This window comes from Sturnira hondurensis, unplaced genomic scaffold, assembly GCF_014824575.4.
Source record: "Sturnira hondurensis isolate 20B ecotype Veracruz unplaced genomic scaffold, ASM1482457v3 Scaffold0015739, whole genome shotgun sequence".
In the NCBI taxonomy this organism is placed as follows: domain Eukaryota; kingdom Metazoa; phylum Chordata; class Mammalia; order Chiroptera; family Phyllostomidae; genus Sturnira; species Sturnira hondurensis.
Window position 1 is genome coordinate 329769 of NW_028088370.1, and position 134946 is coordinate 464714.

General features: G+C 49.8%; 11 protein-coding genes, 1 long non-coding RNA gene and 1 other non-coding gene across 25 annotated transcripts; 4 read left to right on the forward strand and 9 right to left on the reverse strand.

Moving 5' to 3' along the window:
* The first annotated feature begins 297 nt into the window (after positions 1 to 297).
* Positions 298 to 13557, forward strand: KCTD13 (potassium channel tetramerization domain containing 13). Its single transcript, XM_037065412.1, has 6 exons — positions 298 to 938; positions 2242 to 2411; positions 10260 to 10349; positions 10437 to 10489; positions 11160 to 11355; positions 12803 to 13557. Exons 1-6 carry the CDS (start codon positions 695 to 697, stop codon positions 13037 to 13039), a joined length of 990 nt encoding a protein of 329 aa, XP_036921307.1. The 5' UTR covers positions 298 to 694; the 3' UTR covers positions 13040 to 13557.
* A 132-nt stretch (positions 13558 to 13689) lies between these two features.
* On the reverse strand, positions 13690 to 16848 carry ASPHD1 (aspartate beta-hydroxylase domain containing 1). The gene is made up of 3 exons (XM_037065411.1): positions 15860 to 16848; positions 14599 to 14712; positions 13690 to 13936 (listed from the first exon to the last, which is right to left on the reverse strand). Exons 1-3 carry the CDS (start codon positions 16728 to 16730, stop codon positions 13827 to 13829), a joined length of 1095 nt encoding a protein of 364 aa, XP_036921306.1. The 5' UTR covers positions 16731 to 16848; the 3' UTR covers positions 13690 to 13826.
* LOC119000472 (U6atac minor spliceosomal RNA) lies at positions 14195 to 14317 on the forward strand. Its single transcript, XR_005069332.1, has one exon. It is a non-coding gene; the product is annotated as a U6atac minor spliceosomal RNA (small nuclear RNA).
* Positions 16849 to 17449: 601 nt separating the features above from the next.
* On the forward strand, positions 17450 to 35877 carry SEZ6L2 (seizure related 6 homolog like 2). 5 transcript variants are annotated; one of them, XM_037065406.1, is made up of 18 exons: positions 17450 to 18729; positions 19641 to 19772; positions 20465 to 20764; positions 21112 to 21251; positions 21542 to 21743; positions 25762 to 25968; positions 26611 to 26779; positions 27406 to 27569; positions 29168 to 29368; positions 29822 to 29960; positions 30762 to 30958; positions 31088 to 31282; positions 33360 to 33551; positions 33635 to 33826; positions 34324 to 34362; positions 34541 to 34658; positions 34777 to 34873; positions 35305 to 35877. In XM_037065406.1, exons 1-18 carry the CDS (start codon positions 18651 to 18653, stop codon positions 35332 to 35334), a joined length of 2793 nt encoding a protein of 930 aa, XP_036921301.1. In that variant the 5' UTR covers positions 17450 to 18650; the 3' UTR covers positions 35335 to 35877. The 5 variants fall into 5 exon arrangements, with proteins under 5 accessions (XP_036921301.1, XP_036921303.1, XP_036921302.1 ...); XM_037065407.1 differs by having other exon boundaries at positions 17451 to 18729; positions 25762 to 25947; XM_037065408.1 differs by lacking the exon at positions 34324 to 34362.
* Positions 26773 to 31265, reverse strand: LOC119000443 (uncharacterized). The gene is made up of 3 exons (XR_005069329.1): positions 31189 to 31265; positions 28144 to 28221; positions 26773 to 27201 (listed from the first exon to the last, which is right to left on the reverse strand). It is a non-coding gene; the product is annotated as an uncharacterized LOC119000443 (long non-coding RNA).
* A 554-nt stretch (positions 35878 to 36431) lies between the features above and the next one.
* Positions 36432 to 41450, reverse strand: LOC119000446 (putative protein T-ENOL). Its single transcript, XM_037065415.1, has 5 exons — positions 41109 to 41450; positions 40674 to 40824; positions 40366 to 40399; positions 40102 to 40159; positions 36432 to 37435 (listed from the first exon to the last, which is right to left on the reverse strand). Exons 1-5 carry the CDS (start codon positions 41187 to 41189, stop codon positions 37400 to 37402), a joined length of 360 nt encoding a protein of 119 aa, XP_036921310.1. The 5' UTR covers positions 41190 to 41450; the 3' UTR covers positions 36432 to 37399.
* Positions 41451 to 41618: 168 nt separating this feature from the next.
* On the forward strand, positions 41619 to 45657 carry CDIPT (CDP-diacylglycerol--inositol 3-phosphatidyltransferase). 2 transcript variants are annotated; one of them, XM_037065413.1, is made up of 7 exons: positions 41619 to 42098; positions 42297 to 42661; positions 42756 to 42890; positions 43582 to 43735; positions 44301 to 44382; positions 44786 to 44867; positions 45003 to 45657. In XM_037065413.1, exons 2-7 carry the CDS (start codon positions 42619 to 42621, stop codon positions 45146 to 45148), a joined length of 642 nt encoding a protein of 213 aa, XP_036921308.1. In that variant the 5' UTR covers positions 41619 to 42098; positions 42297 to 42618; the 3' UTR covers positions 45149 to 45657. The 2 variants fall into 2 exon arrangements, with proteins under 2 accessions (XP_036921308.1, XP_036921309.1); XM_037065414.1 differs by lacking the exons at positions 41619 to 42098; positions 42297 to 42661 and having other exon boundaries at positions 42763 to 42890; positions 43569 to 43735.
* Positions 45658 to 49767: 4110 nt separating this feature from the next.
* On the reverse strand, positions 49768 to 72837 carry MVP (major vault protein). The gene is made up of 15 exons (XM_037065416.1): positions 72655 to 72837; positions 65088 to 65226; positions 64702 to 64897; positions 59806 to 59929; positions 59568 to 59699; positions 58662 to 58756; positions 57108 to 57344; positions 55347 to 55628; positions 54234 to 54478; positions 53953 to 54150; positions 52567 to 52953; positions 51788 to 51904; positions 51461 to 51587; positions 50742 to 50930; positions 49768 to 50039 (listed from the first exon to the last, which is right to left on the reverse strand). Exons 2-15 carry the CDS (start codon positions 65210 to 65212, stop codon positions 49851 to 49853), a joined length of 2643 nt encoding a protein of 880 aa, XP_036921311.1. The 5' UTR covers positions 65213 to 65226; positions 72655 to 72837; the 3' UTR covers positions 49768 to 49850.
* Positions 72838 to 73294: 457 nt separating this feature from the next.
* On the reverse strand, positions 73295 to 75349 carry PAGR1 (PAXIP1 associated glutamate rich protein 1). The gene is made up of 3 exons (XM_037065428.1): positions 74498 to 75349; positions 74229 to 74311; positions 73295 to 73541 (listed from the first exon to the last, which is right to left on the reverse strand). The coding sequence occupies exons 1-3, from the start codon at positions 74977 to 74979 to the stop codon at positions 73345 to 73347; spliced, it is 762 nt and encodes a 253-aa protein (XP_036921323.1). The 5' UTR covers positions 74980 to 75349; the 3' UTR covers positions 73295 to 73344.
* Positions 75350 to 75714: 365 nt separating this feature from the next.
* Positions 75715 to 80252, reverse strand: PRRT2 (proline rich transmembrane protein 2). Of its 3 annotated transcripts, XM_037065427.1 has the most exons (4): positions 79131 to 80250; positions 77492 to 78435; positions 77019 to 77151; positions 75715 to 76823 (listed from the first exon to the last, which is right to left on the reverse strand). In XM_037065427.1, the coding sequence occupies exons 2-4, from the start codon at positions 78368 to 78370 to the stop codon at positions 76813 to 76815; spliced, it is 1023 nt and encodes a 340-aa protein (XP_036921322.1). In that variant the 5' UTR covers positions 78371 to 78435; positions 79131 to 80250; the 3' UTR covers positions 75715 to 76812. The 3 variants fall into 3 exon arrangements, with proteins under 3 accessions (XP_036921322.1, XP_036921319.1, XP_036921320.1); XM_037065424.1 differs by having other exon boundaries at positions 75715 to 77151; positions 79131 to 80252; XM_037065425.1 differs by lacking the exon at positions 79131 to 80250 and having other exon boundaries at positions 75715 to 77151; positions 77492 to 79104.
* A 13-nt stretch (positions 80253 to 80265) lies between these two features.
* Positions 80266 to 85304, reverse strand: MAZ (MYC associated zinc finger protein). Of its 6 annotated transcripts, XM_037065421.1 has the most exons (7): positions 85214 to 85304; positions 84520 to 84606; positions 83585 to 84435; positions 83136 to 83199; positions 82699 to 82870; positions 81672 to 81896; positions 81277 to 81373 (listed from the first exon to the last, which is right to left on the reverse strand). In XM_037065421.1, exons 1-6 carry the CDS (start codon positions 85247 to 85249, stop codon positions 81694 to 81696), a joined length of 1413 nt encoding a protein of 470 aa, XP_036921316.1. In that variant the 5' UTR covers positions 85250 to 85304; the 3' UTR covers positions 81277 to 81373; positions 81672 to 81693. The 6 variants fall into 6 exon arrangements, with proteins under 6 accessions (XP_036921317.1, XP_036921315.1, XP_036921314.1 ...); XM_037065422.1 differs by lacking the exon at positions 81672 to 81896 and having other exon boundaries at positions 80266 to 81373; positions 85214 to 85303; XM_037065420.1 differs by lacking the exons at positions 81672 to 81896; positions 85214 to 85304 and adding an exon at positions 80266 to 80413 and having other exon boundaries at positions 81267 to 81373; positions 84520 to 85067.
* A 733-nt stretch (positions 85305 to 86037) lies between these two features.
* Positions 86038 to 100167, reverse strand: KIF22 (kinesin family member 22). The gene is made up of 14 exons (XM_037065417.1): positions 100076 to 100167; positions 93506 to 93701; positions 92102 to 92229; positions 91856 to 92010; positions 91421 to 91630; positions 91111 to 91341; positions 90819 to 90972; positions 90570 to 90705; positions 88479 to 88647; positions 87780 to 87948; positions 87366 to 87433; positions 86421 to 86633; positions 86262 to 86321; positions 86038 to 86174 (listed from the first exon to the last, which is right to left on the reverse strand). The coding sequence occupies exons 1-14, from the start codon at positions 100128 to 100130 to the stop codon at positions 86127 to 86129; spliced, it is 1992 nt and encodes a 663-aa protein (XP_036921312.1). The 5' UTR covers positions 100131 to 100167; the 3' UTR covers positions 86038 to 86126.
* A 10456-nt stretch (positions 100168 to 110623) lies between these two features.
* ZG16 (zymogen granule protein 16) lies at positions 110624 to 117268 on the reverse strand. Its single transcript, XM_037065456.1, has 4 exons — positions 117063 to 117268; positions 112057 to 112118; positions 111777 to 111909; positions 110624 to 110964 (listed from the first exon to the last, which is right to left on the reverse strand). The coding sequence occupies exons 2-4, from the start codon at positions 112109 to 112111 to the stop codon at positions 110658 to 110660; spliced, it is 495 nt and encodes a 164-aa protein (XP_036921351.1). The 5' UTR covers positions 112112 to 112118; positions 117063 to 117268; the 3' UTR covers positions 110624 to 110657.
* Between the last annotated feature and the right edge of the window lie 17678 nt (positions 117269 to 134946).

A 134946-nucleotide genomic window follows, 5' to 3' on the forward strand; every position in this document is an offset into this window, starting at 1 on the left:
CCCTTGGGAGGGCGACCTTGCCTGAAACAATGCATTCTTTGCTAATAGTTTTCCCTTTTTTGGCCTCCTTTTTACCTTTGAAAACCTTTTTTCTGTAGCTTCGGGAGTGCCTTCCTATTTGCTACATGGGCTGCTGATTCATGAATGGCTGAATAAAGCCAACTTGATCTTCACTCAACTGGATTTTTGTTTTTTCGTTTTTCGGGGGGCTGGCAGGCGGGATACCTTGCCCAATCGCCTGCCTCTCTGAGGCCCAGAGAGAAAACCACTCTGAAAGCGGAAACCCAACCCCCAGACGGGACGTCGCTGTCTGCACCAGGCAGGCGGCCGGGTGCCTCCGGGATCTGCTCTCCGGTACTAACTAACCGAGCTCACCTCACTCTGGGAAACCTCACATGACCCCAGCTCTACCGCGGCCGCCGCTTGACCCCTCACCCAGCGGAAGGCCAACACGCTTACTCCGCACTTCCGGCCTCGCGGGGCTGGGCACAGAGCTTTGAGGCGCCTGCGCAGCTGCTGGGCCGAGTTTCTGGGGAGGTGCCGGCGTGTTGGGACTGATGGCCAATGTCTCTGAGTAGCGGAGACGTGTGGGCGTGTAGGTCCAGCCGTCTGGCCACGGAGCTCGTGTGCCAGGTCTTTGGGAGCGGAGGGCGCGCAGAGAGCCTGAGGTCGCCGACCGCCGCCAGCACCTGGCATGTCGGCGGAGGCCTCCGGCCCGGCGGCGGCCGAGGCCCTGTCCCTGGAAGTCCCTAAGCCCTGGGGATTCGAGCCCGGCTCCGCCGCGGACGGTCTCAAGCCACAGACTCCGAACAGCAAGTACGTGAAGCTGAATGTGGGGGGCTCGCTGCACTACACGACGCTGCGCACCCTCACGGGACAGGACACTATGCTCAAGACCATGTTCAGCGGCCGCGCGGAGGTACTCACGGACGCAGGAGGTACTGTGATGCCCTCGCTTGTGCCGTCTTCCATCCTCCAGATGCTTACCCCTAGTCTTTTTCTCGCCTAGTGTCTTCTTGCCCCTTCTCTCATTTCACTGCCATCCAGTCCGGTCATTCTCACCTCCATCAACCCCCACACCCTATCTCATCTCCCCTTTTTCATTCATAATCTCCTTCTTCTTCCAGTCTTTATCCCCAGCAATAACCTACGTACACTTAGGGAACAGCTTCCCCTCCCCAGCTCTGCCAGGCGCAGTGGTGAGTGATTCAACATGTCACTTCAGAATTTTCATTATCACTCCCACCCAGTTCTCCCACCCTTCACTCCTCAGCTCAAAAAAGCTTGGGAACCCGCCCTGCTGCCAGCAGCATCGTGCCAGGCCACCTTCATCAGTTTTTTTCCAGCTGGCTAGCACTCTAACTTAGCACTGCTAACAGCCAGCCCGGAGAGTTGGAGGATCTTGTTGGTCTCTGTGTTTCCCCTAACGCACTCTGGGAATCCATCTGTAAATGCAGACTGCAGAAGGAGAAGGCTGCTCTGGGTTTGCCAGGGACACCGGAGTGGAGGGTGGAGAGTTCTGTTTGGCAGGTAAACCTTACTTCTTGGAGTGTTGCATTCAGGTTTGGGCCCCATATGCCCAAGTGGAAGCTAGAAGTTTGGTGGGGGGCTGGAATTCGGAGGGGGTTAACAAGGATTGGGAGGACAGGAAAATAAACATTTGGGGGGTGGAGGTCAGTTTTCAAAAATCTAAAGGTGAAGAAATTGTTTATTGAGTAGGTACTTGTAAAGTGGCAGTGCTGAAGATACTTTGTTTTGGTAAATGAATCTGAGGAGATTACTAAGTTTACTTTTTTGTGGGGACAGGGGATAACAGTAAACAATTAAACATACAAAAAACGGGGGCATGTAATTCCAGATAGTAATAAGTTCTATGGTGAATATAAAGGTTAAAATAGTAGTGATTTTAGAGGGTGGGGTAGACATTTAAATTAAATAGAATGGCTAGAGTTAACACGAAAGGTTAGAGGGTTATTGATAAGGTAATCTGGAAGAACTTTCTCATGGTGAGAACCTTCTCAGTATAGGACAGACTTGGGAGGGAATCAGTACTCTTTGGGGTTGAAAAGGGGGTCTGTGGGGAACACTCACTGGGCATGTTTTAACAATATATTCTTGGATAAGGCAGAAGTCAGAAAAATTCAGACTTGTAGCTTTAGAATCCTTCTTTTCATAAAAATTCAGTAGTTCCAGGGCCCCCAGAAAAGCTATCCTTTATCTTTCCTCTCCCCACCCCACCAGGTTGGGTGCTGATTGACCGTAGTGGCCGCCACTTTGGTACCATCCTCAACTACCTTCGGGATGGGTCCGTTCCACTTCCTGAGAGCACCAGAGAACTGGGGGAACTACTAGGCGAAGCACGATACTACCTGGTGCAGGGCCTGATTGAGGACTGCCAGCTGGCACTGCAGGTGAGGGTCCCTTCACCACCTCCTGAGTTCCAGCCCCATGCCCATGTCCCCGGAGAGCGGCTTAAGTAGTTAGATGTAAGTACATTAAAAGAATAAAAGGAAATATGGGGTACTACCTAGAGAGGCTGCCTCTGGCCTGGCTTTCACTAGCCATGGCCCTAGAAAATTTGTGGGTGCTGTCTTCTGTATTCCTGCCACCTCAGCCAGGGTTCCTCTCAACATCTCATGCTAAGACTGTTTTGGTGGTTAAATGACTTCTCTCTCTGCTTCTTGTTTCTACCTGGCCAAACCAGTTTTTATACTACCACCTAATTAATTACCCTCAGACATAATCCCAATCTATTCTCCCTTTTGCCTAGAAATCAGATCGTAAATAACTCTCTTGTGCCACTAGGGAAAAAATCTAAATTTAAACTGGAATATAATGACCTCTGCAATCTGGTTCTATCCTGCCAGGCAATACCCCACCCCACCCCAGGGGCTTAAAAATTTTTTTGCAATGAAATCTCATAGAAGCAGGGCCACCCCCAATAAAACAGGGTTGGGGGTTCCAGAGCCCCACCTCTGTGCTTCATTTCTGTGGATCTCATAGGGTTCTGAGGACATATGGGTTAAGTGTCACCTCCGCCACAGCTGACTGGGTAATCTTGAGTGAGCCAGTTCCTACCTCTGGCATTCTGTTGTCATATTCCAAAAGATAGGAAAACGAGGAAATATGTACAATGTAGTGAGTTTTACATAAAGCCTTTTATTCTGTCCTGTTTTTACAATGTTAAAAATATCCTATTATGATACAATACTAATGGAGATTATAAGGGTTTCTTTTTTGATGTTCTTTATATATTAAAAAGTGGCAACTATGAGCAAGTGTCTGTTATCTTGGGAAATACTTATTCTTGGAATCCAAAAGTATAGAATTTCTTTGGGCTGTATCTATGTTTTTCAAACTTTGTGACTGCCTCCCATTAAAAAAAATGCTATATATATATATATATATATAAGATTTATAAAATGATACTTTCAGTGATACACTCTGACATACTGTTGTTGGTTTTTTTTTTTTTTTACTGTTAATGCTGTTTGAGACCCATTAATGGTTAACCACTTGCAATTTTTTTTTGAAAAATTTTAAAAAGATTTTATTTATCTTTAGAGGTGAAGAGAAGGAAAGAAGGAGAGAAATAGCAATGTATGGTTGCCTCTCGTGAGTCCCCTGCTGGGAACTGGCCTGCAACCCAGGCATGTGCCCTGACTGGGAATCAACCACGATCGTGCGGTTCGCAGGCCCGCACTCAGTCCACTGATCTACACCAGCCAGAGCTAACCACTTGCAGTTTGAACTGGTTGTTCTTGGAAGTACATTCCTGAGCTATAGTTTTACATTTATCTAATGTTATCTCACACTCACTCCTGAATCTAATGTTTATCTAATGTTTTCACACCCACAGAGTTACTCCTGTGTGTCAGGAGTAATTTCCCTCTCTGCTTGTATGTACATCTTGTGCCCTTGTTTGATATTTGTTTAAAAATGAAGCAAGTTGGAGGTACATCCAAGGTCAAAGAGTTACTAAGTGCAGAGCTCACGTGCAGCCCCAGGTTATCTGACTTCCAAGTGCAAGCGCTTTTTCTTCTGTACTCTAGCTATCTCTTTTCCAGGTTTCCCTGAGACCATTCCCATCCCCACCTCACTTGACTAGTGTTTGCTCGATTGTTGGAGGGTTTTGTTTTTAAGATTTAGGTACAGAATAGAGTTCATCATACTCCTCAAATGCATGACCCTTAATCATCTATGAAATCTTTTCTTCTTATCTTTTTCCTTCATTTTCAATCCCCTGCCATGTCCCTTCCCCCATAGGTACCCTTCCAATTCTAATGTTTTGATACATATGCTTGGATTATGTTTGTACCCTTGAAAAGCTAAAGCATTCTTAAATTTTTAAAAAGATTTTATTTATTTATTTTTAGAGAGAGGGAAGGGAGGGAGAAAGAGAGGGAGAGAAATATCGATTGGTTGCCTCTTATACACCCACAACCTGACCTGCAACACTGCCTGACCCAGGCATATTGCCCTTACTGGGGACTGAACTAGTGACTTTTAAGTTTGTGGGATGACACCCAACCACTGAGCCCTACCAGTCAGGACAGCTAAAGCATTGTTTTATATGCATTTTAACTTTCCATAAGTGGCATTGAGTTATGGATCGTGTGTTTTGTTTCTTACTGGGTAATTCAACACTTTTTTGAAGATCTATTTATGCTGCTCTACATAGTAGAGGATGAAGACCTAGATTGCCTCCCCACTTCCTGCCCCAACAAACGGTGCCACCATTAGCATCCTTACACATGTGCCCTAGTGGGTGCTGGGTCAGAGTTTCTCATGATTGTAGCTGGAAGTGAAATTGCTGGGTCACAGGACACATACAAACGACTTTCAACAGTATCATCAAGATTACTCTTCCCAAATGGCTGTAGCACTTTATACTTTTTAATTAGCCGTTCATAAGGGATCTTGTTACTGCACATTTCTGCAACACATAGTATGATCCATTGTTCTAATTTTGCCAATCTAATTGGTATAGAGTGAATCTCATTTTTATTTGCATTCCTCTGATTACTAATGAGATATTTTCATATATTAGTTTTTTGTGGTTTCCCGTCTATGAATTGCCTATTCATATTCTTTACCAAATTTTCTACTGAGGTTTTTTTTTTCTAATCTGATTGTTTTACAGGTGATCCTTGTATGTTTTAGTTTAGTTCATAGGGAGAATTAAGCCCTCTTGCCCTAAGGCATGTATTCTGCATAATAAATTTATTGTTCTCTTATTTATCTAAAGTAGTACTATTTACCTATCATCATCAAGAGAGTTAAGAAAATAGTTACTCATGTTATTTGCTGGGTTTTCAGAATCAGTTGAAGAATCCCAATTGAAAAAGTTTGCTTCAGGTAATTTCTAGTCAGTTTTATTTTTACATAATTTTCTCCTTATTTATTTGTTTATTTATATATTTAAGAGAGAAACAACAGTTTGTTGCTCTGCTCATCCATGTATTCATTGGTTGATTCTTGCAACCAATGAGTGTGCTCTGACCAGGGATTGAACCCGCAACCTTTATGCATCAGGACAATGCTCCAACCAGCCGAGCTACCTGGCCAGGGCCTCTAGTCAGTTTTAGATGTTGCCAGTATTTTCTCTTAGAATGTCAGCTGCCTGTAGTGTCTGTTGTTGGATGGAAATCCTTGATTTATTGTTGTAAATAACCATTTTATTACTTTTAAGCACTATGTATATGTTACAGAAATTTAGAAAATTAAAATTTAGGTGATTAAAAATATAAAAATAGCAAATGTCCTTCAAGGTCTTTTGGGGTGTTTGTCTTTGTGCATGTGTGCATGTGCCAAAATACAGTCATGTCATATGTGCTGTTTGTAATCTGCTTTGTTTTTTAATAATTGCCATCTTTCCATGTCAATAAAATTTATCTTGGCTAAATCCAGGGTATATGCAAATTTCTCCATTCATTCCAGAAATGTCTTTTATAGCTTGCTCATCCGAGTAAGGACCCAGTCTAGATCCTTGCATCATGTCTGGTTATTATGTTCTTCAAGGCTCCTCCAATCCCAAACAGTCCCTTTTTTCTCATGATGCTGACTTGTTAAAGAGACCACCAGTGGTCCTGCACAATCACCTAGTTCCAAGTTTGCCTGGTTGTTTACTTGTGGTATCATTTGGTTTGTAATGGGCCCCATTCTGAATTTTCTGTAAGCTAAATGATGGATTTAAAGGCTTGATGTTAAACATTTTGGTTAAAATACATTTTAGGTAATTTTATATATTTCATATTATTTTATATGGACACATCCATAATGGTTTTTTTTTTTTGTAAGATTTTATTCATCATTTCTAGGAGGGGGAGGAAGAGAGAAGAGAGGGAGAGAAACATCAGTGTGAGGTTGCCTCTCACACGCCCCCTACTGGGGACCTGGCCCACAGCCCAGGCCTGTGCCCTGACTGAGAATTGAACTGTCAACACTTTGGTGTGCAGGCAGGTGCTCAATCCACTGAGCCACATCAGCCAGGGCATAATATTGTTAATATGACTCATTATTAGTGATGCTCAGAATTAGCCCCTTGATTAGGTGATGTTGGTGTGATCCTTCCATTGTAGTTATATTCCCTTGTTGCTAACTGTAAAGTAATCTGTATGATGTTATTTTGGGACTATATGAATGACAGTTACCTGTCAACCACACAGCAACTGATTACCCTTACCTGAATCAATAATTTCATTAGAGTTGTGAAATAATTATAATTCTATCATTCCTTTAACATTATTACATGGAGCTGTTTGTAAGGATCACACGTTCCATTGTCAACTAGAGAAATTCTTGATTTTAATGTAGTCAGATTCTTTCTTTCTTTTTTCCTAAATGTGTATTCGTTTAAGATCTTGTTTAAGAAGTTTTTTTTTCATTCTACATTTTAATATCTATAGTTTTATCTTTCATATGTGAGTCTTTTTATCTAATAGAATCTGCTGTTGTAAATGTGAATTACAAAGGGATGTAACTTTTTTGTCCTTCATAGAGTGAGCTAGTTTTCCCACTGCCATCTGTTAATCTGTGCTAGCCAGTGTCCATAATGGCCACCAAAATTGCCCAGAATTTTTGCTTCCTGCTTATCCTGGCTCTGTTTAGTCCTCTCCCACACTCAATAGGGCTGACCTATGTCGCTGGTAGGATATTGCAGAAATGATAGTGTGTGACTTAAAGCTTGGTCACAAAAGACATTGCTGTTTCTGCTCCTCTCTTGAATCACTCATTCTGGGGGAAGCCAGCTGCCACATGAGGATACTCAAGCAGCTCTAGGGAGCGGTCTCCTTGGTGAGGAACTGAAGCCCCCTGCCCACAGCCAGCACAGACTCTCAGGCATGTGGGTGAACTGTCTCAGAAGTGGATCCTTGAGGCCCAGTCAGGTCTTCAGGTAACTACAGCCCTGGCCGACATCTGGACTCCAACTTCATAAGTGATCATGGGCCAGGACCACCTAGCCAAGCCAATCTCAAGTTCCCAGAAACTGTGAGATAATAAATGTTTATTGTTTTACCCCATACGTTTGTAGTAATTTGTTACCCAGCAATAGATAACAGATTTTGGTATCTGGAGTGGGATTCTGCCATATCAAAAACTTGAAACCTGGGAGTGGCTTTAGAACTGGAAAGAGGGAGATTGTTAATAAAAGCCTAAAGCGTTTTAAGGAGTCCGTTTATAGAAGTCTGATGACCTTTGAGGAGGTTGCAGTGAGGAAAATGTTACTGGAAACTGGTGTAAAGGTGATCCTTGTTATATAGTGGTGGAAGTTTAGCAACGCTGTCTCCTACAGTAATGTAGAAAGTAGGAAATTACTGTCAAGACTTTAGTTTTGACATAGTACCCAATGAACTGGGTTACCTAGCTAAAGAGATTTCCAGACAGAATATTGAAGTTGCCACCAGGTTTCTTGTTGCTTACAGTAAAATAAAAGAGATGGTAAGCCAATGGAAGAACAGTTGAACAAAAAGGAGCCGGGAATTATTAGGCTTGGAAATTCCCAACCTTTCCAAATAATGAATGATGTTAAAATGAACAAATGGCTTCTAGGCATAGATCAAACATAGGGTGTTTTCAGTAAAACATGATCTAAAGATAAACCTGAGGATGTCATTGTAAAATATTTTATTAAGACCTCAAAAATATCCAAGAAGATACCTCAGAGAAGTATTTGATCAAGTAATAGTACAACTAAAAAGCTTAAAGGTGCTGTCCCTCAGCATTCTTGGCATGAGCCCAAAGTGGAGAAGAATTTATCTCACGAAGATTTATGTCTGTGGTTTAAGAGAATTCTATTGGCAGAAACACTAGAAGAGACAGAGACAGCGCCAGAGGAGAATAGGACTTTAGATCCCCAAAGTTTTCCAGGCAGGAAATAGGCTAAGGAAATCGTGGAGCTGCAAGCATGGACTGTTTCATGGAAAAAGATGACTCGGCAGAGCCAAGCGCCATGGAGAATCATCTTGGGACAGGACTAGGCATCAGAGAGCTCCCAACATTTGTCCAGCTGGATTACAGAATTTCCATGAAGCAGTGACCCCCCACCCTACCCTTTTGAACAAGAGTCTTTCAGTGCCTGTGAGTATCCTAATGCCTGTTCCACCACTGTGTATTGGGTGTGTAGAAGAGAAAACTTGTCTCTTTAGTTCACAGGTCTTCAGATCAAGAGCAAATATACTTAAGGAACAATAGTTAAGGAACTATACCCAAGGAGCCTCATCCTCACCTGGGCCTGTTTTAGATGACGGGATTCTGTACTTTGAGCTGATACTGTGATAAGACGAGACTCTGGGGGATCTTGGGAGGGAAGGAGTGTGTTTTGCATATGGAAGGGATTTGAATCAGTGGGAGCCAGCCTCCAAGGCTGATCCCAAATGATTCTTGTTTTCTAGTAGTCATTCTCTTGTATAGTTTTCTCCCATACTGAATAGGGCTGACAAGACTGGGTCATAAAAGACAGTGAGGCCTCCACCTTGCTCCCTCTGGAGTTACTTGCTTTGGCGAAGCCAGCAGCCATGTTATGAGGACACTCAAGCAAACCTATGGAGAGGCCCAAGTGACAGGCATCAGATGTTTCCAGCCAATAGCCAGCATGAACTTGCCAGCCACGTGAACAGGCTTTCTCAGAAACATGTCCTCCAGACGCAGTTGTGCCTTCAGATCACTGCAAGCCCCTGCTGGCTTGACTGTAACCTCATAAGAGACCCCATGACAGAACCACCCCTTCTGAATTCCTGACCCATAAGAAACTGAAAAATGTTGATTGTTGATTTAAACTGCTAAGTTTTGGAATAATTTGTTACACAGCAATAATCAAAACACATTCCTACTTCCCCCACTGATTTTTGGTGTCCTCATTGTAAATATCAGTTCTCATATATACATTAGTCTGTTTCCAAACTCAGTTGTGTTCCATTGTTTGTGTTTGTTTCTGCACCAAAACCGCACTTCTCATTATTACAGCTTTGTAGGGTGTTTTTGGTAGGATTAGTCTTTCCTCCTGGTTCCTTTTAAAACGTGACCTAAATATTACTAGACTTCTATTCCATATTAATTTTAGAAAAAGATGTATGGGTGTGTCAAAAAAGTGTTTGGAATTTGTGTTAGAATGGCACGTTTTGTTTTTAGATTGGGAGAGGTGAGAGAAGTTTTGACATGAAGATTCTAGAAGACAGAGAAAAAGAAATAAGCCTGTGTGTCTGGTTCTTATTCTGTCTCCAGCCTCCCAGCAAGCCAGATTTATTCATTCAACAGATTCTTACTGAGCATCTATTGTGTGCTAGGCACTTACCACTTAGATGGGAAAAGACAGACCATAAGCTATATAGACCAAAACCAAAACATGTGAGAAACCGCGTGCCATGAAGAAAGTGAACTGATATTCTGAAAAGGAAGTAGAGGAGGCTGCTTTAGTCAGGTAGCTCAGGGAGGAGGAGCAGTATTCTCTGAGGGGCACCATCTGAGTTGAGATCTGAATGGTACAAAGGAGCCAGCCCCACAAACAACTGAGTGCAGACTGTCTTGTAGTGGGAAGAGCAAAGGGCGAGATGGGCACAAGCTGGATGTGCCACAAAGCGGCCATCGGTGGGGAAGGAGGTAGGGACACGATCAGAGGTGTTGGATGATGCAGAGCCTTGTGGACAACTAAGGAGTCTGGATTTTTTCCCCAAAGGCAGCCAGCAGCTTTTGAAGGCTTTTAAGTGGGTGAGTGAGTGACATTTGGTTGTGCTGTTAACTACCCTCCGCTTCTTCTTCAGCAAAAACGGGAGAACCTGTCCCCGCTGTGCCTCATCCCCATGGTGACATCTCCCCAGGAGGAGCAGCAGCTCCTGGCCAGCACCTCCAAGGTGAGGCCCCTGAGCCCTGTAGGGTGGAGGTTGGGGGCCTCCCTGCAGCCTGATCCCCACCCTTCTCCGTCCTCTCTCCCTCAACAGCCCGTGGTGAAGCTCCTGCACAACCGCAGTAACAACAAGTACTCCTACACCAGGTGACCACCGTGGGGGTAGGGAGGTGCACGGGGTTGAATCCTCGGCTTAAGGCAGCCCTACTCCTGGCCCAAGGGGAGGGCTGTGGCCAAAGAGAGGGACAAAAAGGCGCCTGCCTGGAGGAGAGTTCCAGCCCTGCCACTTACCCACTGGGTTCCTTGGGCAGGTTCTTTTCACTTCCGAGCATCAGTTTTATCAGTAAACGGATTCAGTGAGGATTAGATGATAATGACTAGTATTTACAAAGGGCTTATTTTATAACAGGCATTACTTTTGAGTGCTTTGCATATATTAAATCACATAATTCTCACAATGTTTGAGGGAGGTTTGATCTCCATTTTACAGTTAAGGAAATTGAGGCACCAAGAGGTGAGGTAACGCGCCTAGTTTCACCCAGTTAAGAAGTGGTGGAGCTAGGATGCCAGGTGATGCAGCCTGACTCTAGAGACTGCACGGGTAGCCACCCTGCTGTGCTGGGATTTTTTTTTCTCAGCAAATGCTACTTATTTCCTTGCTGAGGCCTGCTTGGCCTGGCCCTAGGGGTGGAGGAAGCCCCCTGCTGGATGCCAAACCCATGGGCAGGACCAGAGTCTGGGTATGTGGGCCCTATGCTGGGGGGAACAGGGGGAGGGAAGCCAGTTGTGCTGAGGTCCCCTGGGCCCCGGTCTTCAGCACTTCAGATGACAACCTACTTAAGAACATCGAGCTGTTTGACAAACTGGCCCTGCGCTTCCATGGGCGGCTGCTCTTCCTCAAGGATGTACTGGGGGACGAGATCTGCTGCTGGTCTTTCTACGGGCAGGGCCGCAAAATCGCCGAGGTGTGCTGCACCTCCATTGTCTATGCCACGGAGAAGAAGCAGACCAAGGTCAGAAGGGGTTCAGGGCCTGGTTAGGGAGGGCTATGGTGGTTGGCAGGACCTGGACCCGGACCCTAGACAAAGGCAGCTCAGCAGATCAGGCAGGGGAAAGTCCATCACTGAGAGTCAGGACAGACTTCCAAGTTTTGGGGTCTTACCTAAAGGCCCTAGAGTGTAAACCATGATGCCATACACTCTCATCTGTGATGATCTTGTCAGTGCCTAGTCTCTTCTGACCTTCATATGATGGTTGTGCCTCGGATACACCAGAGATCTTGCAAGTCTCTAAGTACCAATACTATTTCACACCTTCCCAACTTTGCACGCATTGTTCCTTTTACTTGGGATTATTCTTCCTCATCTCTGTGTACCTAATGAATTTATCCTTAATCTTTAAGACCCAAGCCATGCATCACTTTCTTTGGGACACCTTCACTCATGAACTTTCACCTCAACAACCTGAGACAAAGGGGGTTTACTTTAGTACCTAGGTGTTAGCTCTTTGAGGGTAAGGCTGTATCTTTTCAATATTTTTTACTATCTTTCCAGCACTAGTGGAGGCTAGTAGAAGAGTTTATTACACAGTGGAAACTAGGAAACATTTATTGAATACACGAATGAATGACCCAGCTTCCAGGAAACTTCCTGTTTTTTGAAGACAGGAAGATCGACAATTAGAAGGCAGCTTGTTAAGGGTTATGTTAGTTACATGATTCCAACCCACGGAAGGGGAACCCCCAGTCACCTCTTTGCTTCATCCCCTCTGCTTGTTCCTCATCACTCCATGTCGTATTGGCCTTGCTGCTCATGGCCTTGCTGCTTAGTGCACTAAAGCCCACTCCTGTCCCAGAGCTTTTACACTTGCTGTGGCCTCTTTCCAGACTGCTCTTCCTCTGGTTACCTACCTGGCTCCCCCCACCCACCCCACTTTCCTTTGGCCATTGGTCAAATGTCGTCTTCTCAGTGAGGTCTTCTCTAAGCGCTCTCACAACATTCCCAGCCATGACCATCCCCACCTCTTTTCCTGTTGTAGTTTTTTCTCATAACATTTGTCATCATCTGACAGTCTATATTTTATTAAATGTATGTCTATGTTCTCCCCCTAGAATGTAAACTTCCTGTGGATAGAAACTTTGTTTTGTTCACTGCTATATTCTTAGTGTTTGCAACACCTGGTACAGTGCAGTCATTAAGTAAATATTTGTCTAATGAAAGAATATACCAAGAGACTTGGTAGCAAAGGAGAGAAAACAAATAACCACCTGACTTCAGAGTCGGACCTTGAATTATAAGTGTGACTTTGCTGAGTAAAGCAGTTACAAAGAGGACAGTCCAGGCCAAGGAAACTGTGATTGCAAAGACTCAGAGGTGTGCCAGTGCAGGAGCAGCTGGGGGAAGGGGGTGGTTGTGTGACTGGACCATAGGGTGGGAGCTGGGGGTTGCTGGCCTTTTGCAGGTGGAATTCCCAGAGGCCCGGATCTTTGAGGAGACCCTGAACATCCTGATCTACGAGACTCCCCGGGGCCCAGACCCAGCCCTCCTGGAGGCCACAGGGGGTGTAGCTGGAGGTGGCGGGGCGGGCCGAGGGGAGGATGAGGAGAACCGAGAGCACCGTGTCCGCAGGATCCATGTTCGGCGCCACATCACCCATGATGAACGTCCTCATGGCCAACAGATTGTCTTCAAAGACTAATCTTGACGTTTCTCCCTAGGACCCAGGCCCTCTTCCCACACCTTTGCCCCGGCTTTGCTGGCCAAGTCGTGGGTCTTCCCTCTGTCCTTTTATTGCATGGTATAGTTCACTTTGGCTGTTTTCCATTCATTCCAACTTCATTGCTAATAACATGGTACATTCCAGCGCCTTCCCTCAGTCAGAGCCCTTCAGAGGCCTACATTCATTCCTTCGTCACCATTTTTGTCCTGCTATTTTCCCTTACCAGCTGGTTTAAAATGATTTAGAATTCTCATTCTCTTTTTTTAGTACATTATATATGCCAAAGTGTCAAGCCAGCCCTTAATAACACCCACCACGTTCTGAGCTGCCCCCTGACCATTGTGCAGGGTAGTTTGTCTCATTTCCCTTACCTTTCTCCCGACCTCCTTAACTTTGTGTTAGGCTGGCCTGGGCCTACACCAGCTCAGCTATCTTCTCAATCTGTTTCATATTATTTATTATTTTAATTTTCTATTAAATTATTGGTATAACGTTGAGTTGAGGATCTGGTGCTGACTCCCAGGATGAGGGCCAGGAAGGTACCTATTTGCATGGGAGAAGACATGCACCCCAACCCTGGGGCTGGTAGCTGGGAAGAAAGTAGTCAGGAGTTGGGATTTAAGATCTGTATTTCAATGTTCACTAGCCAGTTGCCTCCCTCAGCCCTGCCCACACCCTGCGATGGAGAGGAAGTCCTGGCTACCACTCAAGCCATCCCTGAGTGCAGCATCTCTCCAACCCCGATGTCTGAAGGCAACACCTTCCTTCAAGGGTCTGGTGCAAAGACAAAGTCAAGGGCCTGGCGCTCAGCCCCAGCCACGTTGGGGTGCCAAAGGTCCACGATGAAGACCACTCGAGGCCCATCCTCAGGGGAGCCTAGGGTACATGGGAATAGAGACAGGAGAGCAGCTGACATTAAGCACTTATATGCCAGAGCACTCACCAAATACTCAAAAAGCAAACACTTTGTAAGTAAGTGCCAAGCACTGTTCTAGCCCTTGATACGCATTAACTCTTAATCATCAAAACTATAAGGTAATACCACAATTACTCCTATTTTATACAGAGTAACTGAGGAACAAAGAGGTTAAGTAACTTGCCCAAGTTCACACAGCTAGTAAATGCCTGAAGTATATGTTGTATGAAAGGAGCCATTACCACTCCCCTTGACAAAGGCGGAAGAGGCCCGCAGGCCTGATGGCACATATGCAGTTAAAGCATTGCCACCTCCTTGGTGGCATCTAACCACGTAAGTGCCAGAAGTAGCGCAGGAACCCTGGCAGTCCAGGCCCTGGGTCTTATGGTGTTAACCACTTTGAACCTACATTTATTTAACCCTTTAATCACCTTATCAAGAAGGCAGTTTCCCCATTTTGCAGGTGATCATAAAAGCTGTGTGACTTGTTCAAGGATACACAGCTGGGAAATGGTGGTGCTAAGACAGCAAGCCAGTGGGCCTGATTCTGTAGCTTCTCATACGACTGTTTCCCTTCTCTGTTAGTCCCTCATCCCTCCTGGCAGAGCGGGAGCCCCATTACCATTATGAGCCACTGTGTGCAGGAAGGAGTCGTCCACCAGTAGACAGTGTCCCTCAGCCCAGCACTGGGGCTCACCCCCAACCACCAGCTCACAGCCAGGCGGGATCTTCAGCCCTGTGGACAAAGACCCAGGCATACCAGGTTCTGTGGTGGTTCTTCCATGCTTGGAATATAATTATAAAACAATGCTGGCTGAAAGAAGTGCTAGGAAATACAGTGAAATGCAGTGTAAAGCACAATCTGTTCGGTTTCAGAGAAAAGGGAAGGCTTCCTGGAGGAAGTCTCATTTCCTCCTAGGCTTCTGACAGTTTAAGAACCTACTCTATATGCTGGGCCTTCCCTCCCTGCAAGGTACAAAACTAATGATTCCATCCTTGCCTAGAGACCATACAGTCAGGTACTGAGAAAACTGATCAGCCACTTCGAATGATAAGGAATGAGAAGACACCCCAGGAAAGATGTGACATTTGAAATTATGTTTCCTGAGTGCTAAGTAGGAGTTTTCCAGCAGTGCTAAAATGATAAATGGTAAAGACGTTTTAGGTTAAGTGTATAGCATGAGTGTGATGTCTGCCAGGATTAGTCAGAAGGCCTTTATATTTTAGAACATGGTGGGAGGGGAGGCAAGGAGAGGAACGTGGGAGATGAGGAGAGGACGAGTCTGGATTGGATCCGGAGGCCAGTGTGCTTCCAGGGGAGGACACATCCGAGCAGTAGTGCGGATGATTTTAGGCAAAACAAGGTCACAGAGTTAAATAATCAGAAAATTGTTTTCCTCTCCATTTTCTCTCAGTCTTTAAAACACCAAAAAGCAAATCTCAGTTTAGTGTTATCATGACATTAACACCTCACTAACACTGCTCCCTTCTAAACGAGGACAGCATAGGCTTCAGTTCCGGAGAGGCTATTTAGCCAGAATTTTAAAAGCCTTTTCTAAAAAGCTTAAGTTTGTTTTTATGAGTACTTTCCATTTAGGGCAAGTAATACTGATAATCGTGTTCTGTAAAGATTCCTTTTAAATAAGTAAAACAAAATATGGAGGGGAATCCATATGAAGATATATAGTACAGATGATAAATGACTATGGCAAAGCTTATGAAGATCATTTGCAGATAACTGAAGCTCAGGAAATGCTGCTGCTGTGGGGAACTGGTTGTCCGGAACGATTTCTGAGAAGAGGCATGATGAGAACCACAGTGTAGAAAGCCCTGGTGGCAGAGAAGAGAGGCAAGGAGGTTGTCTGCAGGCATCATCTACTTACCCAGATGGCATCTGACCCGGGCATTGGTGGGCCCACAACGGCCCTCAAGCCGGGCTCCCGGAAGGAGGACAGAAAAGCCAGCATTGCCAAAGGTGTTGGCGCTCATGAAGCTCCGAAGTCCCCTCAGTGCCCGATAGGCCCTGGGGCACCGGCGGCAGTTGTTGGGTTGGCACCGGCCTGCTTGATACAGCAGGAGCTGATAGCACCCAGGAGCCAACAGTGGGGACCAGCCCCGAGGAAGAGGGGTAGTCCCTGAGAAATCCCAGCTCACAGCCCCAAAGTCTTGCAAAATAGCAGAGAAGCTGCTTTCCAGGAGCTCCACGTCATGTCTCTGGGCATCCCGCGGCACAAAGGGCGCTGAGGGCAGGTCGGGCAGGAAAAGCAAGTCTGGGCGCTGAATGCCCAGGACCCCTGGCCCTCCCCCAGGGCCTGGGCCACCCTGAGCTGCCCGCCTCACCCTACCCATCCCAGCCCAGGAGTAGCGCCTGGCATAGGCCCGAAGGCGACGGCTCACTAGACCTTCTGTCCTAGGTCCCTCCCCAGGCTCCCCAGAGCTCCCTGGGCTTGGCTTGCCAAACTCAGAGCATCCCCCAGGACCACCACTGACACCCCCAGCCTGACTCCCAGCCCCCAGAGCCTGCATGTCTTGGGAGCCCAAGCGGTAGCAGTACCAGAGGAAAAGGGAAGTGAGGGCTCCCAGGAGCAGGGTAAAGGCTGAGGAGGCCAGGGGCAACGGCCATGTAGGCACGATGGGCAGAGAGACCATGGCCAAGAGGTCTGGGACATCTTCCTGACCCCAGTTCCCCTGTGCCCCAAGTTCATCCTCCATGGCTGCTCCCTGGTTGCCCCCGGGGCTGTTTCCCTTCCACATTTCCACTCTGGGTTCTCTCTGCTGCAGAGGTCTTCTCTCCACCTTGTATCTCTGGCCTTCTCTCCTCCTTCATGTACCTTTAACCCTTCTTTCCCTTTTTCCTTCTACCTCTCTCCTCTCTCACCTGTTCTTTCTCCTTGTGGAAGTTTCCTCTCTCACCCTCTGCCTCTCCCTTCCTCACCCTCTGTCTCCTCTTCTCCTTTCTTCTCCCTCCACCCCTACCCCCCCTTTCTCTCGCTCTTTCCTCCCGCGCCTTTCCTTCTAGCTTCCCCGGACAACAGTTCCTACCCCACCTGGACCCGCAGCCCTGGGGACCTGCAACCAGTCGTCTTCCGCAGCGGCTTCTCTCACTCCTTCCCCCTTCTCTCCCTGCCCTCTCTTCTCATTCAACCCTACCCGCAGGTTCGCGCCCGCGTGCATGCGCGCTTTTCCTCCCCACTCGCTCCTTCCTGGGCTCCCACACACCCTGACGTCACTCCATCCTACGGCAGTCCTCTCAGCTACCCCAGTCCCCTGCCCAGTGGCAGCGGCAACTCAGCCAGCGGGAAGGGGGGTGGTCTCCGGATTTCCTTCTCCCCGGACCCCGAAGGGGTGCCATGTGAGCCGCCAGGGGCAAGGTGCCAACTTCTAACCTTCCCGCATTGCGAAAAGAAGGGGCGGGACGAATGAAGGGGCGGGGCGAACGCTCAGACTGCAGACTGAGATGCCTCGGCCTGTCCTTGGGTCTGCGGAACCCTGGACCAATCTGCCTGTGACTCCTCCTCCCCCTTCGCTTCCACCAGAGCCGGACCCTGGAAGGCCCTTGATTGATGGTGATGGCGGCTTCAGCCAATCCGCCAAAGCGCGGGGGCGGAGCCCACACCGGCGGGGCCGGGAAGAGCTGTCCGCGCGCTGGTGGTGCTGAAAAGGGCGCTTCAGAGGCGCTGAAAGGGAGGCCAGAAATGAAAAATCAAAGTTGAAACCCCACAAACGTGGAAACTTGGCATTCTCCTAGAGGACTGGAAAGCCCATTACACATGATCTTCTGTAAAATAGAAGGAGAAGTCCCATAGGAGGGCCTGGATTATAGACAAGGGGCATATTGGGGGCTGAACCCAGCTGTGCCGTTCCCCGGCACCCTGGGAAGAGGAGATTCAGATTCCAGATGTTGTTGTAACGGCGAGGAGAGGGGACTCTAATTATTTCTGGGACCGGAGTTTCCTTTGCCTCCCCTAGGGGCTGAGGGAGTGAGGGTTATGGTCCTGGCTCATATGGTCCCTCCTTCTTCCATCTGCACTTCCTCCTCCTTCCTCCCGCCCCCCAATAAATCCCAAGCCACTCCCTTCGCCCGTCCCCAGGATCTGACGTGGGCTCGACACCTTTCTCAGCTTCTCCCTCCCGCAGCTCTAGTGCCAGGGCTTCAGCTCTCTAGGTTCTGCAACCCCCTTCCCTCCCCGCCAAGCCCCGCTAAAGCCCAGTAGGGATCTTCCCGATCCTTGAACCCACCCCAGGCCCCGGGGAGCTCTCTCGCCTTTCCTCAGCTAAATCTCACCTTGGTAGACCCAGGAGGCGGAGCAAGAGGGTAACCCGGGAGACCTAGCTCCTTCGGCCCTCTCGGCCCTCTCGGCCCTCTCGCCTCCACCCACTGCAGCCGGAGCCGCGCCCCCTCTCCCACAGATTCGGGAGCAGAGAACACAGACGATTGGGCAAAGAGGGGTGGGCTTCAGGCGACCTCCTAGCCCAATTCTTCCCCTACATCCCGAGGGGCCGAGAAATTGTCTTCCTTGCTAACTACTAGCAGGGGGGGAAATTAAAGGGAAAGATAGGAGACGGAGGAAAGGCGACAGCTAGATTATTTAAGAGAGGTGCAGAGGAGACAGGAAAGGTGACAGCTAGATTATTTAAGATAGGCGCAGAGAAGAGAAATCAGAGTGAGTCGCCATGGGGATTCCCAAGGCCCAACACCCGCCGCCTCCCCAGCTGCTGTTCCTAATTCTGCTGAGCTGCCCCTGGATTCAGGGTAAGGACGTGGGATCATGGGGGTGGGCCCATGAAGGCTCCCGGGTGGGGGGGTCCTTTACTCTCCTTTCTCTGAATACCCTGGGCCTTCCAAGCTCTTAGGGAAGGGGAGGGCACAACTGATGGGAAGGGGCAAGCCAGGGCTTTCCAGATTGTATGTGGAGCCCCTAACTCCACTATAGAGGAAGTGGGAAAATGAGTAAGGGTAGCTTTTAGCAGGGTCTCAGGGGGTTAAATCCAGGAAGGAAGGCTGGGGAAGTTGGGGGATGTCTGTGGAGGTGGCAGAACACGCAGAGTACCTGAGTAGGAGATGGAGATGCTGGGAGGGGTGCCAGGCACTGCACACACAACTGCTCTTGGATGTATGAACAAAGACAGATGAATACAGGCACTGCTCAGAGACCAGATAGTCAGTTCCCCTCTTTGCCCCCCAGCCAGACTCTAGGGAGAGACTGCAGAGAAAGAGAGAGAGGAGGGAGGGAGGAGGGACAGAGAGAGAAAGAGAGAGAACACCACACTGCAGAGACAGAAATCCAAAGAGAAATCTGGGCACTGCAGAGGCGAGGGCTGAGAGGTGCTGTCAGACCCTCCGCAGAGACCAGGAGACCACTGAGGTGAAAATGAAGGCAGCACCGTTCCCCATTTTCCACTCTGCTGGCGCTGTCCAGTGTTCATTACAGCCAAGGTGCTCACTGAAGGCTTACACAGCTTGCGGGCAAAGGAGCAGAGGAAGATACAGGATTGTGAGGGGTAGCTGGGAGCCCCTCCTCCCATCTTAGCTCTTCACTCAGCCTGGAACCCTATGAGCTCCTGCAGTCCCAGCTGAGGAGGGAGAATAACTCTGGAAAATATTGCTCTGGTGAATCTAGGAGTGGGGGGCAATAAAAGGGCTCATACAACCTTATCTCTTAGGTCTTCCCATGAAAGAGGAGGAAGCACTGCTGGAGCCTGGAAGTGAGACCCCCACAGTAGCCTCGGAGGCCTTGGCTGAACTGCTCCATGGGGCCCTGCTGAGGAGGGGCCCAGAGATGGGCTACATGCTGGGTGAGGCTCCCAGAGTGGCAGGAGTGACATAGAGGCAGAGGGAGAGACATTAACGGGGGGTGGGTGGGTGGGGGGGGGGAGCTAGGCCAGTGAAATTCAGAGGGAGAAGATAGAGTCAAAACTGGGTATAGACAGAGAAAGAGAATAATCAAGAGACAGTCAGACAGAAAAACAGACAATCAGAGAAAAAGATGGAAACTCTTTTAGAACCAGATTTAGAAAAATAATGTAAGAGAGACACAAAAAGAGGAAGAGAGAGAGAGAGAGAAATACAGAGATTAGCAGATCCAGAATCATAAAATCAGAGAGTGATACAAATACTAAACAGAGAAATAAAGAGTTCTAGAGAGAGCAAGAGAGAGAGAGCTACATAGAGGAAAGAGAAAGGGGTAGCCAGGAGAGGAACCAAATCGGAACGAGGAGGCAAAGAGAGAGGCTCAAGGAGATTGTCAGAGTGGAGGGGCCTGATCCGGAGGTGGACAGGGGAAGAGAAGGGAGAGGGTACCAGGCTGTGGACGCCTTGGGAGGAGGCGAAGGCTTTGGATGGGGAAAGTAGAGGTGGAGGGTTTGTTCCTTGCGGGGAAGGTCTTTTGGGTTCAGTGGGGAACCCCCAGTTTCCCTCAGCCCTACTCCCCACGCAAGGCCCGCCAGTTTGCTCTTCCTGTGCCCTGACTTCTCTTGCACTGTCCCAGGAACTGATCCAGACCCCACACTAGCCACCCCTCCAGCCAGCCAGACTCTTGCATCGCCCTCCCTGCCACGGGCCACTGAACCAGGGACAGGGCCTCTGACAACAGCCGTAACCCCTAAGTGGGGTAGGGGAGCAGGCCCCACCGCACCGGAGCTGCTGACCCCGCCCCCGGGAACTACGGCCCCGCCCCTTTCCGGTCCCGCTTCCCCAGGCCCACCGCTCAGGCCTGATGGAGGAGAGGAGGAGACAACGACCACCATCATCACCACAACAACTGTCACCACCACGGTGACCAGCCCAGGTGCAGCAATTGAAAGGAAAGGGAGTAGTGTTCAAGGGGAGTAGGATATGGATGGGGGAGAGGCTGCAGGGAAGGTGTGAAAGAAGCGGTCTGGGTACAGGTAGAAGAGGAGCTTCTGTTTAATAATAAAGACTAGCATTTATATACCCATTCTAACTAAGTACCTTTCTATGTCTTATCCATGTTGCACTTGGAGAAGGGAATTCTGGGAACAGGTGGGAGTGGGAGCTTTGGATAAAGGTGGTGAGGGGTGCTGGGGAGAAGACAGAGGAGGACCCCAGAGTTGCTTGGCTGGGAGGGCAAGAACACAAGCTTTTGTTCGACCCTAACCACTTACATCTTTTTAGTTCTGTGTAACAACAACATCTCCGAGGGTGAAGGGCATGTGGAGTCTCCAGATTTGGGGAGTAGCACCAGCCACACCTTGGGACCCCTGGACTGCACATACAGCATCCATGTCTACCCTGGCTATGGCATTGAGATCCAGGTGAGTGGACTTAAGCATATGAGTGTGACTGTGAAACCTTCAAACTTTCCTTTGGGCCCTACGGTGTGCACGAGTTTGATATGAGAGCCAGACAACCTGTTTTCTAACTTGAATGGGCCTGTTTTCTGGTATTTGAAAAGACTCCTGGAGTTCTACAACGTGGCCAATGTCACCGTGGTATTTGGACTGCCACATGTAGGGAAAAGGAAAGCAAGGGGCCGGGGACTTCAGGGGTTTCCCATCCTGGTTGACTTGCCCTGATGGGCTTCTTCTGTGTCTGGCTTCTTTAGGTGCAGATGCTGAACCTGTCTCGGGAGGAGGAACTCTTGGTGCTGGCTGGTGGGGGTGCCCCAGGCCTGGCCCCCCGACTCCTGGCCAACTCCTCCATGCTGGGAGAAGGACAGGTCCTTCGGAGTCCAACCAATCGGCTGCTCCTGCACTTCCAGAGCCCTCGGGTCCCAAGGGGCAGTGGCTTCAGGATCCACTATCAGGGTGAGGAGTTCATGGTGCTGGTAGAAGGGCAAGGGACTCACAGGCACAGGGACATCTTCTAAGCACAGCACAAGTCAGGGACTTTTCCTCCTGACTGACATCTTGGAAATGGAATCCTCAGAGGAGACCTGTGCACACTTATTTCACACACTTACAGACTTGTGTCTGAATGTGCACCCGGGCAAGTAACAATTCATCCATTCACTCAACAAATGTTTATCTAGTGTCCGCTTCATACTGGCCCTGTGTTAGCCTTGGGGACAGGAGTGAACAAGCCACATGTAAATCTGACAAGGAACTCAGAACCTAGGTAGGGAGATTCTAATCTAGGGAGATGGACAAGTAATAGGGAGATTATAATTCAATGACCTAAGGACCCATATCCTTATGATAGAGGAATATAGGCAGAAAAAGCAAGTATCAAATGGACCTAAATTTCTCCTAAGGAATATAAGGATACTTTCTTGGAGGACATGATAATTAAGCTGAGACCTAAAGGGTGAGTTAGCTAGGGAAAAGGTGGAAGGGAGTAAAAGAGGAAGACAGATGTCCAGATGGATGAAAAAACTCACTCCAAGATCCAGAGAGGAGAAAAAATGTGAGTCCCTCCAAGAGTTGAGGTAATTCAGTATGGAAGACAGAATTGTCCTAGCTGTGTGATCTGCAACAAGTTACTTAACCTTTCTGTGCCTCATTGCCTCATCTGAAAAATGGGGATTATAATATTACCTCATGGTATTATTAGGATGAACAAAGAGTTAATACATATCAACTGCTTAAAATAGCATCTGGTACACAGCTCAAAAATGTCAGTCATTGCTATTACAGTAAAAGCACAGAAAGGAGGAGAGGAGGAAAGTAGGCTAAGAGACCAGACCAGGAGGCAGGTTGGATCATGAAGGGCCTTATCATCTTCAGTAAGGAGTTCAGACTCTTTTTCTGCAAGGGAGGGGGGAATGCTGTGAAATGTTTAAAACAGGATAGTGACAGCCTCAGATTTGTGACCTAAAAAGATCCTGAGGACTTCTGGGGGAAGGGAAGTGGGACAGGTCCATACATGACTGCACTCATGAGCATCCACCCATGAACAACCTACACATGTGTGTGTCCATACTTGCCTGTGTGTACGGGGAACCTTCCCACAATGCAAGTGTGTGTTCTAGCATACGTGTGTGCCCGAGGCAAGGGGCTCAGCCCCACTGCCCCACTCTAGACATTGCCTCCAAATGCCTCCATTGCACTCTCCAAAATGCCTTTCTGTGCTCCTCAGAAATAGAGGGAACTGTGTCCAGCCAGTGTCCCTTTCATGTCACCTCGTGGCCTTGCCCGACCGCTTATTAGCTTTGCTGACCCCAGATTTCTGTCCCAGGACACACATAACTTGTATCCATACATTGTAACCTCTCCAGCCTTTCCTGAGGCGTCTGCTGAGGACCTGCTCCAGGGACTCATATGTGTAAGGTGGCGGCACCCAGCACCAGACCTGTACTGGGACAGCACAGTGAACTAAGGGACCTGTAGTTGGTGGTCAGGACCATATATAGGGGAACAAGGGCATGCCTGCCTTGAGGGCCCAGGGCAGAGGGTCGAACTATAGGTATTACAGAATGGCCCCCTGCTGCCTCCTTTAAGCAGCCACTTCCCTAGGGCATTGAAAATAGGACTCTAGGCTAAGTAGAACATTTCGGGGAAGCAGAGCTATTTCATGAGTTGCCCTTCATTACCTGCCTCGGTCCTCCCTGCTTTATGGCTTCTCTGGGCACCTTTGGAGACAAAGCCCTGTTTAAGCACTTCCTAATCTTCCCTCGCTGGGGCCTCTGGTCCAGAGCGGCCTTGTTAGCTTCTCTGACAGGCCAAAGGCTCCATCACCCCTCACGCCAAGTCCAGCAACTGTTGCTTCATTTGCTTCTCACAGCAGCCCTGGAGGTGGCCATTGTCAACTCCACCTCTGAGAGGAAGAAAAAGACTCAAGGTTATATGGATTGCTCAGTCAGCCACAAATTCATTGCAGACTCAGAAGTCAGAATCCTGAGTCCCTGACTCCCAGTCATTCATTAATTGAGGCTGGTGAGAGGCAGGTGATGAACATTTTCTGAGCTCTTTTTATATGCTGGGTACTTTGCATATTTGTTTATTTGTTTCATTTTAAGGCCAATCCTAATTGATAGGGGTTATTATTGCCACTTATAGGTTAGAGGCCCTGGAGGTAAAACCACCTGTTCAAGGTCATGTAGGCTAATAAGTTATGGAGCTGGACCTGGAACTCAGGTCTGCCTGTCTCCAAATCCAGTGCTCTTTGCACTGTTCCACACTGCCTCTTGGCTGCGTCAGTTGATCAGTTAGACCAGGCTTTTAGGAGACTAAATAAATAAGGCTTGGTTTAGTCTCTTAATGGCAAGAGACAGTGGTTAATGTGATGATAAAATTGTGTGTGTGGGACTATATATAGGCAATAGAGAGTAGGGGTCAGGAAGACTTCCTGGAAGAGGTAACACTTAAGTTACTCCTTGAAAGATGAGAAAGAGCAAAAGAGGGCCTTGCAGCTAAGGGAAATGTGAAGAAACATGGAGGTGAGACCATAAGATGTTACAAATCTGCATTGTGTAGTATATATGGGTCATATAGGTGACGGGAATTAGAGGTGGATATGCTGGGCAGGACCCAGCTGTGAGCCTTGAATGTCAGTCTAAAGCATTCAGACTCGGTTTTCTTGATCATGGAGAGCCATCACAGGGGCTAACATTTATTCAAATCACTGTGCTCAAGAAAGTTGTTTTTCTGTCTGTCTATCTCAGCAGACTGTAGATTCCCAAAGAGCAAGACCTGGATCTTTTCATGTCTCTCCTCCCAGGATCCCACCAAAGACATTCTTGTTGAATTTAAACATATAGGAAGAGACCAAGTCTCTTACAGAATCATTGAGAGCTAGAGAGTTAGAAAAAGCAAAGGCCTAGGCGAGGTGGTATTACCCAAGCCCTCTGCCAACTATAGTCAGCCCTTCCTACAAGACCCAGTTTTGGTGTATTTCTTCCAAGAAGCCCTTCTTGATGAGCTCTGCCTGCTCTGAAACAGACACACAGAGTTCTTCTGAGATCAAGTTCAGAGTCCATTGTTTACTGCCAAGTCACTTTCTATTTATTTGTTTTATCCCATATGATTCCAAAAGAATTTCAGGAGGCTTTCAAAAGAGAATTCAAGCAATAAAATTAAAAAGACTAAGTAAGAAAAAACTGGTACCAGGCAATGTTTATTAAAATTGACGAAACAGAATGTGCATGGAATAAACTTTCTTGCCTAGTTCCCAGCTTCCTAGCAGCCAGTGCAAAAGGGGAGATTACACAGCCCTCACAGCAAGAAAGGAGAAGATAAAACAGCTCCTTGATGAAAGCAAAGCACTTCACTTACACTGGGCTATTCATTTAGGGAGCAGTGAGTATTAAGGACTTTAGTGATAAAATAGTCAAAGTTCCTAAAGGAGTTGCATCTGGTTCCTGTGGATGAAGCTGAGGTTCTAATACCATAGTGTACCTCTGTGAAAGAAGGTCTGAGAAAGTGTGTGTAGAGAGGAGGAAGTGCTCCGAGGCACTTAACAACTTGGAGCCTCATTTTCTGCATCTGGAAAATAGGCCAGAGTGTTTCTCTGACTACCTCCGAAGGGCAGTGTGAACTCAGTCTGTAAGCTGAACAGCTCTGTAAATATGATTTGTTGTTATTAGAGCTGGGTGGGGTTTGGTCAATTGATTTGCTTGAGGTCACATAGCATATGAGTGCTAGGATCCGGAATTTCTTTGAGTCTCAGGTACCATATCTCTAAAATGGGTAGATTACAAAGGCTGGGGGAGATAAGGGATATTGAAATTACTTCTTCAGGAGACAATGTGCCCATGTGAGGACTCCAGTAGGGAGCTAGCTTGTACCCCCAGGGATCCTGGAAAGAGGGAGGAAGTGCTTGCTGGGGGACTGGTGAGAGAGTGTCATGGGAAAATGAGTCTCCCTCTCCATCCTCTCCCTGCTCCAGCCTACCTCCTGAGTTGCGGCTTCCCTCCCCGGCCGGCCCACGGGGACGTGAGTGTGACAGATCTGCACCCTGGGGGCACTGCCACCTTCCACTGTGATTCAGGCTACCGGCTGCAGGGTGAAGAGACCCTCATCTGCCTCAATAGTACCAGGCCAGCCTGGAGCGGTGAACCCCCCAGCTGCATAGGTGAATCTCCTGCCACAGTAGGTGAGGGCTTCTGTCCTAGGAGCCCCACTGGAAGGGTCCTGCCATCTTTCGGGAACACCCATCTTGAAGGAGTTTTGACCCTGAGGAGTTGCTGTCCTGGGGCCTCCATCTGGAGCTCTGTACATGGAGGGTCTCAGTCCTTGGAGTTGTCGTTGGGAAGGAGACTTCCATCTGGGAAGCCCCACGTGGGAGGTTTCCACACCAGGAGTCGCTGTTCTGGAGGTCCCTTCCTTTGGAGACTCTTCATCTTAGAGGAAACCATTTTTGGGGGTCTCAGACTTTCAAGGTGTCTCTATCCTGAGGAGTCTTCATCCTGGGGATCCCAGCTTGAAGATTTTCCATCTGAGGGCTTCCATTGCGGGGATCCCTAATAAATCTCCACCCCAGCATGTCTTCATCTGGGGAGTCTTCTTTTTGGTGAAATCTCCATCCTTGGGGTATCCACTTGGGTTTTCCTATTCCAGATCTGGAATCCTACCTCAGTGGTCGCCTGAAGAATGTCCTGTTCCCTGGGGTGAGCATGTAGGGCAGGGGCCCTGCTGAGGCCAGGTCCCAGTCAAAGGTGTGGAGGCAACAGCTCTGAAGACCTGAAGACGGGGGTGGGGGGAGTGTCACCTTAACCTGCTCCTCCTCTGCCTGCAGCATCCTGTGGTGGCACCATCCACAATGCTACACTGGGCCGCATCGTGTCACCTGAGCCTGGGGGAGCTGCGGGGCCCAATCTCACCTGCCGTTGGGTCATTGAAGCAGCTGAGGGACGCCGGCTGCATCTGCACTTTGAGAGAGTCTCACTGGATGAGGACAATGACCGGTGAGGGCCTGGGCCTTGGATCAGAGGTCCCTACCGCAGAGGACTAGGGAGGCTACCATGGGGAGTCAGACAGACCTTGGGTAGACCCCAGTTGGGATCTGTGTCAAACACAGGTTTGTCATTCTTTTTCTTAGGCAGTGTAGCTGTACGAACTTAGAGGAATCTCTTAACCTCTCTATGCCTCAGTTTCCTCCTCTGTAGAATGGAGATAATAAATAGTACCTCTCTCAATGTTTCTGTGAGAATAAATGCATTAAGACGTGTGAAGTGCTCAGAATGGTGCTAGCACACAGTAAGCACTAGAAATGTGTTTGCATTATCATCACTATCTCTCTTTAACCAGCTGGTGTCCCAGCTCTGATGGTAGTTGCTATGTGATGTTAGGCAGGTTTCTTCATCTTTCTGTGCCTCAATTTCCTCATCTATAAAACAAAATAAAAACAGTATCCGACTCAAGGATTCTTGTAAGCATTAAACAAGATAAAATGTGTAAAAGCTTAGAAAAGTACATGGCATATAACTAATGTTTGAAAATTATAGCTATGAAAATAAATTGCAAGTGCAGGCAAGAGTTGAGGCAGCGTCTGAGGGGAAACTGAGCTCCTGGACACTTCTGTTCATCCCAGGCTGATGGTGCGCTCAGGGGGCAGTCCCCTATCCCCAGTGATCTATGACTCTGACATGGATGATGTCCCAGAGCGAGGTCTCATCAGTGATGCCCAGTCCCTCTATGTGGAGCTGCTTTCAGAGACACCTGCTAATCCCCTGCTGCTGAGCCTCCGATTTGAAGGTAACTGCTCTCCCCTCGGGCCCCAACCCCAGCACCTTCCTCTCTTCCTGATGCCCACACATGGTCACAGCATGTCCTCTAACCCTGCTCATCTCTGTTTGGATTCCTAAAACCTGACTTTCCTCCCCAACCTGAAACTACACGGCTCCCTTCATATGGACCCCTTATAATTCTATGAGGTAGCTTTTTCTGTTTAAGCCTCGTGCATGGCTGGATCCAGGTACACAACCAAGAAACAGTTACCTTAACCTCTCAGTTCTTTCCTCTCTGTTGGCTTCATTCTCAGGTGCTCTCAGTCTGTGGTGAACCAAGCAGTTCCAGACTAACACACTACCAACTTAGTAACTCTATCAGAAAGAGAGAAAGCATGCCACTTTTCTAAGAGCTTCAGCAAAAAAGGCCAGGAAATGTTCTCATTGGCCTGGCTTAGGTCATACCACTGTAGCTGGGGGCAGGTGGCATTATTGGCAGGTTCACACCCTGCAGCCATCCCTATTTGGCCCCAATGAACCTCACGAACTGGAATTGTGGGAGGCATGTGTGCCAAAATGAAAATAGGAGTGTTGTTACTTACCAGAAGGAGGGACTGGGTGCTGGACAGGTAGAAACAAGGAGGTCAGTGGTCATGGGAGAAGAGGCATTTGAGCTGGGCCTTAAAGGATGAGGAGAATTTTAAAAGAGAGATTGAGAATGAGCATTTTGGGTGAAAGGAACAGTGTGAGTAATGGTAAAGGGGTAGAGAAAGGCCTGTTTGGGAAATAGAGAATGCCAGTGTGATTGGAGCAGAGAATTGACTCTGGGCCCTAATGAATGTGTAGGATTTGGACATGACACCTTATTAGGTCCAGTAACAGTGAACCTAAAAAATAAATTTTATGTTATATTCTGAGAGTGCAATGAGAATTCCTAGGTTTGAGGCCTGCCCCCGTCAGTGGGGGCCCCTGACGCTCAGATTCCTGTTCTGTAGGTTAAGCACCTAAGTCTTACCTCACAGATAGTTTTGCAGCTAAGGTATAATCAGGTGGGGAGAAACAAAAATGCTCTACAAATGTCCGTTTTTGCTGACTTGGTCCAAAGTCAAAGCTGAGTAGCTTTGGTGTTAGTTGCACTTTTAGATCCTAGCCTCAACGTGGATAATCAGTGATTATCAGAATCCAGCTGTTATTTTTGAGGAGAGGACACACCTAAGGCATGCTTCTCCCCGCCCCCTCCTTTGTTGTTTCCAGAGCCAATTGTTTCTGGCTGGGATTCAAGCAATCTGTGTTTCAAATGTGATTCTGCCACTGTCCTACTGTGTGACATCGGCAAGTGGCTTTTTGTCTTTGGACCTCAGTTTGCTCATCTGCAGAATGAATTGAATGGCTGGGATTTTACTAGCCCAGGGGTTTCCCTCCAGAGTCTAGGGAGGTAACATAAATATGAATGAGGAGTGCTAGGGTTTAGGGGACACTGGAGAGTGAAAGCTAAGTCCAAAGTCATTCAATTTTAAATAGCTCACTGAGTGGCCAAGGAACACTTGAATTCAGTCCAAGTCCCCCAGTTTGAAACCCCTTGATGTCTGTCCAGATGTTTAATGCGTGTGATTGACTCCTCTTCAGCCTTTGAGGAAGACCGCTGCTTCGCCCCCTTCCTGGCACATGGCAATGTCACTACCACAGACCCGGAGTACCGGCCAGGGGCACTGGCTACCTTCTCATGCCTCCCAGGATATGCCTTGGAGCCCCCTGGCCCCCCCAATGCCATTGAATGTGTGGATCCCACAGAACCCCACTGGAATGACACAGAGCCAGCCTGCAAGGGTGAGCCTTCCATATCACCAGTAATCCTTCATTCTACAGACTAGCCCCTGAGTTGGGGATGCTGGGAAATCTATTCCCAAGAGACCTGCATATGCAAACCTAATAAACCCAGGCCTTGGGTAAATCCTTGTTCCTTTCAGAGACTCAGTTTTCTTAGTTAAGTAATTAGTGGGCTTGTTACAGATGTCAGAGGTTACAACCCAAATGTATCCAAGTGCTAGATGTGAAGTTGGGCTAAGTCATGTATTGGGTGGACAGTAGGTAGGGTTAATTAAGAGCAGGGCTGGAGACTGGAAACAACAGGACTGAGTATGGCAAGAAACAGGTGAGTAATAGATAATAGGAATCCCGTGAAGCGGTCTTGGTGCATACAATTGGGGATGGTGAGGAGTGTGCTGAAATGGAGACTCCATGCTCACCTGGGTCCTGAATCTGACACCCTTTCTACCTTAGCCATGTGTGGAGGGGAGCTGTCAGAGCCGGCTGGTGTGGTCCTCTCTCCAGATTGGCCCCAGAGCTATAGCCCAGGCCAGGACTGTGTGTGGGGCCTACATGTCCAGGAAGAGAAGCGCATCTTGCTCCAGGTTGAGATGTATGTTTGGGTGCTGCAGAGGGCGCGATGGGTATGGGCTCAGCAGTGTGGTATAACAACACACTAACCTGCATTCTGAGCCTGGCTGGCTCCTGTGTCTACACAAGATTTGGTGACTATATGGTCTAATGAGAGAGGCGACTAAAGGTTCGGGATGGGGGTGTGGGTTGTCAGGTAGACCTAGGTACAAATCACTAATTAGCCAGGCGGCCTAGGACAAGTAAATGGGGCAATGCAGCCTTCCTCAGGAGCTATTGTGAAAAGGGGCCTCTGGTCTAGTGTCTCTCACTGGCCGTTTCTGAGGTCACTCTGAAGCAGATCTCCAGGTTCCCAGGCCCAAGTGGTTGCAGCATCGACAGACAGTAAAGCGGGTGTGGGGAGAATCCAGTGAGCTGATTTGGTATGAAGTGGTCATGAAACTGGACAGACACAGAAGTGGGCGTGGCCCAAAAACTCCCTCGGAGTTTGCGCGGAGTTGCGCGGGATGGTAAGGATCCGGGTCTGTGACTGGTCAGAGCTGGTGCCCAGCTAGGCTGTGCATCACCCGGTATGGAGCTTGGGAGGAGTTAGTAGTGAGCAGAGTTGGGGGATTGGGGAGCAGAAACTGGGAGGAGCCACCGAACCAGCGGAACCTGGAGAGACTAGCACAGAGAAGTCCATAATTGGTCAAAACTGAGGAGGGGCGTTCCGGGTAGGGGAATGTGGGGCGGGGCCGGAGAGTAGGCAGGGTATTAATAAACTGAGTTAGGGGCTGGGAATCGATCGTAGTCTAGCCCCCATACCTGGTCCTACTCCCTGCAGCTTGAATGTGCGCGAAGGGGACATGCTGACTCTGTTCGACGGGGACGGTCCCAGCGCCCGAGTCCTGGCCCAGTTGCGGGGACCTCAACCGCGCCGCCGCCTCCTCTCCTCTGGGCCCGACCTCACGCTGCAGTTCCAGGCACCTCCCGGGCCCCCAAACCCTGGCCTGGGCCAGGGTTTCGTGTTGCACTTCAAAGGTACCGAGGTCTTAGGATCCCAAGATGGGCAGGGTTCCGGCAGGCCAGAGATTCCAGCGAGGCCCCTCGAGGCTGGAAGGGCGCTCTGAGTCGCAGAACAGCTTCTGAACTAGCTGTGTCTCCCTGCAGAGGTCCCCAGGAACGACACGTGCCCTGAACTGCCACCTCCGGAGTGGGGCTGGAGGACGGCTTCTCACGGGGACCTGATCCGGGGCACGGTGCTTACTTACCAGTGCGAGCCTGGCTATGAGCTGCTCGGCTCCGACATTCTCACCTGCCAGTGGGACTTGTCCTGGAGCGCAGCGCCCCCCGCCTGCCAAAAGAGTGAGCAAGGGACCCGCTTCTGTCCTTTCCTGGCCCCGGCCCTGCCCTTCAGGGTTTCACCGCTCAGCTTGAGCCCCACCCATTTCACTCTACGCCCCGCCTCCGTCCTTTGTTCCCGCCTCCGTCTTGTTCGGGTTTCAACCCTTCTGTCTCCCTCCCACCCAGATCTTCCTCAGGTCCGGTCCCTATGCCCTTCGGGTTCCACTCATTTGCTCCTCCGTGCCCTGAAACTCCCCCTGGGTGTCACCCTTATCTTCTCTGGGCTGCATCCCACTCTCTTGTACTGCTCTGGGCTCTGACCCCGTTTCCTCTGGATCCTGCCTCATCTTTCAGTGGCCCCACCACTGTTTGTTAGTCCTACCCCTACCTGGCCCTGCCCCATCAGTGCGCGGTTGCACTCTTCCTGCTCTAGGTCCTGCCGCCAGTCTGTCAGTCCCCAACCCTTGACATTACAGGGAGTCACTTTGCTAGGGCCTAGGCAGTCTTGAAGCCCCATGCTGGGTTGGGGGTTATGTGGAAGGATTGGGGCCCCTCCCTACCCTGTTGGAGTTCCCCGTCTAGGAAAGGAACAGATAGTTAAACAATTCAGGATATTACAGAGCAGTAACCACGAATACTTAACATCTCTGAGCCTTGGCTTCCTCACTGGTGAAGTAGGAATAGGGGGTTGTGAAGAACAAAAGACAAGTTTTTCACACAGAGCCTGGTGCGTGTTAACAGTGAGTAGCAGCAGCTGTAAGTATGAAGAAGGGCTGGGGGAAGAGGGGTGGGTTATTTGTCCCAGGGAGGTACAGATTTCACAGAAAAGGTGACATTAAAGGAGCTGGTAGTTTTTATTTTTTAGAAGAAGGAAGGGAATGGCCTCTTGTCACTTTCTCCTAAGTTTGGGAACCCTATTACAAGGATAAGGGGTTGTAGTTCTTCTACTTGGCCCCTAGGGGCAATGGTGGGCCAGCGAGCATTAAGTTTCAGGAAGCCAGATTCAGGTTGGACACTCGAAAAGCTTTCTAGTAGAAACAACTCCCCGAAAAGCTTTCTAGTAGAAACAACTCCCCGTCTCAGGGAGGATTCGTGGGATGTACGGTCTGGAGCCCAGATAGGACAGAAGAGGATGGAGGTAGGGTTCAGAGTGGGTAGAGGTTGGCCCAGCTGCTCCAGGCTCAGGAGGGGACCTGCCCAAGGAGAGACATTGAGCCTGAGGCTGAGCTGAGACCTAAACCTCTGACTCCCAGCGCAGTGGTTTCTCCTCGGCTACTCCCTGAGTCACTGTGTGCCATCCATTTGACTGCCCTGAGCCCTGGGCAGATGACAGTGATATTGACCTCTCAGGATCATCAGAGTATATATCGTATTTGTAAAACATTTAGCAGGGCCCTGACGAGTGTGGCTCAGTGGGTTGGGTGTCTTCCTGCAAACAGAGGGGTCACCGGTTGGATCCTGGTTAGGGCACATGCCTGGCCAGGAATTTGGGTTTTGGGCCTGGTCCCCGGTTGGGAGCATGAGAGAGGCAATCATTCGATGATTGTCTCCCTCTCTCCCTCCCTTCCCCTTCCCCTAGAAATGGATAAATAAAATCTTTAAAAAAAACAACAAAAAACATTTAGCAGGATGCTTTGCACAGGTCTACATAGAAATGGCTACGGTTGTGACTCTTCCACAAGGTTGTAAACGCAAACGTTCACAGGGCCCCAGCCCAGCAGGCGCTATTAGTGAGCAGAACAGGCTGGGCATGACGAGGACAAGGGGTGGCTGGGCCCCTCTAAAGCCGGCAGCTGCTGTTCTGCTGATGGTCTGTCGTGCAGGGCTGACATTGCTAGGGTCAGCTGATGTGCTCAGTACAGTGGTTAAATGTTTAAAATTGTATCTTGGGTTGGGGATCTGGGTTGCCCCAATCACTCAGTTTTCCCAAAGAAGCTGGAAATATAAAATGCATGAATTTTAAGATCTTCCAACTCCTGCTCCCTTCATTCTGAGGAAATAGTGGGAAGTAGGGGGTTCAGATCTCTCCAAGCCCTAAGCTTTGGGGGAGATCTTTTAAGGCTATCGCTCCCTTCTGACCTTGCCCTCTTGCCAACAGTCATGACTTGTGCCGACCCTGGTGAGATCACCAATGGCCACCGTACCACCTCAGATGCTGGCTTCCCTGTTGGCTCCCATGTCCAGTACCGCTGTCTGTCGGGGTACAGCCTGGAGGGGGCAGCCGTACTCACCTGCTACAGTCGGGACACAGGCACACCCAAGTGGAGCGACCGGGTCCCCAAGTGCGCCTGTGAGACTGGGGACACCTGGGAAGGATGGCTGGGTGGCCTGCTCAGCAGCACGGCTGGCATGTGACCGACATGTTCCCCGCAGTGAAGTACGAGCCGTGCCTGAACCCTGGGGTGCCGGAGAATGGCTATCAGACCCTGTACAAGCATCACTACCAGGCGGGCGAGTCTCTGCGCTTCTTCTGCTATGAGGGCTTTGAGCTCATCGGCGAGGTCACCATCACCTGTATTCCCGGCCACCCCTCACAGTGGACCAGCCAACCCCCACTCTGCAAAGGTGCCTGGGCAGACAGGGCTGGAGGGGTCAGTCCAACAGCGTTCGGGGAGTGACAGGGCTGAGAAAGTCGGGTAGCGAATTTGAAACTGATGGTAACCCTGCCGAGCTCCCCACTCACCTCCTGTGGGCTCTTGTCCTCGTGGGTACATCCAGAAGTGCTGGGCAAGTTCAAGGTCATAAAGCTATACTAGGGGATGTAGTAGAAGGGGCTTTGGTTTAGAAGTCTCTTACTTCTGGACAGGTCTCAGTTTCCCTGTTTTTGAAAATGCTGCAGACCTGGTGGTTTAGACTGCCCAAAGCAAGGAACAAGGGGAGGAAGAAGGCCCTGCTCTGACTCCTCCTCCCCACCCCCGCCAAGGGAAAGATAAAGTTTAGGCTGAGCAGAAGGCAGAGAGAATCAGGCTGTCCAGCCTTGCCCCACTGGGCTCCTGGCCCTCTACCCAGCCTCCTTCCCTCCCTGGCTCAGACCCCGTCCCCTCCCCCTCCTCTCCCTGCAGTGGCCTATGAGGAGCTTCAGGACAACCGAAAACTGGAAGGTCAGTGAGGGCACAGGTGGAGACCCAGGCCTGGATGAATCGGGAGGGCAAGGCAGAGGCTGGGGGCAGGAGGCCAGGCCCCGGAGGGGTAGGGCCCAGGGTTCAGGGCCCAGGGCAGGAGGCTGGGAGAGTCCAGGGCTCAGCTCAGCCCCAGCTCAATGGCCTCTCCTCCCTTCAGTGACCCAGACCACCGATCCATCACGGCAGCTGGAGAGCGGGAACCTCGCCCTGGCCATCCTGCTGCCCCTAGGCTTGGTCATTGTCCTTGGCAGCGGCGTTTACATATACTACACCAAGTACGTACCAGGGAGCTGTAGCAGGGCAGACATCCTGCCTGCCTGATGCAGAAGCCCGGGTGAGGGGGTATTGGGGGTTCACCTCTCTATAAGCCTCTCTATCTCCTCCATTTCCCAGGCTGCAGGGAAAATCCCTTTTCGGCTTCTCAGGCTCCCATTCCTACAGCCCCATCACTGTGGAGTCAGACTTCAGCAATCCACTGTATGAAGCTGGGGTGAGCACCCCCTCCCCTGGGATGCCACATCTTTCCGCTCCCCCAAGACTCTATAACCTTCTCTCAAGGTGTCTGCCCACAAAGGCCACATCAATGAACAAAGCAAGTCAGGTGTGAACAATAGGGAGTGGTGAGGACTTTGGTTAACCAGAGAATTCGAGTCCCATCTAGTCCATAGTGGAAACAGGCCCAATTGCCGGATTGTGAAAGACAATCCAGAAATTGATTTTTTAAATGTGATTTTAACATACTGTAGAATGAACCAAACATCTCTTGGCCAGATTCAGCCCCATTCCCATGCCATGGCCCCCAACCCACTAATGTTACTTTAAAAATCCAGTGTCCTTCCCCTTCCTTGTGGCCTCTCTCACTTTGCTGCCTCCTCCACCTTCATCCCACCCCAGCAACTGATCCCATCTCTCTGTCTCCAGGATACACGGGAGTATGAAGTTTCCATCTGAACCCCAAGACTAAGGCTGCAGGACCCAAGACGCCCCTCCCCTCCTCATTTTGGGCAGGCAGGAGTACAGGACCTGGTCTCTGGCTCCTTTCCTCCCTGCTGTGTACATAGTCTCCCAGTCCCATGGTGGGGGGCGGGGGCTCTGACAGCCTGGGGACCCTACAGTAAATAAACCAGCATCCTGCCACCCAAAACTTCCTCATCTCAGTTGCCAAACAAGGGGCCTACGCCAACCCATCCTATTGGCTTTGGATCCTGGCGTGGGAACTCAGCTCTCCCGAAACTCCTGGGGCCCTCCAGCCCAGGTTACCCCGTAAGGACTGCCCCTGAGGGCTCTGCTGCTCCCTCAGCCGTGAAGGCTCTGCCCTTCTCAGATGCTCTGGCTCCAGCCTAACCTCTGGGCCTTGGAGGGTCAGAAGAAGGATGAAGGGGAGAGCTGGGATGAGAAGGCCCCTGTCCCCTTCCTGCTATCTCCCCAACTCACAATCTCTCTCCACCTCTGCTTCTGGATTTTTGTTTTTGACCAATAAACAGAAAATCACCATTGGTAACTGGGCTGGTGGGGTGTGGGAAGGAGGGCGCTGAGCATTAGAGATGGTGATGGTGGCCTCTCTGGAGAGAGGGTTGGGGGGAGGGAAACAATTTGGAAAGAAATATGGAAATCTAAGACTAGGCTCAGGGCACTACCAAGGGGTCCAAACAGCAGGCTTTAGGGTCAGCCTTTGTGGAGGGCTGACTGGGATAAGCCCCCTCTGTGCCCCAGCTGGCTCTCCACCAAGATGAGATGTCCGGAGGCCCTCCCAGTCGGATATGGCTGACAGCAGCCACCTGTCCCACTGCACTGTCTGACGGGACAGACAGCTGTCAATTCGTTTCACATGGTGAGTTTACCCCCTTTTGAGAATTTCGGTATCCATCTAAGTACTCTCTCCCCCTACCCCATCTTTTTGGCACTTAAGCATATCTGCTGTTACAGGTCTACCCGGTACTGGTCATATCTGCAGCATTTCTTAAACAATGAGCTTGTTTCATATCCTGTCAGTGTCCTTTTCTTCATCTAATTTTGAACACTGTAAGAAGTCTATAGGCTGTTTGTCTAAAGGGTCTCAAGTTAATTGAGCTTTACTTAATTAAAATTTTATATTTAAATACAGTTTAACATTTAGGTCCCTCAAAAGGATACTAAGATACTCAAAAGGGGGTTGAATTTTAGGAGAATATGAGGCAAATTGATCTTGATAGTAGTCTAAGTGTCGGGGCCTTTATGCCATGCCGGGCACTGCGCTAATTTGTATGCATTGTTTTCAACCCTCACAAGGGCCCCGTGAGGCAAGAACAGTTATTCCTACTCTCAGATAAGGAAACAGGCTCATAGATGTGAGCTGACTTCCTCAGAAAGCCGCAGTAGTGGCCAGACTGGGATATAAATGCAAATCCACAAAGCCTACTGCATCGCCTTCCAGCCAGTAATGAGCCTGTTATGTCCCCCTTGGCGCGAAAACCTAAAGCTCAGAGGGGAGACCGCAGCACTGCTTTTGGTAGCAAGGGCTGCACCTCAGAAGCAAGGGTAGACCTGGTCAGATGCCACAGGCCTAGACCTGAAGGTGCTCAAGTTTGGCTAGGAGGCCGGGTCAGGACCCATGAGCTCACCTCTGCCAGCAGGCTGATAGATGATGCCCTGAATTAAAACCACTCCAATAATAAGACATTCCAATAATATACCCACATGTGGGGATGAAAGAAAAGGCCACTCCTCCCACATCTCCATGCCAGAAAAGTCACATCACAGCACTACCTGGGTTGGAAGAAGGGAAGGATCTCTGCCTCTTTATTAAAGCCTTGGATTTCTGGCAGTGTCCTTTCCAGCTGCGAATAGAAAGGTGTCTGATGTTTCCAGAACATTTTGGAGGCTTCAGGGAGGATGCTGCTCACGACCAGGAGTTGCCCAGCCCCTCCACAAAACGGAAGTGATTAATGAGTTGTGAGAGAGGGACTTTGGGGCATGTGCCAGAGGGACAGATGGGGAGGGCACGAGACCGCGAGGGCAGCACTAGAGAGCATTGGCATCATCCTCCGGATGTCAAGCTGCTGGGCATGGCTCCCTGGAAAAGAAAAAGAGTCCTTGACTCTAGACCCAAGACTCACGTATTTTTTTATATTTCCATTCTTTTTAATTTTTTAAAATATTTTATTTATTTTTAGAAAGAAGGGAAGAGAGGAAGAGAGGGAAACATTAATGTGTGGTTGCCTCTTGCTCGCCCTCTACTGGGGACCTGGCCTGCAGCCGGGGCATGTGCCTGGACTGAGAAACGCAGGCCAGCACTCAATCCGCTGAGCCACACTAACCAGGACTATATCCTCCCATTAATTATCCATCCAACCCTTATCCCCCACCCATCTATCTGTACACCCACCGTTCTGCTTCCATTCATCCGTCTATTCATCCACACATCTACCCACCATTCCCCATCCACCTTTCCACTCATTTGTCTGCCCATCTATCCCCATCCCCATTCATCCCCCACCCACCCATTCATCTCTCTACCATCTAATCCCTCACCTTCCACCTGAACTTCTTAAAGTCAGGGACTCTATACAGCTCACTTCTGTACTCCAGCTCCTAGAGCAGTGCTGGCACACAGGGCTTATTAAATATTCAATGAATTTATCTATCCATTTGCCCCTCTACCTACCCTCCCCAGTCTACTCATCCACTTCCCCACCCAACATTTTCACCTACAATGCCCTACAATTCAAGGGGCAATTCAAAGATCTGTAAGCTTCCATGTTCTTTCTCAAGGATGAGGAAGGCAAAGGCTCTTGGAACCCCTGGGGGTTGGCAGGTGGATGAAGGGGCCTTAGCGCAGGACAAAATCCTCAATTAACACCATCAGGAAGGAGAGGTAGCCTACTCTACAGGAAGGTAGGGCTCTCACGGGGCATTTTGTCCACAGCCTCCCTTTGACATACGGGGAAAGGAGAAGCAACATGTACTGCAGGAGGACAGCTGTCAGGTGAACAGCAAAGTAGCTATTCAGGCCCAGGGCTTTTTTGCTACTTCAAGCTGTTTCCAACACCAAAGCCCAGTTGGGAAAGATCAAATGCCCCAAAGGCATTGGAAAGTCAGTTTCTTTAGGACAAGAACAGTGGCTTGTTGTCACGTATATTTGCCTCTGGTCTTGGCTGCAGACATCTGAAGCAGCGGCCTCTGACAGAGAGTACTACCCCGTGGTCTGTGGGGCCTGGGGTAGACACTCCAACAAGCATTTGTTGACAATTCCTTTTTCCCTTTCTTCATGAACCTCGCTCTCTTCTGCCAAGCTCTTTAAAGGAAAGGTTCTCCACACCTCCATCCTCAGCAGCCTCTTCTTTCTCTGCACACCCCCACACTGCCTGGGGCAACTGCACACCCTTCAAATGCCACCTCCCTTCCAGATCAGATCTCTCGCACCAGCTCAGACTGCTCCACTGAGTTTGAAGCCGTATTTCAAACTGTCTAAAGAGTATTTCCACCTGGAATTTCTACGGGCACATCAAACCCAATCTGTCCAAAGGTGGGAGGACACCTCCCATGCTCCATGAAGAATGAGAAGGCTGGCAGGACTGAAAGTGGAGTAAACTGGGGGAGCAATTCTAGGCAATGAGGTTGGTGAGACAGTGGGTCAGGGGGGGACAGGAATCCCATACGGCCTTGTAAACCACTGAAGGACACTGGCTTTTACTTGAAATGGAATCACTGGAGAGTTCTAAGCAGAGGCACAACATCACCAGACTTAGGGTGACCCAAATCACAACCAGGCAGTCATCTGATTCCTGCACTTTTCCCCCCTAACACTTAGAATTATTTACCAAACTCAATTTTCCTGTTTTTCTTTTAAAATCACAGTGACACCTGATATTATTTTATATTAGTTTCAGGTGTTCATAGTGTGGTTATAGATAGTTATATAATTTACAAAGTTATCTCCCTGATAAGTCTAGTACCCACCTGGCCCGGGTACTAGACACTTATTACAGTATTACCGGCTATATTCTCAATGCTGTATTTTATTTATATCCCCATGACTATTTTGGGACTACCAATTTGTACCTCTTAATCCCTTCCCCTTTTCACCCAGCCCCACAACCCCCTTCCTTTCTGGCAACCCTCAGTTTGTTCTCTGAATCTGTGAATCTTCTTCTGTTTTGTTTGTTTTTAATCCTCACCCAAGGATATGTTTCTTGATTTTAATGATTTTATTTATTTATTTTTAGAGAGGGGGAAAGGGAGGGAGAAATAGAGGAAGAGAAACATTTTGAGAGAAACATTGACTGGTTGCCTCTCACAACACCGCCCCCCCCAACTGGGGACCTGGCCTGCAACTCACACACACACTCACACTCACTCTACTGACACTCACCTCTGTGCCTTTGCTCACACAAGCCCTGCCACTTAGAATACCCCTACTAACTCTTTTTTCCTGGAAAATTCTTTCTGCAGATGTCACCTCTTCCAGGAATCTCCATGATTCTTTTGTTTCTGTCCCAGCTGAGGCTGGGACAAGTGCTCTTCGTGCTGTTTCCGTGTTCACCATGGGCACTCACCCACAGTTCACTGTAACTGGCCATACATGACTGGCCCCACACTAAACTGAGAGCTCTACAAGACCAACAACTGTGTCATTCCCTTCTGTGTCCCAATTCCTAAAACAGGGACTGAAGTATCATGCAAACTCTACATGTTTGGTTAATACTGAATGACCTTGTCATCCAGGAACCCTGGACATACCTTGTCATGAGGGGAGGGCAGGAGGTATGCCTTGGTGCAGGCATGGTTTCTGTCAGAGCTACAGATGGCAGAAGGAAAGAATATGGTCAGAGCAGAACTCTGACCCTGAGTTCAAGGGTCAGAGCGCAGAAGAGAATAGGACTACTACGGCTAAAAATCCCCCTACCCTGCTGAAATGTTGTCAAACCCTCACTCTCTCGAGACCCTTACAGCTCCCCGCCTTTGTCCTAGGACAAAGGGCATCTCCCTTGAAGCCTCACTCACCAGGTGTCAGTGCCTCGGGTCTTGGTGAAGATCACTGAAAAGTAGAGGCCCCAGATACAGAGATTATTATCCTCTAATTACATGGCCAAAAGCAGATGCAGCTAGGGAGGAAGGGGCTGAAGTGATCCCCTTTGTCAATGAGGAGTGGGCCCTGGATTAGCAGTGTGGGGTTCTGGTTAAGAGATGGGGGAGATGGGCACAGATTGCGGGAGAAGTCAGCTGCAGTTGGCAGGGAGTCGGGAACTTGAGCTAAAGGTGTGGGACAGTCCCTGGACACAGTGGTGCTAAAGGGGGGGGGGGAGAATCACCATGTTTGGATATCTGAGTTCCTCTGTCTTGTGTCTGCTTTTCCTTGGTCGGCACAGGGTTCTTGTAGAAACCAGCAATAAACAAGGCCTCATCGGTGAGTTCTGCACTGATCTGGGTCAGAAATTCCTCAGAATGGGATAATGAAGCCTTCTGATAAAGGAAAAGTCAGAAGGGCTCAGCCTGGAAGCTCCTACATGGGAGTACTAGGTCTAGGGGCTCGCAGGCTGCAAGATATGGGTCTAAGAAGTCTGGTATTAAAGGGCTGGGCCTTGAGATTTGGCCTAGAAGGCGCTGTAAGTGGGGAGCAAGCCTTTGGGGGCCTCGGAGCCTAGTGCGGAGGGCTATAGGCTAGCGGGGGAGGCCCCAGTGCCCTCAGACTAGGAGCTGTCTACTTCAGTTTACCTCCACCTTTAGCACTCCCCTTCAATGCTCACCGAACCTCCACCCAAGAAGGTCGTAGCTTGGGACAGCTGGCTGCCCTTTTTCTCCTTGCTCCTGGTACGAGTGGATTCCATCCCCTTGGGAACAGTTGGAGCCTTTGTTAGGTTGAGAAACCAGCCTGCTTTCCCCAAACTCTTCTTGAATCATTCCCCAGGCCTAGATTCAAACGAGGGGTCTAGGTAAACCACCTAGTCTCAGTTCTCACGGGGCGGGGGACGACCCGGAGGCGGGGAATCATTGACTTAAAATACTCCTGGGAAATGAGGAGGGGTGGGAAGTCCCACAACAATCCCCTCCCCCGACACGCCCAGGAGGCCTGTTTCCTTCCCACCCAAAGAAAGCCTTCCCAAGACTAGGCAGCCGATTTGCCATCCCCAACCTGGCAGATGGGTTGAAATCTTGAGCTACTCAACAGGCGGGGAGGCGGGGAGGTCTAGGGGTAGACAGGGAGTTGGAGCTAGGGAAGAAGGTAAGGAAAGAGGGGCAACCTGGGCGGCGTCGCTACCCGTTGCTATAAAACCCTTGTTTGCGAGAATTCCGCAGTCCCGTTGCCAGGAGATTAGGGATTCTAGAACTATAAGCCGGGAGTGCGCGAGTCGGGGAGGGGAGCATTTTCCTAGCAAGTCGCACTCGCTCCTCCGGCTTCTCCTCCACCCCGGCTTGAGGACTGTGATTGCAGCTCCGGAGGATGGAGAAATTTGGGAACATCACTTAGGGTGGAGCCTGGGACCTAATTCTCCTACCACTAGGGGCAAGCAAGTAGCAGCCTTGCCCTAGGCCACCCTTCGGCCTCTCTAGCCATCATCTCGGAGTCTGGGCCTGCTAGAGCCAATGAGGCCGGAGAGAGGCGGGGCGGGGAAGAAAGCAATGTGGACTGTACTAAATACCCTTGCCTCGGGCACGCAAAGACTAAGGAGGACGGAACCTTTTCTCCTTTCATTTGTCTGCAGGGAGTCACACCCTCCTCGGAAAGGAAAGGGGAGGTACTTTCCTAGGCCTCCTACTCTTTGGACCTCTCCTTCCTTTGCTCGGCGTCGGTACTTTGCCCCCTCTCCTCCCTCCGCACTTTGGATCGAGCCATTGCGAAGGGGCAAAGGGAGGAAAAGGAAAAGGAAGCGGGCAGGTCTTAAAGGGGCCGCAGCCATTTTTTAAAAGCCTCTTTTTCCTTTCTCCGAATTTAGAAGTATGAGCGCAGAAGAGTAGGCTCTCGGAAGCTGAACACAACTGGATCAGGAGGGACCACTGCTGGAGGCTGCAGCGCCTCCGGGGCGGGCGGAGACGAGGGTCTGCCCACAGGAAGCGCTGAGTGTGTGAGCCCCCTGTGCCCCGCGCATCAGGGGCTGCTTATGCCCCCGCCAGCAGTGAGCTTTAACATCTGGGGCCGGGCAGGGACTGTGGGGTCTTGTCCGCAGTTGGTGGGGCCGGAGTGTGACGCGGCGTGGCGGGGCTGAGACAGAGCTGGCACTTCCGGATCCGACCCGGGACAGTAAGGGCACCGCCGCGATGGCCAGCGAAAATATCTTCCTGTTTGTGCCTAACCTAATTGGTGAGTGCTGCCCTCGGCTCCCGGCTGAACAGCTGAGAGAGGGGTCTTGGACAAGCTCCCTGATCCCGCCCTGTCTGCTCTGTCCCATCCTAAGGTTATGCCCGGATTGTCTTCGCCATCATTTCTTTCTACTTCATGCCCTGCTGCCCTCTCACGGCCTCCTCTTTCTACCTGCTGAGCGGACTTCTGGACGCTTTCGATGGACATGCTGCTCGAATCCTTAATCAAGGTGACAGACAACTCCTCCCAGCCAACCTTGAGGCACAACAACCCACTGCCCCCTTTCCTGTCTCCTCAGGACCTAAGGGTGGGCAGGTACTCGGGAATCAGGGCTCCGTCATTCCCATCTCTATAAAGCACAACTGAGAAGTCCCTTTTCATAGCAAAAGGATTTAAGCTAGTTGCTGAGAACTCACAAGACTGGACGTGGCAGTGGCAGTGCTGGAGTTTTCTGAATTACTCTCCATTCAGTAGGTGTTTACTGGTTGTCTGCTGCGTGCCAAGCACAGCAATCCCGACTCCAGAAGTCCTGTTTAGAGGAAGGATGGAGAGAGAAGGAAGATGGCTTCAGGAAGGTTGAATCTGTTCTCCAGACCCATCCCCAAGACTCCCCTGATACTTCAAGTCTCCTTGCTTTGAGACCTGGACCCTTGGTTCTGCTATTGAGTTAGTTGTAAACTAACTCTCACCGCCTCTTCCACTCTCTCTTCACACTCCCATGCCTCCTCATTTTATGTCATGGTGCCCTCGCGCTGACCTCACACCCTATGGAGAACAGTTCATTTTTTTCCCCAGGTAGTGAGTGGTGGACATTTTCCATCTTTTAGACTTTGCATCAGACTGATACACCAAATATTGCCCTTGTTGCAGATGCCCTGCTCCCTAACAGCCCCTTCCCAACTGATAGCCCCATTTTTCAGGGACTCGGTTTGGGGCCATGCTGGACATGCTGACGGACCGCTGCTCCACCATGTGTCTGCTGGTCAACCTGGCGCTGCTGTACCCTCGTGCCACCCTTCTCTTCCAGCTCAGCATGAGCCTGGACGTGGCCAGCCACTGGCTGCACCTCCACAGGTGTGCGGCTCGGGTGGGGGGGGGGGGTCGGCCGGCTGAGCAGACACTGCAGCAGGGAGGCTGTCTGGGAGGGCGCCTGGGATGGCTTCAGGCTTCTTGAGAGGTCTCCNGGGGGGGGGGGGTGTCGGCCGGCTGAGAAGACACTGCAGCAGGGAGGCTGTCTGGGAGGGCGCCTGGGATGGCTTCAGGCTTCTTGAGAGGTCTCCTTTTCAGCTTGCTTTGTTGAAAGACCATGGGCACGTCCTCTCTGAGTCAGCTTAAGTCCTATTTATAGTTGAATTAAGCAGTCCCTAAAATTCTTCTGACTGGATATTCAAGGATTCCAAATAGATAACAGCTCTTGGGAAGGGGCATGGGGGCTTTTGAATGTGGCATTGGAATCTTGGCTCTGTCCCCAACTAGGTAGTTGTGTGACTTTGGGCAAGACAGTGGCCCTCAGCTGGGCTCCAGTTCCTCCGTGTACAACAGAGGCAGTCCCAGTACCTCCCTTGTGGAGGGTGCTGTGAGGATGTCATGGGTGTCGGTGGTAATGAATGTTCATGGACTCCCCTACTTTCTCTCCAAGTTCTGTGGTCCGAGGCAGTGAAAGTCATAAGATGATCGACCTGTCTGGAAATCCAGTGCTTCGCATCTACTATACCTCCAGAGTGAGCATTTCCTACCCCTCCCTTATTTACTCAGCCGGTGCCAGCCAAATCCTGGGTTGTGCCCTGGTCCCAGGTTAGGGAAGGGTACTAGAACCAAGGGGGAACAATCAATCCTGGGGAGGAGAGGCCTATAAGCTGAGGTATGAAGAAGGGTGGGGTTAGTGGGAGGGCCTGTGTGAATTGCTCCAGGCAGCAAGCGGTTTTTAAAGAGAAGTGATATGCTGAGATTGCTCTTCATCTACCTCCCCAACTGCACCCTGACTTCCCCAGTACAGTTCCAGCTCCCTGTCCTCAGAGGGTTTGGGCCCCCCTCCCCTGTGTGTCTGTCTGTGTTGGGGAGGGGGGGTGGGGATACACACTGACCTGTCCTCTTGTTTAAGCAATGTTTTTGCCATTTGCGCAGCCTGCTCTGTTCACCATGTGTGCTGGAAATGAGCTCTTCTACTGCCTCCTCTACCTGTTCAGTTTCTCCGAGGGACCTTTAGGTAGGAGATGAGGGACTGGGTTGGACAGGGTGGAAGGGGTTCTGGCCTGCCCAGGGAGATGAAGGCCAAAGACTCATGGGCCCCTCCCTTGCCTGTGTCCCACTTTCTCAGTGTTACTCTTGCTCCCTTCCACAGTTGGCTCTGTGGGTCTTTTCCGAATGGGGCTGTGGATCACCGCCCCTGTCGCCTTGCTCAAGTCCCTCATCAGTGTCATCCACCTGGTCACAGCGGCCCGCAACATGGCTGCCCTGGATGCAGCAGATCGTGCAAAGAAGAAGTGACCCTAGAACTTCCATCCCCTGGCTACCCACCTGCCCTGGAGTCTCACTGTGCCACGTGGCTCCCCTCTCCCTCCTGGGAGGTCCAGGCTTGTGTCATTCTAACGTGTTGTCCAACCCACTGGGAAGGGAGTCAGCCTCTTTAGTGATGTTCTCTGTAATCCTGAAGGCCAGCTCTACCCCCGGACTCCAAATCAGGAGGGATGCTCAGGAGCTCCCACCCACATGGGCAGTGCTTCCGGGGCCACCAAGAGGCTTCCCTGAGGACTGGGCATTTTCAGCCGTGCTGGCTTGGCCTTGGCGTCTGGCTTGGCCTGAGACTTTAGGGACACTTGCATGAGGGAGATGGGATAAGGACCAGGTTTCCCAAAAGGCAGGGAATCAGACCTCTGCCTCTGGCCGAGGAAGCCAGCAGGTCCTGTGGCTGGGAGACAAGGAGCCATCGCAGCGTCCTCTTTCTAATCCATCCTAGCTCTGAAAGCCTGAATAATAAAGGTAGGGGCTTCACTGTCTTGGACTTGCTTTCCTTTGCAATAGCCTTGGACCGGAGCTGGGTTGAGCTTGGGGAAGAAGGATGGTCCTCCTGGCTGCTTTTCCCTCAGTTGTCCACTGGCCAGCTCCTCTTCATCGTTCCACAGAGACCTCAGAGAGAGACCCTCCCTGCTACCCAAGACATGCCATGTCCTCTTGCCCGCCTGCTTTATTTCTTTTATGAGACTGTCACTGACTGTCTGAATTTTTTTTGTATGCCTGCTGTTCTCTACCCCTGCTGGAATATAAACTCCATGAGGGCACTGACTTTTCTTGTTCCTTCTCTGTCCCTACAAAGAAGATTAACTTTAACCTGGGATAGCAAAGTTGCTTAATAAATACAGGTAGGTCAGTTGGTTTCTCAAGAGTGCAGCCCTTGTACTACCTGAGGGATATGTTTTAATTTGGCTGCTAGGACCTGCACCACAGTTGAAATCTCTAGGGATGGGCCCAGAAGTCTGCAATTTTAATAAACTACAGGTGATTGATTCTTCTTCCTGAGAAGGTTGAAAATCACTCCCTCACACATTTTTTTTTTTTTTTGGCATCTCTCAGAGTAGACATTGTCCTGGACATTTGTCACTAACGGCTACCCCTACCAGCTGAGCTTTTCCTGCTGGCTGGCACTGGCTTTCTTTTTCAAACTATATTGAGCCTGCCATATGCCAGATCCTGTGCTGGGGGTTGTTGCAGATGTTCTTCATTTTATTCTTAGAATAGCTTAGCCAAGAGGCCCTAATGTCCAGGACATCTGAAATTCAGCCGGAATGTGTTGAGTCTCAATTCCTGTCCTAAGCCCAGGATCTGTGGGAACAGGCCACTGCTTCCAGCTGACCCTCGGCCCTCGCCCAGGTTTGTTGGGGACTGCACTATCTCCCCATCCCCCACCCCACTGGCCTGTGAGTAGTAAATGCTGTAGCACTTCAGGGCTGGTGGTAAAGGGTGTGGGTGTCTTGGGAAGCTGATAGGGAGGGATCGGGCCCGCAGAGTTAACGCAAAAGAAAGGCCTGATTTTCAGCTACGAGAACAGGGAAGCCAGAGAGCAAGTTTAGGAGATGGAACTAACTCATTGAGATGATATCGCTGGAATACCTGCTGCGGCTTGGGGGAAACTGAGAACTGGTGATAGATTGTGGGGAGCCATCAGGCAGCCTGAAGAGCCCAGAATGGCATTTGCCCCCATCCTGAGGGCAGCATGGAGCCATTGAAGGAATCTTTCAAAGTAAGAGGCAAAATATTCACAGGGCAAAGTAGATTGAACCACACACACTACAAAAGGACGGTGAAGTTAACTGCCGCCTTCCGCTCCTCCCCAGGCCACCACTGCTGCTCATTGCTTATGTGTCTGTCTGAGTTTTCACGCACAGATATCTTTCCATAGCTTGAAAGTTTTTTGTGCTGTCCTGCTAACAAGTTGCCGCTGTTCCAAGTGTTTTTTGCTTGATATCCCATTTACCTGACAGCTGTGCTCTACTGCGTACCAAACCATACAGCAAGCCTTTGACGGCCCACTTCCTAACAGGAAAGAGGTCCTGAGCAGAAGGAGGCCAGCCTGGCTGGCTTGGCTCCAAATCCTGCACCCTTAACATTGACCGTACACAGCAGTCCACATGAGTGGTCCTAATGGCGGCACAGACTTCGTCATTGATTTGTTTGACCAAGTTCTGCCACTGCAAATGGTGCTGCAGTAACGCACGTGGACTCTCCTGGGGCCCCTTGTAGGATGAATGCCAAGTGTTAGGGCTGTGCCTGGGACACATTTATATTTGGAGATGTTAGTGATTCACAAAGCTGAGCTGCCCCTCCAGCTCTGTAGGTGTCCCCCTACCTGGCCTGCTCCCAGTCAAGGTGTGAAAAGACCTTCATCCTTCCAGAGTCAACTTCTCCAACCAAATGAGTCCTCAGAGTACTCAAGCCCTATGTCCCTGAATGCCTCCTGGCTCTTGGGCCCTAACCATTTACAGTGATGTTAGGAGTCTGTAAATCCAGCTATCTGATGTGAGAAAGGAGAGGGAGAGTTGGCCAGGAGTGTGAGCATCTTCCACTCAAGTGGAATGTGCACCTGAAGCCTGAGCGACCAGCACTGAAGACAGCTTGGTGCCTTTGGTCCCAGGTCCCGTGGCTGGACTCAGCCCGGGAGGAATCTACAGAGGATGAGCCTGGGTTTACAGCCTAGGACCAGGTGACCCTGGGACTTCCTGGTGGGAGGGGTGGGGAAAGTCTGGGCTAAATGGAGGCACTGAATTTGATGGGGGGACTGCAGTGGAGTCACATCATGTACTGCTGTGGTCTGGATGTTTGTGCACCCACAAAATTCACACATTGAAACCTAATGCCCAATGTGACAGTATTTAGAGGTGGGGCCTTTAGGAGGTGACTAGGTCACAGGCCATCTGAATAGGATTAATACCCCTTATAAAAGAGGCCTGAGAGCTCTCTCATCCTGTGAGGACAGAGCAAGAAGGCACTGGCTATGAAGAGGAAGATGGACCCCTCCAGAGCCTGACCAAGCTGGTACCTTGGAATTCCAGCCTCCATAACTGGGAGAAATACACTTCTGTTGTTCACAAGACACTCAGTCAATCTGTGGTTATAGTAGCCCAGCTGGATTAGGAATTCAAGTGTGTGCATTTAGATTGAATGAACAACCACCATGAGAGACATTGGCTCACTCCACCCAATGGGCTCTGCCTCAGAGAGGTCACGGGAGGGGCCCCCAAGAATCTGCTGTTTGCTCAGATGGCCGGAGTCTCCCGCTGCCTCTCAGCCCGTGATAAAAGGTACCCTAACTGCTATAACAAACTTCAAGACGTATAGGGGCTCAAACATGATAGAAGTTCATTTTTAACTTAGGGTAAGCCCTAATCAGGTGCTCCTGCCTGTGAGGTAGCTCTCCTGACATGGAGATTTGAGGACAGAGGCTCCTCCCATCTTATGGTTCCACCATTTTCACCACGACTTCTAAGGGCATGCCACATGCTTGCATCGCGCATGCAGGAGAGGTGCGCTGGGAGGACCACACACGGCTGGTTTGTACGGGAAAGCAAAGAATGGCGGCCTCAACAGCTCAGACCTCAGTGGAACCATTAGCCACACAAATGCACCTCATCCTGGAGAGGGACTAGGCTCATGGGATCTTTTCCCTGGTCGGGGAAAAGGAATAAGGAGACTCAAAAAGGCTGCAGTCCTGCTCACTACGGGGGATTGCCGGCCAATTTCACAGATGGGAAGGGATCAGAGAGGCTGAGTTGCCCCCATTTAGCCACGCAGTCAAGGAAACCCAAGCTTCTTTCTTCACCTCGGATCTTTTTTGCTTCCTTAGCAGAGACTGGGCAGGCCTGCGGTTACGGCTGTAACTGCTGTGCCGGGGCCGAAGAACGGTTCACCTTGCAGTCTCCACTTGTGTGACTGCAAGACCAATGGCACCTGGACTCTTTCCCCAAATAAGGGCTCCTCGCTAGTCATGGGAGAGGGTGGGGAGGCGACCACCACCCCACCCCACCCCCGCCAGTGCTCTTGATGGACCCATACTAGAAGCCCAGGAAGGCATTCCAGTTTCTACTGCCCCTCTGCAGGATCCTCCTCCCCATCTGACACTCCCATCTGAGACAAATGAGTGCATAGGTGCCTGGCTCGAAGGCCTGCCAGGTGTGACCAGCAGGTGGCACCAAAGGGGCCTTCCAAGTGCTGAGGGCAAGATGGATGCTCCTGCAGCCAGACTCCAGAACTCCCTGGACAAAGCTGAGGCCCTGGAGTCAGTGGCAGTGAGAAGAGATGCTGCTCGTGTGGAGCTGCCCCAGAGGGGCTGGCCAGGAATGGCCAGGAGGGCCCATCCTCTCACCAGTGGCATCTCCTCCCCCACCTGGAGTCTAAGGAAAGCTGACTGCCTGGAGGACAGATGAGTAAGACTTTGGGGCCCTGGCTATCGGTGTGACTTCAGGTTAGTCTCCCTGCCTCAGTTTCCTCCACATTACAGACGGGGTTAGTCTGTAGTAACTATCTCAAGATTTCAGGGGTATTCTCTACCCCTCTGCCCAGCCTTGCAGTAAGCTCCCCTGTGACATAGACTTGAGACAACAATGCCCATTTAAGAGGGCTTAAATGCCCAGAAGCGTACATTTTTATTTGTCAACACAATATGGAGTTAAGGCATGATGCAGTTGCTTCTGAGAACTTAAGGGACAGAAGAGGACTGGAGAAGCAAGTGCTGCTTGGGGCCAGGCTCCCCGGCCACCTTTGTGGCTGGGGCCTGGGCCTCAGACCCGAGCCCCAGTAGACCCAAGGCTGTGTTGAAGAGGTTGACAGGAGTGGAACCGTCAGTGATGAGGGTTGATTTCAGGCCCAGGCTCTGAAGCAGTTTTACCTGGAGGGAGCGAGAAGAGGGCAAGAAGATGGAGTCAGAGCCTGGTCCCTTCTCCCATTCCCCTGGCCACCGCCCTGGGGTGGGCTGCCGTGCACTCCCATCTGACACTGCAGCTGCTGCCCAGGCCGTCCTCGTAAGGCTAGTCAGTGCTCAGCAAGGAGCACAAGAGGAGACTGACAGTGTCATCCTCCGGCCCTGGAAGGCCTGAAAGGTATGGCCCCTGCCCGTTGCTACCGGCAGGAGCTCGGCATTCTACCCTCTGCTGGCCAGTTTTTTCTGTTCTTCAAATGCACCAAGTTTCATTGTGTCTTTTCTCTTGGACACTCTCCTGGGAAGTTCTTGTCAACTCTACACAATGCTAAGTATACCATCTTCAGAGTGACCCTCCTTAGACCAACTAATTAGAAATGTCAGTGTATTGACTTCCTTCAAAGCAGTAGTCATAGTGATGTCCCATCCGTTTACTGTGCCCCCAAGAAGCTCTGGTTCCCTGCTGAGTCTGGTGCAGTGCCCAGTATGACACCACACTCGGTGATACAGGTCAGGACGTGGCATACAGGGACAGTTCCATCACTACCTCGCCTTGCCCCTCTGTCCCCCACATCTCTCTAGATGTTGTATTTGCCTCCCCGACTCTGCCTTCTTGGTTCCAAGTATCGTCCCAAGACACACACCACCTGCCTGTACTCTCCTCACTCTTACCTGCATCTCTGGCCCTGCCACGGCGAGGTCCCGGATGGTGCTGGGGCCCAGGGCCTCCGTCATCTGCTTGAACTTCTTCACCTCCACCTCAGCCAGCTGCTGGGCCTTGCTCACCTCCAGCTCCAGCTGGGCCCGGGCGTAGACCAGCTCTAGCTCTCGTACTTTCTGTACCCGCTGGAGCTCAGCCTCCTGAAAGGGGAGCCTTCTTTTGGTCATGTGGCCCCCGGGGATGGTCCAGCAAGTCACCCAGCCAGCAAGGCTGAGGGAGCTGAGGTGAACAGGACGGGATTGTGAACTTACAGACAGTCAGGCGCAAATCCTGACTGTGCCAGCTTTTCAGTAGTGACCCATGGGGGCCCTCGAACCTCAGTGCTCTCAGCCAGTACTTCAGTAACACCTACAGTGTAGTACACTAACACCTACTCCATGGGGTTTCAAGCATTAAATAAGATCACGCATGTAAAACACACAATACCTGGCACAAAACCATCCGATGTTTGGGCCCCTATTACATGTGCGATGGGTGTAATAACCATCTTTGTCTTCTAGGCAGGCATGAAGTGACTTGGTAGAAGGCAAAAAAATTTATAAACCACAAAATGCTTGAAAAGAGCTGTACATTATGGTACTTGGTGCCCTACTCAGCTTTAGGGACTGCAGGGATTGGGCCTCTTCCAGTCACCAAGGCCACACCCTCCCAGGGGCATCTCCCCTCTCACCGTCTCAATGGCCAGGGCCTCCGCCTTCAGCTTGGCCTGCAGCACAGAGCCCTGTCCCTCGATGCGCGCCGCCTCTGCGCGGGACTGGGCCTCTGCCTTGGCGGTCCCGGTGCTCTCCACGGCAGTGCTGCAGACAACCCACAGTCAGGCGGCACCGGAGAAAGCCCTCCCCGCTCTCCTGCAGCCTGGACTGCTGCTGGCAGCCTCCACGAACACGCCCTGGCTCCTCCCCGCACCAGCTGCTTTGCCAAGAGCTTTGGCAGGCCATCTTTCCCTTTCTTTTCTTTTTTTTAAAATTTTACTCTATTTCTTTAGTTTTTGACCCACCTCAGAGCCTCTAGCTCCAAGAGTTCCTTGCGAGCTTTCTCGGCTTCTGACTGGTCCAAGATTTTCTGCCGCTCAAGCCGGCCACGGGCTTCTTGCTCTAGTCTCTGAGCCTCGTGCCTGGGTGGGAGACGGGACAGGGAAGATGCTGGCATGAGGCCAGAGCTGGAACCGGAGCTCCAAGAGCGGGGACCACCAATCTACTGGGTGCCCAGGGCGGACCCTGACCCATGGGAGGCACTCAAGATGAAGCGAAGGGTGTACGCGCTGTGGGCCTAGCATGATTCTAGACTCAGAAGATTGTGGCCAAGGCCCCTGCTGTGACACAACCTTCCTTCCAGTGGGGACAGAAACAAATACCTTAGGGTGACTTCAGACAATGACAAGCCCTGAAAATGAGTGTCACAATAATGACTTGGCAAAGAGGGTGCTGCTTCAGTTAGGGTGGAAAGCAAAGGGCTCTTCAAGGAGGAGCCTGCCCTGAAGCTCCCAAGGGGAGAGCCCTGGGCACAGGAAGCAGTCCTTGCGGAAGGCCATAAGCCCAGCCATGCATCTGAGGAGAAGAAAGGAGCTGGCGGGCCTGCAGCCTGGGGATGGGGGAGGTGGGAGAGGCAGGGCTGGATTCCGGAGTGCCTGGAAGACCACGGAGATGAGTCTGGGTTCTCACACGAGCAAGCAGAGAAGCCACGGGAGCAGGGTGACATGTAGTCACACTTTAAGTAGGCCAAGCTCCCTGCTGGGTAAGGACCACAGCAGACTGACCATCAGGGGAAGCCACTCACTTGGCAGCTGCCTCCTGGGAGTTGGTGGTGATCTCGATGGCCAGCTGGACGCTGCGCTGCAGGGCATCCCGGGTCCTCTGGTCCACAGGCTCCACTGACTGCACATCCACACTGCTGACCACCAGTCCATTTTGGGGGAAGATGGCCCGGTCCCGGGCCTGGGGCAGGGCCTCGCTGTCAGACCCCTTGGCTTCCGGACTCTCGAAGCCAAAGACAGCAGTGCGAATGATACGGGCTGAGTTCTTGTGGAAGTCATCGAAGGTGACAGAGGCCACGGCCCCCCGCACCCGGGATGCTATGGCCTTGCAGGCATCACCCACGAAGTCAGGCACAGAGAAGAGCTTAGCCGTCTCCTGGGGGTCCTTCCGGTTGCGCAGCTCAAAGTGCCTATGAGTGAGGAGGCCCAGAACAGGGAGGCATTTTCCTCCATGAAACAACACTTTCCCCATCTTTGAATGGGGCTCCTACACCCACCCTCCATGGCTGGGCAGGGCCTCTCAGGGCAGAGAATGCCGCTTAGTGCCCACTGTGTGCCAGGTGATGTCCTAGGAACCTTACACGTGCTCCCATCTCATTCTCTGTCACTCTGTGAGGAGCATTATCCCCTTCCTGGAGGAGAAAATAGAGGTCCAGAGAGGTTAAGTGACAGACCCAGATTCAGCTGAACCCAGGCAGTGTGGCTTCCAGGGCCTATGCCCTTAGCAGTCATGCTCCAGTGCCTCCAAGAGGACAGCGCCTAGTCTGCCTCCGTCAGGCCCTGGTCACTCAGCCAAGAGGTAAAGAACACGCCCTAGGCAGTGTTGAGCATCGCTCCTGGGTGTGACTTATCTTCTCCACCTCTAGCTGCTGCCATTCAAGCTCTGACTACACGCAGGCATTGTTCTGATGCTCGCTGCAGCCTGTCATCAGCCTGGGAGACTGATGGTCACGTGTTCTCTTCACTTTACAGATGGGGAGACTGAGGAAAATGTCGAGTCACTGGCTCAGGTCCACAGCCAGCGAATAGCAGGGCTGGGATGCTGACCCAGGCCACAGCCCAGAGTGTGTGCTTTTAACCTCCCACCCGCAGGGCTCTCTCCCGCCAGGAGGACAGATCTTCTTACAGCCTCGCAGTCATGTGTTTTGCTGAACATACACTGAGTTTGGCTGAGGAGTGTCCTCCTATCACGTCCCCAAAATCCTGCACCTGGGGGGTGAGCCCACATCTTCCCTGTCATTCCCCTGGGGCATCAGACTGAATTTCTGGGAACCCCTGCATGGCCCCCTGGGCCACAGGGGGACCCCCACCGCATCCTCAGCCCAGCACTGGGAGGAGGCATCTCTTGTCGTCAGGGTTCCCCCAGAGCTGCTCCAGCAGAAGCTCCCGCCGCTCCGCCCGTCCCTTACCAGTTGTATGCGAGCTGTAGCTGCAGCCTGGCATGGTCTGCGGTTTCGATGGTGATGACATCTGTGAAAAAGTCAGGCCCCAGCAGCAGGCAGAGCGCGCGGCGGGCGTGGGGACGCTTGGGCCGCCCAGCCGAAAGGGACAACACCGTGAACTGCTCCTCAGGCCCCAGCGACACCAGCTCAGGCCCAAACACCACACTGTGGAGGGTGAGTCAGACACTGGGGGGCCTCTCCAGCCACCCTCCCCCACCCCTCGTCCAACGCCTTGTCCAGCCCCTCACCGAGCTCTCTTCTCCCTGTAGTCATACACCTGCACGGCAGCATTGTGAGGGACGCGGTAGCTGACCACTCGGGTCTTGTTCCGGGGAGCAGAGGGCTGAAGGGTCTTGGCCTTGTCCTTCTCACCCCTGTCCGCCAGCGGGTCCTGCCTGCTGTTCAACAGCTCCTCCACTCCAGGGGGCAGCTCCTTCTCCCACAGGACCTCGTCCTGGGTCAGCATGTACGTGCTTCCAATCACAGCACGCACCTCAAGAGAAGAGGACAAGGAGGGACGTCACCGGGAGAGGTGGAAGGGAGAAAGCCCTGCCCAGCAGCCCTAAAGGGGAACTGGTGCAGGGGGTCGTGCAGCAGCGTGGTTAAACACAGTCTCTGTGGCAAGGCTGCATTCGTGGGAGCCGCCGCGGGCTCCATCGCCTTGGGCAAGCTGCTTCGCCTCTGTGCTTCAGTTTCTCATCTGCTACACGGCCCTGACAGGGTCCACCTCCCAGGGTTGAGGAATGAATGTCATCTCGCATGTCTGATGCTGAGAACTTAGCATATAGTAAGTGCTTGATAGTATTTCTTCTGTAATTTTGCTTCATGGGGCAGCTCGAATAGTGTCCTGGGGGCCGATGCAATCCTAGGAAGCAGGCAGCACACACTACCACTGCCTGGATTCTGAGCTCTACTTCTAGGTTGGACTCTTAGAGAAAGAGGTCAGAGATGTGGTCCTGGGTCAAGCCAAGGTAAAGGTTTCCGGTAAGGAGGCAAAGAGGAAGGATTCTATTAGGAAAGGGGCATAAGGGAGAAGGTGGGTTCTCGCTGCTCCTGTGCCACAGCCCAGTCAGACCTTTACGCCAGGGGCTGGATTTGTAGTGGGAACAGAGTCCCCATCCTGAAACCCGGTTCGCCTTCTCCCTTGGGTGTTTCTAAAATCCGAAGATATTTAAGACAAAGGAAGGCAAACACTCCCGAGAATCCCCTCGCACCTGCCTGCGGATCAGCATCTGCTGTGGATGTGGCTGAAGTCTCCTCACCACCACCACGTACCTCCCCCATCGGCATCACCCGCAGGCCCAGAGCAAGCCACCACCACGGCCTCACAGCAGGGACAGCGCCCAGCCCTCAGCTGTCACCTTTCCAGTCTTGATATCCTGCACGTAGATGCCCTCGTTCTCATCCAGGGGGATGGCCTGGCGCTCTTCCACCACCTCCACCTTGGCAGACGGCACGTACTCCAGGGGCCCGCGGATGAGCCAGTGGTCGCCAGCCTTGCGTGAGACCTTCTCCTCGTCTTCCTCCGCCTCCAGGGGCTGCAGGGCCCTCAGCAGCAGCCCCTGCTGCTCCGACAGCACGTACATGTCCTGGATACCTCGTTCCAGCCTCTCTCCCGGCTGGAGGAAAAAAGACTTCTCTCCCTAGTGGGGAGACAAAGGGTGAGGATCAGCAGTCACCTGGGGTAGCAGGCGCCTCAACTGGCCCCTCTCCCAGCCCCATGGGGCCGTGGACTCTTTTTGAGGACAGGGGCCCAAAAGACACTTTCCCACCTGCACGTTCCAAAGCAACGAAGGAGGTCCGAGCAGGAAATGGGACTGTGAGGCACTCTGCAAATGCCTACAGACCCTATCTGGCCAAACCTGCCCTTAAAAGATACTGTGAACTGTCAGGACTGAAACCCTCACAAGCTCAATAGTTAAGAATTACCATACTGTCACTTACCATAACAGAATATGGTAACATAATTACCATACTGTTAACTTCTATGTTTGTGTTGGGGTGAGATCTGGGCCTTGGCAAACTCTGGTCTTTCGCCCAAATCTCGCCTGCTGTCTTCAAAAAATATACAGGGGTAGCCAAGGTAGGCTTACAGTTGTAAGTATGAGAGTCACAGAATTCATTGTATTAATATTAATGAATTATTAACATACTTTATTATTACCACGTATATATTGATACAACCCACACGCCATGACACTTACCCATTTAAAGGATCTAATTCAGTGGTGTGAGCACACCCACAAGTCGCCCAGCTGGGACCATGGTCTAACTCCAGGACACGCTCATCGCCCCGGAAAGAGGCACTGTGCCAGGAGCAGTCGCTGCCCAGGCCACCCACCTATTTTCTATCTCTGCAAACTCACCTCTTCCAGCCAGTGCATATAAACGGCCTCACACAGGATGCGATCTTTTATGTCTGGCTTCTTTTACTGAGCATGGTGTTCAAGTTTACCCATGCTATAGCAAGCTATCAACCGCTCATGTTCATTTCTTTCCATAGCTGAATGATATTCCATTGTTTGGATATACCACAATGTTTATACCCTCATCAGATACTTTTCCCTGCCTGCTCACATGAATACAATGCTACAGAAACACAGGGGCGCTCGTCCACTGACAGCACAGACGAGCTGTCTGTGCTGCTTGCGTAGAACAGCTGAAGAGCTCAGTAGCTGTCACAGAAACCTTACCAATCGTGAAGCCCTAGACATCAGCAGTCTGACCCTTTATAGAAAAAAGTGTGCCGATCCTAGTTGGTCTCTTACGGTTCACAGAGGGGCTGAGGTAGGGGCTGGGGAGAAGGGTAAACCAAAAGATTTTTTTTTAATGCAGGATGTCAAAGTTTCCAGATAAAGGAGCTTCATAGTCTGCGGCACAGGGCAGGGTCAGGGAGGTGCTCCCAACAGGGGTGGTGCGTGGCTCAGTGCAGGGGCTGCTGGGGAGATCAGTGGCCCAGAGTCTCAGAGCTAGAACCTAGGGTGCCCAGGCACGGCGGCAGCCACAACAAGCGTGGCACTCCCAGAATGTGTACCCAAGGTGGGGGGAGAGAAGGGAGAGAGGGCTGAGGTTCTCATGCTCTTTAAGGGCATTCACCCTCTGGGGGAGGTGGAGGCACTTACCTTGACCACAAGTTTTTGTCCCAGCTGGTTCTTGCCATCTAGTCCAACTGGGTCAAGAATCACGCAGTAGTTGCGGGGGCCCAAGGTGGTGATAGGCACCACACCCAGCACCTCCTCATAAACATCTGGCACGTGAGCTTCTGTGTCCTGCACTGTCACCAGCCACTCTTCCCCAGTGCGGCGGGCCACTCCCCTCAAGTCTCGGAAGTTCTGCCGAGCCCGGAGGTGCAGGGCTGTCTGCAGAGCAAGACATGTCAGACGTCTGAGTAAATCCACCTGCAACTTCCTCAGGAGATCTGGGAAGCCCACTGGCCACCAAATGCCCCAAGGTCTCAATGCCAGTTTCTACTAACCCAGGTGTTGGGAACCGCTTTGCCTGACTTTGGGAGTTGTAACCGCGCTCCATGGCTAAGGCTGAGTGAGCAACCTCCGGAATCTGAGCCACTAAGGACACAAAGCTTATCTCCGGCAGTAGTGCTGCTTCTGCTTCATCCCCTGCCCCCAACACTTGGTCGGTTAGTCAGAGACGGGTAAGACCCCTCAGAGGGGGGGCAACCTAAGCCAGGCACGATCACTTGGGAAGCCCTCAAGGAAGGACTCGGGGGGCTGCAACAAAGAGGGAGTGACGGACCCCCCGCCCCCCAGCCATTCTCTGGGAGAAGTGCTTCCTGGCTCTAATCCACTTAAGCCTGAAAACCTGTGACTGGGAAGGCAGTGCAGCCCTTAGCTGGCTAGAGCAGGTTCCAGGGTGATGGGGCATAAGAAAGAGTTCCTAAAATCCCGTGAAACCTGCTTTGCTAAGAGTGCTTTCATTCATCTGATAAAGGTCCAAGCAGGAAATGAGTATGTGTCCTGAAGTTTTTGCAACCCTCTTACCTGACAGACACTGACTCAGACTAAGCCCTCAGATTTCTTTGAAATGTTATCTACTGTTTGATCCTTGCCACCTGACATTGATTGATGAGCTTTACCTGGAATCCTGTGTATTATGAACCTAATAAAAACCATTGAAGAAGAGGTTTTTTGGTTTTTTTTTAAATATTTTATTTATTTCTAGAGAGAGGGGACAGGAAGGAGAAAGAGTGTGAGAGAAACATCGATGTATGGTTGCCTCTCATGTGTCCCCTGCTGGGAACCAGCCTGCAACCCAGGCATGTGCCCTGACCAGGAATCAAACCAGTGACCCTTTGCTTCACAGGCCTGTGCTCAATCCACTGAGCCACACCAGCCAGGGCTGAAGAAGAGGTTCTTGATCTTTCTCCTCTGAGAGATTGACCACCTCTCCTCCCCAAGCAGATCATGTCTTGGTAGTTTCATTTCCATCCATGGTGGACAGGGGGACTTGCAGGTAAAGTTGCCCCCACACCCAGGAGGACTTTTTAACCCTTTCAGATGACCTAGGACACTCCTCAGGTTATCTGACCTCTGAATTTTTCTTCTAGCGACCCTAGAAATGTTGCTTCTCTTTTTCACTCCTGTGTCTGCCACCACCTCCGCCACTCCGAGCAGTCCCCACCCCAGGGTCCCTCGATTCACATCCACCAGAGCACAGACCTTTTCTGTAAGGATCACGGCGTCCACCAAATCCAGAACCTCCTCAAACACTGCTGGCAGGTATGCGCCGACGGAGCGGACCAGCCATTCTTCTCCTGGGTCAGAGTGCAGCAGTAAGGGTCAAAGGTCACCCAAGCCTGCTCCCCAGTCACTCCTGCCTAGACAACAAGGGACCTACAAGAGTCCTGGTATTTATTCCTTTCTTTGAGTCTAGAGGAGAACCAACCGCTACCCAGGAGAATAAAAGAACCCTTCTAAGTGCCCAAATTGCTGCTGTGCCAACACCTGCTATGACTTCTCTAAGCTCTGAAGGCCGACTTATTTCCTTCCCATGAGATGGGCAGCCTCTGCTAGGACTGTAGATGGCACTGAGGTTTTTGAAGAAGGAAAAGTGCCTGGGTACCACTTCCAGCCTTGCCCTTCCTGGCCGAAGCCCAGGTAAGTAACCTACTTTCTGTGCCTCCGTCTTATATAGAAAATAGGAATAGTGGCGACTCAAGGCTATCTGAGGACCAAATAAGTTATTATTTGTAAGGCATTTTGAATCACACGTGGCACCGAGGAAGCGCTGCATTTAAGATGTCGTAAATACCACTGCTGATTGCATGTGAACGCCGGACATGGCCACTGCCCCCAGCTCACGGGAAAGGGTGCAGGGGAGGGAAAGGCATGTCAACAGAGTTGCGGTCACGCGATCAAGGCTGGGACATCGCCTGTGTGAAGGTGAGTGGGCAAAGTAGCGGGGGCAGCCCCCAACAGCTTAGAAGGGTTCCAGGTAAGCACTTCCTCCCAGGCTGTGCTCACTCACAGGCGGCTTTTTCCCACCCTCCCCCCACATCCCCCCCACTTGAGGCAGTCAGAGCCATGGCCTGCCCACCCCTCCTCAGTGCTCCTTCCCAGTCCCACCTGTCACCCTGTCCTTGCCGTCCCGGTCCTGGCACTCTTTGCGGGCCCTCAGCCGCAGAGCCTGGTTCTGCCTGATGACAGTGGCCTGAATGATCTCAACGACCTCCACCTCCTTCTGGGGGATATATGTGCCTTGGAAGGGAAGATGAGGCAGAGGTGAAGGCAGGAAGATATCAGGGTTATGGTGGGAAGGCAGGAAGCCTCCGACCCCAACTCTAGCCCAGTGGGAAGAACTTACCAGGTCCTTCAAATAGCCACTCATCTCCCGCAACAATTTTATCTCCGTTGTTATTCTCAAAATCCAGCAATGCCTTAAGATGGAGTGCAGTGTTGGGCAGAACCACCTGCAGTGGGGTGATGTCCTAACAGGGGAAGAAGGGGGGTCATGGGGCATCAGTGCTGTGACCCCAGGAGTCGCGCTGACACCTCGGAGGTCAGGATCCACAGCATCAATCTTTACATATGTCCCCAAGTGAGACTCGGAATGGAAAGTACAAGACAGGGGTTGTCCCAAGGCCATCTGCTCCAAGGAACCAAGACAGGGTTGACCGAGCAAGAGGACGCCACTGCTGATGAGCTGAGGACACACTCCCTCTGAAGGAATTACTTAGAAGTTGTTTTGAACTAGAAGTTTAGGTGGGAAACTGGGTAGAGGGCTTCACAGGACACGTGGAAGGTACATCTGAAAAGCCGAGTACCTGAGCATCTCACGGCCCGGTGTGCACGGGGCCCTCTGGGAAGTCTGAGGAGGTGGGAAGGTATCAACTGCTGTGACAGGCACAGTTAAAGCATGTGACTTTGTTTCAAGGTTGCCTCATGGCCACAAGATAGCCACTGCACTCCAGGCATCAAATCCCCTTCCCTCAGGACGAGGGACCTGGCAAGAAGTAGCCACGCCTTTTAGAAGTGTGTAGAACTGTTTCTGAGAGCAGGATTTCACTTGATCTTTGATCTGAGGGAGGCAGGAAAGTAGGGAAAGAGAGCATAGCGGGCAAGAGTAAGAGCAAGGTCACACCACGAGCACAGGTCAGAATCAGGACTTGAACCTCAGTGTTTGGTGAAGCCTATCTGCAGCTCCTCACTTCAGCTGGGCGGCCGTGGGGCAGAGGAGGTCGCTGCCCTGGCAAGCCCGTCTCTGTACATCATGAGTGTGCATGGCACTCTGCTGGTGGTAGGGGGACTGGACATACCCTGTTGGCACAGAGTTTAAGTGCCCGAAGGTGACATGACATAGGCACAGACCATTCTCTCCAAGCAGACTGCGGACAGTGCCAAGGGTGAGAGGTTGCAGTTCAGATGAAGGAGAAGTTAGGGAAGGCCCTCGGAAAGTGGCATTTGAACTGGGGCTCCAGGGAGAGCTGGCTTTTGATAAAGGAATGGGAGGAGGGGGAGAAGGTGAGTGTTACGGGAAAAGCACAGAGTCCCAGCCCCCACATCTCCTCTCTCTCCACTTCCTATCTGTTCCATCGCAAATCCCGTCTAAATTTATCCATCCTTGCTATCGCCCTCGCCCAAGCTGTCAACACCTCTCTCCTGGACTGTGGAAATAGCTTCCTAACTGGTCTCCTGGCTACCACCTTTGTCTCCCTCCAGGGTGTCCCTCAAGCCTTTGCAGGCAAGTTCCCAGCTTGGGTGACTGGGTACTCACTAGTATCACCAAGTATGATTGGGAATACAGGGGAAGAACAGATTTGGGGGGCCAGGAAAAGCACTGGTTTGGATGTCCAATATGAGGTGGCTGTGGGACATCCAGGAGAGGGCCTCCTAAAGGCAGTTAGGGGCCTCTGAGCTAAGGGACAGGGTTCAGTGTGGACCATGAAAGCACGAGAGAACACACAAGGGTTTGGGACAGAAGCTAAAGGCAGAGAGGGCAGCGAGGAGGGGACACCTCTACAAAGATGGAAAAAAGACATCCACAGGGCAAAATATAAAGACATATTTTAAAAAGAGAGCAGGTCAACAGAGCAGATGTAGTTGAGCGAGCCTGTGAGACACAAAAGGACTGTCCACAGGGCCTGCAGTTTGGACGTTTCAGTGCTTTGTCAAAGGCAGCAGAGCAGGCGGGGGGAGGGGTGCGGGGGCCGGGCCCTGACGCAGGGGCTTGTGGGGGAGCTGGGCAGAGGACAGCAAGTACAAGTTGTCATCAAAGAGTGAGTGGGGAAAGCAAAGCAGTAAATAGCCAGAAATGAGATTCACAGGGCCACTCATAAAAGTGCACACAAATTTAGCATATTCTAGGACCCAGCAACTCTTATTAGTCTCTACTCTTACAAAAAAAAAAAACGAAACCCAGAATGCACAAGGACGCACAGGCAAGGACATTTATTGCAGCATCATTTTTCCTGTATAAATTGGAAACATCCTAAAAGACGCCCAGTGGGGGAATGGCTGAACCTCTACACGTCACACAGAATTACAACAACAATTAAACAAGATATGACCTATGTACCAAGATGCACAAGTCCATTCAAAAGACACTGGCAAATAACAATACGATAGCCCCTACGCAAACAGGTTATACTTTTTGGATNCTACTCTTACAAAAAAAAAAAAAAAAAAAAAACGAAACCCAGAATGCACAAGGACGCGCAGGCAAGGACATTTATTGCAGCATCATTTTTCCTGTACAAATTGGAAACATCCTAAAAGACGCCCAGTGGGGGAATGGCTGAACCTCTACACATCACACAGAATTACAACAACAATTAAACAAGATATGACCTATGTACCAAGATGCACAAGTCCATTCAAAAGACACTGGCAAATAACAATACGATAGCCCCTACGCAAACAGGTTATACTTTTTGGATACATGTTGATGTGAATGCATAGTCATTTCTGGAAGTGTGTGCCCTGAATGAGTGGTAGTAGATGCCTCTGGGGAATGAAGAGCAGATACTGGTGGTGGAAGTCAGGGAGGACTTGGCAGTCTTATGAATGCATTCCTTGGAAAGAAACACATAAATAAGCCTTTAAGGCCAGAAAAGGATGGAAGAGACAGAACACGCTAATTGGCCGAGAGGAAGCTTTCGGTAGTGGGGAGAAAGCTGGCTGGGAAGGAAGAGAACCAAGGAGCAGGGGGCTTGGGTTGCCACGGTCCACTTGACCTGTTTCTACGGGCGGTGCCACCTCGGAGGCAGCAGCGACTGGCAGGCAGGCTAGGAGCCACCCGGGTGCGGGTGGGAGCGCAGAAAGGGCAGGTGGCGCTGCTGCCCCAGGGCCTGGTTTTGCTGCCGTCCAGAGCACAAGGGCTCAAACAAAGAGACAGCAAGCTCAGTTACTAACAACCACACCTAAAACAAAAGCAAACCAAGAGGACAGCTAGACCAGGAGTGGAACCATGGAAATGGAGATCACATGGAGGGTTAGCAACAGGGGAGTGGGAGGAGGAGAAGGGCGAAAAGGTACAGAAAATAGCATAGACAGTAGGTAGAAAATAGATAGGGGGGAGGGCAAGAATAGTAGGGGAAGTATAGAATCTAAAGAACTTGAGACACGTGGTCATAAACTAAGGGAGGAATGTTGGGGGAGGGGTGTGGAGGGGAGTGAAAGGGGAGAATAGAACAACTGTAATGGCATAATCAATAAAATATATTTTTTTAAAAAAGAGTTCAGTCGGGGTCGAAGATAATCTGAGGGACAAAGATGGGATCCAAAGCCTTGAGGGGACACAGCAGCAGAGGGCTAGAACAGGGAGCACACGATAGGAAGGACTCTGGAGTTTAATTTCAGAGCCGGCCTGAGCGTGGGGGGTGGCGGGGGGGGGGGGGGGGGGGGGCGGGGNGGGGGGGGTGGGGGGGGGGGGGGGGGGGGCGGTGAGAATTACCGAGTCCACACTGGATGTGGCACTGGGCGGGGCTGAAGCCGCACAGAAGGGGCAGGGTCAGAGCTAAGGTCAGGAAGGCCAAGTTGTTGACAGGGTCATTGCAAGAACATTAATGAGACTCTGAGGAGGACGGGGTGGGGGGTGGGGGCCAATGGCGGAGCGGGGGTGGGGTGGGGTGGGGGGGCTGAGGGAAGGGCGGACCAAGTTCTCAGTGGAGACTGGGGGAAAGCGGTGCAAGGCAGAGGCAAGTCTGACTCCAGAGTAGACAAGAAGCATCTCAGAGGCATGGGGCTCTGAGGAGGGAGGGCCCGGCCCTCGGAGACCTGAGCGCATGGGGTTTGAGACAAGGAGCTGCTGGGGGCCGTGCACACAGGCTGCACAGGCTGCAGAAGCAGGGATGGGAAGGCTTTCGCTCCACCCTGGGAACTTTTCAATACTGGTGTCCCACCCCCTCGACTCCTCACCACCCAGACGGGGATGTAGTTGTCTGAGGTAGGCCATCGATATGGGTAATTTTCAACTTTTGACAGTTTCAGACTTAAATAAAGGTTCTTCTAATGCAAAGAACACTTTGACATTGTTCACTCAGATTCCTCAGATTCCAAAGGTTAACACTCTAACCATTCTTCATCACTTTCTAGCTCCACACAGGCACTTTTCTGCAAAGTGTTTACATCTAAGTGGACAGGAACATCTCAAGTTTCTTGTGTCATGCTAGAAACTATGCTCCTAGGATCAGGAAGCGCTGCTCAGTGGAGGGACCTGGAGGGACACAGCGTAGGAGGGCAAGGAGGTGAGGCAGTTACGGATATAAAGACGGGAGGTCCACTTGCTCAGGCCCACGACCTGAGCGCAACAAGGACAAGGGCCTGGCTGCAGCGCAGGCCTGTGATGCCTTCCCATGAAAAAGTCACAGGCATCGGAACCTGGACCTCATCTTGCCCACCACTGCTGTCACTGCCCACCAGTGTCTGGCACCGTCTGAGTGACCAAAATGCTTATGCTTGGCACAGGTCACTTAGCGCCAGACTGGCCAGGAGCTTCCAGCAGGCTCTGGAGCCTGGGTGATTAGGTAGTGAGCTGGGCTGACAGCTCTCAAGGGAGGGGCAAGTGAGTCTGTTGTAGGCATGTGAGGAGTAAGCGGGGGTTGGGGAAGGTCAGAGGAGGAGCAACCCGTGGATTTTACCCTTGGCAAGACCAGGAAATGTTGCTCCCCCACCCCCTCCCATGATCCCGATTTCTTTTCCCTCCAGAGGCAGCATGGAGCCCTAGGACAAGGCAGCAGGACAAGGAGAGCGGGTCAGATACCTTTTCCAGCACCTCCCCTGGGTACAGGGGGAAGGGGTCCTGGGCGAGCCGGATCTCCAGGTCAGCGTGGCGGAGCCGTACCTGCCCTGTGACATCAAAGAGCACCGAGCCCTCGGCGTCCCGGCACACCGGGTTGGCCACTGTGCAGTAGTGGCGTGGGGGGACAGTCACCATGCGCACGGGGGCAAACAGGACCCTGTTGGAGGGTGAGAAGTGGCATGAGGACCCAGGAGACTTCCAATCCCAAAGGAGGCAGTGAGTGGAAGGGCAAGCTCCCCGTGACCATAAGGAGGGCCAGTCCACAGGAGAGATGGACGACGGAGCCGGCTGGACTGACGGGCCCTCCCCAGCCCCAGCATCCCCCACAGCCCAGTCTTGACACCAACCTCTCATTGTCCTGCCGGATATAAGTCCTTGGCCCAACCTCCACACGGGACACATTGCTATTCTGGTCCAGCACGTGGATATAGTGGTATGGGGGGATGCGGATGATGGACTTTTCAGTTGCCATGGTAGCTCCTGTGTGTAGGGCAGCATAGAAAGTGATAGACAGGTGGGGAAGATACAAGATGAACACAGGGGGCCTAGGATGACGCAGGCGTGAGCCTGAAAACCGGCTGGGGTTGGGGGAAAAGGACCCTTTCTCTTCCAACTCAGATTACTCCACCCTTCATTGTCTCCCTACCCCCTTCTCCTTTTTCTTCCCACCTAGGGCAGCAGAGCTTGTCCAGATATCACACCTGCCAAGAACTGATGGGCACAGTTAACCACAGAAGCCCAGGGTTCTCAGCCCATCCTTCCTTTTAGTCCCATCAGCTTCACGGCCTAAGCTGCCTGCACTTTCCCAACCTCCAGCCCCCATGGTGTAGGAGGAGCTGGGAGTGCAGGTCGGTCTCTGGGGGTGCCTTGGCCTTCTCCAGCACAGTAGGGATCAGCAGGTCCTCCAGAGGGCAGACTGTTTATTTCAGGGCATCCCAAGGACCCAAGCAGTATTCAAATGTTAGCCCACAGCCCAAGAATATTTGCATAATCTTTGTCTGCTCCTCCACGCCCACCTCTGTGCTTGAAGCAGCCCTGGGATTCCTGATGGAACTGATGCTCCTATAGAATCAACTGGATTAGACACAGCATAAATGGTTCTAGTTCTTTTCTCCTCTTTCTCTCTGGTTCATTGCCACCCTCAACTCCCTGCTGTCAAGAGTAGTGGGGAGACTGAAAAGTCAAAAGGGGTAAATGAATACTGTATTCCTCCTACCCCATCCTTCCAACTTCTGAATCCTGGGTACTTCCATCCAGTGCTTGGTCCATTTAGGAAGTCATACCTTCTACCTAAACCCCATCACTGCCTCCAACATGCCTTGGACTTTGGACAACATGTGCCTCTGAGTCACACAAAGGGAACCAAGTTTACTAAGCAACCCAAAGCCTTGTCTTCTGAGCCTTTGGTCACGCGTGGTTTTGGAGCCACCTACTCCATCACTCATCCAGCTTCCAGCCTGAGTGAGGAATGGGAAGGAGAGAGACCTGGCACGGGAAAAACAGGTAGGAGCTATGACACTGCAGAATCAAGGGGAAGCCCAAGAGTTTTACCTGATCTACACAATCTGTACAATTTCAGTGTTGGGGTTGAGAAATTGGGAGTTTTCACAAACCCTCAATTCCTGATTTTCTTGAAGAATTAGGAGTTAGACCCTGCATTCCCACATAGTGAAATTGGCTACAGCCAAGGAACAGCTGTGACCTTCAGATGGGACACAGATTTTCCTGCTTTCCACAGTTCTCACCACTCCCTGCTGTCTCACACCTGGCCTGTTGCACTCATAAGTACCTGACTGGTTCCTGTTTATTTATTTCTTATTTTATTTTATTTTTTAAAGAAAGATTTTATTTATTTATTTATTTATCTTTAGAGGGGAAGGAGAGAGGGAGAGAAACATCAATGTATGGTTGCCTTTCGTGCGTCCCCTGCTGGGAGTTGGCCTGCAACCCAGGCATGTGCCCTGACTGGGAATCGAACCGCGATCCTCTGGTTCGCAGGCCCGCGCTCAATCCATTGAGCTACACCAGCCAGGGCCCTATTTCTTATTTTAGATTTTACTTATTTTTCAGAGAGAGAGAGAGGACGGGAGAAAGAGGGAGAGAAATGTCCCTCAGATGCCTCTCGCCCCCTGGCCCACCACCCAGGCATGCACCCTGACTGGGAATCAAACTGGCGACCCTTTGGTTCACAGGCTGGTGCTCAATCCACTGAGCCACACCAGCCAGGACCTGGCTTCTGTTTAAAATGCTGTAACTCAGCAGCACCCTATAGGACTTTCTACAATGATGGAAATATTCTGAATCTGTTGTCTTTGGACCAGCCACATGTGGCTACTGCACACTTGAAATATGGCTAGTGTAACTGAAGAAGTAAATTTTTAAAAAAGATTTTACTTATCTATTTTTAGACAGAGGGGAAGGGAGGGAGAAAGGGAGAGAAACTTCAATGTGTGATTGCCTCTCACACCCCCCCCCCCACCCCCAACTGGTGACCTGGCCCACAACCCAGGCATGTGCCCTAACTGGAAATCAAACCAGCAACCCTTTGGTTCACAGGCCCATGGTCAATTCATTGAGTCATGCCAGCCAGGGCTAAATTTTACATTTTAGTTAAAGTAGCCAAGTAGGAAGGTACCACATATGATGTAATGAATTATTATTTTTTTAAATAGCCAAGTGTATACACCTGGAACCAATACAAGATAATATTGAATGTAAGCCATAATTGAAAAGACAATAGGCGCATGTAGCTCTAAGTAGCCAAATCCTGGATAGGGACAATGTGTCGTTCAAGGCCACACAGCATGTCAGTGGTGCTATTCAGATGAGAATCTCAGTCTCCAGGGAGCGCAGCCGCCCGCCCGGCCCGCAGCGGAGTCAGCCTGGGCTTCCTTAACAACTCTCATTCACCGCTTTCCTGCCTCGACTGTTTCCTTAATACTTGCCTCATTTTAAAAGAAGTTAGTTTCGATTCGTTTTCCTGGTACACTTTTCACACCAGAGGGATGTTATTCTGCTCCTCATTCTTTTATCTTGCAACTTTGTATGGGACCTGGCCTTGATACTTTTCCGTTGCTCCTTTTTCTATATGAAGTGAATTCCCCTTTAACTTGTAGGGGAGTCGCTTTTCTAAGGCCAGAGCTCCCCCTCCTGCTGACTTCAGGTGGTGTTTGAAAATACTAGGGCTGGTGCTCTGCTTTGGGGGTTCTGTTCCCCTCCTCACTCTCGTCGGGACCTTCTCTTTTCTTCTTCTCTACCGCCCCATTCTGCTCAGCTGTGCTTCCAATCCCCGAAATTGCTCCCCGATGTGGGGCCCCTGTTCTCCTGGGGGCTGGAAATGATCTTGGTTCTAACCTTTCCCGGATGGGTGATCTTAGACAAGTCCCTGGCCTTCCCTATACCTGTTTCCTGGCCAATAAACTGAGAATGGATAGGACATTTACTCAAGTTATGAGGGCTGAGTTCATCATAAAGCACCTGGAACAGAGCCTGGCTCTTCAGAAGCTCTATGTCTTACTGCGGAGGGAGGGAGGGAGGCCTGAGGCCACTTCCTTATCCATTTTGGGCACGTGACCTAGCACCAGAGGCTCTCTGTCTCACCTGGCATCTCAGCCTCAACCCTCACTATTTACTGGTCAGGGATGTGGCAAGTCTTTGGTTGCCCCAGCTGTGGGGCTGGAAGAATGGAAAAGAAAGGGGCCTCTGACAGCCAAGTGCAGCCTTTCCCAGCTGCTCCTTTGCCAGGTTCTCTGCAGGGCGGAAGCCTGGCCAGGAAGCCAGATGGAGGGAGAGGAATAGCGAGGGCTGTAGGCGGAGGCATGGAGAGAGCTCCACGAGGCCCTGCAGGGAAGACTTGAACTCTGGGTTATGCAAGGCTGGGAAGCAGGCTCTAGACAAAGGCCCCAGTGGCTCCTTGTCAGATGATCCCTCCCATCCCCTATGGCTGAGGGCTCTCACCATCTGTCACCCCAGCTGGACTCAGTCAGCAGGGTTGAGAGCCCAGCCCAGCTCAGTGACTCAGCTGTGAGTCATCCTTTCAACGGATCAAACCTGGCCTTTTATGAAGCTAAGCCCAGGCCAAATGCCCTTGTTTCAGTACCAGAACTTACCTCCCTGACCACCCATCCACCATGCTCTAAAGCTGTTCCTTCCAGCCAGACCACCTGCCAAGTTCACCCAAGAACAGACCTTGCCTTTTCACTCACCATCCACAGAACTGAGTTTCAATATAGGGCCTCTCAGGAGATCCGGGGAAACCGTTTGACTCAGGCAGCATGTTGGAGACAAGTCTCAAATTTAGATTTTTGTGGTTTACCAGATGACATGAATAGTCAGAGCATTTTACTTCTGACATACCGATCCCTTGAAAGAGCATGGTTAAGGAGTCCGTTGACCTTTGAAAGATCCTGCCCTGACTTGGGTGTGGCCCTAACACCCCAAATCCACTTAGCTCTCTCTTCAGTGCCAGCTTCTGAGATCTGTCCTAGTCTGTCCTCTGGGTGCATATCCAGATTTGCCTGATCACATGTCCCTCAAGTGTCATGAGGCTCCTTATTAAGAACAGTCAGCTTTCCCCCAAAGTCTCAGAGACCAGCAGCTTCCTGGCTGCATCACACCTTCCCCCTCACACACCAAAAAGGCAGGTAATGGGTGGATGAGCAGCGAGCACAACAGCCTGTAGGGAGAAGCTGGGTTCCGCCTCTCACTGAGACAGTTCTTCACCTGCATCTTGGCTCAAAAATAAACGTTTGCTACCGCAAATTTTAATGGACTGACCAGTCACTACATATCAGAGAGCTTCAGGGTCCATTGGGAGTGGCTGACAGTGAATCTTAACTGATGCCCAGATGACCAGCTACACTGTGTATTTGGTCTGCAGTGAACAGCAGCAGCCGCACCTGGAAGCTTATTAGCGACCCAGAATCTTGGGTCCCACCTGAGAGCTGTTGAATCAGTTAGCATCTTAACTAAACCCCAATGATTTATTTGGGCTCACATTTAAGTATGAGCAGCCCAGGTCTGCAGCAGCCACTCTCAGCCCTGACTACACTAGAATCAGCTGGAGAGCGTGGGCAGCCACCCGTCTCTGGGGATTCCCATTGAGTTGGTCTGAGGGGAGGTCCAAGCACTGCTCTCTCCTGACTCACGCGACAGGACCAGGTTCCTGCCAGGAACCTGGTCCTGTCATTGCCAGCCTGCGCTTGAGCCACTTGCCAGCCTCCGAGTCTTACTTTCCTACACTTCCAAGTGGAAGTAGGAGTGACTATTTCCTAGGTTTAGATACTGGACATTAGTGAACTTTAGAGGGTTAGAGACTGGAGGATGCCTAGGGGAGGAAGAATGAAGATGAGCTCAGATTACAGACCCCTGCTCAAGGACAGGGGGTTCCCTTTACACTCCCCTAGCCCCTTCACCCCCAGGGCCAAGTTGTCCCCTAGCCAACACAAGGCCCCACCCAGACTCTTAAAAATATTTCATTTCTTTTTAGAGAGAGGAAGAAGTGAGAAAGAGAGGGAGAGAAACATCAATGTGTGGTTGCTTCTCAAAAGCCCCCAATGGGGACCTAGCCAGCAACCCATGGATGTGCCCTGAACTGGGAATCGAACTGGCAACACTTTGGTTTGCAGGCCAACGTTCAATCCACTGAACTATACTAGCCAGGGGTCACAAACCCGCTGTCCCAAGTCCCAGACTCCTGGTCCAGGCATGCCTGCAGCTGGAGGTGAGGTCAGTGACTCAGCCTTGCCACCATCACCTCCACCAAGCTTAGGGTTAGAAAGGCGCACATGAAGTGCGTCACGAACAGGCGCTTATCTCCCAGTTTACCCTCGCTGGTTTTACTCATTCTAGTTTTTGGTGGGAGAACGCAAGAGTCGAGTTACCCAGGTACCTGCAGAGAGACTGTTTTCACCAGGTAGTTTCCTGATTTGGGGAAATTATCTCCCACTTTAGGGGACTATAGTGGAGAATTTTGAGGATTTGTCTCACACAAATCATGTAGCAGCAAAATTTTAGAAACTTTGTTTCCTAGGAAAAATCTTATCTAAGCTCCAGCCCAACGGGGCTACTTTGTGGAGGAAAAGCCCTGCCAGCCTGCCAGGATGCCTCTTGTCCTACACGAACCCCACCACCCGCGTGCTGACGATTAAAGCCAATCATTGAAGGCAAGGATTACCTAGATTAGAAGTGACCCAGGCACAGGGCTTCAGAACCCCTGATCCAGATGTTTTCTAAACTCATCCAGGCACAGGACTCAGCTGGGGGTGTTTCCAGGTCTCCCAATGGGCCGAGGAGACTCTGGAGCTTTCACTAGCACTGGCAAGTGCCCCTGGATAACAGCTCCTTCTTATTAACAACTTCAATGTCAGGCATAGTGTTAAATACCTTTAATTAACTCACTTAACCCTCTCAAGAACCTAGAAGTTAAGGAACTTGCTCAGGGTCACAGAATAATCAAAGTTCAAAGCCAGAATTCCACCTCAGTACCCGGACTGCAGAGCCCCCAAATGAGGAGCAGCTTGGCTTCTCAGGCACAAATGGCAATTAAGATTCTAAACCTAGAACAGGACTTGGGTGGGGCTGGGTACTCTCCAGGAAATAGTGTCAATGGCAATTCTACGGCCAGCACTTTCTACAACCTGGGAGAGCAGCACCCACAAGGAGGCCTGAGTTACCAGGGAACTCTCAGGTGGCTGTCTTATTTGCTCATGGCTTTGGAGAGCTGCCCTGCCAGAAAGTACCAACCCAGGGCAGGTGGGGTGCACTGTGTGCCAAGGGCAGAAGGCAGGAGTTTCTAGAGAGTTAGTTGGCGCGCCTCCTGCCTGTCTTTCCCCCATAACCCAGGGTTCCAGCCAGGCAGGCAACACAACACAGGGGACATGTCTCACCCACCATCCCCTACCTCTCCAGGCTTCACTCCTAAGATCTAAGATCCCCAGAATTACAGGTTGGTGGGTCCAAATGAACTTCCTGTTCTTTTTCTTTTAAACACATATATTTTTAAAAAGATTTTATTTATTTATCTTTAGAGGGAGAGGGAAGGAGAGAAGGAGAGAAATATCAATGTATGGTTGCCTCTCACGTGTCCCCTGCTGGGAACTGGCCTGCAACCCAGGCATGTGCCCTGACTGGGAATCGAACCGTGATCCTTTGCTTCACAGGCCCGCACTCAATCCACTGAGCTACACCAGCCAGGGTTAAACACACGTATTTTTAATCTTCACCTGAGGACAGGTGAGGATTGATTTTAGAGAGGGAACGGGAGGGAGAGTGGGACAGAAACATCACTCGGTTGTCTCCTGTATGTGCCCTGACCTGGAAACAAATTCATGACCCTTTTGGTTTACAGGATGATACTCCAGTCAACCGAGCCACACTGGCTAGGGCTATGCTTCCTGTTTTCTACTTCCTGCTCACAGAGATGAAAAAAAAACTTTTTAAAAAAGCCCTGCTCACCAAACTCCACACCTTCTGAAAACTAAGCCAGCTTAAGATCATTTTGCTAATGACTTCTTAAATGATCTACAAGGCCCACAGCTGGCATTGCCCTGAGGGGGGCAGTATGAAAACCCCAACATTTGGCAAAGTTGAGGGATCTCAATGTGGACAAATCACATTCTGAGGGCTCAGGGGGGACAGGCTAGAGGCAAGGTCTCCAGTCAGAGGCCAGATGAGGACAGCAAGACCCAATCTAATTCCAGGAGGGAGTGTGAACAGACCCCTTAAGTTTCCCCTATCTTTCTGACATGGGAGCTTGAAATCAGAGGTCTGAGATTTTGAAGGAGAGGGGTGTTGGTGAGGTGACAAACTGATCTATCTTTACTTCAAAACACAGAAAAACTCCCAGGAAAGCAAAACCTCTGAAGGCCAACCCTCCACCCACCTTCCTCCTGCTCTGCTTCAGAAAGGTCTTACCTGCCCGGCAAAAGGAAGGCCCTAGAAGGCAGAACAGGCCTGGAGAGAGGCTTGACGGACACAAGGATTCACCACTGATTCAAGGTTTGGGGGCCAGTACGAAGGACTCACATCCAGAAGTGTGGCTGACTGCAACAGACTACTCCGATTGGGGAAAACTCAAGGACCTAGTCCCAGGAATCACTTCCAGGCAGTGAAGGGAAGGGAAGGGCAGGGTGGGGCATTGGGGGTGGAGCTTGAGCATTTAAAGGGGCCTTGCAGCTGATTCTCCTTTTCTCCTCTGGGCGGCTTTGACTGCCGCTGAATGAAGGTGCTGCAGCTCTTTTAACACTCAGAGGCAGCAGGCCCCACTGGAAAGAGCCTGGGACCTAAGGCAGGTGCCTGAATGAGTTCATCTCTGCTCCATAAGGCTCTAACTTCCCAAACTGAGTGAAGACAATTCTGCCCCTTCACAACTGTCTGGGTTCCAGCTGAAACCCCTCCTCTAAGAGAAGATAACTTTGTATTTTTTATTTTAGATTCAGAAATTTCAGGCCAGGTTTTCAAATAAAATGTTTGACAGAAAACACACACCTACATACACACACGCCCTCTTTCTGGCAAGGTGCTATGTTAGGAGCTTGGAGTTTTGCTCCTCTTCCAAGTTTCCCAGCACCCTGAGTTAGGGAAGAAAGGCCCCAGCAGCACCAGTCAGTATTTCCGCTGCCGGGGGAAGAGACTCCCTGAGGACCGGAGTGGGGGACTGCTGGGGCTGGGGTCCTCTGAGTCCAGGCTGAACAGGTCCCTGCCGGTACGAAGGATCTGCTCCTCCAGTTTCTTGTGTCGCTTCATGTCTGAGAGGACTTTGTCCAGGCGGGCCTCCCGTTTCTGGCTCCGGGCTGAGCTTCCTGGAGAAGGGGGAGGTGAGAAATGTGGGAGTGAGGCAATGTACACCTGCATGGATATTAGTAATTACTTGGGGAATTACCAGTGAAGACCACCCAGGCAGTAGGAGAACAAGTGCAAAGGCCCCAGGGTAGGAACAGGGAGGGCTGTTCAAAGAATGTAGAGAGCTGGGGAGATGTGAAAGATGAAACCAAAGAAATAAGATGAAAGTCGTGATAAGGGGTTTGGATCTCTCATTTTAAATGGAAATGTCTTTGGAAGCCTGGGAGAGGGGTGTAAGATTCTCTCTCAACATGCTCTTCCCCCTCTCCCCTGCTGTGACAAATCAATGACAAATCAAGAATGGTTCGAAGGGTAAATTCTGAGAAGGCATGTAGGGTAAAAATTGGGTCAGATTAGAAAATGTAAACAGTAGTATAGGGATGTGGATCTAGGTAATACTGCATGACCAGGAAGACTTGGACTTCTGGGGAGATGGAGATAAAAGAATTGGGAGCCATGATAGAGTTATCTGTGATATTCTCTTCAAGGAATATATGGTTATCAATTTAAGCTGAAATGATGGCCCCATTGTGTGCATACTCTCCTGCAGCAACAAGGCACCAAAGGCTTCTTTTAGGGAGTCACTTTTTGGGCAAGTGGGAGCAGAGGCCCTTCACCTTCCCCCAACTCTTCCCTCTTGTCAGTACCTGGGGTGCGTCTCCGATCAATCAGGGAGTCCTTTGGTGTCATTGGTTCATCATCAAAGTCAAATTCTGTGGGCATGCGCGGTCTGGACAGGTGGACAGAGAGTGAAGGGTGAGGGTGGTCTCCTCAAACACCCACACGTGCTTCACCCAGCCTGCCAGCTCTTCCCCCACCCTCCATTTTCCATGCTCCGGGGTCCCACCTCTCCTCCCTATTTCCTCCTAGCTTCAGGGGAGCAGCCCCAGAACAAGGTGTAAGGATGTGCCCTCACTTTTCCTCTTCCTCCTCTTTGGCCTCTGGCTCCTCATCGGATCTTTCCTCTTCACTCTGGGCCTCAGGTGTGGGTGGCCGGCGGGGCAGGATCTCGGCCTGAAGCTCCAGGGTACCGTGGGCCGCCAGCAGTTCATAGAGCCGTTGGATTTCGGAAGGGGAGGGCATCCAGGATTGCCCATCCGCGGGCAGCTCCACCTCCTCATCGCTGCAGGGCACGCACCAGTCCTCGGATTCTCCTTTGGCATGCTCTTCACCCTCAGCGCTGGGGGTTTCTCCCTGCACCTCCTCGATCCCAGACCCCTCACGCTCGGCCTCCTCCCGTACTCCTTCCCCCTCTTCCTCGGCTTTATTGGACGAAGCCGAGGGGACTCCGGTATCTCCCACCGCCAGAGCTTGGAGGCCGGAGGTCACTTCCCCTTCTTCAGACAGAGGTGCTGCCGTGCTGGCCGCAATATCTCCATGACTCCGGACAAGGGACATAAGCTACTAGGGAAGGAACCCTGAGATTATAGGCGAGGCAGGAGTGCTACGCAGGGGATTCCCCCGACCGCCAGGAACTGGGCTCCCCAGGGGTGTCCCCAAAGATGTCTCTCCAACCAATCAGGCTCCAACAGCGGTCCCTGCGACCGGACCGCCCGTTCCCAGAAGGGGGCACTCAATTTCCTCCACGGACCCCGCCCCACGGATTGAGATCCGGTACTCGGATGTTCCCAGGGGACTGCAGAAACCACTTTCTCGGTCAAACCGTTCTTCTCGCCTTCACACCGCTCCTCTCCACTCCTTGCAGTTCCGCTACCTCAGCCGCCGTACGCACCTGGAGCTAAGAACTGCCTGGCAGGATGCGCAGGGTTAGAGGACGCAGGCGCATAGAGATGGCGCGGAAGGCTCCACTCTAGTGAAAGCTACTTGGAAGGGAAAAGCAAGGGAAGTCTTGCACATGCGCAGGTAGGCGCTTGGGCATTCTAGGCTTCAGCCCACAGTAAAGATGGTCGCCGGGACGGTGCAGGCGCATACTATCTAGTAGGTTCTACCCCAAAGAGACAGTACTAGCGCACCCGGTGGCGAACCGACTGTAGGACCAACTCAGGCTGGAGGAGAGTTTCATGCAGTCTCCATTTATTGGTGTTTCAGGCTCATGCAGCATCCGACATACAAAAAGGGAGAATCAGTTTGATGTATTTTTTTTTTAGACTTTTAGGTCCCCCCTCCCCACACTTTTTTTTAAAGGAAACAAAAAATCCCGCTGACTCTGAACCGCGTCGTAGCTCGGTCTCCGCCTCCCTATCGGACTGTGGCGCACAACACACCTCCCTCCTCCTCTTACAAAGTAATTAGGTATAGAGCTCTCCGCCCGTCCTCGCACCTTGAGGCTAGGAGCTTTGGTCCTGTTTGGGGGGTTCTTTCATTACAAAGCACGTGAGTGACCTCAGCCCCCTATGCCTTTAAGAAACTCGCAGACACGGTTGGGGCGGGGTGGGGGTGCTGCAGGTCAATTCGGGCTGACAGTGGAGGGTCAATAGCTGCACCCCCTGCCTTCTCCCAGGTGCGTGTTTGGAACAGTGCTCACCACTCCTGCACAAGTCCCCAAACCAGCTCCGATTTGCCAGCTCTGCGACCCCATGGCACCTTGTAGGCATTCAGACCTGGGTGGTCCCAGCAGAGAACAGCACCCGCGCTAGAGAGTCCTCTCCTGACGTCGCTGCCCTCCCCGAGCCTGATCTAAGTGCTGGAGTTTTTGCAGAATAAACGGTGGCAAGACGGTGGAGGAGAGAATCCTTAGGGGAGGAAAGGATGCTGAAGGTAGATGAGGCAGGAGGAAAAAGGGGGTAGAGGGTGTGGAGAGGAAAGGAGAAATGACAAAGGAGAGAAGGAAGAAAGGAATGGGAGAAGATGCAAAGACAGTGAAAGTTGGGGAGGAGGAGATCAGGGTTGAGGTGCCAGGAATTTGGGAGGTTGGAGGAAGTGCAGGAAGGATGGGAGAGATGAAGGTGGGCTGAGAGCAGAGTTTGGGAGATGTTCGGGGAGGTTCCCAGAAGTGCAGAAATAGGGAGACGGAGAGACTGGACTGGCTGCAGGCAGAAGTGCAGGGAGACTGGTAACAGTGCAGGAAGAAGGGAGGCCTACAGTTGGCAGAGGAACCTGGCAAGATGCAGGAGCAGGAAAAAAACTGTAAACAAGGCTGCTCAGGCTCCCTTGGTCCCTATGGGTGTGGGCCTGGGCCATCAACTGGGCTCCCCTCAGGGGAGCAGGGGAGGATGGGCCCAAGGCAGCTCCCAACAGGAATAAAAGTCTTGGAATGCAGGGCAGAGTCCCTCACTTATACACTGTGGAAGAGGAGAGGAAGGGACAGATAGACAGACAGACAGACAGACAGACAGTTTGGGGGAGGGGGGAGACAAGGAGAGACAAAGGAATACAGAGGACAGACAGGAGAGAGTGTGTGTGGGGAGGGAAGAGTTAGTAAAGCCGCCCTTGCCAACCCTTCCATTCCTCCCAGCCTGTCCCAGACCCCCACTCACCGCCTAAGTTGATGACGCAGGACGCGATGATGATGAGGACCCCCCCTACCAGCGCCACGATGCTTAAGAGCTTGGCCACTCGACCCAGACGCTGGGCCCCATCCACATCCCCCTGCTGCAGACTGTTCCTGGACTGAGTTAGGGTGAGGGGTGGGGTACCATGGCCCAGGTCAGGAGAAGCCAGCCCAGCAGGGATCAGGTGAAAGAGTCATCCAGAGGAGACAGGCCAGCCATAGTTAGGGAGGAAGGAGAGAGGCAAGGGGGGGAGGGCACAGGTCAGCAAGGCTGTGTGAAACACGTCTGGATATCCCTCCCACCTGAAGGGATGGGGCAATAGTGGCTCAGAGGGTGAAGTCCTAAGGAGAGGCAAGCAAGGCCCTGTGACTTGGAAGTGAGATCCATGCAGAGAGGGAAGGCCGGGCACTCCTGCGGCTTTGTTCCAGTGCAGGAAGCCAGGGTCCCATGAGGCTCACCATGATGGCATAAGCGAAGGCCACAATGTTGACAGGCCACATGGGGCAGAAGCAGGACAGGATGGCGAGGATGATGTAGTCCCGAGGTTTCTGGGTGCCTTCACCCCCCTCTACACCAGACCCTGCTAGCTGGGAGCTGGGGTGGCGGCTTAGGCTACCTCGGGGAGATCCTGGATGCCCACCATGACCCCTTCCTAATCGGTCTTCCTCAACAAGCTGCTGCAGCATGCGGGGGGTAGCCCCATTGGCTGGGGGGGGTTTTGTTGAGGGTGGTGAGTGAGGCTGGGGGGATGGGCCCTCTTCCCCATCACCAGCCTGCAGGGGAACCACTGCCCCATTCTCCTGCTTTTCCCCTGGACTCTCACTCAAGACCTCAGTGGTGGGGTCCTCCTGGGTAGGAGGCTCTGTCTGAAGGGCAGGCTTGGGTGTGGGCTGGGACCCTGACTGAGGGTCCAGCTGGGAAGTGGGCTCTGAGGCTGACTCAAACAGGCCTGCACACTCCAGGTTGGTCCCCTGATCTGCAGTGACCTCTTTGCTCACTTCTGACTGGGATGCTGGATCTTGGCATGCTTTTTGGGGGCTGGAGTTGGCCTTTGGTTCCCCTCCTGAGCTTGGGCTGAGGTCTTTGGCCTGGGCTGTTTCTGCGGCCCCTGTTGGGATCTCTGTGATTTCTGGAGCCATCCCAGCTTTGGGGTCTGAGTCCATAGGGGCCCCGGTGATGTCTGGACCTGGCTGCAGGGCCTCTGGCTCATCTGGAACCCCAGCTGGGACCTGGAGAGGGCCAGTTTTGGCCTCAGAATGGCCAGGTCCTTCTCCCTGGGTCTGGAGACCCTCCTCTGTCCCCTTCATCCCAGAGACCTCAGAACTGCTGGCTGCCATCTTGAGATGGGAGAGGGGAGAGGGCCTCTGAGGGGAGGACGGAGCAGCAGAGACAGCAGCAAATCCTGGAAGAGGAGGAGACGGGCTTGGTGTGAGGAGGAAAGAGGCAGCTCTCGGAACTGCAGCCTAAGAGGGCTATGTGTCCCTGTCTCTGGGCCAGCCTAGGCTGCCTCTGGAGAGAGGAAGAAAAGTTGCCTTGGGGTGGGATATCTCTGGGGTGGAGTGCTCTGCTCAAATTCTTCTGCTTCTCCGGCAACCCTAGGAAGATTAACCCTTTTGTAAACAGGATCCTCCCATGGTCTCCTCCTGGGTAGGATGGAGGAGACCCCCAACAAGATCCAGCCTCCCAGATCCTAGAAGATGCCCCAGCACCTTAAAATCAAGCTGTGCAGACACCCATACATTCTGACAGGCAGACTGAGCAGAGGCAGGCCCCTTACTCACATAACGCTCCGCATCCTCTCTCCCTACCTGGGTGCCAGTGGGTGCGGTTTTCTTGCTGCGTGTTTGGGGGTGCAGACACCCCCGCTCCTTCCTGAGGGTTCTGGGCATCTCCTCTGAGCCCCTCCTCAGCCCCTCTCTCAGGGATTCCCTTGCCCCCAGGGTGCCCCCAGCGCCTCCACATTCCATTGGCTTGGCGCGCCCAGCACCACCAGCCAGTCGGCCAGCACCCATGTTCCTGTGCAGTGCAGCCCTCCCCGGCGTCTGCCTTTTCTGTGCGTCCACTCCTACCCGCAGCCTCAGGGCATCCCCATCTCACCTGGACACTGGCTTCCAGACTGCTCCGGCTGCTGCCGCCACCGCAGCCGCCACCGTTGCAGCAGCCGCAGCCCAGGAGGGAGCAAGGGAAGGAGGGAGGTGGCGGGTCTCCCCTCCGCTCTGCTTGTCCCCTCCTCTCAGGTCCCCTCCCCTACGCTCTAATGCCGCACGCGGCTGCCCCCGCCCCCCTCCAGGCCCGCCCAAGGGAGCCCCGCGTGCCAGGCCCGCGTTACCCAGGCAACCCGCGGGGGGACCACTCGCGCCAGCTCTCTGCTCCTTCCCACGCGCACCTCCCGGGGGTATCCCCCTTCCCAAGCCCCGGGCCCCTCCCGCCAACGGTCACCGGGGTCCTGGCAGAGAGGGTGTCGGATGAAACGGAGAGGGGTCTGCGAGCAGCAGGTCCTGGGAGACAGGCAGGGCCAGGTGGAGTCACCCCTACCAGCGGAAAGAAGGGAAGGGAGATGAGGCAAAACTTGGGGAGGCTGCAGGGTGGGGTTTCAAGAGGAGGGGCCCTGCGTAACAGGAAGTCCCTCTACCAAGGAAGCCGCAGCAGAAACTGGTATGGGAAGGCTCACTAAAAGGGTCGCTGGAAAGGAGAGGAACTAGGTTTGGAATTCCATGAGGCAGGGCAGAGGCTGCAGGGGCAGTCTGGAACAGCAGGAAGGGGCTGGGGCAGAGGAGCCTGAGTGAAGATGAGACCATACTGAGAATGGACAAGTACAGTTGTTATTCTCAACCTCACCGCTCCCAGTCCTAGGGCTGACTGCCCCTACCTTCCTGCAGCTACATCATCCACCACCACCTCTCAGGGCAACTGTGTGCAGCTATTTGGGTGGGTTGTAGCAACTATTTGGATTTCTAACCCAGGCCTCTTCAAATTTACAGTGGCTGGCTATTCTGCACCTGTCCAGATTGGGTACCCCGAGATCTGGGGGTCCTGGAACTTGCTCTTCACAGCGTCTGGACACTTGCCTTACCCAGAATCTGGGCTGTAGCCACTTGTACTGCCTCCAGGGAGGGAGGAGCCAGAGCTGCAGAAGGAAGAGCAAGGCTGGGGACTGACACCAGGCCCAGGAAGAAACCCTTTGGGGGCGGGAACAGGGGCTTTGGTGAGAGCAATTCATTCAAGCCAGAACCAAGTTTTTATTTAAAATTTATTGTAATGGGATCCACGCAAGAGGGGGTGAAGGGTAGGGAACATGCAGGGGACACTGGAACACGATGACAAGGCCAGGGCCACAGCTTCTATCTTGGGGGAGAGGGATGAAAAGGCCAGGGCTGGAGCTGGGGTGGAAGAGGAAAAGGGGAGACACCAGCTGCCTTCCCCCCAACCCCAGGCAGCACCTCTAGTCCCTGGACCCCCCTATTTACCCTGGCCTCATAAAGTTCCATCTCTTGCCCTGCCTCTGGACCAAGTGGCTCCTTCTTTTGCTCCCTTTGACTTGTTTTCCCCTGACAAATTCTCCAGTAGGATGATGCTTAGGGCCTGACCCTAAACAACCCCACCTTATGAAGGTACCACCTTTGCCTTCCCTGTTTCTGCCTCTTCTCAAATCTCACCTTTTCCCGTCTAGGACAGAATCTTTGATTCCCCTCCTTTCTCTCCTCCCTCCCCCTGGAAAAAAAAAAGCACCAACTCCCCAGGGAGGGGCAGCAGACAGTAGGGGGGACTGGAAGGAGAGCAAGAAGGACCATCAAGGGAGAAGGTTCACAAATCCCTGGAAAGGCAAGGCAGAGAGTTACAGAGAGGAGAGGGGGTGAGGGCAGTGGTTGCTCCTGTCCTCTGCCACCCCTGCCCACTGTCCAGGGAGCTTCAACACAACCAAGAGGACAAGTATGTATGTAGGTAGGGTCAGGTCTGATAGGAAGTAGAGAGGAGCAGGAGAAACAAATTGTTAAAACCTAGTGAATTCCCCTAAGAAACATTTCTTCCTCCTTTCCTTCAGGAGGCTCCTTGGGTGGTGGGGGAAGCAGTGAGGAGTTGGTGGGAAGAGAAGAGTAGAAAGGATATTGTACCAAGGGACTTTCCTCCATTTTCCTCCCCTCTCCCCCTCACCAACTTGGGAGTTCACCAGGGCTGGGAGGGAAGTGGCTGAGAGCTCACAGGCACCCCCTCAGCCCCAGAGAGGGTGCCCACAGCTGTTGGAGGGGCTGCCACTGATGCAGCTGCTGCTGCCGCTGCTGCTGCTGCTGCCGCTGCCGCTGCCGCCGCTGCCGCCGCCATTGGACAAACCTCACCGGTACCTGCATGGTGAGAAACACCAGATCACAGTGCCATCTGAATGGCAAGAGCCTTGCTGCTTTTCCCAGACTCCCGCCCCTGGGACACAGCCGTTGCTCACTTCCTGTTTGGTTCCCAGAGGCTTTGGCCTGTATCCTTACCCAGTTCTCCTGAAGGGCCCTCTCTGTCCCCAGAAGTCTCCCTAACATGAGTGGTAGGATGGACATCCCTGGCCTTCCTGAGATCCCCTATTGGGCCCCTTGAGCCCCCTTGTCCCACACACACCATCCGTCCCCCCCCCAGCCATGCCCCACGCCTTGCCTGGTGGGTGCAGGGGTCCCCCTCAGCAGGTGGACTGTGGCTGGGGGGCATCTCCCGGGACAGGGGGTGCGGCCCCCCCCAGATGGGTCTGCATGTGGCCGGCCAGCTGGGCAGGGGTCTTGCAGTGCACGCTGCACAGCTTGCACAGGATGCGGTCAGCCCGCGGGGCCTGGAGCCCATGGTCCTTCACCGCGTGGATGCGCAGGTATGCTGCCGTGGTGAAGCCTATGGGGGGGGGTTGGGATGGGGGGATGGGGTCAGCCCGATGGAGACCCCAGAGACGGGGTTATTCTCCTAGGCTGGGGACGCCTTCCTCAGATGGTGGCCCTGTCCTCCTCCCACCACATCCTTGGTAACCTGGGGCCAACTACTCTGCTAGGGCTGGTAGGGCACAGCCCCACTCTGAAACTGGGACCTGATTGAATAGGGTCTGCTTCTTGGCACTGGTACCCAGAACCCATTCTCCATAGCTAGGGGATTTCTCCTGTGGTGACAGGCCACTGATTTCTAGACACTTAAAGGGTTGACCCTCAGTAGAGACGGCTGTGTCCCCTCCCTCCAGTATCCCATACAGTCTCAGCCCAGTTATTCAGTGAATAAGCATATCTATTTAAAAGCAAATTTTTCTGCTACTGAAGCAGGGTACATGCTTGTTAAACCCCTGACAGTGTATTCCACTTGTCCCAGAAGCCGAAGATGAGAACTTGTGGCTGCATAGCTGAAACCATCTCTCAACCCTTGGGTATTGGCTCTCTTGACCACTCCTTCCCCAAAGCAGCCATGTCCCATTCCCATTCTGCCCACATACACCCAGAGGCTGACTCTTTGGTACAGCATCTCTTCCAGTTGTAACCTCTTAGAACCTAATGATGTACAGTGGTCCCAAATATCACTTCGTTTGCTTCCTAGTGAGCTCTAGATGCCACAAGCTCTCAGCTACAGCACCTTTAACTCATAATTGTGAAAGGGCCTCTGGCTTTGTCCCCACCCTTTGTCCCTGGCCCTCCCAGCATCCCTCAGCATGTACCTTTGTTGCAGAGCTCACAGACATGATGAGGGCCCTGGCTGTGCACCTTCATATGGTCCGAAATATAAGCCGAGCTCAGCATCTTGCCACATACATGACATGGCACCTTCTCCTCATGTCGTACTGTGTGTGCCCGCAGTCGATCCTTCGTAGCAAAAGCTGCCTCACATTTCTGGGGAAGGGGGAGGGGTGTGGGGGGTGTCAGGAGAGTTAAAGCTTCAGGGAGTGGGGAGAGGGGGCAAGAGGTTAAAGGAATCAGAGCCTTGGGGATCTTTGATCTGTAGGAAATGGGAGTGAGACGATGAGGCCTTGAAGGGATGAGAAAATGGAGTGAAAAAGCAAAAGAGAGAAAAAGGGGGTCTGAGAGGCTGAACTCAGACAACTATAATGAGGATCAAAACCATGAAAACCAAGACAGGAAGAGGTGGGCTTCCTACCTCACATTTGAAGGGCCGTTCTGTTGAGTGCACTTGTCTGACGTGACTGTTGAGGTGATCCGGCCTGGGGATATGTTGGGGGTGGGGTTAGGGCCCTGGGATATGGAAATGTCCCCAAATCTTCCTAACTTAAGCACAAGAGGTCTTTCAAAGTTTCCTGAATTTACCCCCAAGCCCAAGGCTTCAGAGTCCTACTTAGGCAGGAAATCGCTCCCCTGCCTTGTCCACGCCAAGCTTTCCAACAATCCAAGGGCCCACCTCCTTTGCTAAGTACCACCCCCTGCTCCCTGGTAACCCGGAGAGGTTTTTCTTCCTTCCTCCATGGGAGTGGCTCCCAGTCCCCATCCTCAGAAACCTCCTCCCTCCCCACCAGCAAGGCTAGGCCACCTTCATCACAGTCCCTCCCTCCCCACCCACCGCCTAGTGAGCAGCCAAGGCCCCGTGCACACCGGGAGAAGCTCTTGCCACAGTGGGAGCAGTTGTAGGGCTTGTGCACAGCGCCGTCATGTGAGCGCACGTGGTAGCTCATGCGGTCCTTGCGCTTGAAGCGCTGTTGGCACACAGGGCACTGGTAGGGCTTCTCGTCGGAGTGCGACAGCTTGTGTCGATTCAGATGGTAGACGTCGCGGAAGGCCTTGCCGCACATCTCACAGGCGTGGTTCTTCCGGATGCGCTTTCCCGAGGCGGTGGTGGTCACTACGCCACCGGCTGCCACTGCGGCCGCTCCGCCGCCGGCACCCGCCTCTCCCCCTCCTCCGCCGGCTCCACTCAGTTGGGGCACGCTCAGGAGGCTCAGGGGCACCATGGTCGGCATCTTCATAGCACCCGAAGGGACCCGGCCAGCCTTGGCTCCCGTGTGGATGGCCTCGTGCCTCCGGAGGTTGTAGCCGTTCTTGAACTCCTTGGCGCACAGGGCGCAGATATAGGGCCCCTTGCTCTTTGTCTTCTTCTCCAAGGCAGATGTGACTGGGGCCACGGCAACCGTCGAGGTTGGGGCTACGACGGCAGTGGCTGCGGCGATGGTGGCAGCAGAGACAGGGGGCGCGGCCTCGGCAGCGGGTGCCGACACCGGCGGGGGCGGCGGAGGGGGTGCGGGCGGCTGCTTCAGAGCCGCTGTGTCCACTGTGGAGGCGGCGGCCGGGGTTGGGGGTGCCGCAGCAACGGCGGCGGCAGCGGCGGCAGCTGCAGCCGCGGCAGCCGCGGCTGCAGACTCCTGGGCGGCGGCGAGAACCGGGAGCAAGTCCACCTGGAGGGGCTCGGCCGCCTGGGCCTGGGGCGTGGGTGGGGGCGCCGGCGCGGCCTGCGGAGACAAGGCACCGTGTGGGCTGCGGCCGCTGGTAGGCGCCCTCCCGGCCCGGCCCGCCACGGCCGGCCCCCTACTCACCTGGAATGGACTCTGGGCGCAGCCCTGGGAGGCAAAGAAGCGGGACTGGAGCTCAGCCCCGACCTGCAGGGGGTTCTGGGCGTGACCCTGAGGTGGCGGGAAGGAGTTCATGAGGCCGCCCACCCCCCGGGAATCCAGGCCCAGCACGGGGAAGGGGGGGGCCAGCAGCGTGCAAGGGAACACGGGGAACATGGCCTCGGCCACGGTGGGCCCCCTGGGGCTCAGCGGGGGCCGGGGGCGCGGGCCGCACGGGGCCCGGGCTCGGGGCGCCGCCCCCGGCCGGCCGGGTTGGGCCGCGCCGAACGCATGGCCCGAGGGCCGCCCCGCCGCCCGCGCACCCCGGCCGGCGGGAGGGAGGGAAGGAGGGCGCCTGGCTGGCCGCGGAGCGCAGCAGCGACGGTAGGGGCGGGAGGCCCCCGCGGGGCCGAGGACCGGGGGCGGGGGCCCAGGCGGTGGCGGCGGCGGCGGCGGTTGGAGCCTGGCGGGGCGGGGTGGGGGGAGCGAGGGAGCAGCCTCGGCCCCCGCCGCGCGCGCGCCCAGCCGGCGCCTCGGGGAGGGCGGGGGAGGGCGCGAGGGAGGGAGGGGGACAGCTGCGCGCGCACCGGGCGCGCGGAGGGGGGGTGGGACGGGAGGGAGGGAGAGCGGGAGGGGGTGTGGGAAGGGGGGGTGGGGGGCGGGGGGAGGGGGTTGTTACCTGGAAGATGAAGCTGCTCCAGTTGCCGGGATCCATGGCGAAGGGAGGGAGGGAGGTGGCTCGAGCTAACCCTGGGGCGGGAGGAGGAGGAGGAGGAGGAGGAGGAGGAGGAGGAGGAGGCGGCGGCGTCAGTGGGGGAGGGGGAACCCAGGGAGGAGGCGCGTGGGGCGGGCGGGAGGGGGAAAGGAGGAGGAGGGTGGGGGGAGCGGAGCACACTGCGCGCGGGGAGGGCGGGCGGGGGGCGCGAGGACACACAAGAGGCTGGAGCAGGCGCGAGCGCGCGCGCGCGCGAGGCCAACGGGAGGGGGGAGGTAGAAGACGGACTCTGGCGGGAGGAGGCACCGGAGGAGCCGCCCAACAGCCCCAGTCGTCCCAAGCGCGAGACCCCTAAGACGGCCGCTGATTGGCTGACGATGGCACAGGTGGTGGGTGCGCGGGAGACAGTGGCTTCTCTCCCCCCACTTCAAAGATTTTTACCCCCCTCCTCCCTTCGCCAGCGGCCGTTATTTCGCGCGCACGCGCACAAAAAACCGCTGTCGTTGACGATGGGGAGAAAGGGAGCGCGCGCCAAGGGTACAGATGGGGCGGAGCTAAAGGAAGCGCGCGCACGCCTAACGGTCGTTGTCGTCCAGGTTTCGCGTCAGCTTTTTGTTTTATATCGGCCACCGTCCTTTCCAGCTCCAATAGTTTATTTACAACCCTGCGTTGCCGCAGGTTCTTCCAAAGATGGCGCCCAAGGAAGTTGGTGACGGAGATTGTGGCCAGTTCGAAGAGCAATTATACCCCTCGTCCCATCCCCTTAGTCCCAAGAATCAGGCTGAAGCAACGGAGCTAAAACTGTATTTATACAAGAAGCGGTCATACAAGGACTGCACAAAAAAAAAAAAAGCCGTGTGAAGAGAGGAGCTGGCAGTCAGGAAGGGCTGCAGTGCTGGCCCGCGGCGAGACCCAAGATGTTCGCCTGCAAGAGGAGGGAGGGAGAGAGCAGCTTTAGTGCTGGGGGTCTGGAGCAGGCCAGGGAAAGGAGGGAGCCAAGCCATGAGCTCACCTTTAGGAAGGACTCCAGCTGTTTCCCTGACATGACATGCACGCGTTCCAAGTCCTCCACCTGGCAAGACAATAGCGATGAGCAAAGGGTCTAGGGGGTACCAAGCTTTTCCCCAAATCTCCCACCTCCATTCCAGGATTGCCCTCCCTGGGCCATTACCTGGCTGAAGGGGCCGTGGAGCTCCCTCCAGCCCACGATGAGCTGGGCCTTCTTTTGGCCAATGCGCTGCAGGCTGCGCAGATCCCGGGCCGAACCTTCATTCAGCATATCTAGTATTTTTTGGCGTCCATGGGCCAGTAACTCTGGGCTGATCTGTAGCTCCCAGCAGTCCTCAGTCTTCTCCTTTGGCTCTATGGCATCCAGGCACTCCAACTATGAGACAGTGGGAGGTGAGTGACAAAAACAGCAGTTTGCTGTTCAGCCCACTGCGGGCTTTGGACTCCTCTGCCAAGAATAGGAGACTAACAGCGGCTACCTTCCCCGCCCTTTCCAGCCTCTCCTTCCCTCCTGTCGAGTGTGTCTAGAAACTTTCCCTCTGGTCACTGAGCTGAGTCTCATTTTATCCAACTTGTGAAAGAAAGGGAATAGAGTTGCTGTGAAGAATGAGTTTGTAAATGTAAAGCACATAGTGAACCCTTAAATCTGGTCCCTCATTTCTAAAAGATAAGCTCTCTTTTCACTCCTAGGAAAACACATAGGAGAAGGTAGTCAATAAAAGGCTCCTCCCCCAACCATGCCATCTCCATTCTTCCACTGTTTGATTTCTCCAATGTTTAGGTCATGTTTTCCTATAAGGGGCTCCTGAGTTTGTAGCGGGCAGGACCCTGCCTACACACCATACTATTAAGTAGTTACTGAGCATTAGAGCTATCAGGAAGAAAGGAAAGTAACAAATAATAGACAACCGCTCTGCTAGGTACGTGCATATCACTGCATTTCATCCTAAATGTCCTTTGAGTTATGTGTATTCAGACCATATGCACCTTGAAAGAGTTGTAAATAGCTGATAAGTATTGACAGATCACGTAACTCCAATCCCACTGCTCTCCCACTATCCCTTACTTCTAGGCTCTAGGTATAGACTAAGCCTACAGGTACTCTCACCTTCCTCTTGCGGCTTTTCTTCTTCAGGATGTGAATGTCAGCATTTGGGGATGCTGCCTGCTCCTGAACTGAAAGAACTGGAGTCATTACAAAAGCTACTGTTCACCCTCCCTAGTAGCCACTTGCTTCACCCCTCCACCCAAAATTAACTTCTTTTGTTGTGTTTCCACATGACCTTTCTTATACCTGTATTTGAAAGTAATCTCAGTTGGTCTTGTATGATAATGACTCATGCACTTGTCAGTCTACTCCATTGTACTAAGTGTCTAAGAGCAGAGCTCTATTTCAGACCTTTATCACCCATCCCCAGGGCTGGCATATGGTGGAAGGATATGAATGACATGAGGACTACTACTAACACCCCTTTATCTGAAATGTTATCTGTGCCCTCTGGGCCCCCAGAGCCAAACTTACTCAGTTGTAGGGGAATCACCACAGCCTTTTTGAGGGGTTTAGCCACTGTGACTGTGCGGCGGGCAAGAGGTTGGAGCATCGTGGGAGAGTAATTCTCTTTCTCTTTTGAGTCCATGGCCTCCTGGGCCTGCACCTTGGCTTCTAGTTCTTTTTGCTTCATCTTAAGTCTCTGTTGAAAAGGATCAGGGAGGGATGTGACCCAGAATCAACTATAGGGCAGCTGGAAGGACAGTGGGTTAGCAAATTGAGTGTGCAGGTCTCCAAGGCACTAGTGGGCAGGGTGAGGACCAATGGGATAAGGTACCAGGAGACAATTGGAGCCCAATACAATTAAGGGCTTTCTAGTGATCAGAGCTAGTGAAACAAGCTTCTTTTTGAAACAACGAAGGGAGGGACTGTTCAAGCCTCAAGCGAAGAACTGTAAATTTTGAGAGCTAGGTTTTAGGAAATGGCAATGTCTTACATTTGTTTCTTTTACCTGGAATTCTCCCACCCCCTCACCTCCTCCCATCTGATCTCAATTATTTTTCAAAGGTTAGCCATATTAAAGACCTTCAGGAAGAAGCTAAAAAACTGAGGGATTCCAGTGTTGGATGAAAACTAGATGCCAGTCCAGCCTTTCAGTGTCCTTATCTGAAGATCCTCACATTGCTTCTCAAGGCCAATAGGAATTCCAGCCCCAACCTCTGCAACACTTACTTCAATCTCCAAATCCTTCTCCTCCACTGTCTTCATTAGTACCATCCGCTCTCGCTTTGGGGTGCTCAGCAGAGGGGTCCCCTGGGTCCCCCGGGAGCCCAGCAGACGGTCCAAGCTCAGAAGACGCTCCAGCATGGCCGGGTCCATGCTACTTAGCTTCTGTAGGGGGCTGAATAGACAAAGAGGTTATTCCCCACCTACCTCTTCTCTCATCATCCTCTCCAGCAACAGGATTCCCCTCATCATGCCTTAACTTGATGTATTATGTGGTTCCAGAATTTTATGTGTTAACTTGTTGGACAACTCAGAGCAAGTCATCCAGACTCTATGGGTGCAGTGTGGAGATTGATCACTGCCTGCCCAAGTAACCTCTCAGGGATACCAGATCAGGTGAGAAAAAGCATTTAATGAACACCTAATTTCCAGGAATTTGGGGCCTGTGTGCCTGTCCATTTGGAGGAGCAGTCAGAGAAGCTTCACAGAGGAGGTCATCAACACAGCTCTGAAAGCCACTAAAGACCTCAAATGCGCCCTGGCTGGTGTAGCTCGGTGGATTGAGTGCAGGCCTGCGAACCACACGACTGCGATTCGGTTCCCGGTCAGGGCATGTGCCTGGGTTGCAGGCCAGTTCCCAGCGGGGGACCCATGGGAGGCAGCCATAGATTGGTGTTTGTCTCTTTCTCTCCTTCCCTTCCCCTCTAAAGATAAATAAATAAAATATTTTTTTAAAAAAAAGACCTCAAATGCCAAGGGTTTTTCCTGTGGGCAGTAGGAAAGGGCTATTCAAGAAGAGCCCTGAGCATAATAATGCCTAACATCTGTTCCTTCTGTCTGGCGTTTTTACCCCCTCACATCTGATCTCAATTATCATTCAAAGTGAGTTTGATGCCACCTTTCCCATGATGCCTAGCTTGATTGTACGTCATCTTTCCTACACTCTGACCTAGCTTCTCAAGGACAGGGACTGCCTTGTTCTTTACGTGCAAGTGCCTAGGAAGAACAGGATAAAAAAATATCGGTGAACATTAGAAGTCTTTTATTCCTTCCTGGCTCTTACAGAACAAGTAGCTTCTTTACTGCACTCCATATTACCTACATTACATCATTTACTGATGTCTCCATGATATTTCCCCTACCAAAATGTGAGTTCTGTGAGATCTGGGTCTGTCTGGGTCTGATGTGCCCCCATCTCTGAGCTCACCCTCAGAATGTCAATCTGGCAGAGACCTGGCCTGTTCACATGTGATACAGATATGCAAGTATGTATGTTTCTAAGTGTGTGCACATAGGAGAGGGAACTGCTGACAAATAGTTCAGAAGACAAGATGGAAAGACAGGTTTCTGAGTGAACAAGCGCATTTTTATGTATGTCATTCTTCCCCAGCTACAATAGCCCCCTGGGCACTAAACCGTGGCCTCCTCACATCTTTGTTCAGTAATCAGTAGACAGACTTTATTTCGGCTTGGCAGAAATAAGGCAAAATTAAAACTGCACCTGACCCCTTGGAGTTAAGGAGGGCAGGTGGTGAGAGCAAGACCATTAAAAGAGAGGTGTGACCTGAGGATTAGTGCATATTGGGCCATGAGGCTGTAGGAATTGGGGGGAGAGGCCACACACCCAGAAGGGACTCGGTTTAGAGAGGCTTTGTCTGGACTGAAGGTGGAAGGAGGGCAATGTTAGGACAACAACCAGGTTCTCAGAGTTATGATGAGATTGGACTATAACAGGCAGATTGAGAGGTCTCGGCAAGACCTATCTCTTCATTTCTTTCGTGTTTCCTTTGCTTAGCTTTTATCCTCTGGACCTAAAAGACCTGACCCAGAGTACTCCTTGAGCCAGAAGCAAAAGTACTTTTCCAGGAAACAGATGCCCCAACATGTGAGGTTTTTGTCTAAAGGGGTTGGAAAATGGAAAGGGAGGGAACTAGATGCTGAGGCAGGAAGCCTCTGTAGAGCCTCAGGCAGCAGCATCCAGAAGAGGAACAGGTTCACAGCTCACAGATCTGAGAGGCTAAACTCACTGCTGCTCTGCACACAACCCAGACATAATAGGAAAGAGAATATGCCCAAGCTCTGTCCCCATCTGCTCACCTGAAATTCTGGGACACAGAGGTTGGAGGTGCTGGGGGCTCAGGATTCCCAATCTCCTCTTCCTCGGGGCCTTGGGCTCTCTTTGCCTCTGAAGAGCCCACTAGTTCTTTCTGAGACATTTTAACAGGTGCCAAGACTAGGAAAGATGGGGAGGGGAGTATGTCAACCTTTGTGCTACTGCTTCGTGGATTCAACAAACCCCCAATTGTCCAGACTGGCCTTTTCATTCCTGCCAACCCGAGTCCTCACCATGAAGCTGTAGGCTCTCATTGGTAAAAGGTCGGTTGATCACCTCCTTGGACCTGGCAGCAAAGTTGAGTGCAGAGACCGTGTCTAGGTAGAAGCATTTCTCAGGGGCAATGTTGGCAATGAGGATGCTGTGGGCTGAGCCACCCAGAGAGTCCTGAGGGATGGGCATTGGGCAGGATGGGCTGGTCAGAAGGCCCCCTATTTTCATTCTTTGACTGCTGCTTCTCAGTACCCCAGAAGGCATAACCACCTCCTTCTCCAGCCCCTTTTGCCCTCATATGGATGGCCTGACCTGCAACAGGCGAGTGAGCTTGCTGTCCCGGTAGGGCACACGAGGAAGGCCCTGGTTTAGTGCATCCACCACCTTGCCCAGTACAAAGAGGGAGGAGTTAATGGCTCCACTCTCCTTCAGCCTCAGGCCCTTATTGCCTGTGCGCCGGTTGTCCTCTGAGCCAGCCAAATCAATCAGGTAGAGTTTCCCCTCCCGTTGGCGAAACGGGGCCAAGCGTTCCCGCTGATCCACCTAGGGGTAAGAACAAGGGCCCTAGGCTTAGCTCAGGCCCAAGGGGCTTCTCAGGTCCTCACCTGTCAGTGGGCCTCACCTTAACCAGAAGCACAGCATGGCTGCGGGAGGAGCGCTGGTTGAGTCGGGTAGCTCCTACAGTCCGATTTCGACTGGCTGGCAGGAAGTGCTGCTCAAAATCAGCAAAGCTAGTGATGGGCTTCTGTGTGAGGCCTGGAATCAGTATGTTTCCTCGACAGTCTTCTCGGATCACCAGATCTCCAGATGCAGGGTCCAGGAGGTCTAATACCTATTGGAGCAGTGAGAGGTAGGGCTAATTTTCCTGTCACAGGCTGCTTCCTTCCTGGGGATCAGTCTTCTTTGCTCTGCTGGATTCTCAAAGTTGTACCATCTGCTACCCCAGCCTCTGTCTTTTCAGGTCTAAGCTCCTTGCTACAGCAGAACTTCATGTTCTAGAACTCGGTCTTACTTTGATCCTTTGTCTCTCTCCTCCCCAATCAGAGCAGGGCCTCACCTTTTCCTGGTAGATCTCTAAGTAGGACATTGTGACAGAGAGGGCCCATGGGCAGCCCTCAGCACCCTCCTCCCTTGTGAGCTGTAGGAGGTCCATGAGAGCCCGGGGAATCACTCCAGGTTGCTCTGGGCTGCCCAGCATTGTATGTGTCTTCCCTGGGAAAGAATACAGAGAGCTGTGAGATTTTCCTTCCAACTCCATAGTCCTTTCTAACCCATAGCTGTTATTTTTCTGGCTCTCCCTTACCTGCCCCTGTGGGCCCATAGGCAAGCACACTGGCATTCTGCCCTTCTAACAGGTGCCTTAGGATTGGCTGCACTGATCCAGCATAGATGTCCTGCTGAGAACTCCTCTCCCCATAGAAGGCATCAAACCTGCAAGCAGGAAGAAAGCAGGGAAATGATGGATAGTTCCAATCTCACCCAGACCTAGAGGAAAATACTGGCCTCGGATTTAAGAGTCTCTATGCCTTTTCTTACACAAAGGCCCTCAAAAGCACCCACTGAACACCTGTTCCATCCCAGTCCCTGTTCTGGCATTAGGAATACAGAGATGAATCTGACATCCCTGCTCTTGGGAGTTCTGCAGTCTGTTAAGATGGATACATAGCCATACTTTGCTGTGATTCAGGAAACAAAAATACACCAGAAAAAGTAACTGATTCTGCTGGAGGAAGGAAGATTTTGCCAGAGAAAAGAAAGACATCCTAAGTATCAAAAATAGCTCACAGACAAGACATGGTATGAAAGGTCAGGACTTCCCAATCTTTTTCACATCACAGTATATATAGAATAATAGTATTTGTGCACCATAATGGAATAAATAGAGGATGCTGCTTATGACTAGATGAGACTCAATGCACCTACAGTTCACTCACTGCACTCTGGTAGAGATGCTGTGGCTAAGGCCACAGCAGGGATTAATGTAAGCAGAATATAGCATATATTGGGCAGATGAGGCTGGAAAGAAATCAAAGCCGAACCATTAAGGGCCCAGAACAGGGTTGGCAAACTTCTGTAAAAAGCCAGAGAGAAAATATTTTAGACTTTGTGGGCCACATGGCTCCTTTCACAGTTATTCAATCTTGCCATTGGAAAGCAGATTTAGGCAATACGTGAATAAATTAGCATGGTTATGTTCCAATTAAGTTTTATTATAAAGACTACTGGTCAAACTCCTGCAGACCATAGTTTGCCACCCCCTGATTTAGGGTGACAGGGCAAGGAGTATGAACTTTGAAATTCCAGTGGAATTTTAAGGTAGCCGTCTTCATGAGTTCTGCCCCCCAAGTCTGGGTGATTTTCTGCGACACCACCCAGCTGCAGCTTGGGTTGGTTGGCTGGTTTGTTTCCCCAACCCTTCCCACACCTCCCCAGATCTTAGTTGGGGCTCCCCTTTATTGCTCCTTCCCTACATTATGCCTATTTCCCTCATAAAACATTATTATGTATGCCTGATTCAGCCTCTGGTCTTTCCCCACAGCAGATTCATCACAATGGGCAACTGTAAACACTTCCTGAATGAAAAAATGAAGGTGTGGGGAACAAAGGCGTGCTAAGGAAGGAACAAGGATCCTGAGGAAGCACGTCTGAGAAACTATGGGCAGGCCTAGGAAAGAGGTATGGGAAGGAAAAATGGCCTAAACCTTACTGGTATTTGAGAGTCTCCTGGTGGTTCCTCCAGTTGGCAATCTCCAGTGAATAGCTGTCCAGGCCCCGTACACAGGGGATATCATTTGCTTCAGCTGCTTCATCCACAAAGGGCCTCAGTCTCACAGCCACCCTTACTCGAGCTGGAGGTGGGCGCCGACCAGCTCCCACCTTTCTTAGCCGACAGCGACCAGCTCCTGGAGAAGAGAAGTTTTAGCATGAAGTATGTATAGCACAGAAGAAATAGGGACCAGCTTTGCTGAGATGTAAGGGCAGGAGTATTAGAGGAGGAGGTATCTGACATAGCTGAGCTCTGAAGGATGAATAGGAGCTTGCCAAACATACCAGCTAGAAGGAATAGCATGTGCAAAAAAAGCAGAGAGGTATGAAAGCATGGGATCTCTTGGAGAACTGGTAAGGCACTACTCTGTGTGTGTTGTTAGCGAGGGCAAGCAGAGAAGGACAAGAATGGAAGATAAAAATGAATCAAATATATAGTCTCAGGCAGTGTATGGTGAGGGGGGAAGTTTGGAGGAGAGAAATTACATACACATCAGAGACTGTAAATAAGCACTCACTACATGCCAAGCACACTTTAATCTTCATGGTGTCTCTGAAAGATAGGTTCTATTAGTCCCATTTTATTAATAAAGTATACCTCGGGCCATGTAGCCATTACTTCATCTTATAGCCTATATTGTCTTTTCTACTCTTCGAAGGAGGAATAAGCAAAGCCTAAAAGCAAAACAAAGTCCCAGCATCTTAGAAGACTAGAGACACTCATAACCAGGGTAAGGGAAGAAGGCCTGAAGGCTGGGACCCTGGGGATACCATTGGGAGGACCAGTGGCCACAGCTCATTTTGGGAGCTCCTTTCCATCCTGGCCATGCTGTGGGTGTCTCCAAGCTTGGCCTCAGTTCCTTCTCTGCTCTTCAAGTAGAGGTGGGGTGTAGACTGTAATGTGTACTCAAATAACCTGGAACACCTGAGATTCTACATTTTTAGCAAACTCCCAGGTTATGCTGCTGCTGATGTTGGGACACACTTTAAAACTAAAAAAAAAAAAAAAAAAAAAAAAATCCTCACCCAAGCATATGTTCATTAATTTTAGAGAGAAAGAGAGAGATATCAATATAAAAGAGAAACACTCATCAGTTGCCTCCCACATGTACCCCAACTGGGTATCAAGCCCACAAACTTTCGGTGTACAGGACGGGGCACCAACCAACAGAGCCCCCTGGCTGGGGCGGGACGTACTTTGAATTGCCAAGGTGTAGTGGACTAGCACCAGACAGGGTAGTTTAAGGTTTAAGAGCTGACATTTGTCCACACCTAAAGCCACTCAGTTTCTGTGCCTCCATGTCTTACCTGGGGTTTATAATACGTATTTACATGTGATATATGCACACACACATGCACCAAACTGGTAATGATGGCCTTCTCTTAATGGGGAACTATGCAGGTTTATTTAAGTGCTGTAATGCCGTAACGTTTGCATTAAAAAAAAAAAGGAAAAAAAGAATTGCGCTGTTTGGAACGGATGCGCTTGAAAGGCAGCCCCTGGTCTTTCTCTGTCCCAGCTTAGTTCGCAAAAGGCACTGACATGCAGTCCTTCTTTATGTAAGTGTTCTGCTCAGTTTGCTTTCGATAATTAAATCTAAGTCATTAAAAAAGATTGAGTATCATTAGAAAATACATGAAAAAAAATTTAAAAACCTCTTTATTTTTGTGAGGATTGAATGAGCTTAAAAAAATGTTATGAGGAAAGTAGTTCCCTATTCTATGTTGGAGGAAACCATACTGCAGTTCACAGCTAAAAGCAAAATTCAAATTATTATATACCAACCAGGAGAGTTTTTGGCAGCTCTGACTCACTCCTTTTTGCTGGCTGAGGGAGCCATAGGCCTCATATAAGTCAAGAGGCTGGTATGTGTTGACCAACACAGAAACAACAAGACAAAAGAGGCAGACAGACTACCCCTGGGTAGAATCTTATACATAAGTAAGGCTTACCCATGAGCAGATGGCCTATTTCAATAACTGGGCCTCCGTTCCTTCACCTAACAAATGAAGCTAATTATATCATTTCTCACTTTATGGTTTACAAAGTACGTGGGCATACAGTTTTAATTTGATCCCCATCGCAATCCTGAAAGCCAGCAGCAAGTAAGTAGAAATTAAATTCTCAGTTATTAGCTTGTGACATTGATCAAGTGACTTAACATCCCTTTGTCCCTGTGTCCTTGTCTATAAAATGGGGTGGCACGGGCCTTGGAAGACCTTAATGAGGATTAAAAGAAATGACATAAAATTCCAACACAAGAACTAGAACAGACGAAGTAGATTCATTATTCAAGATAAGGCAGCCTGGATTCAAGTCCAAACTCTACCACTTACAACTAGCTAAATAACCTAAGGAAGTAATTTTCTATTCTTGTGTCTTAATTTCCACACCTGTAAAATGGGAGCAAATAAATATACCTACTAATTGGGTTGTTAAGGCAGTAAATAAGGTAATTCATGTAAAAGTGCTTAGAATAGCATTGGTTCTTGGTAAAAGCTCAGTGTTTTCTATTTACCCCCCATTTTTCAAATGAGGGAACCTCAAACAGAGAGGTTCGATAAGTTGCCCATTGCTGGCTAGTGACAGAGCTTCAAAGAAAGGTCTGACCCCAAAGTTCATGATATGACTCCCCAGGCCATCCCAGCACCTTCATCTTTGTATCCCTATGGGCTTTGGAGTCTAATACAAGTTCCATCTAACAGCTATGTGAACTTGGGAAGGCTTAATGTCTGCAAGCTTTAAACTTTATAAAGTTCCTCTTTATAAAAGTAACAATATCTATCCATCTACCTCTCAATCAAATAACAGTATCCTTATAAGATTGTCAGGAGTCATAGAAAAAGTATACACTTTTTAGGCACAGTGCTGGCAGCAAGTGCTCCTGAGTGTTAGCTATTGTTGTTACTATTACATTCTTTCTCTTGCTACCTACTTACCAAGGCAGCAACTAGCTTCAGCCCTCACTATTCAGCAAGATTACCAATGACCCCTTACTGCTAAATCCAGTAGGCATGCTTTGTCTCCATCCTGATTCCCCAGCAGTATTCAACAACCTGATCTGTTTTCCTTTGGAAAATGTACTTTTCCCTTAGTTTCCAGGCCACCCACTCTGTTTATGCCTTCTGAGTTTCTGCCATTCCTAAATGTTTTTCCTAGGCTCCTTCTATCCTCTCTGTAGATCAGGATTGCTCATTTTGGCTCTATTGACATTTTGGGCTGCATAATTCTTGTGGTGGGGCTGTCCTGTGCATTGCAGGATATTTAGCATACATGCTAAACACATAAACACTTATGCCATGGCATTTCATGCCACCCTTCTCCCCAATTATAACAACTAAAGATGACCCCAGATAAAAGCCCCCATGGGAAACAGAATTGCCTTTAGTTGAGAAGCACTTCTCTGATTCATTTCACAGGCATGGTCACCTGCTCTCTTGGCTTTGATTACTGTCCTAAAGCTGATAAATCCTAAGTGACACCTCCACACCAGCGCTTTTTCCTGAGCTTCAGACCCACATTCCAGGCTGCTGCCCTGGCATCTTCTCTTACATGGTTTGAAGGTACATGGAACCCCACCTGTCCTAAACTGAACTCTTCCCCTTCCCTCGGCAACATCATCCTCCTGTGCTCTCAAATGGAAATGAAAGGAACCAACCCCCAAATGGGAATCTTTCTTAACTTCACCTTCTCTCTCACCTCCCACTTCAGTTATTCATTACATCTGTCAATTCTACCTTTTTAAATGAGTCTACTTCTCCCTATCCCACCGCACAACCTTTGCCAAGGTGGTCATCATCTAAACAGTCTCCCAGCTGGTCTGCCTGCCTCCAGTCTCACTCCCCTGCAATCATTCTCTCTCCACTGCCTTCCTTACACTGTAAAGTGCTCAACCACAATAAATCTCCTCACACACCAAGTTCCCACAACACACCAAGTTCGTTCATACCTTTGGGCCTTTGCACATACTATTCTTTCTCCCTCCAGTATCTCTGTATCCCACCAAGTGATTGAGGTAAACACATTACCTTCTCTAAAAACACCTTCCCATTTAAAATAACTGCCCACTAAGGCTCTGTTAGGTGTACCCATGGCTCTCTTTAGCTTCTTCATCCAAGCACTGGTAACACACCACTGTAATGCATCATTTGTCTGTCTTTTTCCGTCTAACTATGAATTTAGTAAAAACCATTCTTACTGTGCTCACCTTTACATCCCCAATACCTAGCACAGAGTAGGCTCTCAGAGTATTTGCTGAACAAATTAAGATTTGATGGGTAAACTAACATAAAACATTAACTTGTTTCCTGTTTTCATCAGAAAAGTGGCTCACTGCCATTCTTGCCCCAAAGCTCCAGGTCCAGGAGAGGAAGGAAGAGGCGCATGTAAACAACTGCTTATGGGACAAGAGTCTCTCCACTTCATCACGAAAGCAACTTCAAGGTTGTGTGAGGCTAACACTTATTTCTTCTAATTTTCCCCTGTCCTACAATTCCCAAAGTTTCATTCAACTTAACTCTTCCCTCCTTTATGATGAGGAAATTGAGCCAAAGAGAACATCTTTGGCCTCTCTTTACATCATAAATAGGAAATCACTTGGTAGTTTTGTGTCCTGCCAAGGTCTGGCAAACTCCTATTTAACCTTTGACGCACACCCCAAGTGTCACTTCTTTACCAAAGTCCTCCCAGAACACCCAAGGACTTACTTCGGATCTGTCCTCTCTATAGCAGTTCATGCATGTCTCTCGTTGCTTTTCATGTTATGTTTTTATGATTATCTACTAAAACAGAGTATAAGCTCCTCTAGGGAAGGGTTCATATTCATTCAAGTGTTTTTATGATACCTACTATAACCAGACACAGTGGGTCTTGGAAGAATAAGAGCAGGTTGGGTCTGGACAGCAGGAATTCTATGTGCTTGGACATAATGGTTATCAGCAGAGGCTCTAGAGAGTCAGACTGCCTAAGTGTGAATTCAGACCCCAATTTTTTTAAAGATTTTATTTATTTATCTTCAGAGGGGAAGGGAAGGAGGGAGAGAAATGTCAATGTACAGTTGCCTCTCATGCGTCCCCTGCCAGGAACTGGCCTGCAACCCAGGCATGTGCCCTGACTGGGAATCGAACTGCAATTGTGTGGTTCGCAGGCCCGCACTCAATCCACTGAGCTACATCAGCCAGGACCAGATCCCAATGTTTACCAATTGTGTTAACTTTGAACAACCTATTTAACGCATTTATCGTTCAGTTTCCCTATCTGTAAAACCAGGACAATAACAGTAAACCACCTCAGCCCTGGCCAGGTGGCTCAGTTGGTTGGAGCATCGTCCTGTACACCTAGGTTGCAGGCTTGATCCCCAGTCTGGCACATACTTCCTGATCGATGTTTCTTTCACATCATAATGTTTCTGTCTCTCTCCCTTCCTCTCTCTAAAATTAATAAATATATCCTCGGTGAGGATTAAAAAAAATAGCCCTGGCTGATGTGGACTGAGTGCTAGTCTGCAAACCAAAGGTCACCAGTTCAATTCCCAGTCAGGGCACATGCCTGGGTTGTGGGGCCAGATCCCCAGTTAGGGGGCACGCGAGAGGCAACAACACATTGATGTTTCTTTCCCACTTTCTCCCTCCCTACCCCTCTTTCTAAAAATAAATAAATAAAAATCTTTAAAAAATAGTAAACCACCTCATAGCATTATGTGGAGACTAAATGATTCATCACCATAAAGTTCTTACAACTGTGCCTGGCACCTAGCAAGGGCTCACCATGTGTCTGACTTTCAATTAAAAAGGGTTGCTTCTCCACAGGGCATGACAAACAGTAAGGGGACTCGAATAAATTACCGTGGTTCCCACCCTAACCACTGACCAGAATTCGGAAGGCAGCGGAGACAGATGTAAATGAATGCAAGATTCTGAATGTCCTAACAGCCTTTCCAACCCTAAAATAGCATTGACCTTCCCCGGCTAGAGTAAAGAAAACAGTCCCTAACTTCCCTTTCCTGTGGTCTCAGTACGTCTTATGCTGTCAACTCATATCCAGCTGCAGTCCGACTAAACCTCGCTGGCCTTCCTACATGTCTTAGGGATCTCCCCGGACCAGAACATGTCTTACAGAGAATCCTTCTCTCTAAACGTGCAACCAGCTGCATTCTTTCTGTCCTTACAGTTGGCGTGTTTACCACTTTTCTCTCGTTTACTCACGTAATCTCGTAAGATGGGGTCATCGCCCCCACTTTACAAAGAAATCGAAGCGCACAAAGGAAAAGTGAGCTGGGCTCAAACGAGGCTCTAAGTGCCTGAAATCGGGTCTCAACCCGAGTGTACTGATCGGCGGGAAGAGTGGGAGACAGTGGGAAGAGAGAGGTGAGCTGAGCAGTTTGCGACTCCCATCCTTCGCCGCCTATCCCTGCGCCCCTCAGAGAAAACCCTCGGAGCCCGGATTACATTCCGACGCATCACCCCACCAAGCTCCAGACCTCGGCCACCAGCCTAGGACCAGTTCATGTACCTGAGGTCACTGTCGCCATCTCGCGTCGCCTCGGAAGCGTCGGGACCCCCGACATTCCACTGCTTCCTTGGACCCGCCTCTCCTATTCGAATTTCCCGGTGCCCCGCCCCCTCTCTTAGACTCCACCAATCATAGCTATTCGCCGCCGGAAGTCGCTGCAGCAGCCTGCAACATCCCGCCCTTTAGCCCTAGCCTTGGAGTCCGGCAAGAAAAAGGTTCCGCTGCCGCAGGACGCAAGCGTGCACGTTAGCGGTCCAGCCGTTGACGTCCCGGCCCGCGCCCCTGGGCAAACCCCGGGCGTTGGCGATAGTGGCCTTTTGGGGGAGCTGCTGAGTTCTTCCAGTTTTGAGGCGCACATTTGCGTAAGTGCAGAATTTTCGCCTCATGCAGACAGTGATCGATTTATCCAAAAATTTCCCTGAGCCGAATACTATTCTCGTGGCAGAAGATTCGGTGATTATATGAGGAAGGAAAATGTTGCGTGGGAACGGGATTATTCTAAACGACTGGTAACGATCTTCGCTTTCTATAGTTTCTTGCCTCAGAAGTTTCGTGCGCTTGTGAGACCGGAGTTCATTTTATGGATTGCGGGACTTGACCTCAGTGCTAGTCAGTGGTGCTTTAACCACCTAACTCCTGGCTGGAGCATGCTTGCTGCATTGTGGACAGTCACGTTGCACTAACCTCTTAGCGGCTAAGCCCAAAGCCGCTAAGTGAGGTGCAGAAGCCCGATGTGCCCCCTTATGTCGCATGTCTGAGCCAAGGAGACCAGCTCAGATGTTCCCTAATTTGTAACTAAGCATTCAACTTGTGGGAGTGAACGGTAAGGAGGTGCTTGGTCTGTTAATTAGTCAACTTCACCCAAGGTCCTATATCCTATAGGTTCAACCGTCTGTTAAGTAGTTCCCTATCCTTTTTGGAAGCTTAACCAGGGAAGATCATCGCAACTTTGAGCTCCTGGTAGGGCCCTGGTTTAGACATGTCCACCCTATTAAAAAACAAAACAAGCCCTGGCTGGTATAGATCAATGGATTGAGCTCGGGCTTGCGAACCACAGGATCGCAGTTTGATTCCCAGTCAGGGCACATGCCTGGGTTGCAGGCCAGTTCCCAGCAGGGGACACGTGAGAGGCAACCATACATTGATATTTCTCTCCCTCTCTTCTTCCCATCCCCTCTAAAGATAAAAACAAAAAACAAAACAAAAAACACGGTGTGGCTGGATTGAGTGCGGGCCTGCGAACCAAGGGGGGGCCTGTGAACCAAGGGGTCATCAGTTTCAGCCCAGGTGCCCAGTAGGGGGCTACAGGATAGGCAACCACACATGATGCTTCTGTCCCTCGCTTTCTCCCTCCCTTCCCTTCTCTCTAAAAATAAATAAATAAAATAAATAAAATCTTTAAAAAATAAATAAGTAAATAAACAATTAAAAAAGAAAAAACACAAATATTAGTCCAGTGGTTTTCATGGCTTTGGAATCCCTTTACATTCTTAAAAATTGAAGCCCCCAAAATCTTTTGTTTATGTGGGTTTTTATCTATCCATGTTTACTGTATTAGTAATTAAAACAAATTTAAAATACTTATTAATGGACTTAAAATTACAGTAACAAGTCTATAGAGATAGAGTAGATTATTAGTTGTCAGAGGATGGTGAGGGGTTGGTGTATTGGGATTATTGTTAATAGGTATGGAGATTCTTTTGGGGGTGATGCTTTGTAATTTGTGCTGACAGTTGCACAGGATAACGAATATACTAAAAACCGCTAAAGAGTACACTTACAAATGGTAAATGCAAGGGGAAAAAACAAATGGCACCTTAGTTTTATTATAAAAATAGTTCTGATGTTGCAGACCCCCTGAAAGTGTTCCAGGGACCTCCGGAATTTCCTGAACCACACTTTGAGAAACACTGACTTAGAGGCTTGGCAGTTTGGTTTTCTCTTGCACTTCAGAAAGGGCTGTTATGTTAGGGTTTTCACATTTTTTGCCAAATATTTGGTAAGATGCCTGCCAGAAACAGTGGGAACAGCATGGGTCAGGGAGTCGGATTTCTAAAGACCCATAGCAGATACAGGGCTTTGCTGCCAGGCCACTGATGGTAGAGATTTAGCCTCTTTGTGCCTCCATTTCCTCAGATTTTAAGAGAGAATAATGGTTGAACACACTTCCTAGGGTTGGTTTAAGGATCTGCATCTGCCTTGTGGAAATTAGGGTTATTGAACATCAAATATTCAAAGAAAATAAGATAATTCAGTCCTGGCCTATGTGGCTCAGTTGGTTGGAACTCTGTCCTGTAGACTGAAAGGTCACTGGTTCATATGGGAGGCCACCAGCTGATGTTTCCCTCTCTCTCCCTCCCTCCCTCTCCTGTTCTCTCTCTCTCTCTCCCACCCCATTGTCCTCTCTAAAAGCAATGGAAAAATGCTCTTGGGTGAAGATAAAAAAAGATGATTCATTTCACAGTGTATTATTTGCTTGTAGTGTGCTAGCCACTGTCCTAGGTGGTAGGGGTATCATGGTGAACAAGGAGATGTACATACTGTCTGTTTTCCTGGAGTTTGTTTTTTGTGGAGACAGGAGTGGGGGAGTGGATGATGGTGACCAACAGTAAACAGAACTTTTAAGGGAAGACTGGGTATCAAGATCTGCATCTGCCTGTTGGAAATTAGGGTAGTTAAACACCTGATATTCAAAGAGAAATAAACTGAAGTGTTTTAAACTTCCGAACTAGACCCTTAAAAAGCAAAGGAGAACAGAGGAAAGTAGAACATAGAGTTTACGTCATCAAAATTGGAAAGATACTAGTGGATGAGGCAGATGATTCTGTTCTGCAAGACCAGGAAGATTAAATGAGGGTGACCCAGGGTGAGAGGTATAGTAGCAGTGATGAAGAAAAAAGTGAGGCTACAAAGAGAGGACCACACTTAAAGGGCCAGGTGGAGAAGGGGTTCTTAGATCAGCTCTTTTCAACCTTTTTCATCTCGTGGCACACGTCAATTAATTATTAAAATTCTGTGGCACACCAAAAATATATTTTGCCGATCTAACCAAAAAATAGAATTTTGATTCATCTGTACCAGACAGCTGTGGTTGTGTTGGCTGTTGTCATTTTTTTATTTGACAATCTAAAAGATAAGAGAGGTCAGTGTCTCTGACTAAATAGTCGGGTATCACATGTTTTAAAAATTCTCATGGCACAGCGGCTGAAAATCCCTGCCTTAGATAATACAGCAGCACAGCTGGCCAGGAAGCTGACACCAGTCTGCCCGGAAGGGCACTGAGGACTAAAGTTAGCTCTGGTGGCTGCTGTGTGGGGACAAGTTTCACATGCCCACTGGAATGACAAGGCTTGCTCTGCAGAATGACGAGGCTTGCTCTGCAGAAGTTGCCTTGAGAAGACAAAAAAGAATAGTATATTAATGTTTAAAACAAAACAAAATATATTCATCTCTAGAGCAAGAATTCTCAAAATGTGATTTGGGGGTCCTTGGCCTCTGAAAAGTTAAAAACTGTTTTCATAATACCAGATGTTATTTCCCTTTCATTCTTACCCTCTCATAAGTGTATGGTGAAGTTTTCAACAGTCTGCATAGTACATAGACACAGTCAGACAGTGGTTGCCTCTTGGGAACTGGGGGCAGGAAGTGACTGGGAAGGGCCCAGAGGGAATTCCCTGGGTGCTGGTAATGTCCTATTTCTTTAAAGAAGTTTGGGTTATACAGGCCTATGTATTTGCCAAAGCATGACATAGTTTTCCAACTGTCTGATCCTCATATTGGAACTTTTTGTAAGATTTTGTTTCTAAGATGTTTGAAAGTCATGGGTGGGTGAAAAATGCCCAGGTTTTGCAATATCAGAAAGACCTGCGTTTAATCCTGACACTGCTACATACTATGTTTATGACTTTGGACAAGTAACAGCTTTTAGCAGAGTACCTGACATGTCATAAACACCTAATAGATATTTATAATGTGACTGAATGAACGATTATTATTTTTCTGACCTCTATTTTTGTACTAAGTCCAAAAAACCTCATTTTAATTTGCTTCATCAAGATTTAGAGGGTTTCTAGGTGAGTTCCCTTTTGATGGCAAACTGAAGCATACAATAGAAAAGATGCTTTTTGTTTGAGTTTTCTTAGTTGTTAAATACTGGGGAATAGTCATGGGTGTAATAAGTTTGGGTGGGGAAGGGGACACAGTAACCTCTGACATCTGCCCTTGTATCTCTCATCTGTCCTACAAATACATCCGCTGCTTTCTGTCTTGGTGACTTCATCTGAAAATGGGAATCATATTACTACTTTCCAACAGGATTGTTATCACAATTAAATGAGGGAGTTTTGAAGAGTACCTGAACTCATGATAGATGCTCACTAAATGTTAGTCACCTCTTCTGTTTTTCATCTCTCCCAATTGTTTTCCCTAAAATAACTGCCCCCACAGAAACATGTATGAATACTAATATAATCTTCCTATCTGAATGATTGATCCTTCCGTGTTCTCTCAAATGCCATATGTTAATAATTGATTTTTATTTGCTATCCCTCCCCAACACACACAAGTCCAAATTCACAACACCAAGGATTGCATACTTTCATTGGCTGGACTTGAATTTATTGGGCCCCAAATGTTTTTAAAATCCATGAATTGTGGTCTAAGAGGAGTCTTCCATGGCTTGCAGAGTTGGGTTCTGTTGGTAATTGTTGTTTAGCGATTGGATCTCAGCTATCTCCTGGATGTCTGTATGAGCTGTGCAGGCTGAGGCTCTCTATTCTGGGGACCGCTCAAGAGGCCTGGCCCTACGTTCCCTTGGCAGGCTTTCTCCCAGCTCCCCTCAGTGGAGGGAGCTGGAGGATCAGTACCAGCCACTGTATGGTCCGCGATGATCCAAGTGAGGAAGTAGTCACGTCAACTGGTTAATTTGATGATGTCCTCTTCTTTTTTTATATAAAGATTTTATTTATTTACTTTCAGAGAGAGGGGAAGGGGGGTGGAGAACGAGAGGGAGGGAAACAGCAGTGTGGGAGAGGTATCCATCTGTCGCCTCACACGCGCCCCCAACTGGGGACCTGGCCCGCAACTCAGGCCTGCACCCAGACCTTGAATCAAATCGGTAATCCTTAGGCTTGCAGGCTGGCACTCAATCCCGCCACACTAGCAGAGGAGGGTCTTTTTTCTGAGAGATTACCTTTCAACTCCAAGTTGTTATCAGGAGAGCTTTGAGCTCCCTTTACAGCTGGTGGCCTTTGGGCCCTTCACTTCCAGCATGATCGGGGCACTCCTTACTCCAGGCGGCCTCAGGCTGCAGCCCTTCCAGACATGCCCGTTTCTGGCCATCACAGGCTGCGGTCTGAGACCTCCATCCCCACACTCACATCCCCACACTCACATCTCACATTCCCTGTAAAACGCTCCACCGCTGGACTATGAGGCCAGTTATTTTTTTAAAGATTTTATTTATTTATCTTTTTTTTAAAAATAGAAGTTTATTTATTTTTTTAAAAGATTTTATTTATTTATCTTTAGAGAGGAAGGAAAGGAGAGAGGGAGAGAAACATCAATGTTTGTTGCCTTTCGTGGGTCCCCTGCTGGGAGTTGGCCTGCAGGGAACTGGCCTGCAACCCAGGCATGTGCCCTGACTGAGAATCGAACCGCGATCCTCTAGTTCGCAGGCCTGTGCTCAATCCACTGTGCTACACCAGCCAGGGCTAAGATTTTATTTATTTATCTTTGGAGGGGAAGGGAAGGAGAGAGGGAGAGAAATATCAATGTATGGTTGCCTCTCCTAAGTCCCCTGCTGGGAACTGGCCTGCGACCCAGGCATGTGCCCTGACTGGGAATCGAACTTCGGTCGTCTGGTTCACAAGCCCATGCTCAATNCTGGACTATGAGGCCAGTTATTTTTTAAAAGATTTTATTTATTTATCTTTTTTTAAAAAATAGAAGTTTATTTATTTTTTTAAAAGATTTTATTTATTTATCTTTAGAGAGGAAGGAAAGGAGAGAGGGAGAGGAACATCAATGTTTGTTGCCTTTCGTGCGTCCCCTGCTGGGAGTTGGCCTGCAGGGAACTGGCCTGCAACCCAGGCATGTGCCCTGACTGGGAATCGAACCTCGATCCTCTAGTTCGCAGGCCTGTGCTCAATCCACTGTGCTACACCAGCCAGGGCTAAGATTTTATTTATTTATCTTTGGAGGGGAAGGGAAGGAGAGAGGGAGAGAAATATCAATGTATGGTTGCCTCTCCTAAGTCCCCTGCTGGGAACTGGCCTGCGACCCAGGCATGTGCCCTGACTGGGAATCGAACTTCGGTCGTCTGGTTCACAAGCCCATGCTCAATCCACTGAGCTACACCAGCCAGGGCAAGGCCAGTTATTTTTATATAGCAATAACTTCCTAGAAGTGTATATTTGGCTAGGCTATAGTATAGGTATAGTATTCAATCAAAACTAATCTATGTTGGGAGGGATTTAGAGGAACCTATATAAAGGATACATGGACAACAACTGAGAAGGGTGGAAATGGGAGGGAGGGGGGAGGATGGGGGGTGGGATGGGATGGGAGTAATAGACAGAAAACTGTACTTGAAAAATAATTAAATAAAAAATTTTGAAAAAAAAACACTAATCTATGTTGCTGTGAAGATATTTTGCAGACATGGTTAGCATCCGCAATCATTCTAAGTAAATATTATCCTGGATAATCTGGTGGACCTCATCCAGTCAGTTGAAAGACTTAAGAGCAAAACTGGTTCTGTACGGTACCACTTTATGTGGAATCTAAAATTGCAAAGTCACACGCATAGATGCAGAGTAGAGTAGTGATTGCCAGGAACTGGGAAGTGCAAGAAATGGAGAGATGCCGGTAAAAGGGTACAGACTTTCATTTATAAGGTAAATTCTGAGGATCTAAGATACAGCATGGTTACTATAGTTGATAATATTGTATTGTATAATTGTAAAGTGAAATTTGCTGAGAGTAGATCCTAAGCTCACCAAACTTTCTAAAGGGTAATTATGTGAGATGGTGGCTGTGTTAATTAATTTGATTGTGAATCCTTTCACAATATATACATATATCAAATTATGTTGTATACTTAAACATATTACAATTTTATTTGTTAATTATACTTCAATAAAGCTTGGAAAAAATTTTTAAAAACTGAAGTTACTACAGTATAAATTTTGATAACCTAACAAATTAATTTGCAGGGGGGAAAGAGCAAAACTGAAGTTCCTGGCAGGGGGATTTTCAGAAACTCTGGACTGCCAGCCTGCCCTACAGAGTTCAGACTCACCTAGCCAGCCTCTACAGTTGCAGAAGCCAGTTCTTTGCAATAAATGTTTTTACGTACATATGTACATATATCTCCTACTGGTCCTTTCTCATAAAATCTGACTGATACAGCCAGTAGCTTTACTAATTTAATTAAACAAGTAGCCCAGGCTGGTGTGGCTCAGTGGATTGAGTGCCAGCCTGTGAACCAAAGGGTTGCCAGTTCGATTCCCAGTCAGGGCACATGCCTGGGTTGCAGGCCAGGTCTCCACATGGGGGCATGTGAGAGGCAACTGATTGATGTATCTCTTGCACATCCACACATTGATGTTTCTTTCCCTCTCTTTCTTCCTCCTTTCCCTTCTCTCGAAAAATAAATAAACACAATCTTTAAACAAGTAAAGGTTAGGTATTAACTCCTTCAAGTTTTACTCTATACCCACTCCCCATGCAAACTAACCTATACCTTCACTCATTTGTTTTATTCCTTTTTTCTTAAAGTTTCCTGCTCCAATAACTTTACAACCTTCTCTCCAGTCACTTCTGAAACTTTGTTCCATCAGTTATCTCCTCTTTCCTGAATCTTCAGCCTCCTCCTCTACTTTGTCTTTCTTCATCACATAAGCATGCTGATGTCTCTCTGTCTAGAAAAAAAAACCTCCTTCCTTACAGCCTTCCTAACTATAACTTGCCTATTTTTTGGCTTATTAGAGCCAAACTTATTCAACTCTTGCGGCCTGCATTTCCTATTCATTCCTTAACCAATTGCAGCCTGGCTCCAGCTACCCTCAATCTACTGAAACTTTGTCAAGATAATTAATGACCTGATTGTCAAAGCCAAGGAAACTGAAGTTTGTCCTTCTGTTGACTTAGTGACATTAACCACCCCTTGAAATGTACCTCTTGCCTTCTGGTGCATCATTCCTCATTCCCTTTACCTCCAAGACCACTACACTTTTCATTTCCTTAACTGATTTTTCTTCTTTGGACCAAAAATTAAAAGTTGATATCCCCCAATCCTCTGACTTCAGTTTTCTCATTTTAATGCCCATGGTTTCCCCGGAGACTCCTTCCACAGTCACCACTTGAACTTTATTACCTATGTGCTGATGACTCCCAAACCAAAGAGCTTTATTCCCAAATATCCCTCTGCCTAATGTTGGATCTCAACCAGGGTGTATGACAGATTCATCAAAATGAAACAGGTCCAAAAGGTAATTAATTTTTTCCTTTGTGTCCCCCTATCTCAGAAAATATCCCTCTCTTCCCAGCTGCCCAAGCTACAGATACGGTAGTTCTCCTAGACTCTCTTCCTTCACTCACCCTCATTCTTTCAGTTATCAAGTTCTTCTGAGTCTACTCTCCCCCTTAAATCACTCAAATTCTTAACTTTTTCCTTCTTCCTTCCTTATATTACTGCCTTTGTAAAGACATTTCATCATTTTTTTAAAGATTTTATTGATTTATTTTTTAGGGAGGGGAAGGGAGGGAAAGGAGAGGGAACCATCAAACAGGTGGCTGTCTCTCACACGCCCCCTACTGGGGACCTGGCATACAACCCAGGCATGTGCCCTGACCTGAGATTGGACATAGGACCTTGGCATATCAGGACACCACTCTAACCAACTGAGCTACCCGGCCAGGGCTGGCATGCTCTTTTTTTGAGGAAGGTGTTGGCAGCATAGAAGCTGTGAGGAAGTGGTGGCCTTCTAAGGAAGGAACCCCAGTTCTTTTTTTTTTGGCTTTCTTATTTTCCCCCAATTTTTTATTTAATTATTTTTCAAGCACAGTTTTCTGTCTATTACTCCCATCCCATCCCACCCCCGTGCTCCCCCCTCCCTCCCATTTCCACCCTTCTCAGTTGTTGTCCATGTATCCCTTATATACGTTCCTCTAATTCCCTCCCCTCTCCCCCCTGGTCACTTTCAGCCTGTTCTCTATTTCAGTGTCTTTGGTTATATTTTGCTTGCTTGTTTGTTTTGTTGTTTAGCTTCCTGTTAAAGGTGAGATCATATGGTATTTGTCCTTCAACACCTGTCTTATTTCACTCAGCATAATGCTTTCCAGTTCCATCCATGATGATGCAAAAGGTAGGAGCTCCTTCTTTCTTTCTGCAGCATAAAATTCCATTGTGTATATGTACCATAGTTTTTTGATCCATTCATTTACTGACGGGCACCTAGGTTGCTTCCAACTCTTGGCTATTGTAAATTGTGCTGCTATGAACATTGGGGTGCATAGGTTCTTTGGGATTGGTGTTTTAGGGTTCTTAGGATACAATCCTGCAGTGGAATTGCTGGGTCAAAAGGCAAGTCCAATTTTAGTTTTCTGAGAAAATTCCATACTGTTTTCCATAATGGTTGTACCAGTCTGCAATCCCACCCACAGTGGACCAGAGTCCCCTTTTCCCCACACCCTCTCCAACATTTGTTGTTTATTGCTTTGTTTATGATAGCCATTCTCACCGGTGTAAAGTGGTATCTCATTGTGGTTTTAATTTGCATCTCTCTGATAGCAAGCGATACTGAGCATCTCTTCATGTGTCTCTGGATCCTCTGTATGTCCTCCTTGCAGAAGTGTCTGTTCAAGTCCTTTCCCCATTTTTTAATTGGGAACCCAGTTCTGAGAGAGCTAAGCAGGGATACCAAAGCTTATGGGTAAAGGTGGGGAGGAACTAGGCTGGGATAATAGGCAGAGTCCTTGACACACTAGGGTAAACTTTGGGAATCAGGTGGGTTCTGGGAAAGAACAAAGGATAATGGTCCAGGCCACCCATATAGAGTGAGTGGGTTAAGGTCAAGAGAGTGAGGTGACAGCCTTGGGGAAGAGGTGCTTTCTCAAGGGGAAGGGAGGACAAGGGGAGAGAGGGCTGGAGAGTGGGAAATGTTGGCTTTGGGCAGTAAGCCACAATGAGGCCTTACCCTCAGCCTCGGAACTCCAATTTGGGTAAATACTGTCAGGAGCCATCCTTGAAAAATGAGTTGGTGCAAATCAGAATCTTACCTCCTTTTGATAAATAATGAAGAGAAGCCCAGGACTTTAACACCTTTCCCTCGTCCTCCCATACTCATTCTGCCCCAGATTGAAATCCTACAGATAGCCAAGAGTGAGATTCACACATCCATACCCAGAGTCAGGAGATGCATCCCAGCTGGAGACACCCACATACACACTAGCTTTAGCCATGCCCTTTTATTTTTTTAATTGAGCCTTGTGGATGGGGTTGATGGTAAGGGGGTTCTCCCACCCCCCACTGCATTGCCCCCCCACTGCATTGCCCCCCCACCTAGTAGGATGCTGGGGCTCAGCATCCACTGGGGTAGGTGTCCCAGTGCAGGCCAATGGCATTTATAAGGGCGCCAGATCGGCCACTGATGAATCGAAGCACAGTGTTGGGGTACAAGGGGACAGCATTGAAACTTGTGCCTTTGTCCGTCCCAAAAGGTAGGTAGCGGCCCTTGTCAGTCACGAAGACCAGCTTCCTCAGATAGTACTTGTACTTGCCAGACACCTGGATCACTGATTCCCCAGGGTGCAGAAAGATCTCCTCCATGTCTCCCCAGGTGCCACCCACATAGTCACTCCACACCTTGCCATAGCGCACCTGGAGACTGGGGACAGGGTGAGGACGGAAGAAAGGGAGACACTGAGTAGGGTGATCAGAACCCAGGACCTCTTGGCCTACACACTGAGACCTTCAAACTGGTGACAGGGATGATATGTCTCCTGCCAGTCCCACAGTATGTGAGGGCTGGGTGAACCCTTGGAGATCATATGGGGAACTTCAACTCCTCACGTTGACCACAAACAGGATCACAGAGGGAACACAACTTGTCCAGAGTCACCTAGACAGTAAGTGTCAGAGCTGGAGCTTGAGGACTAGACTCCCACCTGCCCCCCTCAAAAGACACAAAGCAATTTTTCAAATATCTGAAAGGCTCTCATGAGGGAAAAGACTGAACATCCAGGATCAGAAGGATGCAGGTTTTGAGAGAGTCATCATGCAAAGACAGGGGATGCCAGAGGGGAATTAAACCTTGAATGGGGCCCTGGCCAGCTAGCTCAGTTGGTTAGAGCATCGACCTGATACACCAAAGTTGTGGGTTCAATCCCCGGTCAGGGCACATACAAGAAAGCAACCAATACATACATAAATAACTAGAACAACAAATTGATATCTCTCTCCCTCCATCTCAACCCAATGAATAAACATAAATAAACCTTGGATGGGGGCCAAGGTCACTCATGTTTGGGTTACAGAGGTTTTAGTAGTGCAGGTGTCCATCCCAGCCTCTAACAACTTCCACCTGCTGTGTCATCCCTGGGTCTTGTTCATTGAAATGGCTGTGACCCAAAGTGACTGAGAACTTCCCAGTGAATGAAATCCTAGGTTCCCCAATCACAGAAATTCAAAGAATCTTACCCTACGATGAAGTGTCTGTTGACTCGGACACGGATGGCAGTGATGGGACCGTCCATCTGGTTGCCAGAATGAGAGAACCGTTCTCCACCACCACCTCCGTACTCTCCATTGTAGGAGGAGGACCTAGCCTGAACTGTTGGAGACAGAAATGCCCTGAGAGCTCAGTTTCTCCCGACCTCCCGACCATCCCTATACCCGCCACAACTCAATTCCCATCGCGCCTCTGAGAGCCGTGGCCACCAGCAGTGACCCTGGTACTGGGCTCCTGGTTCTTACTTACTGGCATTGGCATAGGCGGATGTACAAAGAAGGGCAAGAAGAGTGATCCTAAACATTCTGGAGCTGGAATGGGAAGGAAGGAGAAAGTGAAGATTTACCCTTTCCCTTGGGGCTTTATCCAAGTATCTCTGACCTCCAGTTGAGACTCAGGCTTCTTGGTTCTTCAAGTCAGATCTAGCCCACCTAGTCTAGGGCTTTGAAAGAGTTGTCCATGGCCTCCAGTCCTGTTCCTCGCAGGTACCCCAGCTGTGTCCTTAACCTCTCTACCTCTCCCTGGTCTACCTGAGCCAACCTCCCTCTTCTGTCCCAAGCCCTAACACTCTCTCTGAATTAAACTGTGTCAAGCCCTGCTCTCTCCTGTCACAATGTAGGAAAGGACTTTTCTAAAGAAAAAGCAGAGCCCTGACTGGTGTGGCTCAGTCAGTGGGGTGGAGTCCCACAAAGTGAAAGGTCTCTGGTTTGATTCCCGTTCAGGGAACATGCCTGGATTTTGGGTTTGGGGTGCATATGAGGGGCAGCCAGTCAGTGTTTCTCTCCCTCTCTTCCTCCCTCCAATCCCCTCTCCCTAAAAATAAGTTTAAAATTTAAAAAATAAAAATAAAGCCCTGGCTAGTGTAGCTCAGTGGATTGAGCTCGGTCCTGAGAAACAAACAACCGCGGTTCGATTCCCAGTCAGGGCACATGCCTGGGCTGCAGGCCAGTTCCGAGCAGGGGACCCATGAGAGGCAACCATACATTGGTATTTCTCTCCCTCTCTCCTTCCATTCCCCTCTAAGGATAAATAAAATAAAGTCTTTAATAAAATAAAATAAAATAAAATGAAATGAAAAAGTGGAGGAAATCATAAAAATGGTTGGGTCTACCAAACCACGAATCTGAGAAAACCTAACTAAAGTCCACCTCTGGTAGATTGGCCTGGCTTATGGGGCGTCTGGGGCATAGTTTAAATTCCTACCTTCACCCTGGTCTAAGAAGGAAAAGAGCATTTTAGAGGTGTGTCTCCGTGTCACCTGGGGAGTGAAGGCAGTGACAGAGGAGACTATGTCAACCCTACCTTCTAAGCAGGTCTGGTGGAGGTGGGATAGACTGAGAAGCTGTAGGATTTGGGACCAGCTTAAGATACTAGATCCCAGGTACCTGGTCTATTTGTCATAACTCCCCCTCCATTAACACATAATTGGCCATATCTATCCCCTGAGCATCCCAAGTGTCTCCAGTCCTTCAGCTGAGACCCAGATATTGATGTACCTATGTCTAGCTCAGATCCAGATGCCCCAGTTAACTGACACGCAGGTCTCTCACCTCCCGTCCAGTCCAGGCAGGCTCTTCTCCCACTCAGCTTGAATTCCCCTAACTCAAATCCCGGCATCCTGTCCCCCTTAGTTCAGGCCTCTGCCACCCCTCACCTGGCAGTTTCAGGCACAAAGTAAGTCCCCAGAATCTGCCAGGTCTTTTATACCATGCCTAAGCCTTCCCCCCACTCCTTATCGTGTGAACCTTGCCTCCTGGGCAAACATGATTAATCTCTTAGGGTCAGTTGTCAGGCAGGGTCTAGAACATTCTATCCTCCCCTCCTCCCAGGGGTTACAGGTGGCAGGGTGGGGTCCACTCAGGAGGAGCAGAATAAACCTGAGAAAAGGTCTCCAAGCAAATAACCAACAGCTTTCAATGGGCACATTTACTAATTACCTCTGGGTGTAGCCTGAGGTTCTCTCTCTTCTATTGAATGTTTGCAGGTGCTCTCATCTGCAATCTGTCATCTTTAGGGATGACATTGCCCTCTCCTGCCATTTGAAATACCAATTTTCCTAGAAAGGAATTACACTGTCCACATCTTATACTCAGGGGGGCCTGCTATTTGCCAGACAACTTTTTCTCTCTATCCTGATATTTTATATGAAAAAAAAAATGAAGCATACAGAAAAGTTGGAAGAATTGTACAGTAAGTACCATATACACACCATGTACATTTTAGCACGGTTGGATTTTGCTGCACGTGCTTTTTTACCACCCCCCCCCATCCATCCTTAAACTTTCGGACCCTTCACAATCATTTTCTTTCTGAGAAGGGGGACTTGGGACCGCAGGTGGACACTGAGCACCTGCAGGTCCCCTTCCGGGAACTCAGAGTCAGCCCAGTGTGCACACAGGAAGGAAGCTGAGGGACTGAGAGTAAACACGTCCTCCTGCTGACACAGTCTGGGCTTAAGGCCCTCCAGACCCCTACGGCTATAGCCCTGGGGCTGTACACTGACTACACAGAACAGTTGTTCCTTTCAGTAGGCCTTAAACTTCCCCAGGTTGATATCACAGATTTCTTGTCTTCTCAGGTCCTTCTCTGCCAAGATCGATTCCCCTCTACCCCAAGTCCCTAGGACCAGCCCCTGAGTTCTGCTTCATGATCCCTCTAGGGTTGGGCCTCCAACCCTGAGTCAGAGAGAAGGATGGCACCTTAGTTTTCAATGACCATTATCAGGGCATTCAGAACACCCCACCCCTTACAAGCTCTCCACCTGGGACTGAGCACTCCTCCAAGGAAACAGAGGGAACCTCACCTTGTAGAGCTGGAAACAGAGTGAGGATCTGGCAGGGAGACTCGGGTGCCAGGAGGACAGCCAGGGATGCCACGTCTGAGCTCTCCTCCCCAACCTTCTCCAAGTCCACGGTAGGTGTGTCCCGGTGACACAACTTCTGCCTCATTCCAGCCATTCTGCTCCGTATGTCCCTGACCTCTCTGTTTGTCTTTCATTCCCAATTCTCTCGGGTTAAACCTAAAACTTAACTTCTGTGGCTGAAAACCGTTTTCAAAGAACGTTTATTGAGCAATATACTAATCAGAACAGGACCAGGTGCTGGGGCATGAACTACCCGCAGCAGGGCTAGATGGAGAAGGCAGCATGTCCACTGTGCTGGAGTTAGAGGGATCTTTTATGCATTATGTTTTGGGGAAGGAAGATGTAAGTTGTTTTTGAAAGAATTTACACTAGCTATAGACAAGAGGGGTTGGAAAAAGGTAAAGGGGGGCAGTTCCAGGGTATGAGCACAGTCCTTAAGGCAACAACCTGAAAGTTCATGCATATTCCTGCTGTGGTGTCCGTGGTGGGCTCATGCACGCCTGGAGCTTGATCCAAAGCTCTAACACACACCCAAGGATGTGAGCAGTCTTTTGCTCATTGGCCCACAGCTATTAACTGGTTAATTATTCTTGCCTCTTTCTCTTACTCTCCTGCCCACTGTAACTTAATTTAGGAGGTTTCAGAATTTTTTTCTTGTTAAGGCATTTCCCTTTTTGTCTTGATCTTCCTCCACATCTCCTGTTCTGAGGTTTTTTCTTTAAATTTCCTCTCTCCATACCTTTCCCTTCTGCCTCTTCTCTTCTTTGTTTTTCCATCTCTTCCCAGCTCTTTCTCTCTCTCCTCTCTGTCCTCCTCACCATTGTCCATCTCAACTTTTCTTCTTAGGAGCATATCACACAGTATGTGACCAAAGTCAGAAAATAAATGATGTCCGCTCAGAGAGATCCAACGTAAATACCATGGGAGAATGTTCTTGTATTTCCATGCATGACACATCAGAGACCCTCAGGACACTAGCTCCCACAGTGTCATAGGTTCTCTCTGGCTCACTGACCCCACCTATGCAGAGATCCAGAGTGTCCCCCAGGCCTGCAGACTGGTCCCTGGGTTCCCTAAGACAAGCCTCCATGCTGTAGACCGCTCTGCCTGGTTCTAGGAATTGTATCTCGACCCCTTGTGGCTAAGGGCGAGGGACGACCTTTGGAATGCAAGCTGCAGGGGACAAAGCTTGTCTCTGGTAGCAAACGCTGCCTCAGTTTCCTCTCCCTGCCCCCAAAGCTTGGTCAGAAGTCAATGACGGGTAAGACCCCTCACAATGGGGGGGGGGGGCAACCTAAGCCAGACTTGATCACTTGAGAGGCCTTCATGGAAGGACTCTGGGGCTGCAACAAAGAGCAATGGACTTTCACCCCCCTCCCCCGCTCTTTGACATAGCTGAGTCCCCATGTTCTCTGGGAGAAGTGCTTCCTGGCTCTAATCCCCTTGAGCCTGAATACCTGATGGGGAGAGGTGCAGCTCCTTGCCTTGCTAGAGTGTGTCCTGGGGAAAAATCTGGCATCACAAAGACTTCCTGATAAATCTGTGAAATCTGCTCTGCTGAGAGTGCAGTCACTCATATGTTAAGGGTTCGAGTGGGAAATCCTAAAACTCTGTTCCTGACAGAGTTTTTTTTACTCGGAAGCCCTCAGATTTCTTTGAAATGTTATCTACTGTTTGATCCTTGCCGCCCGGTATTTCTGTATATTACAACCCAATAAAAGGCCCTGGAGGAGGGGGCTGGGGGCCTTTCTCTCCTCGGAGAAACTGGCTTGCTGCTGGCCTTTTTCCCCTGAGAAACTGGCCACTGCTCACTTCTCCTCCCCAAGCAGATCACATCAGGTCTCGGCCATATTTGCTCTCATCCGTGGCACATGGGGGGACTTGCGAGGAAAGTCGCCCCCACACCTCCAGTCCCCTCTACAGAGTGCAAGAGTTGCCTTTCCTGTGATGGAAGGAGTCTCAGGGTTCATTCTCTGTGGGACCCAGAGACGAGGAAGGCCACCACGTAGCTAACACTGTGCACCTAGCGTTTGCTCAGATGCACTGCCCGAAGAGCCAGAAGGGAGAAGGTAAAGGCAGTGGGACCCCAGGCCCCGCTCTGCTTCCACCTCATCAGCCCCAGCTTGATCTGTTTCACATTTAACCCATATGCCAGCTGGGAGTCCACCTGCGCTTAACATCCAGATGAAGTTGCCTTAAACCTCACCCCACCCCCAGTCCTATATGTAGTGAAAGTGCAAGCTCTCCCAAAGCTTCCTGCTATCTCAACTGTCTTGTGGTGTCTGCCTCCCTGGCAAAGCAACTCACTCAATACACTTTACAGAGCATCTATGTTGGAGGCATCATTCTAGATGCTGGACAGATAGCACGAAGGAAGAGGGTCAAATGCTACCTGCCGGGAACTTGCCCTCCAGTGTGGGCAATCTGACAGATGAGCAACTGCGTTACTGCACGACATGTGCTACGAAGAAACAAGCAAAGCAGAGGGAGAGCGTGAGGAGGGATGGAGAGGCTGTTCCTCTGCTGGGGGCCCTCTGCTCAGGTAACATTTGTGAAGAGATCTGATTGAAATGATGGAGAGAAACACAGATATTTGGGTGAAGGTAGACCAGGGAGAATGGACAAGCACCAAAGATGTAAGCAGGAAGTGTGTGGGATGAAGTCAGAAACAGCAGGGAAGGCAGGGTGGCTGGAGTAGGTGAGAGAAGCCTGTCGGAGGTGAGGTCTGGGCAGCAGCCCCGGTGGGGGGTCAGCCGGGGCAGAGCGGTCAGGGCCTGGGAGGCCTCTGTCAGGAGTTTGAGCTTCTGAGAGTGAGGGGAGGCATTGAAGGTTTTTGCCTTTTCAAAGGATTACCTACTCTGAGTTTTGATAAAGGAAGAATGGACTGGAGGGTGGGTAACCGCGGAAGTGGGAGGCCATAGCAGGAGCCACGTGGATATTTCCTCGTTTCACTGGGTCCCTCTTTCCTGCCCTCCTGGACTGTCTGAGAGCTACTCCTTCTCTGAGACAAAGCAGCTTTTTCCTCTTCTTAAAGTCTTGGTGTGAATTCAGACCCCAAAGTGACAATCTGCCCCTTTATCTCCATCAAGGATTTCTCAAAAAATATTTCCAAACAATGTCATGTATGCTTCCTGTTAATCTCCACAGAAGTTCTCTACCTCCTCACTCATACATTGGGCCTTCATGGCGGTTTCACCTGAATGAAGGATTTTACCACAGAAACAAGTGTGAACGCTGCTTTTCTGTTCACCCTCACTGTTCCAATGAACAGTGAGCAGAAGTGATTTCACCAAATTGCACACTGGGTCCCTCCACCCCCTACCTGTGTGCCCTGGGCCCCAAAGCCAGTCCCTGCCCTTTGCTCACCCTACTCCAGCGCCTAAAAGACTCTCCTCCTCCTGCTCACCCAGTATCTTTACTCTCAGGATATTCCACCCGTACCACCACCACCACCCCCTTATACCCACCAAGCAGCCTTCTCTAACAAACTCCCTGGGTCCCTTCCTTCCCAGCACCTCCACTTCAAACAGAATTCATTATTCCTTTCTTTGGTCTCCTTCCCACATCACTAACCTGGTTCTACTTACCCTGCACTGTAATTTGTCTGTTTACATGGAAGCCTCCTACTAAATCTGAACACATTCTTCTTTTTAAAAAATTATTGATTGATTGATTTTAGAGAGAGGGGAGAGAGAGAGAAAACACCAGTTTTTTGTTCCTTTTATTTATACATCGGTCAATTCTTGTATGTGCTCTGACTGGGAATCTAATTTTCAACCTTGGTGTTTCAGGATGACACTCTCACTAACCGAGCTACTGGGCTGGGGCCCGAGCACATTCTGAAGCAGGACTATCTTATCCATCTCTGAATCTCTGAATTCCCAGCTCCTGCGTCTCAGCTGGCACACAGCCGGTGCACCACAAATGACTATCAAATGCCCAGGGTGCAGCGAGACTTCTATTACATGGTCCTCCTCTGTCTTTTCACACATCTGCATCTCTCTTCCTGCAGGGTTGTTTTTGGGTTTTCTTTAGTTTCTTATTTTCAATTCCTCTGGAGAAACTCTGTATTTAGAAGAATACTGGACATTGTCCTGGCTGGTGTGGCTCAGTGGATTGAGACCAGACTGCGAACTGCAGGGTTTGATTTCCAGTCACAGCACATGCCCGGGTCGCAGGCCAGGCCCCCTGGTTGTGGGTGTGTGAAAGGCAACCAATCAAAGCATCTCTCGCACACCGATGTTTCGCTCCTTCTCTTCCTCCATCGCTTCCTGTCTCTCTAAAAATAAAGAAATAAAATCTTTTAACAAAGGAGTATTGGACATAAAGACAGAATTCCAGGTTGAGGTCTATCCAACACTTCTTAGCTGCGTGAACTCATAGAAGTCACTTCATTCTCTGGAGCCTGTATTTCTGCATTTGTAAAATGAGAAAAAGAAGTCTCAAGATCAACCAAATTCTTCAAGGACAATGTTTTTTAAACTGTAGGTCTTAACCTGCTAGTGGGCCATGAAATCAACTTAACAGCTCAATACCAGGATATTTTAAAAGAAAACAAGAGAGCCTACATGCGACAAGGCTAAATATTGTTGCAGGTAAATGCTGTGTACTGTTGTACTGGCCCACAGCACAACATGTGATTTCCTGTTGTGAACTGCAGCTTAAGAAAAACCAAAACCTTGAAGATAACAAGAGCTCTACTACTCTGAGGGTAAGGTTATTTATAAACCAGCACTCAGTTGGAAACTGTCAGGCCAGTGGTGGCTGGGACGTCTCCAGGGCAGTAACTAGAGCCGGGCCAGAGACCCAGCTCCGGAGAGGCGAGTACCTTGTTAATCATTTTTGCAAATTGAGATGTAATTGACTTATAATGTATCCATTGAAGGCATACAACATAATTTCATATACATATATGCTACAAAATGAGTTGATGATTTTTTGAAGTCAGAAACCTATAGCAATGTACTAAGTAAGAATTCACTGACAGAATAGTGTATTATAAAGAGATACGGACTCAAAGCCTGACTCCAACCCTTACTTGCTTCATGACCTACCGAGTTCCTTCATCTGTAAATTGGAGATGATGAGAACAAGAGATTTTTGTCAACCTTCTGGTAGGTAGAGACCTGGCATGTGGTAGGTACTGAGTAAGTGTTCATTCTCTTCTCCATGCAGACTTCCACCAAACAGGCCCTTTCTTTTTGGTCTCCAGGTCAAGGCGGTCTGAGCAGCCATGATCTTTCCCACAGGTAGCTTCACTTTATGGCTTTGCTTGGGTTCAGCTTCTACAGATGTCAAATGCATAATAAGACTTGAAAAAGAATTTTATGTAGGTTGGTGTGGAGGACTGAAGTTACAGTCACTTGGGAACCTGGTTTTAAGTTTCTTTCATTGAGGTGCATTGACATGGCAGCTTTGTTGGAGCCTCCGAGTGTTTGCTTTCAGTCTCCACATCTCTTACTGAATTGTTTGATCCCCTGCCAGTCTCCCACCCTTTGTTTAGTTCATCCTCCTTTTGCTTCCCTTGCTTTCTTCCTTACAAAGACTAATCACTCTCTAAACATGGGACAATATAATACTCAAAGGGATGAAGCACCCCCCGCCCCCGGGTCTGGGCAGGTGAGACTCAGCCAGACCCAGTGCTCTCTTCTGCTGGGTGGGCTGCTCTCCAAGTGGGAGTGAGCTGAGATCGTTCTGCCAGCACATACTTGTTCTTGATTTGTTTTGGGAGGAATTTATCTAAAAATATGAATAGATTTGGCCTCTTTTATATACATCACGTAAGTTTCAAAATAGGCATCTGCTCTTGCACATGGCATGTTCCACAAGTTCATTAGACAGAACAGTGTGCAGTTCTGGTGAAGAGCACAGGCCCTGTGGGAGTCCAGCTGCCCCACTGAGAGGCCATGTGCCAGGGCTGTTATTTTACTTCTCTCTGCTTTTGTTTTCTCATCTTAAAGAAGAAGGAGGAGGAGGTGGGGTAGGAGGAGAAGAAAACTGCACCTGTGTCCCAGAGTTGCTGTGAGAATTTAATGGTGAATGTGAGTAAGGCCCCAGCACATGTACGCATGGAGGGTGCCACGGAAATGTTTCTCTACATATCAAGTGAGCACAGGTAGGACCAGAGTCTCATTCTAAGGAGTGGAAATCCTGTGGAAATGAGAAAACATAAAATTTCTAGTTATCCTTGATGTTTTAGTTGTAAACCTGAATCATGAATTGCTAGCATTCCATACATACGCTTCAATTTTGTGCTTTTCCTTCTCAATTGAACATACTCCAGACCAACCAAAGCCCAATGCGTGTCCAACTGAGACCAGAGTCACTGACTTTAGCATCTACAATACTTTCTCAATTTTGTTCCTATTGTACCAAGTTTATGAGATCTCGTATCTTTTCTCTAGCATCATCACTTTTTCATGTCCACTCAGTGTATAAGAGAATAAAGGCAAAATGCTCAACTAATCACAGAACACTGATGCACAGGCAAAGATAGCTTGAACTGAATGCAATCAAAAGCATTCACAGAGGGCACTTGGACATGGAAATGAAGCTTCCTGCCCTACAGGGGCTCAGAACCACCTTGAGGGGCAAACCTGAAGGAAGAGCTCTGCAGAGTGCCATGAATGAGCAGGGCCAGCGGATCCAGATCAGTCAGGCACAGAGGAGGGAATGAGGATCCTGCCCACGGCCAGCGAGGCTGGTCACAGATGCCAGGATTGCAGAGTGAACAGACAGAAGCTGGCTGAGATCCAGCTCTGCCATTATCCTGGGCAAGTTACTTAAAGTCTCTGAACCTCACTAGTAAAGAAGGGATAAGACCCACTTCAGAGGGTTATTTTAGAGGTTTAAATGAGAAATACTCATTAGTAAAGGAGGAATAAGACTCTCTCCAAAGGGTTATTTTAGAGGTTTAAACAAGATAAAAACATGTGCTTAGCAAATTGCTAGGCACATAGAAGATGCGCGGTCATTTAGAGCTAGAGCAGCAGCACACGAGGAGTGGAGATATTTGAACCAAATAGGAAGATCAGCAGAGGGCACAAAGTGTGACACATCTTCCTTCACTACAGAAGAAAAGCAGCAAGGCAGATTAGGGCTGTAAGAGCTGAAGGAAGCCAAGAGGAATCCCCAGGCAAGTCATGAGTGGAGCCAAGAGCTGGGCGCGATGTTTATTTTCTGGTTACTAATCTACCCCTGCTGGAGTGGGGATAAAGGGCAAAGGGGGCCAATCCTACTTTTGGAGGCTGAGAATCAACAAGGAAGAGAGCTGGAGCTCCTGCTCTCTTTATGCAGAGAGAAGAAGAGGCTATTGGTTCATGGAGAGAGTTGTTGGAGTTGGGCAGAGCCCTTTACGGAAGTTATAAAAAGTTTGGAGGAGCAACTATATATAGGTAAGAGAGAGAAAGTTGCCCAGATCCATGTTACAGGATGATTGTGCAACCAGGTGGAGCTGGAGACACTGAATGTGATGAGTTGTGTGATTTTTCTCCCATAGAACTTACTAACCTGCGATAGGACAAAAAGGAAGGTGGTTGTGTTGGTCCAGGGAAAATGTACGAGGAAGGGGTGGCAGAAGGACCAGGCTGACAAGTGCTGGAGAGAGAGGGGATGGAGCAATACACTACATAGTCAAGGTTATGGAGGGAGTGGATTGAGCTCAGGGAGGGTGAGTACTCAGTGATGGACTCCAGGAAAAGGTGTCAATAAGATGGACCAGCACATGGAGCAGGAGAAAGGTAAGGCTCAGAGCCTGGGGGTTTTGATGGTCAATGTAAAACAGTCTTGAATGGTATGAAGATTTAAGCCCTGGCTGGTGTGGCTCAATGGATTGAGTCCTGGCCTATGAACTGAAGGGTCACAGGTTCAATTTCTGGTCAGGGCACACGCCTGGGCTGTGGGCTAGGCCCCTGGTTGGGGGCGATCGAGAGGCAACTTGACGTGGACCCTGGCTCATGGGGTCTGCCACATTGTGGATAAGGCATGAGATATTCACATGGACTACCAAGTCCTGTGAAGGAAAAGGGACGGCACGGCTACTCTCTCAAAGGGAGAGTGCCTCGGAGTGGCCTAGCCACTCTCCCAAGAGGAGAAGGTGCTGACCCTTGCCTTGACAAGTTTTTATTGGGTTCAGTTTGCACAGGAATACAGGTAAAGCTCATTAATCATCGTCAGGAAGTAAGGATCAAACAATAGATAGCATACAAAGAACTATGAGGGCTTATTCTGAGTCAGGGTCTGTTAGCTAAAGGGCTACAAAACTGTGGGAAACACAGTCAAGATGGAGGCGTAGGTGGAAACACTGTGCCTACTCACACAACTAAGTTTAAAGACAATGAAGTTTTAATAACAAAAATGCAGCCAAAACACAGAAAATTGAACTGTACAGAAGTCCAACAACAACGAACCATTCAGCCAGACCGATAAACCAAGCGAAGGAGCGAACAGTGAGACAGACCACTCAGGCTAGGACCCCAGCGATGAGAATTAGAGCCTGAAAGCACCAATTGGAAAGATTTTCGGGGTTGAGGTGCCAGGAGAGGCTCCCAGGCTCACAGAGAGTTCATTGGAGAGACCCACGGGGTCCTGGAAGGTACACAAGCTCACACACCCGGGAACCAGCACCAGAAGGGCCCAATTTGTTTGTAGGAAGCTGCAGAGGGGACAGAAATCTGAGAGAGAGAGGAGCGAAGCACCATTTTTTCCCCTCTGTGACCCCGCCCCCACGTACAGTGTCATAACCCAGCGACTGGGTCGCCCCGCCCTGGTGAACACCTAAAGCTCTGCCCCTTATACATACAGTTGTGAACAGACCAAAACATGCCTCGAGAACAGCTCAAAGCCCCAGAGCCTATAATTCTAAGTGACCAAGAAATAGCCAAACTTTCAGATGCACAGTTCAAAACACTGGTGATCAGGATGCTCACAGAATTGGTTTATTTTAGTCACAAATTAGAGGGACATATGAAGGCTAAACTAATTGAAATTAAGGGAAATGCACAGGAAACCAATAGTGATGGAAAGGAAACTGGAACTCAAATCAAGGGAGTGGACCAGACAAAAGGAAGAAATGACCAAACAGAAAAATGTGAAGTAACAAGAATTCAAAAAAATGGGGAGAGGCTTAGGAACCTCCAGGACATCTTTAAACGTTCCAACATCCAAATTATAGGGGTACCAGAAGGGGAAGAGGAATAGCCACGAGTGGAAAACTTATTTGAACAAATAATAAAGGAGAACTTCCCCAATCTGGCAAAGGAAATAGACTTCCAGGAAATCCAGGAAGCTCAGAGAGTGCCAAAGAAGTTGGACCCAAGAAGGAACACACCAAGGCACATCATAATTACATTAGCCAAGACTAAAATGAAGGAGAGAATCCTAGAAGCAGCAAGAGATAAGGGGACAGTCACCTACAAAGGAGTACCCATCAGACTGTCAGCGGATTTCTCAAAAGAGACCTTACAGGCAAGAAGGGGCTGGAAAGAAGTATTCCAAGTCATGAAATCCAAAGACCTACAGCCAAGATTGCTTTATCCAGCAAAACTTTCATTTAGAATGGAAGGACAGATAAAGTGCTTCTCAGATAAGGTCAAGTTCAAGGAGTTCATCATCACCAAGCCCTTATTATATGAAATGTTAAAGGGACTTATCTAAGAAAAAGAAGATGAAAAATATTAACAGTGAAAGGACAGCAAACTCACAGTTATTAACAACCACACCTAAAACAAAAGCAAACTAAGAGGACAGCTAGATCAGGAACAGAACCATGGAAATGGAGATCACATGGAGGGTTAGCAACAGGAGAGTGGGAAGAGGAGAAGGGGGTAGAAGGTACAGAGAATAAGTAGCATAGGCAGTGGGTAGAAAATAGACAGGGGGGAGGGCAAGAATACTATGGGAAATACAGAATCTAAAGAACTTGTGACACATGGACATAAACTAAAGGGGGGATGGTGGGGGAGGGGTATCCAGGGTGAATAAATGGTGGGGGGGGGGAATGAAGGGGGGGAATAGGACAACTGTAATGGCATAATCAATAAAATATATATTTTTTAAAAACTGTGGGAAACAAACTCATTTCCTGCTCAGACCTTTAACATTTAATTGAGAGCATTCTTAACAGAGCAGGTTTCATAGGATTTTATGTATTCTTTCTTAGGCCTGATCACCCAGGGAACCCACCCTTTCCAGCACAGGGCTGCACCACCCTCTATCATTGTTTCAGGCTTAAGTCAGGTAGGGGAAATAAGGCAGCCAAGAGATTAGGAGACTTCTTGCAGACAGAATGAGGACTCAGGCTATGTCAAAACTGAGGGGCAAGGGTCCATCACCCCCTTTTGTTACAGCCCTCCCAAGTCCTTCCCTGGGGGGCGCCCCGTGATTGTGCCTGTCTTAGGTCATCCCTTTCTTGAGGAATGTTACCCATCATTGGCTAACCAATCAAGCACTGGGGGCCAGACAGGGTGAAGTAAAAGGAGTGGAGGTGGCACCCCTGCCAGGGAGATAAGCTTCATCTCCTCAGTGGCTATGGTCCCAAGGTCTCCCACTCAGTCTTAGCCATGGGGGTGGGGGTGGGGGTGGTTACAGCTTCTGAAACCAGGCAGGGTGGTTCCCAACAGCAACTGATCAATTTTTCTCTCCCTCTATTTCTCCCTCTCTTCTCCTCCCTCTAGAACAATAAATAAATAAAATCTTTAATAAAAGAAAAGATTTAAGGTGAGTCCCTAATGTGAAGAGGCAAATTCTTTATAATCTTTCAAAGATGAGAAGCAATGATAGATCAAGGTGGAAGGGCACCCGAATGTTGAATGCCTACTATATGGGGTGCTTTATACAAACTATCTAATATGATTCTCCCAACAGTCCTTCCAGTTGGTGATTTGTGAAAAATAGAAATGCAGACACAAATTAGATCGCCAAGGGTCTCACAGCTGTTAAGATGGGCAGCTTAGATTTAATACCAGGGCTGACTGGTTCCAAAGCCCATATGCTTTCTACCTCCCCAGATTTCCACAAAGAGGGGGCACTTGAGACTTTTCTTACCTACCTGGCTGCCCAAGTGCAGCCAGGTAGGTGAGATCTGGCCAGGCCTGGGCAATGATGAAACCCTTCTGAGGTCAATCCTGTCTTTGTTCCCTATTGGCAGCAAGCTGGTCCTGGGTAAGGGCTGGAACTCTCAGCTGGGCTAGGCCCCACTATAGAGAGGACGTGTGTGAAGAGAGGGGAAAGCAACAAGAAGTACCTTCACTCTTTCACTGAAGCTCTGAATATGTTTCATGTGATTGACCTGTTCAGTAAGTCATTCATTTAGTGGAAGGAGGATATTGGAGATTGTTAGATCTGAGTTCAGATTCAGCTCCAGCACATGAGTTGTGTAACTTTAGATAACCTAGGCTAACTTTCTCAGTTGGCCCAGAATTAAAGGGTTTTATGAGACATGGAATTTCAACGCTAAAACCAGAATATTCCCAGGCAAGTGGGACAGTTGGTCACTCCAAACAAGCTACTGAAACCCTTTAAGCCTCAGTTTCTGAGTATAAAAATGTGGCTCTCTGCTGCCTGTTTCTCTACTTCTTACCACCTTGGGTTGTGCTTTTCAGAGAGCACATGAGCTGGGATTAAGGTTTAAATTCTGTCTGGTCAGAAGTTTAGGACTGACTGCATACTCCTGTATCTGCTGAAGCTGAACTTCTAAAATGCAAAGCAACTTTCCCCAACATTCTTCTTGAAGCCCTCAGCAGAATGTTGGAGCTCATGTTGCGGCCTGGACCATGAGTCAAGAGCCTCCTGAGTTGAACACCTGCCCTAGTGTCCCTGGCTGCTGCTTGATCCCAGATAAGCGTGGCAAGGTCCATGCTCAGGCAGTGTTGATATGGGGCTTGGATGTGCGTAGATAAAAACTAACATCCACAAGTCCAGTCATATTAACTTTGCATAAAAAGAGGTCTTGGGGCTTCAGCCAGAATGGGTGGCATGAGCATAGCAGGAAGAAAGCAGGCGAGGTCTTCCTGCAGGAGTCTCCCTGAAGCCTGCTGCAACTTCTTTTCTTGCCTGAAGCTGGTGGCCTCCACATTTTGCCCAGGAGCCAGGTTCACAGCAGTGCTCAACAATGTAGGGTGAGAAGGTGTGGGGCTTTTGGTGCTGTAGGCAGGTTCTGGGAGAAAATAAGGAGAAGTGGATAAACTCAGCAGATGTAAATCTGGCCACCCACAGTTCCCCAAAAAGTTAAACATGGAGTTACCATATGACTAAGAAACTCTACTCCTAGGTATACACCAAAGAGAAATTGAAAACATGTAAAAACCTATGCAGGAGCCCTGGCTGGGTAGCTCAGTTGGTTGGAGCTTTGTCCCCATATGATGGTTGTGCTTTCGATCTCCCATCAGGACACGTATAGGAATCAACCAACGAGTGCATGGATGGGTGGCACAAGAGACCGACATTTCTCTCTCTCATTTCATCTCTCTCTCTCAAAACAATAAAAAAATAATAAAGCCCATACATAAGTGTTCATAGCAGCATTACTCATAATAGCCAAAAGGGAAAACAGCCCACAAGTCTATCAACTGATAAATGGATAAAAATACAGTATATTTGTATACTGGAATATTATTCAGCTATAAAAAACGAAGTGCTGATTCATGCTACATCATGGATGAAAAGACAAAAGGCTACATATTATATGAATACATTTGCATAAAATGTCGAGAATCAGCAAACCCATAAAGACGGAAAGAAGATACTGGTTGCCAGGGAATGGAGGAGTGGGGAATGGGGAGTGACTACTAACGCGCTACTTTCTAAAGTGATAAAAATGTTCTGGAATTAGATGATGGTGGTGGTTGTATGGTCTTATGAATATATTTAAAACCACTGAGCTGTATGCTTTATAAGGGTGAACTTTATAACTTGAAATAATAATAAATAAAATTTGGTCACCCAGTCCTACTACATATAGACTGTGCAGTAGTGGAGCAATGGATCCAGGCTCCAGCTAAGCCCCTGGCATTGGGATAGAAGTGCTAGAGGATGGAGGCATCTCCTGGAACCAGGACACAAGTGGGTCCTCCAGTTGGATCTCAGATGGCCAACAGCCCACAGAGGATAAACCTTCCTGATGGCCACTGATGGCCAGGTATGTTTTGGAGTATATGGAGCTTAATGTTTTCTTGACAGCATCTGTCTTCACCAGGATCAGACTAAGAAGCTGAGTGTGGTCAGGCTCACTACACACAGGAGCTGGGAAAAAATGTGGTAGCCCCCGGGGCCCTTCTTTTTCAAGGGTGCATCTACTGGGCAACAACGTATCACAGAATGTAGGGTCAGATGCTGGGTACTGAAAGCCTCAGTCTGGAATGGACCTCCGTGACTCTCCAAGTGGCCTCATGGCAGAGAAATGAGATCTACAAGTGGCCGTGTGGACACGGGGCTCCTACCCATACTTAGCTCAACTGATTTCTTCCTTGAGATCCAACAGGTCTCATTTGTCTCCTGATGGTGACTGTGAGCTTCAGCTTCAGCTTCAGTTTAGGGTTACAGAGAACTCTTGAGGTATAGGGCAGCTAAATTGGGCAGAGGGGACTCAAGCAGAAGTGAAGGCGGTACCTGGTAGTCACTTAGCAAGTCTTAGTCTGCAAGTGAGCAGAACTCCAGCAGGTAGCTCACCAACTCCCAGATCTCTGTTACTTTGAGGATCATGTACACTAGGCCTGGCATCTCCTGGACCTTCTGATTAGACAGAACATACCACAGAACTGTAGCTTCCAGTTTTGGAAACACATGTTTGCTCAGAGAGGGTGCACTGCTGGAAAAGCCTGCTTCTTTCCCCTCCCCTGTCTGCCCATCCCCCAAATAAATCAGAGTGTTTTGTCCAGGAAGTCTTCCTAGTCTCACACACACAAGGAAGGCACATGTAACCAGCATATACTGAGACTAGCAGGAGCTTGAGCCATGGTGGTTCTAGGGCTCAAGACCTTGGTTGCTCACTCCCGCAAGTAAGCCCCACAAGGATAAGGAACAGTCATGTCTGGCTGTTCACTGCCAGATCCCTGTACATGCTGCACAGTAGATAATAAATATTGCTTGGATTTGTGATTTTGCTAGTAGCCAAAATGTTCCCAACTCAGTTTAGGGTTGAAATTTTGCATTCAGGTCCTTAAGGGGGCTCCATACGCAAGGGTAGCCAAACTCCCCACAGCATAGTCATAGCTGTGCCCCTGACTGCAGCTCCATTCAGCTCATCCTCAGGGATTCTGACACACCCAGGCACACAAGAGCACAAGCACATGCATCCAAACACGGGAGCACGCCCATCTACACACTCTCCAACCCACACTGGCTTCTCTTCCCAAAAATGAGGTGTCCAGCCACACTTCCAGCATGATGCACTTGCTAGTCACCCTGGCTTGGCTGCTTTTTTTGGAAGTCCAGGCCAATCCACCTTGGTTGGTTCCTGATAATTTTCCTTGGAAGCCTGGAAATAAAGTCACTCTTTAGGAGATCCTGGGTGAATAAATAAGCATCATTTACTCTTGGTAAGCCTTACCTGCTCACCCTTCCCACCTAACAGAGAGAAGATTCCAGATCTTAGACTTTGGAGAAGTCACAGGAGGCTTCCCAAAGGAGTGATGTTTTAGTGGAGTCTTGACAGACTAGTAAAAGTTGGCCCGTAGAGGGGTGTTACAATCTTAAGGGGAAAGAGATACTGTATCCCCAGCACCCAGTAAAGTACCACATCACTGGGCATTTAGTGGATGGTGGATAAGTAAATAACACACATGAGGAAGGTAGACAGTGGGCTCTGGAGCTTGAGTTTGTATGTGTGTGAGACTGGAAAGGTGGGTTTGGAGCCAGACTCCTAAGGGCATTGTGTGCTTAGCCAAGGAATTTCAACTTGATTTTGTTGGCAATAGTAGGCATTCAACATTTTTAAAGCACCTGGCCAAGATGGAGGCGTAGGTAGATATACTTTGCCTCCTCACACAACCAAAAGAAGGACAACAACAAATTTAAAAATAAAAATATAACCAGAACTGCCAGAAAATCAAGAAGTTAAAAAACAAATATTCATCCAGACTGGTTGGAGGGACAGAGAGGAGCAGCCAGGGTGAAAAGGACTCTCAGCAAGGCAGCAGCTGGAGGACTGGGGTAGGCAAGGTGATGGGTGGTGGACCAGGTGGCCCCACATTTGCATGTGGATAAACTGGGAGGAACAACTAGGGAGCAAGATATACCATGCAACTCAGGATTCTAGCACTGAGAAATAAAGCCTCAAAACCTCTGGCTATAAAAACTTGTGGAAATTGTGGTGGTGGGAAAACATACCAGTCTCATAGGAGAGTTGTGGGAGAAACCCACAGGGTCCTAGAACACACACAAATCCACCCACCTGGAAATCAGCACCAGAAGTTCCCAATTTGCTTGCAGGTAGCAGGGAAAGTGACTGAAAGCTGGCCTAGAGCTGAGCAAGCAGCATTGTTCCCTCTGCGACCCCTTCCCCCACAGACAGCACCACAAGGCAGCAACATGGGTTGCCCCACCCTGGCAAATACTTAAGGCTCCACCCCTTACAATGTTACAGACACGCCAAGACAAAAAAAAATATGGCCCAATGAAAGAACAGATCAAAGCCCCCAAAATAGAAGTAAGCAATAAAGAGATAGCCAACCTATCAGATGTAGAGTTCAAAACACTGGGAATCAGGTTGCTCACAGAAATGATTGAGTATGGTTTCATGATAGAGAAAAAAGTGAAGGGTATGAAAAATGAAATAAAGTGAAATATACAGGGAACCAATAGTGAAGGAAAGGAAACTAGGACTTGAATCAACAATTTGGAACAGAAAGAAAAAAAGAATCATTCAACCAGAACAGAATGAAGAGACAAGAATTCAAAAAAAAAAATGAGAAGAGGCTTAGAAACTTCTGAGACAACTTTAAACATCCCAACATCTGAATCATATGGGTGCCAGAAGAAGAAGAGGAAGAGCAAAAAATGGAAAACTTATTTGAAAAAATAATAAAGGAGATCTTTCCCAATCTGGCAAAGGAAATAGACTTCCAGGAAGTCCAGGAAGCTCAGAGAGTTCCCAAAAAACTGAGCCCAAGGACGAACACACCAAAGAACATCATAATTACATTACCCAAGATTAAAGATAAGGAGAGAATCTTAAAAGCAGCAAGAGAAAAGGAGACAGTTACCTATAAAGCAGGTCCCATGAGACAGAGGTGTCAAACATTTTCACTGGGGGCCACTTCAGCTTTGCAGTTGCCTTCAAAGGGTCAAATGTAATTTCAACTCCTTAACAGTTAAGAAGTAGTTACCTTTATACAGTCCTAAAATTATTTCAGCCCTTTGAAGGGAACTGCGAGGCTGATGTGGCCCCTGGTAAAAATGAGTTTGACAGCCCTGCCATCAGATTGTCAGCTGATTTCTCAAAAGAGACCTTACAGGCAAGAAGGGGCTGGAAAGAAGTATTCCAAGTCATGAAAGGCAAGAACCTACATCCAAGATTGCTTTATCCAGCAAAGTTTTCATTTAGAATGGAAGGACAGATAAAGTGCTTCCCAGATAAGGTCAAGTTATAGGAGTTCATCATTACCAAGCCCTTATTATATGAAATGTTAAAGGAACTTATCTAAGAAAAAGAAGATAAAAAATATGAACAGTGAAAGGACAACAAACTCACAGTTATTAACAACCTAAAACAAAAACAAAAACTAAGCAAACAACTAGAACAGGAACAGAATCACAGAAATGGAGATCACATGGAGGGTTATCGGTGGGGGAGTGAGTTGGGGAGAGAGGGGGGAAAAGGTACAGAGAATAAGTAACATAGATGGTAGGTAAAAAACAGACAGGAGGTGGATAAGAATAACATAGGAAATGTAGAAGCCAAAGAACTTACATGTTTGATCCATGGACATGAACTAAGCAGGGGAATGCTAGTGGGAGGGGGTGTGCAGGGTGGAGGGGAGTAAAGGGGATAAAAACAACTTGTGGGTAGCAGGGAAAGTGACTGAAAGCTGGCCTAGAGCTGAGCAAGCAGCATTGTTCCCTCTTGGACCCCTCCGAGACAACTGTAATAACATAATCAATAAAATATATTTAAAAAAATTTAAAGCAGGAAGGTGATAGGATCAGACCTATCTTTTTAAACGATTAACCTGGAAATGACCAGGTTGGGGCAGAAATGAGAGTAAGGGAAACTATGTCAGGAGGCTGTTGAATAAGGTGGTGGCTGTGGAGAAGGGAAGGAGCAGGAACATTTTCAGAGTACTTTACATATACAGTCACCTGGACCAGTTGGCTGGGGAAAGGGGTAGGAAAGAGGAAAGATTCCAGGTTATCCCACACATTTCTAGGTCAGCAAACTGAGAGGTCATAATGCCATTAGTTCGGAAAGACATAAATAAGCTTAGAGAGAGAGATGACTTTCGTAAAAGAGATTTTTATTATGAAATATTACACAAATATGTAAAATACAATACAAAAAAGAAATGTGCACTTCCTGTCGAGATGGCAGCATAGGTAAACACACCTCCCTCCTTGCACAACCACATAAAAATTTCAGCTAAACTATAGAACAACCATCATTCAGAACTGTAGAAATCGAGCTGAATGGAAGTCCTACAAATAGTGAATTAATGAAGAAACTGTATCAAGACTGGAGGGAAGGGCAGAGATGCAGAACAGGCTGGTCTGAATCCATGCATGACACTTAAAAATTGACAGGGAGATCTCAGGAGCAAGGGGTCCCAGCTCTACACCAGGCCTCCCAGCCTAGAGTTCCAGTGCCAAGATGATAAGTCCCCATAACTTCTGGCTATAAAAACCAGCAGGGATTGAGGTTGTGGAAGACAAAAACTTCTGGAGTCCCAGGTTGTTCCTCTGAAAGGACCCATGTACAGGCTTACTCAGACTCATTTATTCTGAGCTCCAGTGCAGAGAGAGACAGCAGGTTGAAAGGCATCAGAGACCTATGGGAAGGAACTAAATATTCTGGCACCAGAGTGAGAGCTGGTGTGGGGGGGTGGGGCAGCTTTCTCCCAGATAGAAGTGCTGGCAGAAGCCATTGTTTCTTTTCTGAGCCCTCCCCACACAGAGGCCACAGGTGGGTACCGTATCTGACACTCCAGCAACCTGGTTTACACTGTTTGCCCCACCCTGGTGATTCCCTGCAGCCTTGCCCCACCCAACTTTCAGGACCACCCAAGCTGTCCAGTGGCTTTCCACATGAATGGCTCATCTTGGCCCATGCTTCAGATTTTTCTGAATTCTCTCAATCAAAAAGCATCTGGCTTCAGCAAGCCCCATACCTCTCACTAAGTTGCTCCAGGCCCAGCACTAACAGCAGCCAACCTTGGTTCACAGATTGGCCTTGGCAGGTCACCTGCAAACCCAGGACAAGTACCAGCCATCTGCAGATCACTTTGTAACTTATGGTGTATGACTCCAGACAGAACACAGGTGGTGGCTGACCTTGGACATGCCAACAACAATCAAGGTTCAACTACAACAGGAGGGTGTGCACAGCTCGCATGGTGAGCACACCTTGAGTATCCAGCTTGGGTAATAGGGAGGGTTGTGACACTGGACCCTACAGGACACCTACTACATTAGGCCAAGCTACCAAGCCTGAGAGATGTAGCAGCTCTACTTAATACGTAGAAACAAATACATAGAGGCTGCAAAAATGAGGAGACAAAGAAGCATGGCCCAAATGAAAGACAGAACAAAACTCCACAGAAAAACCTAAACAAAATGGAGAAGAATAATCTACTAGGTGCAGATTTCAAAACACTGATTATAAGGATGTTCAATGAACTTAGTGAGAACCTCAACAGCATAAAAAAGATACAGTAAAAAATGAAGGATACACTAATTGAAATGAACAATTTACAGGGAATCAACAGGAGAGTGGGTGAAGCCGAGAATCAAATTAGCCATTTGGAATACAAGGAAGCAAAAACCAACTAATCAGAACAGCAGGAAGAAAAAAAGAATCCAAAAAAATGAGGATAGTGTAAGGAGTTTCAAGGATGTCACCATTTGCATCATGGGGGTGCTGGAAGGAGAAGAGAAAGAACAAGAAACTGAAACCTACTTAAAATAAATAGTGATAGAAAACTTTCTTATCTTGGTGAAGGAAATAGACATACAAGACCAACAAGGGCAGAGAGTCCCAAACAAGATGAACCCAAAGAGGCCCACACCAAGACAGATCATAATTAAAATGCCCAAGGTTAAATTTAAAGGGAGGATCTTAAAAGTAGCAAGAGAAAAGCCGTTAGTTACCTACTGGAGAGCTCCCATAAGACTGTCAGCTGATTCCTCAAGAGAAACTTTGCAGGCAAGAAGGGACTGGCAGGAAACATTCAAGTGGTAAAAAGCAAAGGCCTACAACCAAGATTGGGTTACCTCACCTCTGCTCTACTCAGCACCAGCTGAAGTGCTGGGAAGGCTGGGGGGGTCATCTGAAGAGTTGCTCATTAAGGGGTTGGGTAGTGAGCTGTCACTTGGGACTCTAGCTGGGACTTTAACCAGCGCCCCCACAGGTGTCTTGGGCTTCCTCACATGTGACACCTGGGTTCTAAGGACGTGCATCGAGGGGCAAGGTGGAGTGTGCCCAGGTCAGATCTGAAAGCCATGCTGTCACTTCTGTCATATTCCACTGGAGTGAGTCATCAAGGCCAGCCTATATCCACAAGGCAAGGATTAAACCCAGTCTTAGGATAAGAGTGTCAAGAAATTTGCAGACATATTTTGAAACCACCACATAGACTTAGGAGCAGATAGCACCAACGACAGAACTCTGCACTCAGCCTCACACAGCCACCTGCCTAGTTTACAAAGAAATCTTTTTTTTTTCTCACTGGTTCTAATCACAGCCAAGCTGATCCCTGAACACCTGGCTCCTGGAGGACCCACCTCACAACTGAGAACACACCCTCTCAAAGACCTGTTTTCTACATTTGTGTCCCAGGGACTTCTGTATTTCACAGACTCCTTGAGTAGCATCCTGATTCCATGTTTTCAGAAATTCTTGGGTGGGAGGTGGGGGAAAAACCTGGAAATCAGGACACCTGAGCTCTGATATCCAGCCTGCAGAGCCTATAAAAAAAAAAGTATAGGTTTGCCCTGGCTGGTGTGGCTCAGTGGATTGAGCACCAGTCTGCGAACCAGAAGGTTGCTTGTTTGATTCTCAGTCAGAGCACATGCCTGGGTTGCAGGCCAGGTTCCTGGTGGGGACACATGGGAGGCAACCACACATTGAG

Excerpts from the sequence above, each read along its gene's own strand:
- KCTD13 (XM_037065412.1), top strand. The coding sequence starts at position 695 with ATGTCGGCGGAGGCCTCCGGCCCGGCGGCGGCCGAGGCCCTGTCCCTG. Across the intron at positions 10,350-10,436 it reads TCCTGGCCAGCACCTCCAAG|CCCGTGGTGAAGCTCCTGCA; the intron begins GTGAGGCCCCTG and ends CTCCCTCAACAG. Across the intron at positions 10,490-11,159 it reads AACAAGTACTCCTACACCAG|CACTTCAGATGACAACCTAC; the intron begins GTGACCACCGTG and ends CCCGGTCTTCAG.
- ASPHD1 (XM_037065411.1), bottom strand. The coding sequence starts at position 16,730 with ATGTGGAAGGGAAACAGCCCCGGGGGCAACCAGGGAGCAGCCATGGAG. Across the intron at positions 14,713-15,859 it reads CCGGGTCAGATGCCATCTGG|GGCTGAAGATCCCGCCTGGC; the intron begins GTAAGTAGATGA and ends CTTTGTCCACAG. Across the intron at positions 13,937-14,598 it reads GCACACAGTGGCTCATAATG|GCTCCCCTGAGGATGGGCCT; the intron begins GTAATGGGGCTC and ends CATGTACCCTAG.
- SEZ6L2 (XM_037065406.1), top strand. The coding sequence starts at position 18,651 with ATGGGGATTCCCAAGGCCCAACACCCGCCGCCTCCCCAGCTGCTGTTC. Across the intron at positions 20,765-21,111 it reads CACCACGGTGACCAGCCCAG|TTCTGTGTAACAACAACATC; the intron begins GTGCAGCAATTG and ends ACATCTTTTTAG. Across the intron at positions 34,363-34,540 it reads GGACAACCGAAAACTGGAAG|TGACCCAGACCACCGATCCA; the intron begins GTCAGTGAGGGC and ends TCCTCCCTTCAG.
- LOC119000446 (XM_037065415.1), bottom strand. The coding sequence starts at position 41,189 with ATGGAATCCACTCGTACCAGGAGCAAGGAGAAAAAGGGCAGCCAGCTG. Across the intron at positions 40,400-40,673 it reads AACTCAGATATCCAAACATG|TGATCTTCACCAAGACCCGA; the intron begins GTGATTCTCCCC and ends TCTACTTTTCAG. Across the intron at positions 40,160-40,365 it reads ACCCGAGGCACTGACACCTG|CTCTGACAGAAACCATGCCT; the intron begins GTGAGTGAGGCT and ends TGCCATCTGTAG.
- CDIPT (XM_037065413.1), top strand. The coding sequence starts at position 42,619 with ATGGCCAGCGAAAATATCTTCCTGTTTGTGCCTAACCTAATTG. Across the intron at positions 42,662-42,755 it reads GTTTGTGCCTAACCTAATTG|GTTATGCCCGGATTGTCTTC; the intron begins GTGAGTGCTGCC and ends TCCCATCCTAAG. Across the intron at positions 42,891-43,581 it reads TGCTCGAATCCTTAATCAAG|GGACTCGGTTTGGGGCCATG; the intron begins GTGACAGACAAC and ends CCCATTTTTCAG.
- MVP (XM_037065416.1), bottom strand. The coding sequence starts at position 65,212 with ATGGCAACTGAAAAGTCCATCATCCGCATCCCCCCATACCACTATATC. Across the intron at positions 64,898-65,087 it reads ATCCGGCAGGACAATGAGAG|GGTCCTGTTTGCCCCCGTGC; the intron begins GTTGGTGTCAAG and ends ACCCTCCAACAG. Across the intron at positions 50,040-50,741 it reads TGGCAGGGCCAGAGATGCAG|GTAAAACTGCTTCAGAGCCT; the intron begins GTAAGAGTGAGG and ends CGCTCCCTCCAG.
- PAGR1 (XM_037065428.1), bottom strand. The coding sequence starts at position 74,979 with ATGTCCCTTGTCCGGAGTCATGGAGATATTGCGGCCAGCACGGCAGCA. Across the intron at positions 74,312-74,497 it reads AAAGAGGAGGAAGAGGAAAA|ACCGCGCATGCCCACAGAAT; the intron begins GTGAGGGCACAT and ends CCACCTGTCCAG. Across the intron at positions 73,542-74,228 it reads TGATCGGAGACGCACCCCAG|GAAGCTCAGCCCGGAGCCAG; the intron begins GTACTGACAAGA and ends CCCCTTCTCCAG.
- PRRT2 (XM_037065424.1), bottom strand. The coding sequence starts at position 78,370 with ATGGCAGCCAGCAGTTCTGAGGTCTCTGGGATGAAGGGGACAGAGGAG. Across the intron at positions 77,152-77,491 it reads CCTTCGCTTATGCCATCATG|TCCAGGAACAGTCTGCAGCA; the intron begins GTGAGCCTCATG and ends ACCCTAACTCAG.
- MAZ (XM_037065418.1), bottom strand. The coding sequence starts at position 84,711 with ATGTTCCCCGTGTTCCCTTGCACGCTGCTGGCCCCCCCCTTCCCCGTG. Across the intron at positions 84,436-84,519 it reads GCGCCCAGAGTCCATTCCAG|GCCGCGCCGGCGCCCCCACC; the intron begins GTGAGTAGGGGG and ends TTGTCTCCGCAG. Across the intron at positions 81,897-82,698 it reads CTGTGAGCTCTGCAACAAAG|GCTTCACCACGGCAGCATAC; the intron begins GTACATGCTGAG and ends CCCCCCCCATAG.
- KIF22 (XM_037065417.1), bottom strand. The coding sequence starts at position 100,130 with ATGTCGGGGGTCCCGACGCTTCCGAGGCGACGCGAGATGGCGACAGTG. Across the intron at positions 87,434-87,779 it reads GGTGATTCCCCTACAACTGA|TTCAGGAGCAGGCAGCATCC; the intron begins GTAAGTTTGGCT and ends CAGTTCTTTCAG. Across the intron at positions 86,322-86,420 it reads TCCACGGCCCCTTCAGCCAG|GTGGAGGACTTGGAACGCGT; the intron begins GTAATGGCCCAG and ends TTGTCTTGCCAG.
- ZG16 (XM_037065456.1), bottom strand. The coding sequence starts at position 112,111 with ATGTTTAGGATCACTCTTCTTGCCCTTCTTTGTACATCCGCCTATGCC. Across the intron at positions 111,910-112,056 it reads ATCCGCCTATGCCAATGCCA|TTCAGGCTAGGTCCTCCTCC; the intron begins GTAAGTAAGAAC and ends TGTCTCCAACAG. Across the intron at positions 110,965-111,776 it reads AACAGACACTTCATCGTAGG|TCTCCAGGTGCGCTATGGCA; the intron begins GTAAGATTCTTT and ends CCCTGTCCCCAG.